The sequence below is a fragment of the Hibiscus syriacus genome, unplaced genomic scaffold (assembly GCF_006381635.1).
Source record: "Hibiscus syriacus cultivar Baekdansim isolate YM2019G1 unplaced genomic scaffold, ASM638163v2 tig00005929_pilon, whole genome shotgun sequence".
Taxonomy (NCBI): Eukaryota; Viridiplantae; Streptophyta; class Magnoliopsida; order Malvales; family Malvaceae; genus Hibiscus; species Hibiscus syriacus.
The window spans coordinates 1,199,512-1,343,690 of record NW_024062071.1 but is presented as its reverse complement, the minus strand read 5'-3'; the positions used below and the strand labels follow the sequence as shown (position 1 = coordinate 1,343,690).

The window sequence follows — 144,179 nt, the reverse complement described above, 5'->3', positions numbered from 1 at the left end:
TCGGGGGTATTCTGCTGTCAGAATTGTTCGAAAGGACTGAAGTAAATGATAAGATTGAATTAAATAATAAGATCGGATGGAAGAAAAAGATTGAAATACCGTAGATCTGTAAAATGACCAAAATACCCCTGTAATGGAAATGAACCAAGAATATCACCAAGCTCAGGAATGATTGGATATCCTCGAACTCTGAAATGAATGGAATAAAACTGAATACCAAAATTTACAAAATAACCTTATGGCCTAAATTAAGTAAATGTCTTGGATTAATTAAGGAATCCAAGTAAGCATAAGTATTGGACTACCTTTAAAGGTAATGGAAAACAATTTAAGTGAATAGATCAACCCTAAAGCTATGTCAATACTTGAATGGCATAGATATTACTGGAACATGTGTTCGTCTTCTCAAGTTTGGCTCAATGATAATTTTGGAAGTATTCAGCTCATCTCTAGATCGTATTCAGTACTAAGTATTGGATGTTTGTTCGACAAATCAACCACGAAGACCAAATTGAATGGAATGGAAGTACAACATGTATCTGAAATTCAGGAACGTTTGAATTACTCTGGAAAATCCTGAAGTAACTGGAATGGACATGACTGCTAAATGAACTAGGTAACCTCAATGACTGAGGATTTAATAAGTGATTTGGATAAGTCTGGAAACTCTGATGAGTTTACGTAGTGTACAATTACAATGGGTTATGAACAAATTAATCAAGTACGTCATCATTTTATGATATTGTGGAAGCGTGGAAATGAAATAAAGACATTGGAAGATTTATTCAGCGATGATTCCGAAAATGGTCTACGGACAAGAATTTGTGGTATTAAAGAGTAAATACCCTAGAAGGAAAATGAATTGATCAGTCGACATAGATTGTTAAGGTTCTGAATCTTCGTTCTCAAGTTGTTCGATTATCTGATCAATTGACATGGATATAAAGGATTCTGAATACCCTTCTGATTTCATACAACTTCTGAAAACTGTCCAAATAAGATATGATCCTGATAATTCACATTCTGAATAACTGATGATTCTGTCAGTTATTGAACTTTTCCAATAAGTATTTCTAATGTCCGGTATTTTATCGGTATACTGAAAATCCGTGTTTCTCTGCCTGCTAAGATTATTTAGCATCTCTGAATAATATCTGTAAACTCTGGTGTGTTCCCTAATCATATAAATATTTTATCTGATTTCCGACTTGAATTCTGTTCTGATAAATGACCTGAATTCTGTTCTGATTTCTGATCTGGATTCTGTTCTGATATCTGTTCTGAATTCTGTTTTGATTTCTGATATCTTCGTTAATGACGGAAAAATGTTTTAATTGGGGGGTATTGTTGAAGGAAGAATTTCCACAGGTACCTCGGCTTTGTGCTCAGGGCCTTATATGTTGTGTTGGGTTGGGTGTATGGTTCTGGGGAACCTACACATTATGTTGTGATGGGATGGGGGTATATATATATATATATATGTTTTAAAAAGATTTGAAAAGTTACATGGTTTTTGGGAACACACTAGAAAACCTATTCTGATATCCTGAACCTAGACATCCGAAATATTTCAATCTGGAATGAATACTATTTGTTACTACCTGAAATATCCGTAGAATCTCTGCTCAGTATAAAGATCTGTAAATGTCTGAATCGATAAGGAAAAATATGTTTATTTGTATCTGCACGTTTTTCAGCATCATCTGGTAGTTCTGTATTACTGAGCTTTCCAAAGCTCACTCTATTACTCACATTTTCAGGTTAAAACAATTGTACCAGTGCATCTATCGACTTCAGTAAGGGAGTTCTTCCGGCGTGGTTGCAGAGTATGGTACTTGTGATTAGGGGGCATGTAATTGTATTTTGATTTATATACGAGTTTGAAAATATGTTTTATTTTTAAATAGTGATAAATGATTTTATAAATTTACATGTTCTGATAAAAAGTTTTAAAATTTCTGCTATTTTTACAGTGGGTTGCTCCGGTGGCCCAAATGTGACACTCCATATCAAATCGGGCTATCCGCATCGGTTTGAGGGGGTTACATTTAGTGGTATCAGAGCTATGGTTTGAGTCAAAATTTTTAAAATAGACCGGCCGGTCGAATTTCAAAAGATGTCTGATCAGTACATGCCCCTAGACTACAATCGTACCTCTCTGAGCTGAAACTCTAAGGTTGAGTCCCTATCTGTAATGAGTAAACCTAAGTTTTCTATCCGTTAGGACTCTACCATTGCATAAAGGAATATCAGTAACGTCTGTCTAAATTTTGTAAAGTATTTCATGAGCCATGTGATAGTTACTCATTTGAGAAATTCCGAACCAACTCCAGAAATGAAATTGGGATATGTTATCGCTCTATGAACTTATTCACGTAACAAAGGCTAAATTGATTCCATAAGGATAATTTTTTTCTGATTCTTTTATTGGAATGAGGGAGAGTTCTGATAAGAATGTATACTCGGCTGATTAAGGGTTAGTAGAGGACTTATCCTTATGTAAAAGATACATGAAGACATTAAATAATTGTTAGAAGCTTCATTTCTGAATTTCTGTGACTTGAGTGAATTTCGTGGACGAAATTCTTTTAAGGGGAGGAGAGTTGTCACACCCCAATTTGTGGGGTTAATTTTTAGTTGAATGTGGGGTTTAATGTATCAATTGAAAATTTGTATTATCCTCAACCACCCCACGCTAGTCTGCACCTCAACCTCCACCAACCATATTTTATATTATATCTTTCAATAATTGTAGAAAAAGTTTCAGACTTCACACCAAAGTTTCAAAAGCCAGACTTCAATGTATTCTGTAATGGAGTTTGCTGCTTCTAAAGAAAGCAATGAAGAGGGTTAAAAAAATGAACGGTTAGATCATTTGTTGAACATGGATCCAACGCTTTCTAACAACTTCTCATTGTCTGCTGATACTTTCCTCAAAGCTGCCACCGCTCTCAAGAACCAGGTAACGTGGGGAGGAGGTGGAAGTGGTGGAGGGTCGGGTATGGGAATAGACCCGACTGTGTACACGGGGCTGCTGGGGACAGATTTTACTTGCTGGAGATCTTACGAGGTGACTGGTAATCAGCAGGACTTGTTATTGGCCGTTGAGATCGTTGACTCGTGCGTCCCTGTCTCTCGTGCCTCTACCAGGTTTCTGTGGAGCTTTTCATGAAATCATTTGTTGGGGAAATAGAGATTTAAAAGTTGTCAACTTCCATGGTTGTAGCACGAAAGAAAACTTAGTTCCAGTTTTTGATTACCCTCAAACTTTTAAGTTCCAGCAAGCACAAATTTCAACTGTAGATAGCAATAGCAATGGATGCTTGCTGCATCAAAGGAGAAAGCTAATATTGGTTGTTAACATCGATAAAAACACCAAGATGAACCTTCAGTTAGTGGTCGAGAGAGGGTCCGAGCTGTTAAGCAATCATCGAGCCGAGCTCGTCGATTTCTCGAGCAGCGCCGAAGTCGTGCGTAAGCCGGAACAGTAACGACGATGTTTTTAATAGTTGACCCAAGATAAGCCTCGTCAATCTCTTTCATCTTCGACAGGACCATGGAGGAGAATTCTTCAGCAGAAAAAAAATGGGTATATCAAGTTAGGGAAATTGTGATAAAATGAGAAGGGCGAAATTACTAGGTTAGTCATCCAAGTTTGGTAAAAACTTAACCTTGTCTTTTAGCTTCCGTATTATTATTATTATTATTATTATTATTATTATTATTATTATTATTATGATATAATGGTTTAAATAAGATCAATTTAGTCCATGATGTTAGTAATTAAATATTACTGGCTCTTCAAGTTTTTAGTTATGCAAATTTGGGTTTCCAAATTATTATTTAAATTCTAATAAGTTATCTTTATGACGAAGGAAATTATTTGGATACGAGATAGTAATTTTGATGGCTTGGATCGTGAGGAAAATATTGGAAGATGATTTCAAGATTGGGGGCATTTGAATGAAATTTTTATGGTCGATCAGTATGGCACGAAAATCGAGGTAATACTTTACTACCTCTGTATGCTTTATGGAACATGTTGATATTGGTAAATGCATGAATAAGATAATGTTGGTCACTTTTGTGGAGTTGAATAATTTATTCACTCGATATGAATGTGGTAGAAATTCTGTAACTGAATACAGATCGAATGTCTAATATAAGAGATTGAAAGATTGTTAGAATTAAATTACAAGTTTGTGAATAGTGATAAAGAAATCAGACATGGATTTGTAAATTATAATTTATTTCATCAAAGGTTAAATGTTAAAGGTATTTGGATGAGAAATTATGAGAATACTCCGGTAGGGTAAAATTACGAAAATACCCTTGTGTTATAAAAAGACAAGATTTGAATATGGAAGTTAGATAAGAGGATTTTACAGACATATTGATCTGATAAAAATATTGATGTGCATAAGAAATGTTGGTTTTATTTGGAAATTATATTATTTTCGTTAAGAGCTAATATAGAAATTATCTTGTTAAGAAATTACGGAAATACCCTTAAGAGGTAGAATAGTCTTAGTTGACTCTGAATGAGAAAATACTTAGAGGATTCGTACTTAACTCGATTAAGTACGGATTTAATTGTTAAGATCCTGACTTAGTGCAGGAAAATTCCTGATATTCCGTTTGTAAAATCTAAGAAGGCACTTGACCCGGAAATATTCGAATAATGAGTAAATACTTGAAGAGTAATTTATCGGGGGTATTCTGCTGTCAGAATTGTTCGAAAGGACTGAAGTAAATGATAAGATTGAATTAAATAATAAGATCGGATGGAAGGAAAAGATTGAAATACCGTAGATCTGTAAAATGACCAAAATACCCCTGTAATGGAAATGAACCAAGAATATCACCAAGCTCAGGAATGATTGGATATCCTCGAGCTCTGAAATGAATGGAATAAAACTGAATACCAAAATTTACAAAATAACCTTATGGCCTAAATTAAGTAAATGTCTTGGATTAATTAAGGAATCCAAGTAAGCATAAGTATTGGACTACCTTTAAAGGTAATGGAAAACAATTTAAGTGAATAGATCAACCCTAAAGCTATGTCAATACTTGAATGGCATAGATATTACTGGAACATGTGTTCGTCTTCTCAAGTTTGGCTCAATGATAATTTTGGAAGTATTCAGCTCATCTCTAGATCGTATTCAGTACTAAGAATTGGATGTTTGTTCGACAAATCAACCACGAAGACCAAATTGAATGGAATGGAAGTACAACATGTATCTGAAATTCAGGAACGTTTGAATTACTCTGGAAAATCCTGAAGTAACTGGAATGGACATGACTGCTAAATGAACTAGGTAACCTCAATGACTGAGGATTTAATAAGTGATTTGGATAAGTCTGGAAACTCTGATGAGTTTACGTAGTGTACAATTACAATGGGTTATGAACAAATTAATCAAGTACGTCATCATTTTATGATATTGTGGAAGCGTGGAAATGAAATAAAGACACTGGAAGATTTATTCAGCGATGATTCCGAAAATGGTCTACGGACAAGAATTTGTGGTATTAAAGAGTAAATACCCTAGAAGGAAAATGAATTGATCAGTCGACATAGATTGTTAAGGTTCTGAATCTTCGTTCTCAAGTTGTTCGATTATCTGATCAATTGACATGGATATAAAGGATTCTGAATACCCTTCTGATTTCATACAACTTCTGAAAATTGTCCAAATAAGATATGATCCTGATAATTCACATTCTGAATAACTGATGATTCTGTCAGTTATTGAACTTTTCCAATAAGTATTTCTAATGTCCGGTATTTTATCGGTATACTGAAAATTCGTGTTTCTCTGCCTGCTAAGATTATTTAGCATCTCTGAATAATATCTGTAAACTCTGGTGTGTTCCCTAATCATATAAATATTTTATCTGATTTCCGACTTGAATTCTGTTCTGATAAATGACCTGAATTCTGTTCTGATTTCTGATCTGGATTCTGTTCTGATATCTGTTCTGAATTCTGTTTTGATTTCTGATATCTTCGTTAATGACGGAAAAATGTTTTAATTGGGGGGGTATTGTTGAAGGAAGAATTTCCGCAGGTACCTCGGCTTTGTGCTCAGGGCCTTATATGTTGTGTTGGGTTGGGTGTATGGTTCTGGGGAACCTACACATTATGTTGTGATGGGATGGGGGTATATATATATATATGTTTTAAAAAGATTTGAAAAGTTACATGGTTTTTGGGAACACACTAGAAAACCTATTCTGATATCCTGAACCTAGACATCCGAAATATTTCCATCTGGAATGAATACTATTTGTTACTACCTGAAATATCCGTAGAATCTCTGCTCAGTATAAAGATCTGTAAATGTCTGAATCGATAAGGAAAAATATGTTTATTTGTATCTGCACGTTCTTCAGCATCATCTGGTAGTTCTGTATTACTGAGCTTTCCAAAGCTCACTCTATTACTCACATTTTCAGGTTAAAACAATTGTACCAGTGCATCTATCGACTTCAGTAAGGGAGTTCTTCCGGCGTGGTTGCAGAGTATGGTACTTGTGATTAGGGGGCATGTAATTGTATTTTGATTTATATACGAGTTTGAAAATATGTTTTATTTTTAAATAGTGATAAATGATTTTATAAATTTACATGTTCTGATAAAAAGTTTTAAAATTTCTGCTATTTTTACAGTGGGTTGCTCCGGTGGCCCAAATGTGACACTCCATATCAGATCGGGCTATCCGCATCGGTTTGAGGGGGTTACAAAAAGAATTCCCTTTGGATTTGCCACGGGGCTCGCCAAACAATGTCATTGCTTTGCATATTTCGAAAGGCATTAATCCACATATCTTTCTTAATTTCTTTCGGCCATTCCTGCTCCAGAAATTCTTTTAATGGTGAGTAATCCGTATTAAAACGTCGGTATGAAACCTTTTCTGTCCTCCAGAAATGACTACGGATCCAAACATATAACAACTGGGTACACCCTGAGAATCGTCCACCTCCTAACCTTCTACAAGCATTTAACGATCTGAAGGTCTCTGCTAGAATTGCAGAAGCAGGATTAATCTTTTTCGGTAGCTGTTCAAACAAATCTACCACTGCAGCTTCAACATATCCCAATACTTTTGGGAAGATGACCATACCATATATACCCAGAGCAAATAAATCGAATCGTACTTTAATATCTGGATGACTCTGAATAAGTTCTTTAATGTTGGTCCAAGCAATGCCTTCGCTTTCGCCTTTTTGTTTTGTACGGGATGCTACCCATTCTTCTCGTACCCCAGCAATCTTTGTTAATTTAACTCGAAAGGGTTGAGTTTTAATTGACTTTGAATAGATTCGATTCTCCAAAGCCCCTTCGATATGTAGCAAAGTTGTGTATTCTTCAATAGTAGGGACCAAGTCCTCTTTATTGAGAGTGAAGCAATTGTACCCTGGATTCCAGAATTGAATTAGGGCTCTGAGTAATTCATCATCAACTTCGACATAGAGAAAATATGGGATGTCTCCGTAAGTATGATAAAACTGCAATTTTTTGTTTGAATCCCAACTTTCCCAAATGCTTCGCAAATCTTGCATATCATTTCTTTTTAGTGAAACTGGAGCATAACTGGCCAAGTCAGATACATAATCATCCTGCAGACTGTCTCCTTCTTGTCTTTGTAAGTCCTCAGCCCACTGTCTTACTTCTGAGTTTAGAATTACTTGATTTGAACACTTTTTATCCATAGATGAAGGCTTTCCAATGAGACAATTAACACAAGGATCAATGTCTTTTATCCTGTATGATGCTATGAAAACAGAAAAATAAAGAACACACAAAAAGAAAATAAATTAGTTTACATAATAAAGAAATTTAATAATAACATTTACATACATATTTTTTATTTAAACATGCTTTTCTAAATTTAAATAATTTAAATATACATGTAATTTAATCAGTAAAGAAAATAAATAAACAAGAAAGTTAGAATTCATTTCTCCTGTGTATACACCTATTTTAGACAAAATTTCGGCATGACTTCGGATCGGAAGAGTTTCTAAGGTTTTATATGCAGGGTTTTAGATCTAAGAATAAAGGTACCCGAATTGTCCTTGTTAGTGCCCCCTTGGGTTGCTAACCCTCAATCCTAGTCCATCACAGACTAAAATGGATCGAGTTCAATTCGAGGGGATACATTTCTCTATGTCTGACACGGAGAATAAATTCTCACGAAGACATAAAGCATATGAACCCCGAAAGTTACTTGCTAGGTCTGACACGGAGAATAAATTCTCACGAAGACGTCGCTTTCACTCCCACTTAAAAGGGACAACTCAATTATAGAGCTTTATGTTATGCAATGCAAGTGTTGTGTGTGAGGAGAAATGTTCAAACCTTTGACAGAAAAATAAATAATGAAATAAAATACTTGCAAATAAAATAAAAAATATTATGAAAACAATAAGTAAATATAAAAATTTTGAAAAGAAAGAATTAAAAATTAAATATATGAATTTTTAATTTTTAATTAATAGAGACAATTTATAATTGATTTTTAAAAGTTTGACCGGTCCCCAGCGGAGTCGCCAAGCTGTCGTAACCGGTTTTCGTCCGGGCACGAAATATTATACTTGGCGGGGAAATTGATGTGAATAAATAGTTTTGAAAATAATTTGGGAGTCGCCATCGGCCTTTTGGATCAGGTAGGTCAAATACCTAAAAATTATTTTCTTTAAAAGAGTTTTAAGAAAACATCAATTTAAAAATGAACTGATCTGCGTTTATAACCAAAAATTCGTTCTTTTTAATAATAAAAAGGGATTCGTGGTCGGTTACGTTTAGGGAAGGATTAGCACCCCTACAACGCCCAAAATTGGTACTTTTTAATTATAAATTGTCTCTATTATTAAAATTTTAAAAATAAAAAAAATATATTTAATTTATAATCCTATTATTTCAAAATTATATAAAAAATATTTATTTATAAAAATATCAGAAAAGAACTTCTAGGTGCCTTAAGACAGCTCTTTTCTTTGATATTGATAAATATTAATTTAAATAATATTGTTTAATTTTAAAATATCAGAATAGGACATCCAGTTGTATTAAGACTGTCCTTTTCTTCGATATTAAAAATAAATATTAAAAAATTTAATTACTATTTATTATATATATATTTATGAATACATAAAAATATTTAAAAATATAAAATTAAAACAATAAAAATACAACTAGAACGATATATTTAATATCAGTAAAATAAATGAAAACATTTAAAATAAATGACTAAATTATAGTAAAAAATAAAATTAAAAACCTAATTCATAATTAATCAAAATATTAGGGATTAAACATGCTATTTCTTTATTTTATTTATTTAGTGACTAAAATAAAATTATCTAAAATTCGGATATTATAATAAAATAAATTAAAAATATAAACTAGGGATTAGAATATTATTTATTAAAATTAAGGGATTAATTCAGTTATTTATCCTAAATATATTATTTTAATAAAAAGGACTAAAATAAATAAAATTAAAATTTCGAGATCAAATTAAAAGTATTATGAATTCGATTTAATGACTAAAATGTAAAGTCTACAAGTTCGGAGGACTGCGGAAAGGATTTAACTATTTTTTAATTACACGCATAGTCCTTCCCGAAACGACGTCGTTCGGGAAGGACTATATAAAGTCCAAAACGGCTGGCCCGAAGGGCCAGCCTTCATTTCTCCTTCTCCTCTCTCTCTCTTCTCTGAGAGAAAAAAATTTTCTCTCGCTTCTCTCTAAAATAGAGAGAAGCCAGACGGCCGGCCTCCGTCTGCCGGTGTTCGTCCGCCGCCGGCCACCGTCTTCGGTGGCCGGAATAATTGTTTTGGTGAAACGTAGATCGGACCGTCCTAATGACGGTTCCGATGATCTTTTCCTTTAAACGGCTCCCGATCGGAGCAAATCTAAAAAAATATACCTTCGGTTTTTCGAAGGTTTTGGTGAGATCCGGTGGTCGGCTTCCTCGATAAGTTTCTCTTCTTCCTTTTTCTTTCTTTTCTGTTTCTTTGCTGCGTTTGTTGTTGAGATCGTTGGTAGTATTTGATTTCTCTGTGTTTTTCTTCTTTCTGTGTATTTTCTGTCTCTCTTTGTCTCTGTCTCTGTTGTGGTTTTTTTTCTTCTCTTGTTCTTCTCTCTGTCTTCTTCTTTGCAGGTTGGGTGATGGCTTTATAGCCATCACCGATGCTCATCTCGGACCGGTTCGAAGGATAGAGTTCGGTGAGTCACCGGACTTCCAGTGGTGACTCACCATTTGGGAAATACGTGTGCGGCTACGGCCGACCTTCTGGTGCCTTCGGTTGGGACGTGGCAGCGGTGGAGGCAGAGGCGGCTGGAGACAGAGGCGGCTAGGGATTAGGGTTAGGAAACCCTAACTGAAACCCTAAATGTTTAGGGTTTCGATTTGGGTTTTGGGTCGGTTAACTGGGCTTGTAATTTAATATTATTTATATATGTATTTAATATATTTAATAATAATAATAATAATAATAATAATAATAATATTTATAATAATAATAATAATAATATTTATAATATGGGTAAAAAATTAGTATCTTCACTGACCATATCCCATTTGCTCCCTTGTTCCTTTTTTCTTTTTTGATCATTAAGTTTATAGAAATGATACAGGCGGTGGTGATCCAGACAGGAGTAAACTTGGCCGAGATCTGAATGATCTGACAGGAGAAGGAAATATTGAGAGCATGCTTTCAATTGAAATGGGCCTAAGGGAATTAGCATCATTAAAAGTTGATTCTTTTTCGACTCAAGGGAATATAAAATATTAAGCTTCTTTTTGTTGCTTGGCTGTTGTGCATTGATTCTTCTATCTAAATTTATACATTGTACTATGCTTAAGATATAGATTTAGTCTTTGAACTCTAATTTGATCATTTTCAGTCTTATGTACTTTTCACAATTGGAAATTCCGTTCTTGATCCAGACATTAGTTGTTAAATTTGCTAAGTCAAATTCTACTATTTTCCTCTGTACTTTCCGTAAGTTGTAGATTTAGTCCTTGTAATTTAATAATATTGTTCCTATATTGTTTGGTTCAGGGTTGAAATTTCAAAACTAAAATTGACCAGCTTAGAGTATAAGGACCAAATTTGTAACTTATGCACAGTATAGGGGAATAACCATATAATTTGACCCTAGAAAATAGGTATAGTAATACTCCCCCCCCCCCCACCACAAACACAATTATGCATTGACATGAAGTCCATTTTATTATTACCTGTTTATTTCTTGCTCACTTTTGTAAAATGCCACTCTATGAAGTTATTTTTTATTCAAATTCATGTTGTTTTCAGGTTGAAGATGCTGTTATGCGAGCATTGGGCAGACAGAGACGGCTGAGTTTGCTTCATCTATCTGTCTCAGGTTTGATATATCTACATTACATGCAAATCCCTCCCCCCTCTTGGTCTTTGGAATTGACATAGTTGGATGACTCGATTTCTCAATATTTTTAACTATGCCTTTATTTTCAATTTTTCAAGGCAGTCCTAGATTTTATTCTCTTTACCTTCAAATTTAGTTGATGATCAGTAAAATGAAGTGAAACTAGTGTCTGTACAACTACAATCCACGTTTTCATCCCGTTCTTTTTCCTTTTTTAGGTGTCATTATATTTTACTAGCAGTTCTTTTACCTTCCAGGTTGCATCTGTTGGAAATTATATTCCGACATGACTGAAATACTATGCTCTAGTACTTATCCTTTTACTTGTTTTTGATTTTCAGATTTGAAATCACCCAGTGAACCAAAGTCGATAGATGCATTTGGTAAAAGATGCACTCTTTTTTTCCCCTGTCGTAATGCACTATCATATCTAATTACAGGCGTTCATGTTGATTTTGTGAGACCACCGGTCTCAATTGGTTTAAAAAGATTTGCTGCCTGCTTTTATCCTTTTCGATTTATTTAAATAAGGTTTCTTTTTTGCCTTCAACTGCAGAACTAAGTGAAGAGGAGGGAGAAGATGTTCTTTTCAAAGAGGTTGGTTACTTTTTTAATTCAAATATTTTACATACTGATCATAATTGAGCCGTCAAAGCAAAATATCTTTTCTCATTCTGATGGCTTTTTTCCAGTTGTCTTGGTCTCTTTGCTTTGTATTTTGTTGCTACATTATTATTAATCTACATTTATACTATATAATAAGCCCCTAATTAAGCTAGTGTTAAGGCACCAACTCAGTAGAGAATTGTCCGTCAAGCTACAGATGTAGTTTGAAGGTTATGAACGGGGTTTTTAACGAGGCCTCCCATATTTTTATCAAAAAAAAAAACTCAGTTGAGAAAAAACCTAAAAAAAAAACCTTTACCAAATGATAATAAAATATTATTATTATGATAACTTTTATTTTTTTCGTACTTTTATATAATCTAGTAAGACAAATAAAACCACATCCAAAAATCGAACCCGTGTTTCATAAAGATTTGTATACAACTGCTTTACCACTCCACCTATAATCATTTGTTAAGTACATTTTTCATAAATATACTTCATACGGATTATATTTTATGCACTAGCAGTGGAATGAAAAACTCCATAAACGGGGTTATAGTGCTACCATGTGTCCTTCAATTATAAACACATGGCAGCATTAAAACGTCGCTTGTTTACTTTTTTTTTTGTTCTGCCGATGCATAGAAAAATCACCCATAAAAACTGCCCATCAATTGCTTTTCCTTTGTCAACTTTGTTGAAACAAATTTTCATTTATCCGAGGGTAGCAGGCTCATTAAACAGCACGGCAAGTTTTAGTGTTTTGACATTGTAGTAGGTTTACCCTACAGCTTCTCTTGATGTAGAAAGCTTGATTTAGGTCACGAATACCTTTTTCTTATAGCACTTATAATTCTTTTAGGCCTGGTTGTTATATTTCTGGAGAAGAGCCAAAGTACATGGTATAGATGAGGATATTGCTGAAGACCGGCTTGGGTTTTGGATTAGCCGTAGCGGGCAGACTCCTACCTCTCACGGTGCCGTGGATGGTAAGCCCACTTATTTTGGTTATGCTTTGCAAAACGTATACATGTTAAAACTACTATTTAAAGGGTCAACTACGCATTTCATCACTTAACTTTAACCCCACTCTTGTTTTGGTCACTAAACTTTAAAAAGTTTGAATTTATTTACTGAACTTTCGAACTGATCTTGTTTTGGCCACTCGGGTGTTAAATCAGATATAGTAGGGCGATGTGGCCTGTCTTTTTCCTGTCAGGGCTGCTTTTCCTGACATGGTGTCATCTGCAGTCCATCTCATTTTTTTTTCTTTTTTATTATTTTATCTTCTTTCCCCGAAGAAGAAACTGTAAATGAAACTTTTACAGTTTCATTCTTATGCCATTTTCCGACCACTCAAGACACTAGTTAACTTGCCTCATTGTCCCTTATTTTCTTTAAAAAAAATTAAGAATTACAAATCTCAACTCTAATCCTAAAACTCGTGAAACTCAAAACTACTCAGATATACAATTTCTATCTTTCAATTAACATGAAATCAAGATATATAGCTCTATGATTGGGAAATCAGAAGGGAATCTGAAACCAATGTTTTTTTAAAAAAAAGTTTAGTGATTAGACTAAAATGTCAGCAATTCAAAAGTTCAGTGATTAGATTGAAAGGTTTTAAAGTTTAGTGACGAAAATAGAAGTGAGATTAAAGTTGAGTAATAAAATTTAATGAGGTTAAAAATCCAACCGAATTGGTTGAGCCGGTTGAGTATTCATTAATACTTGGCTAAGAACCGAAGTTCGAGTCTTACCAACTGCACTCTTCGGATTTGCCAAGAGAAAAATGGGATAAAAGAGCTGTTGATGAAAATGCCTGGATATGCTGTTTTTAAAAAGGAATGGAACGTGCCATTTCTAGCAGAAGTATCTGATTAGATTGCGTTAATTTGGCAGTTGATCGAGGTATGCTTGAGCTGCGGAAGGTGGGGATAGAGCAGCAGCTATGGGAAGCATCTCGTAAAGAGATCGACCACCCATCGATTACTGCTTTGTCAGATCACAATGCTTCGGAGAGCTCTTAGTGAAGTCTTCCCTTCTCATTTTCAAGTTTGTATATTTCTTGTTCAATTTTTATTTCATTTTTCATATCAATGTTGATTATAGTTTTCTTCTCAAACTTCACATGCTTGATATGTTGCGTTTGATGCAATTTGACGACACGATACATGATGTAATTGATGTTGATACTTGTTTGAGTCTTAAATGAAGAAGGTTCAAAGGGTAACAGTTTGGAACTTTATTTTTTTTAAAAATCAAGGGTATTCCCCTAGTTCATTTCCATTGAAATTGGCTGCAATTTGAATGTTTCGACTTGTGGAAAGTGTCTCTGCGCCTTGCATGCATTCCTTGGTGTAAATACTAAATAAACAAAATGCTCATTTTTTTAATATAAAATGTATATTTAATCCAAAGAGGCAGCAAAGCTGCAAAAACAGTTCAACACCCTAAACAAACTATAAGACCATTGACTACATCCTCCTAATAAGCTTTATCTGAACAAAATCATTAATACAATCAATAATCCTCTCCTCATTCCTATGTAAGTTCCTAAAATTCCTTCTGTTTCATTCCTCCCAAAGAAAATATATACAAGCGTTCCAATAGATCTTAAACAAGAAAGTTAAAAGAGGCCTACCACTCCAACGGGATAAAATCCATCGAATTTCCTCGTCCAGACCAACGCTATCATGATGAAATCCATTCCAAGCTAGAACTGCCCTCCAAATCTTAGCCGAAAAGGAGCAATAAAAAACAAGTGGTCCCTAGTTTACCTTTCCTCCCCACAAATTTAATCAATTGCAACCTACTTGCATAACTCAATCTTCAATTTGACCAATGCCCCAAATTCCCCCTAATAGAATCAAACAACCTATGGCAATCCTTCTCAGAAAGATGCCTAGTAACCAAGGGAATACCCAAATAGGGAACAAGCAGCTTCCAACCTTGAAACCCAACGTGCCCTTAATACACTCCAAAACATCCTCAAAAACACCAGAGGCAAAGATTTCACATTTAGCCTCATTAATTTGTAACCCCGACATTTTGTAAAATGTATCCAAAACACAATGAACACCGACAATAGACTCCAAATTACCCTTCGCAAAAACAAATAAGTTATCAGCAAAGGAAAGGTGCGTCAGCTTAATTCGCTTACATTTAGGGTCAAACTGGAAAATGTTGTGATCAGCCACCAAGTTCAACAACCGAGACAACAAATTCATGGCCAAAACAAATAGGTAGGGAGACAACGGGTCATCATGCCTAACCCCTCTCCCCCTTAAAGTAACCAACTAAGCTCCCATTAAAGGCAATAGAAAAGTATGGAGCAGCCACACATTCCTAGGTCCAACCCCGGAACTCAACAGGGAACCCCATTGCCTCAAGCACATCCAAGATGAAACTCCAACTCAAACTATCAAATGTTTTCTGCAAATCAATCCAATCTTCAACACACATCTCGGACTCAAAGTCCTCCTGCCATATCCTTTCACCATCTCTTGCGTAAGAAGTGTATTATCTACAATATCCCGCCCCTTACTCTTTTTGATTTTCTAATTTAACCCATCTACTTTTAATTCAACTAATTTAATCCGTCTACTTATCCAATTTGAAAACTAAAGTTTAAGTCAGGGATGGCTCACCCAATCCAGGGCCAGAGCATACCTAATACTCAATTAGTATTTACATAGAAATTTACAGATTGTCCATCAAGAGTGACAGTGGTAGGATTCGAACTTAGCCTTATAAGCTCAAATTTCTGAATCCCAATCACTTGTATCAACACTCATTAGCTAAAAAAGTTGAAGTTTAATTGATATCGCTTTTGATGAACTTCCATTGAATTTGAATACATAACAATTTAATATTCAAAGTTTTGATTTAAAAAAATAAAATCTAATTAATAACACATTCAAAATTAGATCAAATGTTATTGTTAATCTCTGTATTATGCGTAAATCATGAATCTGAATAATTTCATCATTATCATGAGACGAGATAATTTCTTCTAAAATTCGACCAATCTTAAAATTTAAGTATCATAAACAATAATTTTATTAAACCGAAACTAGTCAGAATATGAATTAAATTAATTTTTGTTAAATATGAAGCTTAATTCCACTGAATTTCATGAAGCAAGTATAGAGTGGTGTGTGAGCACCATAAATTTCATTAAATGCACAAACCTATCATTCTAGCAACTTGCATGCAATTGCAAAGGTTTAACGTCGGAGATGTGGATAAAACTGAAAACCCCAAATCGAAAGGTAAATATACTTTACCATATGCCCCGATGCTCACGGGTTCAGTCCATAAATATTAAAGACACTGACCGCCATGTGCTCACTGCAACTTGTTTAAGATGCTCCGTCTAGAGATAAGTAAAACTCGACTCGACCTGAAAAAAATTTCAATTTCAAATCGAGTTGTAAAATGTAACTCGAATAACTCATAATTTTTAGTAATTAGTGAATTTATTTTGAAGTTTTAGTTGAGTCATTGGACTTTGTATGATATATGCGCATCACATATGAAACAAAATTGTAGAAACATATTTGTATTGTAGAAACTCACTTAAATTGAAACCAAATAATATTATAATATTATAAGTATTCACAATTAAATTTAAACAGAAACTCGAAAAACCGACTCGACTTGACTCGAATAAAAAAAAATTTAAGTCAACTCCGAGTTGTAAAATAGAAATTGTCAACTCGAATAACTCAAAAAAAAAATTACTCAACTCGATCGAACGCTCACCCCTAACTCCATCAACCCCTCATACTACATAGATAATTTATACCAATGCATAAAAAAACATAAGTATATAATCTACTAAGTAGTTTTAGTAGTAAAAGGGAACGTTGTTCTCTTTGAAAGTTATTATTTCGAATAATTGTGTCATGTGTATATGTTTTCAATTGATTAGAAAATTCTAGTAAATACTATTTCAGAATCATTATATATATAGTGTTAAGATCCACTTACGTTATGTAAAGCTCTTTTAGTTTTAAATCTTTTTAAAATCGTTGGATAAGTGAAAATTAAATGTTGAAATTAATTCCTTTTTTTTAGTGAATAGCTTCTTATTTTTTACTATTAATCTCAACCTTTGTTACTCTTCAATTTGGTCCATCGTCTGATTTGCCTAGATTTTCCTACAGATTTAGTAGGCCCTTCACAATAAAAGCAAGGGTAAATTACTTATTTGGCACCCCATTAAGTAACTATTCACTGAAAGAAATAATGATTTGGTATTGTACTATAATAGTTTTAATCCTTAAAATTTATACATTCTATCAAATTAATATTAATTTAAAATAATTTAATAAATCTCATCGTTGTTATTCCTGGAGCTTATGTGTTCAAGCACCAACGATTGTAGCGAGATGATTGGGCGTTTATTGTCAAATGATTGAGATTATATTTAAAACAAATACTACTTGTAATCACCTTAGCTTAATACAAATAATAATTTAATAAATCTTTAATATTTAAAAAAACATAACAATTTTGTTTTCGTTTAATAATAATTTAATTATTAAATTTATTAAATTATTTTAAAATAGGACCAGTTTAATAAAATATGTACGTTTTGAGAACTAAAATTATACATTGCCAATTAAGTACTATTACCCTAGAGAAAAATTACCTGAAAATGACTGGAAACTGAGAAGGGACAGATACGAAGGTGTGAAAATGACCCAAGAAATGAAGGGTATCACGAGACACTTGGGAGCCCCTTCCATGTAAATTATTTTCTGACATCGACAAAAATAAATTTACAATTAAACATATCTTAAAATTTCTAAAATAATACATTATATTTTTTTCATATGAACCCCAATCCTTTGACATTATATTAAAAATATAATAGTCTATTAAATGTTTAAATAATATTTGATTTATCAATTGAATAACGTAAAGGTCTATTATAAAGATAACTCTCGTGAAGATTCGAACTAGGTTTTAATAAAAAAATTTAATATTTTATCTCACTAAATCGGGTATTGTTTAATTTGATTGTTAATTCTAATATATGAACAAATTTAAATACTCGGAAATTGTTTACAGCCGGATGAAGCTTAACTCAATTTACAATGGAATTGTGAAATCATATGGTAACTGAAGCTTGGAAAAGGGGGTAACGCATAAAGTTGCGAAACGGTCTTCATCATCAACAATGTCAAATAAGGAAGGTTGTTTTTTCTGTCAATAAAGCTTTCGATTTTATTCGTTTTAGGGTAAATTATATTGTTTCTCATTAAACTTTATTCTCTCTCATTCTTTGCTCATCGTATTTTCAATTTTTTTATTTTGCTCACTTAGCTTTACAGTTTGAATCATTTTGATCACTCTGCCATTAACTCTCTGACGGTATGATGACGTATCATTTTTTATTATTATTTAATATAAAATAATTGAAAATATAAAGGCTAAATTACATCGTTCATCACTTAAATTTACTCTTTATCCTATTTTGTTCATCCAACTATAAAATAAAAATAGAAGGTGGTTGGATGCCACCGCCAACCACCGTCGATTGCCTTAGATGATGGCCTTTCAGTCCCAAATTTCATTAGCAATTTCGCCTCGATACCTTGAGCCCGAATTCGACTTCCATTTTGTTCATCCAACTATAAAATAAAAATAGAAGGCAATTGGATGCCACTGTCAGCCACCGTCGATTGCCTTAGATGGTGGCATTTCGGTCCCAAATTTCATTAGCCATTTCGCTTTGATACCTTGAGCCCGAATTCGACTTCCATTTTGTCGAAACTTTCTCCGAAGTCCACGAATCAGAAATTAAAAGTGATGAATCTGAAAAGTTTTAGTCGAGATTCACGGATTTTGAGACATTTTTCGGTGAAACAACCACCAGATTCAGACTCAGGGGGTCGAGATGAACTAACCCATGAATTTTGGGACCGAATGAAAACCATCAACGATAGTTAACAGTGACCAGAATGAAAAATGATATGGTGGCCGGAGACGACAATAGGAGGAAAGAAGAGGATTCAAAACGATGTCGTTTTGATGTATATTTGAATTTTTCAAACGATGTCGTTTTGATGCTTGTAACATGTCATAACATAGTTAAAAATTTAACGGCAAAATGAGTAAAATGATTCAATATGTAAAGTTTAGTGATCAAAATAAAAAAATTGAAAGTACGGTGAGCAAAACAGGAGAGTGAGTGAAGTTTAGTGAGAAACTGTGTAATTTACCCTTGATTTTATTTTATTTTATTTTAAAAAAAGACCTCCTCTTTCCCTCCTTGAAAGCTGCTTTTTATTTAAGCTCATAACCGCTCAAGCTCGACAAAACAAAAACTCAGGCTTTGCTTCTCTCACTGTCCAAACAAAAACAATAAAAAAAAACCCCAAGTTTTTTTTTACGAAGACCATGCTTTCGAAGGTGAACAGCGGTGTCATTTGGCCGGAAGACAAAGGAGACGAACAAAACGACAGTGTTGTAATGGAAAACAAAGAAATGATGGGTTCTTTGTCTTCGTTCAAATCCATGTTAGATGACGAATGGTACGTTCCGAACAACAGTATTTCAAGCCATCATCATGATATCGGGGACCTTTCGTTTCCAAATAATCTCTTGCTGCACCACCATCATCTGCAACAGCAGCAGCAGCATCCAGTGGATTCTACCTCTTCTTGTTCACCATCTTCCACTGTTTTCAACAATCTCGACCCATCTCAGTTACACTTCTTTTTGCAGCCAAAACCAGGTTCATATTCGTTCCTCAATGTCGTTTCCAACAACCCATTAGACCACGGGTTTGGTTTGGGCGAAATCGGTTTCCTTGACAACCAAGCAAGAAACGCTAGTTCTTTGTTGAGCAGGGAAAATTCTGGGGTTTTGGGTGGTTTCACTGATTTAATCGCTGGGAATCAGATAGACACTGCTAATTCGGGTTCCGGATTCACGGGTTTTCAAGGGTTTGTTGAGAATCCTGGGAATTCTCTGTTTTTAAATAGGTCTAAATTGCTAAGACCACTGGATAGCTTTCCTTCTGTCGGAGCACAGCCGACTCTGTTCCAGAAAAGGGCGGCTTTGAGGAAGAATTTGGCCGATAATGGAGGGAATTTCGGGGTTTTGGTCGGAGGAAAGGTTAATGCTTCGAATGGAACCGAGGGGGATAAAGAGAATGAAAAGAAGAAAATTTGCAAAAGAGATGATTTGGAAGATGTTAGCATTGATGGTTCAGCTTTGAATTATGATTCTGATGAGTTCACCGAGACTTACAAGGCTGAGGAAACTCCCAAAAATGGTGGGAACACCTCGAATGCAAACAGTACTGTCACCGGAGGAGATCAAAAGGGTAAAAGGAAAGGGCTTCCTGCTAAAAACTTGATGGCCGAGAGGCGCCGTCGGAAGAAACTCAACGATCGGCTTTACATGTTGCGATCGGTTGTTCCGAAGATCAGTAAAGTAAGATTGTCCTCTCACTTTCGTTTTTGTTTGTTTTCATGGTGTGGTACTTGAGCATTATGTGAATGAATGGTATCTTTTGCTTTTACATGCTGCATTCGGTTCTCTTTTCTAGTCTTTTGATGGTTACCTGCATTATATGTTCTCTTGCATTCGAATCATTCAGCGTGACTAGTAGCTTTAAACTCATGATACCAGTGCCGAAAATATACGCTCATTAGCAGCTATGATCGATAAGGTCAAGTTTATGCAGTTCATTGACTGTTTGAAAGTATGATTTACGTGTTGTAGTTACTTGCAAAGGAAGAGTTTTGGAGTTTCTTGTTCTTTCAGTTTTTTCTTCTTAGGAATGGCATGGTTTAACATTATCCTTTCCACTAATAGATGGATAGAGCTTCTATCCTAGGGGATGCCATTGAGTACCTAAAGGAACTTCTGCAAAGGATCAATGATCTGCATAACGAATTAGAGTCGAACCCCGGAAGCTCTTCGGTCACACCTACAACCAGTTTCCGTCCTTTGACTCCCACTCCGGCTACCTTGTCCTGTCATATCAAGGATGAACTTTGCCCTAGTTCATTACTGAGTCCCAACGGGCAACCGGCAAGGGTAAAATGTTGCGTCAACCTTTCCCGTACCGTATGTTATTAGTTTATTATCGGCTCCATAATACATAAAGCTCCATTTGATGTATATATGTATGTATGTAGGTTGAAGTGAGGCTGAGAGAAGGAAAAGCTGTGAACATCCACATGTTTTGTGGGCGCAGACCTGGTCTTTTGCTCTCCACGATGAGGGCTTTGGACAGCCTTGGGCTCGACATCCAGCAAGCGGTCATTAGCTGTTTCAATGGCTTCGCCATGGATATCTTTCGAGCTGAGGTAACAATCTCTGACCATCTATTGCTTCAACCGATGTTGCTCTGTCCCCTTTTCCCTCCCAATACCATATCCGGCAACCAAACCATTGCATATTTAGATATAGGTATGGGGATATGACTAATATTTTGAAAAATCGAACACATCCTTGTCCGGTACTTGCACCCAACATGCTCATAATCTTATTTCAATCTTCCATTTTCATTGATGTGTTCATATTTTGATCCAGCAATTCAAGGAAGGGCCGGACGTCCACCCTGAGCAGATCGAAGCCGTGCTTTTGGATTCAGCTGGCTTCAACAACATCATTTAGTGTTCTCTCTATCTGAACAATAACCACAACAAGCAAATTGCATTTTGTTATTCAAGTGTTTACAAGTTGAGAACAACATGACAGCTTCTACATTAATTTGAACTGCTGGGAAACACCCCATTGACTGAATTTTTAAAAGAATCAACATTTTTCTGCTTTTCTAAGTTCTTTGAATGGATTTATGGGTTTATTGGATTAAAATTCATAATTATGAGCAATATTTATAATGTATATTCTTATCATAAAATATGACATGAATTAAGTGACCAATTATGTTATAAAGTCCTAAGGTATTAGAAGTGTCATGAAAATAAAAGTGTAGATACTATTAAAGTTGTATTTATAACTCGATGAGGGACAAAGATATAAGTACATACAATATTTGATTCTTAAATCAGCTATATAAAGGGGTTATGATCCCTAAGAAATAAATAATCCTTTATTTACTCTTATCCTATCGGAGAATTTATATTTAAAGGAGCTCTATTTTTTTGGAAGATCATGACCAAAGAAAGATTCAATGATTTCAACTTATCAATTAATTCAGTTACGCTTTCACATATAATATTTTGTTCTTAATGATTTGACATGATTACATCTATATTAATTTTCATATTATTATGGTTTGGTTCTAAGATAGTTATGATAAGCTTCTCATGCCTGATGGCACTTGAATATAGTTTGAACAAACTCAGTCCCCCACCCCATAGGCCATAGTCACCGAGCTGATCAGTTTTACACTATAAGCACTCAAGTTTGCAATCTGTTCTTGTTTAGCGGACCATGTTTTAGAAAACAGTTGAAAAAATCATTTACCGATGTTTAAATGATATTACGTAAATTATTTTGTCGTTTAATAAAATTTTCAGACTCATTCATTATGAAGAAAATAATATTATTGTTATTAAAATATTATAATAATTTGATTAGCATTATAAAAAAAAGCATTACTTGAAACGCACCAAATGTTTTTCACGATTTAAAAAAAGTATGCTTTACTTGAGAAGACACCGGTAGAAATGGCCGTGTTAACCTAATTACATTCACAACTTCAAAAAAATAAAATGTGGGGTTCAAACATCTCTGTACAGAGGGCGGGGTTACACATTACAAGGATGGTGGTGCAGCCGTGCATGAAATTCAGATTCGGGTATACATATGAAAGATATATTAAAAGAACACCATATTGCTGCTAGCATATCCAAAATCGGATCATAGCATTCGTGCCAAATATATCGGATTACGATTTATGCGGCAAACTTGATGCTAATATAGACTTGCAGCTTTAGTAAGTTCTTGTTCTAACTAGCAGGAACGTCACTATTGCATTCCTGATTCCTCCACCAAAAACCTGAAACGAGAAGAAACAAGCGACTTTACTATGTAGATTGATTTTAGACATCATATTCAAAACAAGGTTATGATACTTCGACTATACCATTAAGTGAATTTCATCAATTCTTAGCACTAGATGCCGACAGACAATTCACTTCTTTACCATCTACAACTCTGGGGGGAAAGGACTGTCATCGACCTTCAAGGACCCTGGCTTCATCTTCTGGACCTCCTCCCTTGTGTGGATACCGATCTTGCGAACCATGGCACAAAATTCCCTGATTCACAAGTAAGAACTCGATGAAGTGTAAACCATCAAACACGAAACAGTGAAAAATGGAACAGAGAGACGTTAGAAAAATCTTACTGCCAGGGATCATCGCCTACAAGCATCATATCACCCTCATTGTCGGTATAAACAACTAGCCAATTCTTTTGAGGTGCCATTAGTTCGCCTCCAAATTCAAATATATGATCCAATTCAGTGATCAGTTCATCATAGTTCTTGAACTTATTAAGGTCCACAGATCTACCAAGAGAATTCCCTTGCACGAGAACCTGAAAATAGAATCATTTTGAGCAAGTCCATCATATATTTTATAACTGCAAGTTTGAAAAACCAAGAACGAGAAAAAGAACCTTAGTACAACTCCTAGTTGAAGCAGGAGATGAAATATTCTCCCTTGTATGGGGCTGACCCAGATGAAATGCTCTCTCCTGCTCATTAAAAGCAGAATTATCTTCCGACAACTGCGAGACCTTGGACTTTTTATTTTAGACTTTTGATCAGATTCAGATGCATGAACTTGGTGCAACGCTGCTTGCACATGACCCAAAGGATTAGTGAACGCAGTAACATGAGACTGCTGTATCAGAGGCACTAGAATTACTTATGAGAGGAATACCAAAGAGCTTGCAGTTTCCCTCTCTAGACTTTCCGTCCTTGTGCTCTTGAACCAACGATGTTTAGGGCATCAAGTCTCTTGCATGGACCGAGTTCTCATAATGAGATGAGGTTGGGGGAGGCATCATTACCATGTGAGTGCTCAATCCTACGACCAAGAACAGGGTAGTCACGAAAACCACCAAATCTACCATTTCCACGTGACTGATAAGGCACATCAGAACCTTGCAAAGGAGGGCTTGAACTAGCGTCGGCTAACTTGAGTGAGAGACTAGAGTGCGAGCGGGACCAAGAGCCAAGCTTGCCTTCTTGATCTAGTAAACGATTTCTCATAGAATTACCAGCCATTAAAGATTGATCAATCAAGGATGGTCGACATCCACGAGATGAATCAGCATTTGACCCAAAACAAGAGCAGAGTTGTGTATGTTATTTCATGACTCCCGGAGGACATCCAATTCTCTGACCCAAATTTTCTTTCACCAGGGGCATCATTCTTCTCATCATCTGCTGAAAGTGGCCACATCACTGACTTTTCAGCAGTGTCAGACTCGTTACTCTCAGCAAATGTTGCTCTCAAGGTCGACAATTCTTGACCTTGCAAGACCCTTGAAAACGCACTTGCTGGTAAAGGGTCTACAGTAACCTTGGAGGAACCTAAAAATAAACTCGGTCAACAGATCTTTCCCAGATGACTAACTGTTACATGGAAAACATGAAAATATATTACAAATCCATCGCATGAGACAGCACCAATCACCTACCTTCCCTAGTAAGCACACACGAATAGGGGGACTGAGATACAGCAACAGATCGAGGCCTCTTTGGCCTCTGCATTGAAAGGGGGTTCAGGGCACGGGGAGCCAAAGAATGCTCAATTTTCCAAGGAGAAATTCTCTCAGGATGAGGTATGGTAGATGTTTCGTCCCATCGCACCTACAATAGATTAAAACATTGTGAAATAATTCCCATGACTTGAGAATTCTACAATTTCTTATATTATTCTTGAAAAAATCAAAGAACAGTCGAATTAAATAAGTCTACCTTGAGGCATCTCCATTTAGAATCCTTCCACCTTTGTGGATCAGAATCTTCAATTCCAACCACTGTCCCAGTAAACCTGCAGTACAAAAATTTGAAAATCATAATCTCTGCTCGTTTTAACATCATGTTGGGACTCATACCCTTAAACAGTAAAATACTAGAAACTTAATGAAAAACTTGTTTTGACACAGCGAGATAAGGAAAAAAGGTCCCATACCTCTGCTCGGGAGATTCTTCTCCTTCAAATCTCATTTTGAACCTCATCCCTATCGAGTAATTGTTCTTTACAGACTCCATGAACTGATCAAATGGAACAATAAATTCGGCTGGACTTGTCCTACAAGAGACAAGAAAATGTAATTAATTCTTTAAACAGAAAATGTCACGTGAACTTTTATCACACAAGGTAATCTATTTTGAGAAATTAAACATGTCATGCAAGAAAAAATAACAAAGCTTTTCAAAATAATAGATTGATCTACAAACCTGGGTTTGTAATACACAGTGAATATGGTTCTTGTTGAGTAGGCATGCCATGCTGTAGCTAGCACACCAAGATGCATGCTATGACTTGATATTACGGATGAAGGAACATTCCCATGATGTCTCAATGCTCGTCGTACACCAACCCGTAGCTCTCCATTCTCACCTCTAGAAAATACATATCATTTCCACATTTAAGCCTTTAAGCTCAAGTAAGGAATTCCATGGTAAAACACCATATTTTCAAAGAACATTTGAGGAAAAGAGACAAACCTTAAAAATATAAACGCATCCCCAGCAACAAGCTTCTTGGAGCTAACAAAAACACTCCAACCACTTTGAAGCAAATGTCTTCGTGGCTGACCTGATATTATCACAGTGGAACCAAATTGTAAATAAAGGGGCTTTTACATGCAAGTTGCAGCTTATTTTATAAAAATAAAAAGGCCATAACTTGTGAGCATATTATATGACCAAACTCCCTGAAATCCAGCGTGCATTATCTACGAGCAGCAAAAGAAATTAGGCTTAAAGCATTACCCCTGAAGATATGACGGAATCGCCAATCATTTCCATGCAAATCCTTTGTAACCAACTCCTGAGTTGGAGGTTGCAGAGACATGTCCTGTTAAAGAACAATGCCCAAAAGAATCACAACTAAATTTTCATAATAACGGAAATAAAACAGGAACTAGACATATGCAACAGATAGACCCAAACCAATGGTGGAAGACATTAATCGGCGTGCCGCCTGAGCACCGAAAACCCACCATGGGTGCTCGTATCTGAGGCAGTCAGGGTCTTGCAAAAGGAATGCACTTGGAACCGTGGGGGTTCAGGAATGGGAGGCTCCTTTTCCACCACGTTCTCATCTTGCTAAAAATATCAGATGAAGCAAAGAACGAAACATTAGAACTCAACTCTTCCTCAACACATAATCTAAAGCACCAATAAGAAAAAAAGAGTCCAAACTTACATCAGGTTCAGGAAGTAAAGTCGCTTGTGCAAAAACCTCATTGGTATCCGGTTCAGCCTAACAACAAAAAATTATTCATCTCATTAGTAAACCAAATCCCAGAAAAAAAATAATACAAATAGCCATAAAAGTGGTGAAAGGTACTACCTTTAACTGAACGTTAATCACACGACAAAGGATCTTTGATGGTTGGTCTGATGCCTGATTAGTAGATGCCTCAACCTGATTCACCAGAAACACTAACAACTTTAGGAAGCAAATTACAAAACAAACCCCGAAATGGAAGATAATTTCTCAACGTAATCTTGAGGAAGTAGAGTGGGTAGAAGAGAAACCTGTTCTATGTGACCTTGTGGGAAATAGAACACACTCCCCCCTTCGCGAGGGACCGTCACCAGAGGTCCAGCACATGCATGCCATAGCTCCGTATACAACGCCATTTCAGGGTCTATGTTCCCACATACGAAACCAAATATATATTAAAACGGCAGGCCAGCAAAATAAACCCAGCAAAAAAGCAGAGGGAAAGAATTCGAGATCAACAATAATGGAGAGAAAGGAAGAAAAGGGTTATACCTCTGGCGGCCGCTGAACGAGCGCAATGAACATTCTGCCCTTCCATGGCGTTCCTAGCATCATTTTGCTCGGTATAACCAGAATAAAAATTCTCTCTTCCGTTTACACAATTTCCTTTTATTGATTCCTCCAACGTAGACATGTTTTTTCTAGAACCTTTTACCTCAGATCTCTCATTTGATACACTCTAAAGCTCCTCAAATAGATAACTAAAACCCCTAATCCAAATTTCCACACAATCTACCAGCAACAACGTTGTTAAAATACTATAGCTTTACCCTTTCACCACACGAAATCAACACTTTTTCTCTGAAACTTTTATCAGAACCTGACAAAATTCAATCACCACAAGCATATATTTTTCTCAGTTCATCAAGCAATCTTCTCGATTTAAGCACCAATCAATCAAAATCCACTTTTTTATCTACAGTCGCTCTAACTCTTCCATTTCTGCAAAACAAAACACCTCAGCCTCTCTATCTTCTTCTCTTCCACCTTCAACAGCAGCAGCAGATGAAAAATCAAAGCTTGTAAACACCCAAAACCCAAAATATAAGGCCATCTCCAATGCTGCGCCACATTTCAGCAATATCTCGATAAAATCAGCTCCAGCCCTGCGCCATCTTCAACGGTACAGTAACGATGTGGATTTTTTTATAATTTTTTTGGATTTTTTTTATAATTTTTTTATAATTTTATATTTGTAAAATTAATATTATAATAGTTAAATATTATGAATAAAGTAGAGTTAGTGGTAATGTAGAGATAGTTCTGAAGATGAATTACTGTTTCATCTCTAGAATAGAGATAAAGATGCGTTAAAGTATAGATTAAGACTAGAGATGCCCTAAAGGAAAAAAATCTTTTTTTTTCCTTCCTATCTCTGTATTTCTCTCGTCTTTCTGTGTCGAATGAGGGGTCGAGAAACTTAACCAAGGGTGAGTCAAAACTGTGGAAGAGAAAGGACAACAATTTAAACCAGGGTCAAATTGTAACCCAACTTAAAAATCGACAATCAACATTAACTGGTCTTGCTCCGTCTTATGGTACCAGATACTTCTAGTGGGCTTATAGAGGTAGGGATAGGGGACCAGCTAGCGGAGAGGGCAGGCAGATTGAGATTAATATAATAATTAATTTAAATTAAATTAAAAAAAAAATCTTTGGATTAAGGGTTAATACAAAATAAATATCTAAATTATACTTCAAAATATTATTTTGTATTTAAAGAATTTTTCTTTAAAAAAATATCTAATGTTTTTTCAATTAATTTTTAAGGTGCCTTACCATTATAGTGTTCAACTTTTTTTAATAATAAAAATATTATTTTTCTTAAAAAATTAAATTTATATATATATAAATACCCTAATTTTTTAAAAAAAATTACAAAATAACCCTAAAACTCCTAAAATTACAAAAAAATATTATGGAAAGAAAATTCCCTCCCCTCTCACGTCTTGTTCACCCCCTCCATCCTCATTTTGCAATCTTGCAAAATCAATTGATCCCATTCAACAACAACAACAACAAAACTTTATTCTCATATGCAATGGGGTAAAGGGAGGTATGATAGTAGGCTGTCATCAACGCCAGGTTGAGAGCAGTTTCCGTGGAAGACCTCCGACAGTCAGAAAATTAAAAATAAAGATAAAATGCAATGCATGTATAAATAAATACATAGTTGAACAGTCTTCACATGCAGTCTTCATATGCGCGTCTGTAATGGGAAGAAATCCCTACAAATAAATCTCTGTATATAGACAGAAACACAAGACCCGACTAAATTTAAAAAGATGAAACATGAAGAGAATAATACACAGTAGTCAACGATAGCAAGCTATGAGAAGGAATAAAGTCAAATGAGTTAAAACCTAAACTAAGGCAACACTACTCCGCTACCCTAGTTCTAAGCCTTCATAAATTACAATGACAGAAACGTATAAAAAGTAGAAGTCATGGAAATTATTACAAAGGAATTAAAAGAAAACAGAGATGATACACTCTATGGATGTGAACCGCACTACTCGGTTACTATGGTCTTAAGTCTTCATACTTTCCTATCAGAGGTCATGTCCTCGGTAAGGGCTAAATCCTTCAAATCAGATCTCAAGCAGTCTTCCCACTTCTACATTGGTCTTCCTCTCCTTCTGGCACCGTCGACTGTAATCGACTCTACCCTCTTGACCGCATCCGACGGTTGTCGCCGAAAGACATGCCCAAACCATCGTAGTCTTCCCTCCCTCAATTTTTCGGATACAAGCACCACCCCAATGGACATCCTAATAGCAGAGTTTGGTGTCATGTCCCACATGGTCCTACCACATGCCCATCGAAGCATTCTCATTTCTGCGGCCTTCATCCTCCTTACGTGATCCTTCTTGATTGCCCAACATTCTGATCCATACAACAGCGCATGTCTTATTGTCATTCTATGAAATTTTCCCTTAAGTTTTAGAGGCACCTTCTTGTCACACAAAACTCCAGTAGCAGCCTTCCACTTTAGCCATCCCGCCTTTATACAGTGTGTAACGTCATCATCTACACCCCATCTTTATGTATCATAGACCCTAGGTACTTGAAACAATCCTTTGAGGGGAGAACGTGTCCTTCTATGCTTACTTCTACATCTTCATCGTTTTGGTTCCCACTGAAGTTTGAACATAAATACTCTGTCTTTTCAATATTGATCCTTAGACATTTTTCTTCCAAAGCAGTCTTCCAGGTAGTCAGTCTACTATTCAACTCAGTTTTTTGTTTGAGCAATTAGGACAATGTCGTCAGCTAAAAGCATACACCATGGAACACCGTCTGGTGTCGCACAATAGATGTCGTCCATAATCAAGGCGAAGATGTAAGGACTAAGAGCCGACCCCTGGTGGAGTCCGATTTTCACCGGGAATGTCTCGGTGTTGCCAACTGTAGTCCTGACGTATGTAGTATATCTACAATACATATCACAAATCACCTGTATATAAGCAGATGAGATCCGTCTCGTTTCCAAGGTCTTCTAGATCGTATCGCGGGGAACACTATCATACACCTTCTCAAGGTCAATGAACGTCATGTGAAGATCTCTATTTTTTCCCTATATTTCTCTATAAGCCGTCGAAGTAGATGAATCGCCTCCGTAGTAGACCTGTCTGACATAAAACCAAATTGGATAATACTAAATTGTTTTTGAATCATCGCAGTAGTTTCTGCATCAAGAGTCCACACCTAATTTTGAATCCATTTTTGAGGTTGCTCCAGTGACGGTTTCTTGAGACTTGTGATTATAAGTTTTCAAGTAGGACTCAATCCTATGTGGATAACTTGAAATCAACAAACCTATTGGCCGGTGGAATTATTTTGGCTTGGATTTCGTCGGATGAGGAGTTCCTAGAAGATGGAATGGTGTCCGGTGTTTTTATTCCTTTTGGCCTTTAGCGATGACACCAACAGGGGTGGGCAAAATTCGAATCGACTATATTCAGAAAATTTTGACTCGAAATGACTTTAAGTTGTAATTTCATAAATTCAACTCGAAAAAATTTTAAGTTCAAATCGAGTTGTAAAATACAACTCGAATAACTCGAAATTTTTAGTAATTAGTGGATGAATTTTTAAGTTTGAGTCGAGTCGCTCAATTCTATATGATATATGTATATCACATATGAAATAAATATATATGTATTGTATTTTTTTTTATCAAAAATCACACAGAAATAAATTGTTATATATATATATATGTGTGTATTGTATATAATCATAAAAAACAATTTAAATTGAAATCAAATAATATAATAATATTATAAATATTGATAATTAAATTTAAACACAAACTCAAAAATTTAACTCGACTCGACTCGAATTTTATAAACTCGACTTGAAAAAATTTCAAGTCAACTCCGAGTTGTAAAATAGGACTCATCAACTCGAATGACTCAAAATTTTTTACTCGACTTGTAACACCTCTATTCCATATACAGTTCCTTATACGAGGTAGAAGTGTCACATTAAACGTATAAAACATATATTGTTTAAAAATCATTAAATTATATTTCATTTAAAACCGACATTTAAAATAAGTATGCATTTAAAAATTATAATATAAAATATTTAAAATATTATTCATTCATCGCATTATCAAAAAGAGTTCAGACATATTCGAATTAGAGCCCCAAAATATAAATATGTACATGCTAACTAAGGAATATCAAAAACATCGGAAAGATGTTATATTGATTCTGATTTTCTGAACTAATCCTTCAAAATTTATAGGCAGGCCCGGCCATGAGCCCAGGCGTGAAGTGCGACCGCCTAGGGTCTATGGTCTAGGTTTGGAGGGGCCCAGAACTCGGTGGACTTACTGAGCATTGGTGAAGAGATTACTGGGAAAGCATGTGAGTCGTGCTTTGAATTTGTGTGCTTGCTTCTCGCATTTCGATTGCCTACACCCTCTTTTCAGATTCTCGCATTTCGCATTTCGTTTTTCTTGTTTCATTTTTCTTGTTTGAGGAATGGAAGAAGATTCATGAAGAAATTTTCAAGCTGTCCCTAGGTCTCATCTTACTTTTCTCTGTTTTTAGGTGGCGGAAAATTTGTTCTAATTATGCAACCAAACTAAGTTTTGTTCTGTATTTTTCACCTATGATTTTGGTAGTTTTTGGGTTCATTCTCATATCTTTGTTCGATGAGTATAATCCTAAGCTAAAGATGATATATTCCCCATCTTTTACCTTTGTTTGAAATTGAGACATGCCAATATTTTAACGTCATTTTCAATTTCTTTTGTTTTTTTTATTATCATTGTTAGATTGTCTCTCGTTGTATGAAGTCTATTTTGCTTTTCCAATATTGTTATGCTGAGCTAACCTTTTCTTGCACGAGACATCAGATTCAACCAAAGATACTCAGCACATCTCTCTGCACTACCCTTTTCCTTTCCTCGCTTCTCTTTGTAGATTTTGGTCGCAAATTTTCTTTTATATTCAGAGAAACTAACTACAGGCGCTGATAAAATTTCAGGTATATTGAGTTTTACGATGTGATGTCTGTGGCAATTGCAATAGCATTGTCTGCTCAACTACTTCTCGGTCAACCTGTGATGGTTAAACCTTTAGAGGCTGAAAAGAACCTTGTTCAGCCCACTACTTCTGGTGCAAGCGCAGGCAGTGTCGTGGGACCTTATGGAGCTGTTGATAGAAAATTATATGTAGGGAATTTTCACTTTAACATGACATAAATGCAACTTAGACAGGTAATACGACTAGATTTTCTGTAAACCCTCTTTCAAATTGTTTACTGGATTTTAACTCCCTGTTAAAAGAAAAAAATGGAAGGAGTAACATAGATGTTTTTGAAATGTTAGTATGTTATCTCTTTTCACATTTTCCATGTTGATATTGCCTAGTTCTAGTGTTTAATCATTTTAGGGTGCATGATTTTCATCTCAGACCCTTTTCGTATCTTATGTTGATGGCTCAGATGTTTGAATTTTGAACCTTTTGGACCTGTGGAGCTTGTGCAACTACCACTTGACCTTGAGATTGGGCAGTGCAAAGGTTTTGGGTTTGTTCAGGTTAGATATAGATGAAGACTTGGCTTATGTTCCTTTTCCTGTATAGTCATAATTATGCATGTAGTTGTTTCCCTTTTGTTTTTGCATTTTGCTCAACTTGAACATGCAAAAGTAGCTCAAAGTGCCTTGAATGGGAAACTTGAGATTGCTGGTTGAACCTATGCAGTGAGTTTTACTTTCTTAAATACTACAAGTTGCAATATATACATCAAATTCTTTATCTTGAAGCATATACAAGAATCATTTTATGTTATGCTTCTATTTATGGTTTTGGATGCAATAAATGCAATATTTGATTCTTAACTTGAAATATGTAAGTGCTGTCCTCTTTCATATTCATGGTTTTAACCTACATGCATATGAGCGAGAAGATATATGAGTTTTGTTATGCCTGGTGTTTTCTTGGTAAAATTATGAGGAAATGCATGTAATTAAGAGTCATCTTATTTCTAGCATGTTGTCAATGGAACCAGATAATGAGCATCTTAAAATAACCCAGAATTCACTGAGGAGAGTATCATATAACTATTATTTTAAGTTATTTTTTAAGGGTCTTTATCTCTTATTTTGCCTAGGACCCTTAAAATATCAGGACCGTCCCTGTATGTAGGATGTCCTGCTTGGCTCCTCACTCGACTGACTTCTCTTTATCTACGTGTAAATCAATCACACGCTATATTTTCCACTTAGTGAGGCAACATAATAACATAAATAAAATATTTAATATATAAATGAAACCATTTCATATATAAACATCATCAAATTAAATACATATATATAGTTTGTCTCTAATTAAAATTTGTAATAAGACAATATTATAAATTTTTTATAAATTATTGTACTGAGTTATTCTAGATTTATACTTTTCTATTTTAGATCATATAATCACCCACTGTATTTTTATGAGAATATATGGTACGCAAGTCAGATAACGAGTGAGAGCATTATAAGCAGTTGAAATTACCAAAACAAATTGCATTGAGTCACTCCACCTCGTACATCACTAAGCTACGCCGAGTTGGAGCACAAGTGACCCATCTTGGTGCCATATAAATATATAATACACCTATAGAGCCAGATGGATCGCACCAGACCACTCCACCTCGTGCACCACTAAGGTACGTCGAGATAGAGCACGAGTGATCTATCTTGGTGCCAGATCTGAAATAGATACATATTTACTCCACCTCATGGCATGACATTGTACTAACCTTCGTTCTCATACAATGGGCTTTATTTAAAATCATATACTAATTTACATAAAAATAAATTCAGATAATCGAATATGAAATCATTCTCATAAAAAACAGTTTTTGGGTCGTTCATACCCAAAAATATTTAAATGCTATGAAATAAAAGACTAGTAGATTATACTTATTTTAAATATAATTTAAAAACATTTTCTTTCAGATCTATCGAGGTTAACTCGTCGCAAGTCGCCATCGTATTATTTTTGATAAAAAGTTAATTGCACTCTCTTGTTGACTCACTACGCTTTAATTGTTATTCTCACTGTACTCTCCAACTTAATCATTTTCCTTTGGTTCGCTTTGTATTTGCTTTCTATCACAATCTTCACGACATTGATTTCTCGACATAAACAATTTCAAATATGAATTAGTACTTTAATTAATGTAGAGCAAGTGATATATACATTTGAAACTAATTTCTCTCACTTAAGTTAAATTAACTTTATTTATTTTAATATTACCTTCAGACACACTCTATCTCCCTCATAAGGCCAGATAAAGCGCCTCGAAACTCTCTGTTTTCACGGCCAATTTTCGGACCAAAAGCAAGCATTTTATCCACAATTTACACAAAGACCAAACTATGAATCCACCAAAACTATAATTCAACCAATTTCCGTTTAGCTTTTCGTTTTTTCCCCAACAAGATTGATAAACATCATAGGATTTTCCTTTAATTTTCTCCCTTGGCCGTAACTTTCCAACATTTCCCATAATGGTCTTCATTTTAGATTCAATCACAATTTAGTCATCATTGCACCATTTCCAATCCATTTCCATATCGTAACAATCATAATAACTCAAATTCCATATTTCTTCAAAACCCCTATAGTATCCGAAATTGTTAAACAAGTCCTCCCAATTGTTTCCAATCACTTTTTATGTGTATATTTTACTCCCTAACACTCCTAGCATCAAAATCAAACTTAATTTAATCAAATTCTCAACTCCTCTTCATCCACCAAAATCACAACTTTCACCATTCAAGCATGAAACCAAGAAATATTACACCAAATTGTAGAGAAATTAATGGGGATTATTTTTATATTTCGCACTTTAGTCCAAAATCTAATTAAAATGACCAAAATTGAAGAAAAAGTAAACTTACTCTTTGGCTATGGAGGTTCGACATATTGCTGGAGGAAAGAGAGGTTTTCACGAAAATTATATAAAAAATCTTCTACTTTGACCTTTTTAAAGCTAGTTAAAATATATTTTTTAATTCAACTTAATCCAAAAGTCTAATTTACCTTTAATAAATTCTAGAATTTACTCACATTCCACTTCATTATCTCTATTTTAATATTATTAAATAATCAAAAAAACTTATCTCTCAATTTTTATTTTTGACCCTTCAATTTTTCAAAATTTCAATTTAGTCACTAAATTGCACTATTTCACTTTATAATGCAATTCTTGCCAAATTCCACCAATCCAACTTAAACTCCACTTATTAAAAATATCCATATATTATTCTAACCAAAAACTACCCTCCTTCAAATTTTTTTAAACTTTTGATTTGATTCGATTATCCAAGTATTATATCAATCTTCATCATTTAATAGATTTTTATACAAACTCCATATTAAAAATATAAAACATCTAAAATGATTATCCTGAGCTGATCTACTTATTTACAAACTCAAAATATAACTTTTAAAATTTTACATTTTTAGTCCTTCAACTTTTAAATTTTTACATTCCAGTCACTAGTCCAAAATTTGAGATATTGCACGACTCGATCGAACGCTCGCCCCTAACACCAACATCGGTAACGGTGATGATGGAAATGACGATGACTATGGGTGAGCGATCTTTCGACGACGATGGGTGAGCGATCTTTCGACGACGATGATGGCAGCCGACGATGGATGATAACGTGGGTTGGAATGAAAAATTTTAAGGTTTTGGGGCCTCTTTTATAATTTCTGAAAATATTTGGGTGTTTCTTTCAAACTAATAATACTCTTAATTTTTTAAAAAAAATTTCAAAAAATACGAGAGTGACATGTGTTACTTAATACTTAAATTTAACAATTGTTATATTTAAATACCTAAAAATATAATTTTAAAAAATATAAACATATAATTTTAACGAAAAATCCTTTAAAAATCGAATCATATTTCGAGATATGTATAACTACTTATTTTTGTATTAATCATTGGGTTAATGAAATAAAGGCGGCCTTCCCTTTGTTTTTCCCGTGGCTTTCCGTCACGTCGAAGATAGAGAATGGGGGTTTAACGGCGTTTTTTCCAACGTTAAAGTTGTTCTGCTTTCAGGTGGGTTTGTCGTGCTATTAATGTGTAAAAATATCCTACCCAGTTACATGATTCGCCGACGTGAACTTATAAAATTTGGATAATTTTTTAAAATAATTACTCATCCGGGTCGGGTACCCGAACTAATATTTCTCGGGTCAGACTCGAGTCACAAAATTAAATTTTTTCGAGTACTCGGTTACTCAAGTACCCGATTTATTTTTATTTTTATTATATATATATATATATATATATAATAGATTATTTATATTATGAATTTTAGATTTTTTATTTCAAATTTTTAAATTTTATGTTCAGATGTTGGAGTATATAATTTAAAGTTTCAGAAATTTAAATTTGTATACATATTTTTTTAATTAATAATTTAAAAATAAAAAAATAAAAATTGAGTACCTGTACCCACAAAATTCAAGTACTCGATTACTAAGTACCTGTAACATTCGATTCGAGACACAAACTGAAAAATCACCGACTTAAATATTATGGGACCCGATAATCAAAAACTAAATATTCCGAGTACCCTGATTTACGCACCCCTAAAATTCAACGGACAGCTTTGGTTGGGTGTGAAACTGAAAACCGTTGAAGAGATGAGGTTTTCATGCCTTTTCCTCTACCCTGCGCACCTGAAAACGGGATAAACATCTCGCAATGTCATAGATCGGTTTGGTTCTATCAAAATTTTTAAATCATTTATAATAATTCAGATTCATTTTCAATTTCTTCATACTCAGGTTTCTAAACTTTATTTCAATTTTTTAGATTATTTTATTTTAATTTTTAATTTAAATTTTATAGTACGGACATTTATTACTATTAATAATAATAAAACTATCATTTAATAGAAGTTTGGAAAATTATGATAGTGGTTGTTATTATTTTCTAAATGAAAATGCTGCACGAGAAATTGGGCGTTTTTCTCGAAAAATCACCGGTGATCGGTATATTTATCGATCTAACATCGGTCAGATTATATTTTTTGATCTAACACACGTAACAGTAAAGCGCCCCCTGCCTCGCGCTATATGCTGATTTGGCGCCACGTGGGGTATAGCGCGCCCGTGCCCCGCGCTATACGCTGACATGAGTTACACGTGGGTATAGCGCGGCCCCTGATCCGCGCTATACGCCACGTAAGGGTATAGCGCGGATTAGGGGCCGTGTTATACTTGATTATCTGACACGTGGGGTATAGCGTGGTACAGGGGATACGTTATACATTTAATTACACACCCGTTCACACCCCAATCCTCCCTATAAATACTCCCATCCTCAATCACTTTCATCACACCAAATTCTCTCAAATACTCTCTCTGTTTAAGGTATATTTTATAATATTTTTAATATTATGTATTTAATTTATTTAAGTACTTTACTTTATTTAATATTTTACTAATATAATTCTTTTGCATATATATAATGGAAGGCAGTCTACTTCGCTTGGATGGAAATCATATATCTCGACACTTTGCTGATACGGTAATATTTTAACGTTTTAATTTAATTTAAATTATTATTAATAATTAGTTGATTTATTTAATGCATGATTATTAAATTAAAAATTAATTTTTATAATTATTTATTTTTAGGAGAATGACCGTGTATTAGATCCTTTTATTAGGAATCTTAAGTTAGTGATACATAGCCGTGTCTTGCCGTATTTAGTAGAGGCTGGATTTGGTTACATAGGTAGATATCAAGGTCACTGTAAGATAGAAACATACCTTATTTCTGCCTTAGTAGAGCGGTGGAGGCCGGAGACCCACACATTCCATATTCCATACGGAGAGTGCACGATCACGCTTGAGGATGTTGCTATGCACCTGGGGCTTCCGGTGGATGGAGATGTGATATCAGGGATAGCTTTCGGTTCTTGGACTACTTTGTGTCGGGATAATCTAGGACGTGTCCCAGAAAGTTTTATCGGAGGTAAGATACCATTAAATTGGTTAGATGCCAATTTTTGGGAGTTGAGCACAGACGCCTCTGAGGATGAGGTTAAGATGTATGCACGGGCATGCATATTGCAGTTGATAGGAGGGTTGCTGATGCTGAACAAATCGTGCAACCTAGTTCACTGCATGTGGTTGCGATATCTTAGCGACTTTCGTCTCGTCGGATCATTCAGTTGGGGCTTGGTAGTTTTGGCTTTGTTGTACAGGGAGATGTGTGGAGCCACTAACTACAGGCGTAATGCTATCGACGGATGTCTCCTACTGCTGCAGTCTTGGGCATGGTATCGATTGCCCTTTTTATGTCCCGTTGTGAAGAACCCATTCGTATTTCCACTACTTCTGAGGTAATTATAAAACTGATTTTGTATATTAATAATTTTATACACCGTATAATAATTTTTTTTCCTTGAATAGGTGATCTACTGATAGGAAAAATCATCAGGAGCTACCTGATGATTTAGAAAAAATTAAGGTGTTAATCGATCAGAAGGCTGGCACACAAGTATGAATTTTAATGTTTAAAAATCGATTTTAGATTATAGTTATATAGTTAGATTATTATTTTGATAAAAATTATATATTATTTGTTTTAGTTTGAATGGGTGCCATATTTTACTGATGATGTGAGGGAGGTGATCCCACCTGAGTTGAGGGGTCCATCAGATGTTTGGATGGCGGTGGTCCATCTGATCTGTTATGCGACCGTCGAGTGGCACTCCACTGATCGCGTGCTCTGGCAGTTTGGTTGTTTTCAACCAATTCCGGAAGCACATCGCAATATGGACGAGTTGCATAGCTTAGATAGATGCGACAAGACAGATACAGATTGACTGGTGAGGCATCATGAGTGGGTCGTGTTGCGGGAGGATCGACATCGGCACCTTCCACTTAGAGAGCCCATTTTTACTAACTTCTTGATGTATGCCGAGGACTATTATGAATGGTTCAACAGTAACGGGAAACCGTTTCTACTTCCCGAGGATACACGAGGGCATACCTTTCCACGACGTCGACAGAGACGTTCACCGACATAGCACCATCGTCCCTCGACTCGTGGACGGAGAGCAGGTGCTTTCGGTTCATCCTCAGCTACACCAGCAGGACCTTCACAGCAGCCACCGTATCCATTTATGATATCGCAACCATTTATGATGTCGCAACCATATATGATGCCGTCGCCGCCTTCACCTGGTTTTATGACCCCGTCGCCGCCACCGTCACAGATGACCCCTCTTGGAGGCTATTATGGATCTATGTTTGTAGATCCGACTTGGGGTTCATATATTAGATATTTGGCGGGTTCAGCCTCATCACCCATGGCCGCAGCACAGACACCTCCTGTACAGTTTTCATACTCAGCGATGTCTGGGTTTTCCCAGTTTTCGCAGGCCGGTGGGATAGTCAGTCATATTCCTCCAGGGTCCTTATTCTATGGAGGTGCTTCATCGTCATCAGCTCCTCATCAACCTAATATACATGCTCAAGACGACGACGATGACGACAAGACAACGACGACGACGAGACAACGACGATGATGACAGCGAGGAGTCAGAACCAGTGATACGAAGAAATCCTCCTCGAGACCGACAGCCACCGCCCTGCGGAACACATTCGCGACGCATGCATCGATAGATTTTTTTTATTATATTTGTATTTATTTCATTTTGTTTAATTGTAATTTTTTTATTATTTCTCATTTAATACTTACTTTATTTTGTTAAATTTGTTGGACTTTTTTTTAATATATTTCAGTTAATTTTGTTTATTACCATTTAATATCAGTTATTTTAATTTGGTTATCATTTACCATTTAATTCTTATTATAAGTTTGTTGTATTTAAATATCAAATTGTTATTAGTTTGATAAAATTTAAGGATTGTGTTCGTTTTTTTAATCTTCATCAACGATTATCGAATGGCATTAACTTGAAGTAAATGTAAATTAAAATACAAAAATTATTTTTTGATAAACAAATACATCATTTCCTCATCAATTGTTACTTGATGACAACAGAAGTGGATATGTTTTTCTAGTGTGTCCTGGGTTTCTACAATGGCCACATCTTCTGTCTTGTCTAGATCTTTCTCGAATATCCATATCGCAATGAATTCGATTGGATTTTGGACGACCACGCTCCCTCAATAAACTCGGATTTGGTACAATCGAAAGCCAATCTTGAACCTCATCAGGGTCTTTGTCATTACTTATGGGGGGAAACTCAAATTCGTATACCTTAAAAACTTCAGATAGTAGGTATACGGGATCCACAAAATGGTTATAGTCTTGACGTGTATGCAAGCAAGCTGTTATCACATGAGAGCATGTATACTTCAGAGCTTGAAAAAACCCTCAGTCGCACGTTCTGTCCCTTAGATTTACTCTTAACGACACAGCTTCAATCCCTTGAAGAGGTCGCGACAACTCTGTGACACGAAACATTTCATGCCTTTTAGAGAAGCTTGTTACAGACATTCCATTTGATGCAACAATTTTTTTCTGTAGATCTGCAACTAATCTAAGGTGATAGATATGACCGCCTTGCATCCAGGTTTGAGTTTGTCCCCCGAGCTTCGCAAAAAGCGCCCCCAAACAAAAAATATGTAGTTTTTACCAAAGCCGCTACAGGTAAGTGAAGTGCACCCTTAAGGTTGAATTGATTGCCTCAGCCAAGTTGGTCGTCATGTGTCCATATCGATATCCACCATCATATGCGTTCGTCCACATTTCTTTATCGATGAGGCTGATGTAATCGTATCCTTCCTCGTTCTTCGCCCGCAAATCTTGAAGCATTGATTCAAACGTTCGAGGAAGTAGTTCGTAACCTGATCAAAAAATGTATAACTTACTAACTTGCTTTCTTTGCAAAATTAAAATGATAAAAAATGTATAACTTACTAACTTGCTTTCACTTACCCATGCGCACAATTAATTGACGCTCATCATTCTTCTTGTACCTTCCATGATAGTTCGCAGCAATGTGTCGGAGATAATACCTATGTTGGACAAAAGGTGGTTGCCATATTGGACCCAAAGACTACATTGCAGTATTTTCTATACAAAAAAGTCTCGTCGATCTGGACCACAGGCTTGCAGTATTTGGCAGCATTAATGCACTGTGGGTAACTCCAAAAAACCCGGTAGGATTGGCTTCGATCGCGAAGAACTCGATCATTATGGTATGCATAAGAGGTTTCGAAGTCAACAATTTTCCCAGGATTCAACGTCCGCACCAGCCTAAACCAACCTGGAAGTTCGTTGTAAGATGCATCTTATTCGCCATGAAGTTTGACAATGGCATTTTGTTTTGCCAACCAAGCTTTTTATAGGAGACAGTGTACCTATACTGCGATTGTATAGCTGAAATCAACACTATAACAACTATATGAGAGCTTGCTTTTACCATGGGCATGATGGCTTGGCATATCATTTCAGAGTCCAGGTTGGGATGATCTTGGTTGACCCCTCCAGCACAACATGTATGAGAACCGTTGTATACTGTTAGTTCCATATGTTGTTTTTCCTCTTCATTTTCGATACGCGAACCATCCAATTGCATCCGTTTTCGCGTCGGGCACAGTAGCATACATATTTTTCGGTCGTCGATCGGTTGACTCTGGACTGAACAGAATTACGAATATTGTAATTTTTGATAGCCATCATCACTTCTTCTTTGTTTGAAAACTCCATGCCTAAAGATAACTCACCATTATTTATTGATGAGTAATATCCATAGTTACCGAGATGAGGCATATCCGTAAATTATGGCCCGTATATTGCACCATAATCAGCTTCATACATGTGTGCAGGAGGGTCAGTTTGTGTCACTTTTCCTGGAACTTCATCTACATCATCATCATCGGAGTTGAATTGCGATGATTCTGGGTGAATGAATAGTCCGGTCTCAGCACCATCTGCACCAGGCTCACGAAGCGGTTCTTCTGGTGGAGATGATGGTTCCTCCATGCGCTCCACATTTAGGTCGAAAAACCTACTACTTGTATGTCTTCCCATTGAACTAGAAGGCATATCGACATTGAGATCGAAAAAGCTCGCAGTTGAATGCCTCCCCCTGGAGCTTGAAGCCATCGTGTCAAATGGAAACTGCATAGATTGTTGCGTTGATGACATCTCCATATTAAGGTCAAAGAAATTTGCAGATGAATGTCTTCCCCTTGAACTGGACGCGGTGTTTCCATACGGATTGTTCATGGACCCACCTCGGTACATATCGTAAGGAGTTGCGGATGAATGTCTCCCCATTATGGCATTAAAATCATTACACATTACTGTATTCGGGCTGTCAACTTGATCAACTTGTTCAGCCAGCCCATAGTGGGAGCTTAATGATTGACCTCGAACAGTACGCACTTGAACAAAATGTGCATACATCTCAATAGCGGCGTCTAAATAATTACTTTGAGCTTCAACCATCATTTGAACATCATCATTGTTTGAAAGTTCGAACACTGTATAAGTTAATGGCAACAATGATGTTGGAAATTTGTACTGCAACGACAACATTCTTCTACTACTTCCAACATGAATCTTCCTCGAAATATTCGTTATCAGCTCCTCAAGAGTTATGTTTCTCTTGAATGATATTTTAACACGCTCATTTGATACGAAAACAACGCCGGTTTCATCTTCTCGAATTTCACCATCATAATAAACAATAGTTGAAAGTCGCGCCATTCTTTGAGTTTAAAAGTGCGGCCATATTATATCTGCAAAAAAAAATAACTGAAACAAACCTGATTAAATAAATTATATATGAACGAAAATATAACACAATAAATTTTTTACACATCAACGAAAATAATTTAAATAATATAATTTTATATTATTACCTGCACTGCAAAACTATTTCGACGTATGCTCCCGCTTTTCAATTTTACAAACATAAACATTAATTGAAAATAATTAGTATAATATTTTTTCAAATAATGATAATAAACAATAAGTATAATTAAAAAATTATAACAAAATTACTTTATAACGAAAAAATCGCACGAACTTCTAAATCAAATATGAGAAGATTGCCAGAATTATTACTCGTTGACGGAATTGTTGTATTAATTTATAAGTTGAGAGGAGATATGCGAGGAGATGTGAGAAATTTAACCGGTAAAGGAGTGTATTTATAACCATATAAGGCGCAGTACCTGCACCGCGCTATATTTAATTATTCAGTTAAAAGATATAGCGCGGACCAGGGACCGCATTAAATATAATTCACCCCTATGTCGCGTATAGCGCCCCCCTAATACGTGCTATACCCCTACGTGTAACGTGACGTATAGCGCGGATCAGGGGGCGCGCTATACACACGTGTAACCCATGTCAGCGTATAGCGCGGTACATGGGGCGCGCTATACCTCAAGTGGCGCCAAATCAACATTTAGCGTGGTTCAAGGGGCGCGCTTTACTGCTACGGGTGTTAGACCAGAAAATATAATCTGACCGATGTTAGATCAGTAAATATACCGATCACCGGTGATTTTTCAGAAAATACACCGAGAAACTGAACGTGTAAACGCAATGTGTCATCGGGTACAGTAGGATAGGACCCACTATATTAACTAAAGCAACCCAAAATAAGTATCTACACAAAAAAAAGTTAAAAATAGCTAATAAAATAAAATAAAATAAAAATTAAACATTATTTATTATTTTAAAAAATTAAAAGTTTAAGTATTAAAATATAACAAAAGTGATATTTTAAGTACTAAAAATGTAGTTTACCAAAAAAAATAACTAAAATCAACTTACCTCAGTAATTAAAAGAATCATTATTAGTGTTAGATGTCACAGATTTCAACACCAATGACTACAGTAAGGTGATTAAGCTTTAATTATCAAATAATTAAGAATATTTAAAATAAATATTATTAATCATTTTAACTTAATAAAAAACGAAAAGGAAAAGTGGGAAACGTAATTGAACTATAAAGAGGAGACTTTGACGAAGAAGTGGGCATCGGTTGGGCTGAATGTGCAAATAATACAAACCAGCACATCTTTTGTCCTGGTATTTCAAGTCAATTCATAGTCAATCCCATTTGGAGAAAATAAAATTGAATAAGCATTCTTAATTCAGACTAGAAATTTTAGAAATAATATTTTCTAAAAATGAAATAACGCTTTTCAATATTTATTTTTTTGGCGTTTATAAATATAAAATAAATAATTTAAAAAAAGCATTTTAAAAAATAAATGTACAATTTCAAAATTCATTCCCAACATTAAATTGAACATTTGTTTTGACTCATTCCTTTTGTAGAGCTTTTTAATCTTCAAGATTTCAATTTCTGATCAGATTGATCAGATTGATTATTATTAGATGAAAATTATTAGTTAATTAATGACGAGCAATATATGTTGACATGATTTTTTATATGCATTAAATTATTAATTTATCATATACCACATCACCTAAAATGATAACTTAACTTAAATAATATCATTCAAAATTAATGATAACTTAACTTAAATAATATCATTCAAAATAATAATGTGACATGAATTATGTCACTTAAAATGACGACCTAATACATAAAAGCCAACCCGTTTGAGAGAAAATAAAATTGAATAAACATTCTTAATGCAAACTAGAAATTTTAAAATTAATATTTTATTCTATATGTTTTTTTCAATACTTATTTTTTTGTTATTTATAAATATAAAATAAATATAATTTTGTCTTCTTAAAAAGGTAAAAGCATGTTTTGAAAATAAAGCTATAATGTCAAAATTATAGTCTATAATAATTGTTCGAATGATTATTATGGTTCTTATTTTTCAAAGTATTTTAATCACAATGTTTTAATTTTTGATCAAAATGATTCATACTAGATGAAAATCGTTAGTTGACTAACAATCAACACATGTTGTTAATGTAACATATTCATATGTGTTAAATTACTAACATGTCATGCCATATCACCTAAGATGATGATGTGACACATGCCACGTGATCCAATGTAATGTCATAACGTGTGACACGTCGATAATTAAACACGTACGAAAATATCATATCAGCAACATGCGTTGATCGTTAGCTAACTAATAATTTTCATATAGTAAGGATCATTTTGATAAAAAAATTAAAACGTTAGAGGCTACTCTAAAAAAGAATTAAGACTAAAATGATGATTTGAAAAAAATATTGAGGCTAATTTTAACATTACGTTGAGTATTAAAATTACATTAACATTTACTAATAGTTTCAATAAAAACAATTGTTTGATCATGGGAAAACTATAATAAAAACATTTAATTAATATTACGTCTCTCTCAATATTATTATGTAATATAATACATGTTATTGATTTTTACACAATTTACTTCATTTTTTAAATATTATATATATATAATAAGACAATAAATTAAATAAAAAATAATAGTATATATATTTGTTTTATATAGAGAGAGGATAGGGTTTTCAGCATTTTCAGCTATCTTCATCCTTCTTTCACACTTGGTCGTAAGCAGACGTTTCTCCACTCTTCGTATCTCTCTTGTGTTGGCTGTAGCAATTCTTGTTTTACCTGTAACTATTTCTTCTCCTTTTTCCCTTCGTTTTCTCTTCTAGTAATTATTTATTCCCATGTCGATTACTTTGCTTCATGTTGAGGGGGGGGGGGAACTACATCCAATATATAATATTTGCTTTCTTTGTTTTCGGTTTTGCATGAGAGAAAATTACAGATAAACTAAGAGGAATCTCGGAAGACTCAAAAGGTGGATCGACGACAAGGGAAGAGGCCGCTTCCGTCCGATCATGAATCGGAAGCGAAAGAGGAAGCCGCCGACCATCAGTTCTACGCGGCTAGGTGTCAACAAGAGACCAGTGCCATGGTTCAAGCCCTAACTCAAGTTATTGCCAACGATAACAATCCACTGCTTCTTGAACTTGATCGATATGATCAAGATCAATCTCAGCATCAACAAGCTCAACCTCAAGGTATAACTGTTTCTGGGTTAATTTGATTGCAATTGAATAGTGGTGGAAAACCCTAATTGGACCGTCTCTCTCTCGTAATGATTTCAGAAATGGACTTGGATGATATATTAATTTAGCTTTAAAAATTGCTATTATTATTGTATTTGAAGGGAAGGTGAGGGGAATGCAGTATAGAGGTGTTAGGAAAAGGCCATGGGGCAAATGGGCGGCTGAAATAAGAGATCCGAACAAGGCTTCTCGCGTCTGGCTCGGAACCTTCGCAACCGCCGAAGCGGCCGCCTTAGCCTACGACGAAGCTGCTCTTAGGTTTAAAGGAAGCAAAGCCAAGCTTAACTTCCCCGAAAGAGTTCGTCGGAAACCCGAATCCGGTTGTCTCACAACTAGCCACGAAGTCGAACCAGAGCCGCTGCCGCTATCTTTACTTCCTCCACCACCACCATTTTCTGATCAGTACGCACAGCCACAGCTTCTTGGCTCCGGAAGCAATGGTTTTAACTATGGTTTATCAGGTGGTGAATATGGTGGAGCTGTCAGCACAACATTTACTTCATTATCCACAACCCTATCTTCATCTTCTACAATGTCAACATCTCGACAGCAACTACAACAAGACGAATTGGAGTTCGGTGGCTCATCTCCGAGTTCGGATTCTGCTAAAGACAAGGGCGAGAATTATGATTATTACTACTCAATAAAATAGTATAATTGATTGCAGGTTTGCTTCTTAATTTTGGAGACATTGAACTGATCAAAATGATCTTCTGGATGTCTTCTTCTTCTTCTTTTTGCTTGCATTTAGTTTCCTTATCAACTCTTTTTATTTTAGAAGTGAAAAATATTCTTTAAGATACTACGAACGAAGTGTGCATTAACTTTAGCTTCTTTGCATGCAAGAAACCCGTGGGGGATAAATTCTAGGGGATGAGAATCCGGAATTTTTTTATCACAAATTCTAAATTTAATTTTAATTCTACTTAGATGGAGGGAAGAGAGATCATAGGAGAATGAAGGAGAGTGCTCCTAGTAGGTCTAAAATCTTCAACCTAAGAAAATATGAAGGAATATAGATGAATAACTTGATCAACCAGTCAAATATAATATAAAGTTTGAATCTTAATAATATAATATAAAGTTTTAATTACATTTACACTAAGTTTTTTATGAATAAAATAAAATTAGTAAATTGGATGATATATTTTAATTTATTTTATAAATCTAGGATACATAAGGTAATTTTTATTCAAAAACTTTTACTATTTCACAATGAAATCTTTTACCCGTGAGATCGTTTGTTTAATGTGAAGGAAAGGAGACTCATTTTTTTCTTTTTTTTTTTAAAAAAAATTGGTACTTTGTATTAGAAAGGGTACAAAATACACCACAACAAGGATCTCATTAAAAAATCTCCCTATAACCTAGATTGGAGGGAAAAGAGTATACCTTGAAGTGGTGGTGTTCGAAGAACACGATGAAGATTCAATATAATTTCAATACAAAACCAACTATCACAACGCAATACCAAAGCTGCTAAAACGACACCCACGACCACTGTAAAATACAAAGCAGCTGGCACCCCAAAGGATACTGGAGAAAAGGAAGACAACATCATAAAAACCAGAAGAACCTAACCACATATGCGATAACCTGCCAGAACCAGCCACGCACAAAAGCTTCAGGACTACGAACAAAATCTTGGATACTAGGGAGCAGCATAGGCCAATTCGACTTTGCCCATACACCAATCTGAAATAAAGCTAAACGGAACATCTGATCAACCAAAAAAATTCTACCCTCAAACCTAATTTTGTTTCTGACCAACCATATTTGCCATATCAATCCAAAGAACCCGATCTTCCATAAATCACGAAATTTCTTTCTAACTCTCTGAGAACCCCATACCTGCAGTAATTCTTTCACATTCAATGGAAATACGATACTAACATTCCACTCAGAGCACCATTTTTGCCAAACTTTCTAGGCAAAATCACAATGACATAGAACATGATTAATAGTTTCAGGCACACAATTGCAGAAAGAACAATTAAAATTATCAGCACAGCTAACACCTCGTTTCTCCAACTCTGAAGCAACCGGCAGTCTTTGATGCAGTGCTTTCCAAACGAAACCCGAAACCCGAAACTTTTGGAGGGACAAAATTGCACCAAACAGGTTTCCAAATAGATTCTTCCACTTTACCTACAGCAGCCACCTTCAAACAAAACGACTTAAGAGAGTACCTACCATCGGAAGAACAACCTCAAATTAATATGGGTAAGTATAAAATAGTATTTATTCAAAAATAACTCTTAATCACTTGACATTAAACGCTTACACTTCTAACATTTCTAATACCAGAACCCAGGACATCAAAGAATAATTAAAGTTATTTCTAAATATCCATTAATTTTCATAACATAGATAAGTAATAATTGTAATATGATAATTAATTAAAACGATTAGATTAGTGATTCGAATATTATCATCATTATTATTATCATTGGTAATGATAAAATGAAACATCGGAATGGGCGTATCGATGTGATAAATTAGCGTCCAAGACTGGGCAGAGCTCTCTCTCTCAGGCGAGTCCTCCAACATAGCTGTCGTATCGGGTATTGCAGTCAAACTTTGCGGCAGCCGCCACGTACTCATTCAATCTCTTTCTGTTTTGTTATTACGCGTCGACTTCCATCTCCATTTGCAAAAATTTCACTCTGACTCCGTCACCTTCGCAAAGTCCAAACCCTATTCTGTGCACTTCCACACCAAACACACATTCCATGTACTTCCTCGCCAATCATTCCATCCTTTCCTTTTCTTCTTTCTTGTTTTTTTTTCTTGAGTAGAACTCTATCAAAGTTCTGAAATTATGTCGAGTTGAAATTAAACAAGATTTTCAATCACACAAAACGTTTTCAACTTCAGTAATAGTTTTGTATAATCTTCATAACAAATTATGTAATTCTATAATATTTTCTTTTTCATTTTTCTAAATTATTTACTCTAGAACTGCCCATAAAAAACTAGATTATTTTAAATAATCTCATAAGGGTGGAGTCAATTGTTTCTAGAATCACTTGAAAGCCACGTCAGCAAAATTATTCCCAAGGAAAAATAACTGGAAAGCCATGCACTTGTCAAGTGACGCCGACGCGTTTATGAAGTTCGTCAACATATTATTTTGGGGAATGTTTCATAATATCTTATACGGATATATTAATGTCCTTTTCTATAAAGGATAATACAATCATTTTTTTCTCGGCAAGATTAATACAATCGCATTGATTGGTAAATATAAACGTAACACATATAATGCTGTGGAAGACAACTATTGGATAGAGTAAAATCGTAACTGATAATTTGAGAAAATAAAAATGAAGATAAAAGAGATACAAAATTTACGTGGAAAACCCCTAAATAATATAAGGTAAAAACCATGGGCAACGGTAGAAGAATTTCACTATGAGAAAATAGGAATTACAACTTCTCTCGATCTACCAAGGAGAAAACAATGATAATTCTCTCTTGATAAAAAGGAGAAAACAACTCTCAAGAAACTCTCTAAATTCTCTAGTATTGGGAGAAAGCTAGAATGATTTGGGATGATTATGAAGCTAAATGAGCTAGGGTATTTATAGTTGAAGCTTAAGGACTAATCTTATAAATACTCTAAAGTATAATGACTAAATTGTGATTATTCCATTAACTTTTTCAACAAATGATGCCACTAATTTCAACAATTTCTGCAACTTGACCACTTGTAAATTCGTTGCACCTTAAATTCAACATTCGGTGCACCACAATTTCAACAATCTCCCACTTGAAGATATTGAAGATTTGATTGGAACAATCATATCTTCACACCATTCTTTCTACCTTGTACCTTCATGTTGCTTACGTCTCTGACAAGCTACAGGAGGATCGACACCAGGTAAATTTATCAGCGTTGATCGCCTTCGTCATGAAATCTACTATGTTGTCTTTGGTATGGATCTTCTGCATATTTACCGACCATTCTTCCACATTTTCACGAATGAAATGGTATTGAACTCGTATGTTCTTTGTCCTTGAATGAAATGCTGGATTCCTTGCTAGATGCAAGGCGCTTTGACTGTCACAAAATAGAGAGACATACTCTTGATTGTGCCCAAGCTCCTCCAATAGCATCTTCAACAAAATCGTTTCTTTACTGGCTTGTGTAGCTGCTACATATTCTGCATCTGTTGTGAATGTAGCCACAATTGACTGCAATTTTAAAACCCAGTTTACAGCTCCACCAACAATTTTAAACGCATATCCTGTTGTAGATTTGCTTTTATCCAAATCCCCTGCATAGTCAGAATCAACATACCCATTGATTAGTAAATTTGATCTTCCGTAACATAATGCAACATTTTAGGTCCCTTTGATGTATCTTATGATCCTATTTACTGTATTCCAATGCTCTTTGCCTGGATTCGCCATGTACCGACTAACCACTCCCACAGTTTGTGCAATGTCTGGTCTTGTGCATATCATAGCGAACATTAAACTTCCCACTGCCGATGCATACGACACTCGAGACATCTCCATCATCTCTTCTTCACTGCTAGGACTCATATTGGAGGATAATTTGAAGTTAATAGGAATATGGGTAGAAATTGGCTTACAATCTTGCATACTGAATCATGACAAGATTTTCTTAAAGTAATTCTTTTGTGAAAGCCAAATCTTCCTATTACTTCTGTCTCGGAGAATTTGCATCCCTAGAATCTTGTTTGTTGATCCCAAGTCCTTCATTTCAAATTCCGTAGGTAGTTGTGCCTTCAATTCGTCAATATGATCTTTGTTGGGTCCTCCAACCAACATGTCATCCACATACAACAGCAATATAACAAAATCGTTATCACCATACCTCTTGAAATAAAGGCAAGGGTATGCATTAAGTCTGTTGTATCCAAGACACATAATGAAGGAATCAAATCTCTTATACCAACACCTCGGCGCCTGCTTTAGACCGTACAAAGATTTGTTCAACATGCAAACCAAGTTCTTCTTTTCTTTTTCTTCAAAACCTTCAGGCTGGAGCATGTAAATATATTCTTCAAGATTTCCATGAAAAAAAGTTGTTTTAACATCTAGCTGCTCTAGATATAAGTTTAATGCATCATACATTGCCAAAACAACTCGAACTGTTGTTAGTCGAACCACAAGAGAAAATATTTTATTGAAATCAATACCTTCTTTTTGAGCATATCCTTTGACCACCAGTCTTGCACGATACATCTTAACTTGATCGTCACCATTTCGCTTGATTTTGAAGACCATTTGTTACCAATTGGCTTCATTCCTTGTGGTAGTGACACAAGGTCCCATGTATTATTTTTATGAAGGACTTCGATTTCTTCTTGCATCACCATCATCCATAGTGAAACATCTGAGCTGTTTATTGCCTCCTGGTATGTTAAAAGGAAGTATACAATATTACCTTCTATAACATAATCTGAGTGCCAATTGGGACATCTTCTCACACGATCTGATTGACGAGTTCTTGGAGCTTCAAAACTCTCTGGTTATTGTTCATCATGTGCTGGTTATGCTTCAGAAGAATATCCTTGTTCAAACTCCTTTTCCACATGTATATGTGTAGTCTTTGACTTTTCAGCACTACCATTTTCTTTTTTTCTTTGTAGCTTATCTTCTACAAAGATAACATCCCTGCTAATGAGCACTTTGCGGGCAGTGGGATCCCACAAGCGATACCCCTTTACACCATCAGCATACCCCAAGAATTGTATTTCCTGGATTTTAGATCTAGCTTTAAAATTTCTTGGGAGTTGTACATCACGTACACAATACTTCCAAATACATGGAGGTTTGAATAATCAGCTGGTTTACAAGTCCACATCTCCATTGGTGTCTTCAGTTCTATTGCAGTTGATGGAGCTCGATTTACCAAATAAAAGGCCGTATTGACTACTTTTGTCCATAATGATTTTTCTAGGCCTGCATCCTTCAACATTGCTATTTTTTTCTAACAAGATTCTTTTCATCCGCTCTGCCACTCCATTTTGTTGAGGAGTGTTCGCCACTGTGAACTGTCTTTTGATGCATTCTTTCTTGCAAAAGTCATCAAATTTTTCGCTTGTGTATTCTCCTCCATTATCTGTTCTGAAACACTTGATCTTATTTCCATAATCAAATTTCACCCGCGCTTTAAAGTTTTTGAAAGTTGAAAACACGTCTAACTTCTTCTTAATAGGGTACACCCAATATCTCCTAGAGTAGTCATCAATAAATGAGACAAAGTATTTTGCTCTGCGTAGGGATGTAACTGTTGCTTTCCATACGTCACAGTGAACCAATTCTAAAACACTTTTGACTCTAGAATTTAACATATTGAATTTCAACCGGTGCTACTTACTTGTTATGTAATGCTCACACAAAGTAAGTGATACATTCGTTAAGCCTAGAAGTAGCTTTTGCTCCACAAGGACTTTCATTCCTTGTTCTGACATGTGTCCAAGTTTCTGATGCATAGCATTGCAGAATCTGAACTACATGAGGCAACAGAGGCTTTTGCTTCTAGCAAAGTCTCTCCCTTCAGCATGTACAAGTTTGCAACTATCTTTTCGCCTTTCAGCACCGCAAGCGCTCCACGGAACACCTTCATGATTCCTTTTCGTGTTTCAATCTTGCTTGCATTATTATCCAACAATCCGTAGGATAATAAATTTTTCTTCAAGCCTTTCACGTGTCGCACATCTCAAACAACTTTAATTGTTCCATCATACATCTTCAATTTAATGGTTCCCACGCCAACGATCTCTAAGGCATGATCATTGTAACTATACACAGATCCTCCTGAGACAGGTTCATAATGATGGAACCATTCTCTTCTTGAGGTCATGTGATATGTTGCTCCAGAATCAATGAGTCATATATTTGCATATTTCTTTCTACCTTCCACGATGGTTGACGCTTCACAACATAAAGCATCTCCATCATCTGAACTGTTTGCAGTATTGTCTTGTGGATTGGAGTTTTTATTTAGACTCCAACAATCCTTCTTCAAATGACCATTTTTTCCAAAGTTGTAGCACTTTAAAATCTTCTTGCTTCTTGACTTTGATCTACCATGTTTGTGACTACTGCTTTGTCCACGTTCCGTTGATCTCCCTCTCATCGTTGTCAACGCTTCTGCTTGTTGCAGATTTACTTGTCTGTCTTCCTTGTTCTTGCGCCAATTTTCTTCTTGTAGAACAGCAGCTGCAACGTCATCGAAGACTAGACTGGTGACATTACTGTTTTTCAAATTGATGATGAATTGATCATATGAATCAGGTAGACTTTGGAGTAGAAATTCAACATGTTCTTGTTCTCCTATTGTACATCTTAGGGATGTAAGCTGAGAAAATAAAGTGTTCAACATGTTTAAGTGCTCCGTCACTGAAATAGATTCTGGCATCCGGAGAGTGTACAATTTCCTCTTAAGGAAAATTTTATTGTGCAACGAAATGGCCTCGTACAATTTGGTGAGATGATCCTACATCTCCTTAGTTGTCTTCTTCTCCTCGATGCTTGACAATACTTCATCTGCTAATGCTAGATGAAAGTTTGCCATATCATTCCCGTCCATTTCGATCCATTTATTGTCATCTGTGAAATCTACCGGCCTTTTACTGATAGCTGCTAGACAACCGTCTTTCCTCAGGATGACTTTCATCTTCAATTTCCACAATGAGAAATTTCTCCCATTGAACTTTTAATATCAAATTTCGTTGACACAACTTCTATTACGGATAGCTCCCACTATTTCACTATCGTGAATAGTTCTCTAAAACCTTCAAAGAATGAGTAATATCTTCTTACTTTCTTATGTTGGAGGATCCACATTTTGGCAGCAACCACAAAGATAATAAGCATATATTACACACTCAAATCTGGCTATGATACCAATTGTTGCGGAAGACAGCTATCGGATAGAGCAAAATCACAACTGATAATTTGATAAAATAAAAATGAAGATAAAAGAGACACAAAATTTACGTGGAAACCCCTAAATAATATAGGGTAAAAACCACAGGCAATGGTAGAAGAATTTCACTATGAGAAAATAGGAATAACAACTTCTCTCGATCTACCAAGGAGAAAACAATGATAATTCTCTCTTGATAAAAAGGAGAAAACAACTCTAAAGAAACTCTCTAAATTCTCTAGTATTGGGAGAAATCTAGAATGATTTGGGATGATTATGAAGCTAAATGAACTAGGGTATTTATAGTTGAAGCTTAATGACTAATCTTATAAATACCCTAAAGTACAATGACTAAATTGTGATTATTTCATTTAACTTTTTCAACAAATGATGCCACTAATTTCAACAATATCTGCAGCTTGACCACTTGCAAATTCGGTGCACCACAAATTCAACATATAAATGATCATAATAAATAAAATTAATCAATATATATTCAAATTAAAATAGCTTTAAATAGAACTTAGTAAATGATCTTAGTAATAAATGAGAGTATCGTCCTTTTAAAAGATTTTAAGTTCGAATAACTGCGTTTGTAAAATATAATTTCATTTTTAATATTTGAGATATATTCTAAATAGATACTAATTGCTCTAAATTATTAAAAAAATTAAAAATAAAACTAATTTGTATAACGAAATTTAATCTAAATAATTGGATTGTACATAGAGATTTTTTTTGACTCAGCAGGGAGGTTTTTTTTGGATAAATAAAATTTTCTATTTATCCAAAAAAGGAAATTTAATCTAAAATAAATTTATAAAAAAATATATAATTTACGTACGATCAAGTTGGAACTGCATTTGTTAAAGGATCCTCTTTTGTAATAGGAAAAATAGAATTAGGGTTTTGAACTCCGACCCAAATTGGGCTCCGTTTTCTTGGACCCAGACCCTATTAAATGGGCATACGATAAAATTGATATGTGGTTCACTGATTGCAGCAAACAGTCTGGGTTTTTTTATTTTAGATTTGCTTTCTGATAATAAGATTTAGGGTAAATTACACGTAAAGATGGCAACGGATGGTTAGGGTCGAGTTTTCAGGCAACCTGATTTGACCCGAAAATATGTACCATCTACTTCAATCCGACCCGAATAATATATAACTTCTACACGACTCCGACCTAACTTAAATTTTTAGAATATAAATTCGATCCGATATAGGACTTAATTAAAAAATAAAAAAAAATTAAGAAAATTACATTATTATCTTTGGGTCGGGTTGGAGTTTTTTACCCTCCACCCGAACCATACCCGATCGAACCCGAGTTTTATTTTAAAATTTCCCCGATTAGGTGACCAATATAAAACCAAAATATAATATTAAATATGATTTTGAAAAAAATAATAATTAGGTGACAATAATCGAACAAAAGTAGTAATCAGAATACTAAATTTGTAGTTTAGCTAATTTAAGAGTCAACGATTAAAATGATGGATATTACAATTTTTACCTATGCGAAGTTGTGTTGGTTCAGATTTATCAACCAATGTCAAGATGGCCGAGTTGGTCTAAGGCGCCAGTTTCAGGTACTGGTCCGAAAGGGCATGGGTTCGAATGTCATTATTGACAGTGGTTTATATATATAAATTTCGAAGTATAATTAACTAACTATTCGTTAGTAGCCCGGGTGAGCTTCTGGTTCAGTTACATACCCCTTTTTAGCTATGTCATTCGTGTGTCGTCTTACTTGGATTCGGGTATGAAAAATGACGAGTCCGAGTAACATAGTGTATGTGTAAGAAGTCTTGATTCGAATGTTTCGAAATATGCAGGTTTATGCGGTCTGAGACAGCTCAAGGCATATTTGTTAACTTCAAGGACCTGTATTACTATAATGGGAGAATAAGCCCTCTTTTGCCGCTGCACAAATTGGCCAGGCGTTTAGAAATGAGGTATAGAACTCGTAATACATGGTACATATTGTATGTATTCCCTTTTGATCATTTCAAGTGGAAGGAATAAGGGTTATGCAGGAAGTAAAATGGCTATCATTTCAAACTTTAGATATCTCCCCGGTAAGGTCTACTGAGAGTCCGCGAATTTACGCTGGCCGAGATCGAGCATTTTGTGGATCCTGACAACAAGTCACCCGAAATTTCCCCAAGTTTCAAATTTGGAGTTCCTAATGTTCCCAAGGGAAAAACAAGTGTCTGGACAACCGGCAGAAAGTACATGCCTAGGTGAAGCAGCTTCAAAGGTTCGTTGATTTAAGTCCAGTTTAATTTCAGCCTAATTTTGCATCATGTAGTGACAATTTACTGTTTTTTCATAACTGCTCAGGGCATTGTCAACAATGAGACACTGGGGTATTTTATCGGGAGGGTGCATCTTTTTTTGACATATCTGGGGATCGACAAAGATCAATTACGTTTTAGGCAGCATCTGGCGAACGAGATGGCTCACTATCCTGCAGACTGCTGGGATGCTGAAATAGAATGCTCTTATGGCTGGATTGAGTGCGTTGGCTTCGCGGATAGATCTGCCTACGATTTGCGAGCTCATACGGTAAGCAAACAATATAACTTAAGATATTGATTAACCTAATTATACGGAATTGACTGATGTATTTCATGCATGTTTGTTATGCTCTATGATAGGATAAGAGTGGTGTTCCTCTTGCGGCGCATGAAAAATTTGCAGAGCCAAGGGAAGTGGAGGTAAGTCTCTGCTCTTATCAGTTATAATTTTTTGTATACTGTATGTTGTTGCCTAGCTGTTAAATGACTTATTTTTGATCCCGTGCTGTGATTTCAGAACCTCGTCATCGCGCCGGTTAAAAAGGAGCTGGCCTTGCATTCAAGGGTGACCAAAGAATGGTTTATGTGAAGCACTCGAAGTAAATAAAAACGAATTAGTTATAGATCGGTGCACGATGCAAACAGAGGGTTACGTTAGGATTTGGATTCTAAGGGGTTTTTTTTTTAATTTAAGATAAATTAGTGTTTTCTTTATAAATATAATTATATTTTAATATTTTAAAAAAATAAATTTAAAATCACCATATTGCGACAAATGTCACTTAGCGGAAAAAAATTAACGTCATTGATGACCCGAACACCTACAATGATAATGTTTGTTAAGTTAAACACCAAGATGAGTAAAAAAAAATACTCAAGACACTTATTCGTGAATCTAGTATAGTTTAGGCAGTTATTTTATATTTAAGCCTCATGAAATCTATATAAACAGGACCTTATTAGTTATATATTGTAAAGAAAAGAGAGTTTTAATCACTTCTTTGTTTAGTGGATGGATGTTTTATAAATTAATTTTATTTTGATTCCAATTGAGAGGAAAATTTTATATATTTATAATGTATCAGATGAAATAGTTTTTAAGATATGATTTTACACGGCATGATAATTTCTTTATTTATTTAACCTATAACCACAAATAAATCTAATTTCCCAACACTACCTAGCAATATGGATAAACAAACGTGGGATGCTTAACATCGTGAGAATCCATTCCTTAGCTATCTATACCTATATAGTGTATCAATTACGCCTATATATATATATATTCCTCCCACCATGCGTTGCCACCTTAGAGCCAATAATGTGGATTCCCGGAGGATTAGAAGATACGCCGGCTGTCTTGGGTAAACAAGTTCATATTTTTTTTTTGTCAAAATCAAATCTATAGTTAGATGATCGTATTCGTTCAATATATAATATCGAGGGAGACCGACATAATCTTGATCTTTACCTTCATTTTATTCTGTAATTTCATCCTTCATTAAATATTTTTTTAACTAGATAATATTAATTGTCCTAAATTCCAACCACGGTTCTTCATCTAAAATTCGAAGATTGAATCGTGTAAAACCATCATAATTCGGATATTATCATCAACCAGACAAATGAAGAATTCAAATTAATCTATCATTTGATATATGATAAAATTTTATGCACTATTTTAGCTGAATTCTGCTCACTGATGGCATCGAGTGAAATAGCAAAGGATTCCATGTACACAATGAGAGGTATATATGCAGCGCAAGTGGTACATGTAAAGCTCGAGATATTCGCTTGACCCTTGTAATATGGAATAAGTCAATTAACAGAGATAACGGGATCATTTTGTTCTCTCGAAAGGCTACAAGTTGACACAGAATACATGAAAAAGTCAAGGGAGTCGCACGTGGGAAATTGAGCAATGATCCCTATATAAACCCCATACATACCCCCGGAGAGGGAATACAAGCAAGTAAGCATAAATCGGAGAAGGTTCCAGTTTCCCTCAAAGGCTTCCAATATTCCTTCATTGGAGCCTGCGAAGGCTACTGAAACGCTTACTCCTCCATGAATTCCGCCTCATTGTTTGGTTTTTTCAGCTGCATGTGGTTTGTTAGCAGCCTCATCAAGCTGTTCGGAAATGGAGTTTTAAGGTAAAGTAATGATCCTACTTACTATAATATAGTATTAACTTTAGCCTGTGCTGAATGTCAGGTCAAGAATTATACGGTCGTCCACGCGAGGCGGAAAGTATTATCGGAGGATAATCGACGTCATGTAAACCTTAAGCTCGGGACGGAATCGAGATCCTATGTTAAGGGACGAACTTGAACTTATAAAATTTAAAAGGAACAAAAATAACACACGGCCAAAAGAAATTAACCAATCTTCGTGAACTTATGCACTCAAGGATAGTTCCAAATTAGCTTTCCATGTTAGGTTTAAATCTGGGTATTTATCCAATTCTCATCATTTTCTCCATACTCAAGGTTGCTGCTGCTTATGGTTCTTTTTATTAATCTATCATTGTTAAAAGTTTGTAATTTAAGTTTTATTTATGGTCTGTCTAAGAGAAGTTTATAAAGCAATTCACTTACTAAATACGTACAATTGAAAAACATATATAAATGATACGTGATCCCTTGTCGAAGGTGGAAAGCAGAACCAGTGCGGTATGATATAGTTTTATCCGATTAGTATTATTGTATACGTACAACTCTATATATAGCTAGAATTCTAGGACTCATTTACTCTAATGAAATAATCTTGTAATTTTACCACCGATTATAATGAATTATTTTCTTTGTCCGTGATTTTGTTCAATAAAAAACACAAAGAAGATAGGTAAATTATATAGGAATTTAAAAGAAGTTGTATTGTCCTCCAACACAGTTCCAATTCATCCCCAGTGTTCGTGTTTATCATCTTATTTGTTTACTCACTATTATTATCCCGATTATGTTAACAATGATAAAGGGCCTTACCAGCTAGCAACATAACTTTTCTGCACCAAGAATTGCAGACACCCAAAATATTCGAAATACAATCACTGACGAATCACAAAAGAGGAATCCTCGTCGAAAATCGTATGGATTTGTCATTATATATGGTTGTTGACCTTTTACAAATTATATTAACTTACTATACGAAACAAACCATGAGCGATATAACCTGGAAAGTTTCAGAACATAAACCCAACTTCGACATACTCGCCAACCGGACTCAACAATTTATGGATCGTGACGTTGAGAAGCGGAACATCGGGGGTTTTTTATTGGAGTCACATTTTCAAACGCAGCCAATGAGATGGTTCAAGGGTCATTTTCACCGCTGCACGCGCGGCGTACGTGTTGCTGCTCGATCGATCGATCGATCGGTATTTCCTTGTAGATTTCGCGTCGAAAAGATCGTTAATTAGGGCTATACAAGGGGAAAGATCCCTGAAACTTACTTTGCATTGAGATTGTGCTTTCTTGTCCGTTGGTTTTTAGCACTTTTTTATGGAACCCAAATCACTTCAACGGTTGTTCCAAGTTCATCGGATGTTACCAAAGACCCTTCCATTAAACAAAACCTTAAAAAACTTTGTGGTCTTTGTTAGTTGCTTTCACTGGTAAGAACGTGTCGTCAATTTTGTACGTATGTTGAGCCCTCTCTATAAATAAACCCCACGGCCAATTACTTCTCACCACCTCACCTGCCTCTGTAATATTCGTTTTGCCAAGGGACCCAACAATCTCTAACTCTCTCCCTCAACGGAGCTTCTGGTATTCCAGGCCTGGCCTTGTGTTGTTTTTACCGGGAGAACCGTTGAGGCGAGGGCGTTATAGAATGTTCTCTTCCCTGTCTGTTCGGCGTTATCGGCACCGGATCGATCTTATCACGATTCAGGAATCAGGAGACGTACAGTGATCTCAGGCTGATCATGATAACTAGTTTCACCAATGGTGAAATTCATCATTACAGAGTAGAATTCTTGGCTTAATACGTAGGTGATATAGCTTTTAAAGATATATGATGTTTCACGAGAGAAAAGCTAAATGCAACGACGACAACGTCTTTCAAAAGATAAAAGACTTAATTCATGAACTGGTAATTAAAATATGTAATTTCCTTTTCAATTTTGATATTTAACATTTTTTTTCATGATATGCAAACTTCGTATATGCTTTCTTTTAGGTTAATAATTTTTTTTTATTAATTTAGGGTGTTTACAAGTAGTATTATATGTTCTAAAGACTCTAATCATTTGATAATGAACGCTCAAATACCTTGTAGTTTCTTGTACTCAAACTTGAGATCTCTAGAAATAATAATTATTACTTCTACTAAAGTAGTTTGGTTCGTACGGTTAATAAAAAAATTTAATTAATAAAAAATTATCGTGGACATATAAGCAATTTGATTAATAGCACTATATGTTATTAAATTATTGAATCATATCATCAACGGGTTGATTCAATTGGTAAGCAACTTGATACCGCTTAAGTAATGTCTTAAGTTCGAGTCATTGTATATGCAGAAAATCTCCGCTGAGAGACTCACCCACTAAAACCAGGTGTGCGACTCGAGTCAGTCCATATTAGTTAAAATGAAACCTTAAAACTAGAGGGCAACAAAAAATAGTATTGAATCATATCATCATCTACTTTCAATAGCAAGAACCAAATGTTTGAAAGTACTGGTAGGGATATTTAAAAAAATTAAGAAATTTACCCAAGCCAAACGAAAACATAGTGGTTAAGAGATTTGTTAATGCTACCTTAATAAAAATATTTTTATTGACTTTTTAAAAGTCAAATTTTTTGAATTTTGGTTATGATTATTTTAAATATTTTAAAAAATTAAAAATTTTAAATATATATTTCAAAATTACTTGATTGAATGTTTATAAAATATTTTTTTCTTCATATTTTAGCACTTTTGAGATATTTGGTTTGAGCACTGTAAATGTCAAGAGTATGCACGTTCATTGTCAAATGGTTGAGAATCTTTGAACTAATATACTAGCTTATATTATTTAAAACTAGTAAATAACTTTTGATAAATAAAAAATTAAGTACCGACTTAAAACAAAGGCTATAGTTAATGTACCAATTGGTAAATTACGTCAAAGTAAAAAGTTAAAAATAAAAATAAACCTCAAACATGGTAGGTTTTTTAGGTAGAAATGATTAAGTGGTAAAATTAGGGATATAATATTTGATTTTACTTGGGGATATTCTACAGACTCGATATTCAAGGGATATTCAACATAAATATATATAAAAAATATTATTTTCAAGTAAAATAGAGATTTGAAGAATATATAGATAGAGAGATATTATAATCATTATTCTTAAATATATAAAGATCAAATCTCTGTGTGACGACATTGCTTGGAAACCCGCTCAAATGAACGATAGCCTTAGCACATGAGTGAATGAAAATAGTCACGGGATGACTCTGCCTGACTAGCTCGAGGATGGAAGGTATGCTCCCATTCATCTAGAGTGTGGGATGGTAGTTGTGATAGACTGACTCCCCTTATGTAGTAGTGTAAAAAATTAAAAAATTTAAAAGTTTAAGTGTTGAATAAATATGAGTAAAATTTGTGATTAATGAATAATTTGGTGTCTTGGCAAAATAAAAGAACTTACTTAGGGACTTTCTAATTTTTTTCAAGCATAACCTAGATACAATCACGCACACACACTTACAAAGAATCTTGGCCTAGGAAAATATACTTAACTTCTCAATTAGTCTAGCATGTTGAAGCCAAATTTTTTGCTGAGGGATGAAATTTAGACCACTTGATTGTCCTGATTTATACTTCACCATAGCATTTTATTTTTCTGTTGCTCATTATCCATTGCTTGAGGAAAAGCAATATCTTAAGTTTGGGGTGTGATACCTCCGTAAAAAGACTATATTTTGAGCCTTTTTACATAAGTTTTTGATTGTCTAAAAGTTATTGTCATAAGCATTTTAGTTGCATATAGTTGCATTTAGGGCATTTCATTGCATGTGGTGGAAAGTTTTACCGCGATTAGTTTTTCTTGATAAAACTGATGATGTTGATGAGAAGGGTTGCGTGTTGGTTGTGATTGTGCAAGTGATGGGAAATGACTGAGAAGAGAATTTTTTGCAATGACAATTTTAAAGCGAGGGCCAAAGGAACTGATGATGATGACCGTGAGGAATTTTTCAGCGTGACAAGTTTTTCTTACAAGTCTGGATGCAATACAAGACAAAGTAGCTGACGTTGTGCGGCTATCTATCCAATGCATCTTACATGAACCCCCTTTCCCTATTAATAATTTGGGACCACTACTAGCTGCCATGATATCACATTTTGGGCATGAATTAAAAGTATTTGAGGGAATTTAAAGGGCACAAAACCTTAGAAATTCCCCACTATAAATAGAAAATGATGCCTACGATTTCGAGGAGAGACTCTCACCTACCCTAAAAGCTTTAAAAAAGCAGTTGCAACACCTTCTTCTCCACCGTTCTCCTCTCACCTACCCTAAAAGCTTTAAAAAAAGTAGTTGCAACACCTTCTTCTCCACCGTTCTCCTCTCTTATTTTCTTGGTATCTTCTATAGTCGGGCTTCACCAGAGTAGCGACTAGGCGCTTCGAGCGAGGCTAGCATGCTGGAGCAGTCATGGTGGTGGTCTGACGTCACGACAACAACTCTGTTTTGGGAGTTTTTTTTTCTCCTCGTTCTTCATTTCTTATATTTTTAAAGGTCTTGTACTTAATGAATATTTTGGGATGATTTTAGCCACACCATAAACTATTCTACTTGGTGTTGGATTTGTTGGGATGATGTTTTTATTTTGTGCTTAATGAATGATTAAGTATGTTTATGTTTTATGTTGTTTTGTCCAATGTTTTAACTTTATAACATAGCATTGTAAGAGCTTTTAAGAGATTGTCTGATGCCATGACATAAAATTCTTTGTCTCTTAAGAGATATTGAGAGATAGCCATTTTTTTTAAGAGTATATACCTAACATCGAGAGAGTTAGGTTAGATCTACGTGAACAAGGAAACTAATATGGGATTGTGAGGTTTTAATCCGCCTCAGAGATAAGGAGAGAGTTTCAAACGACTAAAAGAGATAGTACTTAATTGATAGGTTAGGGTCGCAGTTTACGCTGAGAGGTATTGCCGTGGCTATAGTTTTTTCAGGTTCCTTACTAAAGTTATCCTAGGAACACTTCTAGTAACTCCTGTCGGGTAGCATAAATATAGCGTACTAAGATCATCCTAGACATAGAATAATTTCTCACCGTAGCAAATCCAACCCAAGTGCTCTGTAAGAAGTATGTTTGTTTGAGGTTTTCAGTCTATATTCAGAACTTAAATATTTCTTGCCTTTGCAATTTTTTATTATATACTCTTGCATAAATTTCTTGCCACGACACAAAAATTTCTGCTCACTTCACTTCACAAAAATTTCTTGCCATAGCATATTTTTCCATTTGTTCATACCATCTGCCACATCATATTTTCCCCTTGTTTATATCATTAGACTTAGACACTTAGGATTAGTTAGTGACACCTAATTCCTAGTTATAGCTTGCTTTAAATAATTACTCACAATCCCTGTAGAGACAATACTCATTCACTACTATATTACTTGCATCGATTGTGTATACTTGCACAGATTTGTGTGTTATAACACACACATTTACACGCGATCAATGATCTAGGATATGAACTGCCCAAGTATAATTTTTATGATGATGAATTTTAAATGTTTATGACCTTTAATATGTTGAATAATAAATTATTATATTATTATTTATAAGCCCATTGTATGTTGCATTGAGAGTCGTAGGTACATTTGACATGTCATTAAATTGAGTACTTTCAAGTTAAGTTATGATACATTCGTGTACATTATGTATTGCACCGTTGGTTCTCATGTTATGATTTGCACTTGGAGTGCATTTTATTATCAGTTATGATTGGCACCGTGATGTGCCTAGTGCGCATCTTATGTTCTACTCACGTACCTTATATTCTCTTAAATATACTTCGGGCTATGAAAATGAAATATGAAAGTCATGAACATGTTAAGTTGGCAAGAAATATGTTACATTTATGTTATCTGGTATTATTTATCATGTTCCTTTTACGGGAATATGAAACAAGTTGATTTTCAGGTTACAATGAGTACTGAACTTGAATAAGTTGGTTTGAATGTTTAATGTTTTTATCTAATTCATTTTTTTATGTTTCAAGTATTTATGATATTTTTATATTTTACGTCACCTTAGATTAACACTGTCTCACTAAGTTATACTTAGTGCATGATGATTTTCATGCGTACGTTCTGATGAGATAAGGACGTGCAGTGAAGAGCTTCCTAAGCATCTTTTTGGAAGTCATATCTATCATTAGTATCAGTAAGATATATATGATGTTACTTTTTGACTTTTAATAGCATGTATAATTATGTCATTAGTTTTATTTATCGAATTTACTTTTAAATGGTTTGTAATGGTAAACTAGAATTGTTTTAATTTGACTAGTTTATTTTATCAGTATTATGCATGAGTAGAATATATATATATATATATATATATATATATATATATATATATATATATATATATATATATATATATATTATGTTTTAAATTGTTTGGAAATTTAGCAGAATTTAAGCAGTTCTAAATAATTTACGAAAATACACTAAATTGTCTAATCTCTGCTTGAAAAATGGATTTGTTTTCTACAATCAAATATTAATTTATAATTTTTATGCTATTAAGAAAATTGATTTAAAGTTAAAATATGAATGTTTTAAAACGAAATAAATTTTTTAAACATTTATGCTCAGTAAATTTTGTCAAATTAATGTGACATTTATAGCTTATATTTAGAGACGGATACAGACTATGTGTTTTACACGTTGGGTTTGTCAATGGGCCTTGGCCCTAACTAAAGTCAATTAAGAAGATCATATACTAATATCCTGCATAAGCTCAGTTGCTGATTGGCTAACGTAGGAATAAACGATTCATTTGTTACACGTGGCATTACGTCCACTGCAACGGATATATCTTCAAAATTCAGCAGCATACAGTTACAGCTTTGATTTTAGTCTTAGATTTAGATTCAGATTAAAACAATCTATATATATATATATATATAAGGAAAAGATTTTTAATCATAATCACAGTTTAAGTTTTGGATTGATGATAATGGGGCGTTTTGCGCTGCTTCTCTTCCTAGCATTCTCGTCAGTGCAGCTCCTCTGCTTCGCCGCTGACGGTGATGATGATGTGGTAATTTTTTTTATATAATTATATTCACATCGATTTGCTATTTGAATCTGTAAATCTTTTTTTTTTAAAAGTGTGATTTTTGTTTGTTTGGATTGGCTATAGGTGTTCTATGATTCATTTGAAGAGCCATTCGAAGGGCGATGGACCCTCTCCAGTAAAGATGATTACGAAGGTTATTTCCTTTTTCATTTGTGGATCTGGTCAGCGGAATAAACTGATAATCATCTTATTGTATTTTTGTCATTAATCGTGTCATTATTGTTTTATAATGTTTAAAATTGTTGATTTATTTGGTTATCATATTTTATTGTTTGGCATTTTTTCATTATCTATTAGTACTGTGCAGCTGATTTTAGAACAAGTGAAGATAGTATCCGAATGGTGACATACATATTGATTTTGCAGTTGAATTAGAATCAGTGAATATCCTATGATACTTTAATGATGTATACACCATGCCTTTGGTCCTGCTTTTTGAACATGGTGATGCTGTTGTCGATTTTTTTTTTTTTTTGCCATTTCTTGTTGGAGTTTGAGGTTGTCTGAACCCGTGAAAGATCGTTTGTGTTATCGGCATGTTTTCGGTACGGACATTGTTATATGATATCCGTAGGCCTATTAGATGTTCCGGGGATCGACATATGTATATCGATGTGGTTTTCTGGGTTGCAGGTGTATGGAAGCATTCAAAGAGCGAAGGGCACGACGACTATGGGCTTCTCGTGAGTGAGAAGGCACGGAAGTATGCAATTGTGAAAGAGCTCGATGAGCCTGTTGGTCTCAAGGATGGGACCACCGTGCTTCAATTCGAGACTCGCTTCCAGAATGGACTCGAGTGTGGTGGTGCGTATCTTAAATACCTTAGACCACAGGGGTCCGGATGGAAGCCTGAGGACTTCGACAACGAATCTCCTTACGCTATCATGTTTGGACCGGACAAATGTGGTCTAACAAACAAGGTGCACTTCATCCTGAAGCATAAGAATCCTAAAAGTGGGGAATACGTCGAACATCATCTTGGTAACCCACCGGTCGTCCCATCGGACAAGTTTACTCATGTGTACACTGCCATCTTGAGGCCTAACAACGAGGTTAGAGTTTTGGTTGATGGAAAGGAGAAGGCGAAGGCGAACTTCCTCTCAGCTGAAGATTTTGATCCTCCACTTATCCCTTCTAAGACAATTCCGGACCCAGATGATAAGAAACCCAAGGACTGGGATGACGATGCCAAAATTCCGGATCCAAGTGCTGTGAAGCCAGATGACTGGGATGAGGATGCACCTATGGAAATCGAAGATAAGGGGGCTGTAAAACCGGAAGGATGGTTAGACAATGAGCCTGAGGAGATAGATGATCCCGAGGCATCCAAGCCGGATGATTGGGACGATGAAGAGGACGGTGAATGGGAGGCCCCCAAAATCGATAACCCAAAATGTGCAGCAGCCCCTGGTTGTGGTGAATGGAAGAGACCGATGAAGTCGAATCCAGATTATAAGGGAAGATGGAATCCTCCTCTAATTGACAACCCCAATTACAACGGTATTTGGAAGGCTCGGGATATCCCAAACCCAAAATACTTTGAGGTCGACAAGCCCGACTTTGAGCCTATTGCTGCAATTGGTATTGAGATTTGGACCATGCAGGACGGTATATTGTTCGACAATATTTTGATAGCCAAAAACGAGAAGGTTGCTAAGTCATATCGAGATACGCAATGGCAGCTGAAATTCGAGATCGAGAGGAGAAAACTGAAGGCTGAAGAAGCCGACGGTTCGGACGAGCTTGAAGGTTTCCAGGTAATGCATTTGCATGCTTTCTTCTTATTCAAGATTTTATAACTTAAAGTCACTTATAACCTTTCTTGCAGAAGAAGGTATTCGATGTCATATACAAGGTTGCTGATATTCCTTTCCTAAGCGCATACAAACTTCAAATCCTCGTAAGTTTTTCTGTAACATGCTCTTTCATATGCAAATTAATGTTTCAATCAGCGGATATCATCGAATAAAACGTCGTGTTTTTTTCTTTTAGGATTTCGTTGAGAGGGCGGAGAAACAACCCAACATCACCATAGGTCTCCTGGTCTCCATTGTGGTGCTCATCGTCACGGTTTTCTTCATGCTCATTTCTGGTGGGAAGAAACAAGTGAGTCTTTCGAACACGCCGTGCCTGGTAACTGTGTTTTCGTTTCGGTTCGAATTACTCATTCGATAAACGATGTGTGCAGCCAAGTGTCGAGAAGGAAACAGAGGTCGCCGAGACGTCAAAGGATCAAGGAAGCAGTGGAGAGAAGGAAGGTGGAGAGGAAGAGAACAAAGAAACCGCCGGTGCTCCCCGCCGGAGGAGACGTGAAACTTGAAAAATGTCGGAAAAAAGAAGAAGAGAGTGTTGCCGGTGATCATCAGTTTTTTGCTATTTAGGTTGGTATTTGTTGATTTTTTTTCTGTTTGGCTTCACTTCCTAATGTGCAGAGGTGTGAATGAAAGACGAGTGTAAATGAGACATCTTGTTCTTACGGCCTATGCACGGTTTGAACATTTGAAGTTTATTTATGAAATGACTGCCAAAGCATGGCTTTTTTTGTCAATTGACTTCAAGCAACCCGATGGATGGTTGTTGAAATTTCCCCCAGTAAATTTCGACAATAAATTTAAATCTGACAAATAAAATGGCTTGTGCCTTGTTATGGGTTAGTTATGGGTGTATAGTTTAGGTTTATTTTTTTATTAAACTAAGATGATTATAAAGTAGTATATGTTCTAAATGCTCTCTATCATTTGAAAATGAACGCTCGATCACTCTACTGCAGCTACTGATGCTCGGACCCGTAATCTTTAGGCATAACAACGATTCTTTTAACTACTAAGATAAATTAGTTCATGTAATATATAGTTTAGATTTTTCTTTATGCTATTAACGATAAAAAAAAATAGAAGTTTATTTTATTCAAAATCTTCAATGTATCAGAAAATGAAGAGGACTAATCAAGATAAGCGAAATTTGAAACCCTAATTTAATTTTTATTTATTTTATTAATAATAAAAAAACCGAGGGAGGCAGTGATCCTCATAAAAAGGGGAACTTCGTCCCGGCCAAACGGCTATCTATATTATAAAGGATCTACTTTGTCACGGTTGGCTATCTATATTATAAAGGATCTACTTGATCACGGTTGAACCAAACATGATGTGATTGACAGACATTTTATTGCAGAAAAATTACGTACAATAACTGAACAACCTTCAGTATTGCAAAGATACTGTAAATTAATTATGAGCTGTTGTTGACCTAGAACTAAATCAACATCTTTCACGTAAAATTCACCCAAATGTTTCCTCCTAAAAATAAGATGATCTTTACTAGTCTACCAAAACCCCCCAACCTTTCCTTTTTCTTGTCAAATATATTATTTATCTCATGTTAATTTGACGACTTTGATGCCTTTCTCTTCATGTTATCAAATTTACTAGTTTGATATTAGAATAAATTTAAAAAATGACTAAACCCATTAAACGATCTCGGTGACATTTGTCGCAACCGTCTTTCCGGTTGGGCCCCGGAATTGGGCTTTGACTTAGGAAAGTGGATTGGAGTCGCCACCGACCATTTTAAAACGAATTTAGGTGGGTCGGACACCATCTTACATGATCTGCGAGTTACCAGAAATGTGTCGAGTTCGGGAGTCGGTTACGGTCAAGGAAAGATTAGCACCCTTGGACCGCCCTTTCGGTACCAATTAATTTTTTTTGGTTGTCTTTAATTGCGAAAATTAAAAATTTAAATTGAAATTTAAAAACCCGATTCAAATTGCTTATCTTCGATCGATGGAGATTATTACTGAAAAAGTCAAAAATTTGATTCAAACATACCCAATTTCAACAACATGCATCAAAAATTATTATTCAAATTCTTAATTAAGGCCAAAGAGATATATATTGAATCATCAAATTATTTCCTAAGGCCCCAATTATAAATAAGGATAATGAATGAGAGTATCTAGGTGTTAAAATTAAGACCAATTAAAATCAATTAATAAATAATGTGAGTTTAGTGACACTAATTATCTAACTTAAATCCAATTATCCATTAATAAATAAATTTTAAAAAACACTGGTCGATCATTCTAGATGACTGCACAAGCAAGCCAACACATCTTGATTTCCAAATGCACATGAAGAGAAATAAAATATTAACAGACACACTGGAAGTCTAGTGCTCAAACCTAAGGAAAATTCTGTTAAATGTAAAATAAGACTGATAAAATAACACAGGATAAAGTTAAACATAACTTACTGCTACAATAGATTCTTGGAAAAACAAAGATAAGAGTTAAACATGTGAGTACAAAAGAGAAGATGGAAGTTTGCGGAGATTGAATACAAACAGAAGAACACATTTAAGTGGATTGGAAAGTAAAGATCTAGAAATACCCCAGAGATGAGATGTGATCTAACAAAAAAAATGCCAATGTCAAGAGAGGGAAAGAAACAAGGACGCAAATAGAAACTACAAAAGAACTAAACTGTTAGTAGTCTTACTGAGTCTGAGACCATAGTTTAGTCTGAAAATTCGCCGTTGAACGTTCGTTCACCCAAGATTTGAAGGTTTGCTTGCGTCTTTATGTTTTGGCGTTTTACTTCTCTTGTTCAAGAAGCTCTTTCTCTTCTCTTTTCGCAGGTTCCTTTTCTCAAAGATTCGTGCTTTCTACTGTTTCTTTCCCACCATTTCCTCCTTATTTTTGCCTCAATTTATAACCATGAAACTGGCTATTTTTAGATAGATTTGTAGAGTCCTATTCAAACTGAAACGCTCCTTTATTCAGTTTTAGAGTCCCACTTGGACTCAAATGCCTTGATTTAGTATTTTGACTTGGTTGTTATTCTTGTTACCGAGAAATACGAGGATAGTATTGTTGGGCAAAAAATTAGTGTCTACAACATTAAAAGAAGTATTATTTTCCTAAAAATTCCGAATTCAAACAGAATTCACACGGCTACATCTATATGACATGTGCATTATCAATTATCAATAAAGATTTAACAAATATTACCTCAAATTTGAACAGAAGTTTCAAGTTTCTCCTGCCTATAATAACCATGTCAATTGCTTCCGAATCCACCGGCGACCATATATGACTACTAAGTCAATTACTACACTCACCACACACACGTGCCTATAAAGTTAAAAATACACAAAAATATCCATAAAGTAACTCTTCTTAACGGGGGGAAATTGTCTCTAATGTCTCCCTCGCATGGAAACAGAACAGGAACGCGACAGTCCACCTTATTTAAACATGTTCAAAACAAATGTCAGCCTGGCTACCCAAAAAACAATCGACATTTAGGCAAGTTTGCTTTGAGAATCTCTTCTAGATATTCTTACTACTACCTATAACTAAAAGAACTCAATTGGGGTTCCCCAACTCCAATGTGAATTCTGTTCGGGTTTTACCTGAACTGATCAAATATAAATATTTTATCGCTTAGCAGCCCCGGTCTTCTTAGCAACGGCCGCCGAAAGTGGAGGGAGATCCTCATCATCATCCGACCCCACATCTCCATACTGCCAAATGCCGCGCCTACCGGTTTTTGCCTCCTTCTGGAAGTTCTCTAAATTGTCGATCACTGATTTCCTGTCCTTGGATTCCCATCTCTTCCTTTTCTCCAGCCTAGCCAGTCCCTCCTGAAACAGTGATCAAGCAGTGAATAGATTAGATGCCAGCATGGTACAAAAATATGCCCTAAATGTCCTACTCAAATCGAACCTGCAGCATTGCGGTATTAATGTTGAGCTCCGACTTCTCAGCAACGAGAGTTACAATGAGAACAGTGCCAGTTCCTTGTCCCTTGACTTTTCCACCGGAAACATCCCTTTCTTCTATCATAGAAGTAAACCGCAGCGAGCTTCCCAATGTCTGCTCGCTCAAAAACTGAGCAGCCTCAGTACCAAACTCATCATCGAGGCTTGGAACTTTAAGAAACGCAAGACTGCATAACTGAGCAAGCCCGGGAGATGCTGCTACTGAAGGATCAAGAGGTCGTAATTGACTGTATGGGACCTCCTCTTGATTGCCATAATCAATATAAAACACTTCAAACTTGTCATTTGGAGATAGAACTCCTCCTCGAGGTGCATTGACAATCTTCACAAGAGAAAGGAGGAACACAAAAACATGTCAAATGGCATACAGAGATGCATAACAAGAAAGCATGCAGGCAAGCATAAAATGAAAAAGCCACCCCCACAAAAGTTTAAAATATAAACCATGTTTCCTAATATCTCGTCACACAGAGAGCCTAATGCATTTTGACATTATTTGTCATCAATATTTTTTTGATAGGAAAGGTAGGCCTCTTTAAAAACCCCCTTCATGATTAACGGATCACACGGTGCTCCTTAATCAGCGGAAGGAGGAAAAGAGTGCCTCATTAATTCATTGATAACCACAAGTTACAGATACTTAAAACAACCATACAATCAATCATTCAAATAAGCAACCCAAACCTAATAGAAACCCAACTAAAAACCAAAGATCTACCCAATACCAGCCTTAGCTAAGCTATCAGCCTCAACATTGGCTGACCTTGCAATCCATCTAATACTACTATTCAGTCCACTAACCTTGCCACCAATAGCTGTCACAATGTCTAAGTAAACATAGGGACAACGGTTGATGTTCTTGACCCAATCCACTGCTAATTTACTGTCTGATTCAACAATTAACCTTTCCTTAAACCGCTGCTGAAGCGAGTCAAAGAAAGATAACCCTTTCACAATTGCCTTTAGTTCTAACAAAACTGGAGGACCTGGACCAGCAGCCTCTTGAAAAGAGCCCACCACCGAACCATCATGATCTCTAAGAATGCCCCCAACACCACTCTTCCTCCAATCTGCAGTCACAGCCGCATCCACATTCAGCTTAATAAATCCTTCTGGAGGTTTAGACCAGGACACCGTTTTGATAATAGGAGAGCTTAATAAGGAGCAGCAATCCCCAAGTGAAGGGTCACAAATAAGAGAGTCCTTAGGGATAGATACAGCCTTGTAGTAAGCTAAGAACCAAGCAGCCAATCTACATCTTGCCAAAAAGAATAAATCAATCTGATCTACCTTCCCCCCCTCGAACACAATTGCATTCCTACCCTTCCACATTGTCCATAAAACCACCCCCGGAATGAAGGACCAAATTTTCGACTTAGGTACCAATTCATCCCAAGCGACCATAAAGCTGTGAGCATTGTCTTGAAAAACTGAAGAAACTCCCCAGAAAATCAAAAATTTATTCCATAAGGACCACACCACCGAGCAAGAGAAGAATAAATGTGCTGAGGTTTCATCCGCCTCTCCGCAAAAAGGGCAAGCAACATCCACAATAGTTGAAACTCCTCTCCTCTGTAGCTCAACTTTAACTGGCAATCTTTGGTGCACGACCTGCCACAAGAGACACTCTAGGAGGCACCGTTCCCTCCAAACAAACTTATTCCAAAAGGGGTCTGTTATACCAACAGGCCTGCATGACTTAACACTCGAACTAACAGTATAGACACCTTCCCATTGCCAAACCAGACCAACCCATCCGATAACTCCTGAGAAAAGAGGGATATTGTGGATTAGGGTCATTAAATCAGAGTACTGAACCAATTCCCATTCACTCAAATTCCTTCTCAAATTAACATGCCAAGACCAAACAGAAGATCGAAATTCCCCAAACTCATAAAGCTTCCCATACTTATTTATAGACAGCACATACAACCTCGGAAAAATCACTTTAAGTGGGGAGTCATGTGCCAACTATCCCACCAAAATCTAATGCTCCCTCCATCACCCACTCTGACTTTAAAGTTGCTACGAAACTTTGCTCCAAACTGATCATTTTTGAAATGGTTGAGGACCACCGATTTCCAAATCCAAGAAACATGTGTAGGAAGTTTCTCGTTAAACAGCAGTAAACTGGGATCCAAATTATTTTACAACAAATAACCTTCTTCCACACTGAGTCTTTATCGTTAGCAAACCTCCAAGACCATCTCCCTAAGAGAGCTCTATTCATAAGACTTATATTCATAGCACCAAGACCTCCAACACTTTTATCGGAGCAAACTTTTGTCCAATTGACCCAATGGATTTTCCTAGCCTCCACTCCTCCTCCCCATAAGAATCTTGCCATGATGGAATTCAGCTTAACACTCACCGAAGAAGGCATCTTGAAAAGGGACATGAAATAGATAGGAAGGGAACCCAAAACTGCCTTCAGTAAAACCAACCTCCCTGCCATTGATAGAGTCTTCGCCTTCCATCCGGCTAGCTTTGAATGAAACTTTTGAACTACCGGATCCCACAACATCATAGAGTTTCTCTTCGCACCAAGAGGCAGCCCCAAATATTCTGCAGGAAAATGTCCTACAGGACATCCAATAGCATTAGCCCACTGAAGAAGCTCTTCCTCATTAATATTAATCCCAAATAATCTGCTCTTAGACAGATTCAGTTCCAGACCAGTCATAAATTCGAACACCCGAAGGATCCTCTTAACATTAACAATCTGGGTCTTCGAAGCACTACAGAAAATGATTAGGTCATCAGCAAATTGCAGATGAGATAAGTTGACTGAGGCCTCGTCTTTACCAACCACCAGACCACTGAAAAGGCCCGAAGATACTGCTTTACGAAGCAACAGGTTAAGCATTCTCCGACAAGGTTAAACAGCAGAGGGGACAGGGAACAACCCTGCCGGAGGCCTCTAGCCATAGGAAATTCATCAGTAGGAACCCCATTAACTAAAACTGACACCGAAGCAGTTGACACACACATCCGGATCCAACTACACCATTTAGAACCGAACCCCATCTTCGCCATAACTTTAAATAAGATGTCCCAATCTACCGAATCATAAGCCTTTTTAAAGTCTACCTTAAATCACAACCCTTCAACCCTCTCTTCCTCCATAAATCAATTCCTTCATTAGCAATAAAAGAGCAATCCAAAATTTGTCTCCCATGAATGAAAGCAAATTGAGAATCACTGATTATATCATTGATGCAACATCTCAATCTTCTCGCAAGGCACTTAGATAGGATCTTATACATCCCACCTACAAGTGAGATAGGTCTGAAATCATCTAAGCTCCCAACGTTAGAACCTTTCGGGATGAGAGTTAAGAAGGAATGGTTAATACCATGCTCCCATTCCTTACCCAAATAGAAGTTGTGGAAGAATTTCAATATATCGCCTTTCAAGCTAAGCCAGAAGGTCTTAAAAAAACCCATGTTCAACCCATCTGGCCCAGGGGCTTTACTATCAAGAATTAATGGTCCCCAAATCTCATCTTCCGTAAACTCCTTCTCTAATAGGTTCTGTTGCAGAGAAATTTTTGCGAAATCTAAGTTAATACCCTCCACTTCCATTGTTGAGCAACAATTAAAAGCTTTAAAGAAATGCTCCCTGACCCTAGACTTGATAAGGCCTGGATCTTTGGTGATGACACCATCAACATTTAAAGCATACAAAGAGTTCAGCCTCCTCCTAATGGAAGCGCACGTGTGAAAAAACTTTGAATTACGGTCACCACCTTTGACCCACTTCTCTCTAGACTTTTGAACCCAAATTTGCTCTTCGATTCTAAGAAGTCTCCAAAGTTCATTTCTCAACAGTCTCAATTCTGTCGAAATGACAACATCATTGGAAGGAGGATGATGTTGCATCCCCTTTTCAATCTGATGAATTTTGTCCTCTAACATAGAGATGTCCATTCGAGGAAATTGATTTCTATCTCCAGACCAGCACTTAATGGCAGACTTTGTATTCCTAAGCATACTCAAAATTCCAACTCCTGAATTTTCTTCTTTGAACCGCTTAACAGACTCAACAACCATCTCCTCAAAACCATCCTCAGACAATAGATAATTGAACAGCCTAAAGGGTCTCTTACCCCAATTATCTGCCCCACTCTCCAGGAAAATTGCATTATGATCGGAGATAGATTTAGGCAAAAGAAACTGGTTGATACCGGCAAATTCTGCTGAGAAATTACAGTTCACCAGAAACCTATCTAGTCTTACAACCGTCGGCAAATCCCGATAACTGCTCCACGTGAAATTCCCCCCAACCAGAGGCAGATCAATAAGTCCCGTTTGCTGAATAAAATGATTAAAAGTTTCCAGTGAATTCCTGTTATGACCTCTGCCTAACTTCTCCTCTTCATTCAAATAGGCATTGAAATCCCCTCCCACACACAAAGGAATACTAAACCCGTTTAAAAACAATCCCAGTTCATCAAAAAAAGCAGCCTTCTCTTCTTCCACAGACGGGCCATAAACGTTTGAAGCCACACCTAAGGTGATTAGACTTGATCCTTCCAAAAACAATAAACCTCCTATGAATAAACTGATCGTCAATCTCAAAAAAATTGTCATCCCAACAGCTTAACAAACCTCCAGATGAACCTATTGCTGGAGACTCAACGGACCCCTGCAACCCATTCAAACCACTCCTCCTTAAAAACGACATTGGTAATTTTTCGAGTTTTGTTTCTTGAAGAAAAAGAAACGACGGTTTTTTCTCAGAAACAAGATTTTGCACCACTCTATGTTTCTCTTTTTTACCCAAACCCCTAACGTTCCAAGACAATATACTTAGCTTAGTCATGATACTCAAACAACAGAACCCAGAACTCCCACATACAAATCTCCAGGTCAAATAGCCCCACACAACCCTTTCTCCAATTCAACAATCTTTTGTATAAAAGCTTCCTTCCCCTCCTTGAAAGATATCCCCAGCATCTTACTAATTTCCCATGTAGCAATTGCTTCCTCAACCAACAAAGGAAAAGTATCCCCAGCATCTTACTAATTTCCCATGTAGCAATTGCTTCCTCAAACCAACAAAGGAAAAGCTGATGAGGAAACAGTATCAACACTAGCATGATCAACAGCTTCCCTAAATAGAGACCTTTTAATTCTCCTGTATGGTCTGCTCACCAAGAACTGTCCCATTCCTTTATCGAAAACCAGCAGCCTCGGGAACATCAGAAAGACAACCTCTAGAAATTAAAGCTCTTCCTGTCTCACCATTGAACACCCCTCGTGACTTTTCCTTACAATCCTGCATCTTATTACAATTTCTCAACCTGATTCCAAATCTTTCTAGACTTCGACCTACTATAAGTTTTATTATGACTTCTGATGATTTCCTTCCAACCGGAGCAGTCTTCATGGATAACGAACTTGCAGAGCAGGTTTGTGAACCATCCCTTAAACTTATCAACTTTAAACCAACCGGAGCCCCTCCTCCAACTTCAACCCCTACTGAGTCCTTAATTGTATCTGATGAAAAAGGACTACGGCCCATAGAGTTTAGGCAGTTTTCTTGCTCCAGACCAGTCAACTGAATCCCTCCAAGGCCTGAATTAGGCCAATTGTATCTGATGAAAAAGGACTACGGCCCATAGAGTTTAGGCAGTTTTCTTGCTCCAGACCAGTCAACTGAATCCCTCCAAGGCCTGAATTAGGCCCACTTTCCTGGTCAACATTATCAAGCTTAAAAAGATCCCCCCCATACTTTTCCCGCTTTTCTTACTTTCAAAAAGATCTTCCGACTTTTCATGTGGAGAGAAGTCAACTCTCTCGGAATCTGTGACATTACAACGTTGTGAGTCTGCAACCCACTCTAGCACCCTATTATGGCTTTCTGACATTTCCTGACATCCCACGTGACCTCCATGCTGTGCCTGCCCATCCTCTGTGTTCCAACCGGAGGAGTTCTCCACCGAAGGATTCTCTGGAACAACCTCTTCAGCCAGATCTGAAAAATCAGGAAAGAAATCATCCCCCCCATCCACCTTAATTTTTATTAGAAATTTCCTTCCATTCGTAGTAACTGAAGTATGATCAGGGATGTCAAAAGGGCTGACTACCCTAAGAAGCATCTGTGCAACTCTGCAGTCCGCTCTCTGAGCAGTTTCATCTTTAATCTTCACTAACTTTCCCCACCTGGATACCACCCTAGTGAAGAACGGAACCGACCAGCAATTTAAAGGAACTCCTATCATGGAGATGTACAAAAAGCTCGGGGAATGCTTTCCTCATCCAATACCGGCTCCAACCTTTCAAACCAGAAGGACAAAGCTTCCCATTTTCCTTCCATGCTAACTTCTTCTCTTCCACCGATTGGAACACAACCAGGCACGCATTCTTAGCAAAGCCCCACCTAACAACCTTTACGTTGATGCCCTCGTTCCTTAACGCTTTCTGCACAACATGAAGTTCAAAAATATCGAAGATACCAAAGAGACGATCTAAGCCAGACCCTATCCTCCACTGGGATGGAAACATCCTTAGTATTATCATCTCCTCGGATTAACATGAATACCCTCTGCTCACCCTCTGGCTTTATACACCCCCACCACCGCCTCCTTGTAGGACCTCCCATCATGAAACTTATCCAGCATCTCCATCCTCCTCACCCTGTCATCTTGAGGAGGCAATCTTCTACCCATTCCCCCACTGATACCAGCACGATTAACTCCATCAGCCCTCCCATCTCTCTGTCTCTTCGACCCAGATATTTTCTCATATTTGGCTACAGCCACTAAAATCCTCCTCCCATCAATCAGGGCGTTGTTCATCTTATCCACTGCATTACACAGATCCTCCTTACTTGCAAAATGGACGAAAGCAAACGTGCTTACCTTATACTTCGGTCTATTATTGATAAACGGAATGAACACCTATAACCTTACCAAAATGACTAAAACGAGCCCAAAATCACTGCGACTCACTCTCCTGCTAAGATTATCAACGAACGCTGACCAAATAATTCCACCATGAACCTCTCTACGGTTACCAAGACCCAAACTTTTGACGGACTCTCTCTCTCTCTCACTAAGTTTCATTCTCACTAAACTTTAGAAGAGATGTTAAGGGTACAACCAACTTGTGAAGTTGTTGAGATATCTGTCATCAATATTGAATATGTTTAACAGAGATCGACGGCATTTAAATCTTATTAGGGGGTTACAACCGCAGATTTTAAGTATTGAGTTGCATTTCAGCAGCAAAACCATGTAAGCAAAGTCACGAGGGAGATTAGGTGCTTTGAAAAAATTAAAAATAAAATAAAACCCTAAAGGATTGAAAATCAAGTAAATGGAACTAACCATTGCACGATTCCAGGAATTATCCATGCTAAACTGGGCAAGGACAATGTCACCCTTCTTAGGATTAAAAGCACCAATCACAGGAGCTTCCTCGATATTTAAAGATGCAAGCTGTTTTTGAATAGCTGATACTCTCTGATCTCCCACTGTCTGGACATAAAATTTTCCACCACCCAATACTTCCGTAACAACCACCTGAAAATAACAAGAAAAAGTAATTCAACAATTCATGATAGTTAGAAAGCACTGTTTAGTTGAGTTCCTAGAGCACCTGTAGCAGTTCTTTTTGTTTGCTTTCGACAGCGGCTTGTCCGTTGGAGACTTCCTCTCCTTCAACATAGTTCTCCCAAATCTATAAATAGAAGCACAAAGATAAATAAATCCAAACAGTTTAATTAGCACTACCAAAAGAACAATGGGGAAAAAATAAATGAAGTGCTTCTTACTTTAAGCTTCTGCCTCTTGGCAGATTGCTCAGCCTGTTCAAGAAGATGAGCATCAGGAATCCTATCATTTCCAAATGAAGTTTGTAGCTTAGCCAAGCCAGCCTCAAGGAGCGTCACAGCCATATTGGTTTTTGACTCCCACAGAGATCCCAAAAATGTTCCGGTTCTATCAACAGTTTCAATTTCAACCTATGTAGAAAAGCATACATTAAACAAAACAAAAACGAAAATGGCAGACAAGTAGTTCATAGAGAAAGAACGGTACCACAACATCTCTCTGCATGATCTTCCGTCTCATCAATGCTATGGCTTCATCCGAGTAGGGCTCCTCACGACCAGGACACCTGACACCAGAAAATGAAAAGGCAACACTACAAGTTTCCTTCGGGATTAGCAACTTAAAACGATGACCACTTAGGACAAATTCCACAACAGCTGGAATCCTGCCCCGATTCAAGAATGGCAGGAAATCTCTGGCTTTCTTGGATGATGCCTGGCATTAGACAAGGAGCATATATGGAAGTTGGAATTCAGACAATATATAGAAATAATCAATCAAGAGGATAATTAACATAAAAGGAGAAATTTCTAACCATTGTAAGGTCTTGTATATGCATGACTGGAGGATCCTTCGCAGAATGAATGCCTTTCTTTCCAGAAATAGCACGTGATTCAGCAGCCAGAAGGGCATCATAATAATTTGATCTTTCCTCAAAATCTCTGTCTTATCACAGTGCCAAAGCCACGTCCAACCCCCAATTCCGCCACATTCAAGCCAAGCTGCTGGTTGCCTGCTGTGAATGGAATTGCTACAGAAACCTCATCACCATCACCCTTGATAGAAGACATAAGGAAGACTGAGCCAAAATCCATTACCCTTGAATCTCCAGGTGCAGCAACAGCAGCAGCTCCATCTGCCACGGAGACCTTCCTGGAATATTCCATTTGTACGGTCACCTGACAAAAGCAAGTTGACAAATTATAAATATATGTTCAACACTACCACAATAAGAATTGAAAAAGTATTCAAACCTGTTTTCCAATAAGCCGTGTTCTTAAAAACTCTTTTGCTTCACGGGCATAAGCAGCAGGCTTTTCATCTCTACGAGGATTGCCCATTTTTGGACATCTAATGCTTGAAAGATTTACTCGGCGCTCTGCAAGAGGACTTCCGTAAGGGATAGAATCATCAGCCACAACAATGCAGTCCCCACTAACAACCTCCACAACCTGAGAAAAATTATACACCATAAATAATTACAGAAGCAAGAACTTGCTAATAAAAAATAACTTAAGAAATTAATTCTACTACCTTTCCTGTGAAATTTTGATCATGAATTGCCTTGGAGTTTGTAGCTGGTGGTATATAGTTTGTCCACATCCTCAGCCGAGCCTTCTTGGCTTGAAGTTCTGCAGACTTCAACTGTCTCTTGTTATCATCCTCCATCATATTGGCACTCCATTCAACATATTTTGCTAGACCCTTTATTTGAGAAGAAATGGTTAGGATGATAGATGAGGGGATGTGGAGAGGGAGAGAGAACTCAAAATATATCAACACAAATTCAAGAAAAAGATGCATGCATAGTTTGTTTCATAAAAATATATGGATGAAAAAGAACTCTGCTAAACCAAGAAACAGTTTTAGTCATAAACCCATGGAATTACATAATGTAGCATCTTCAAAAATGTGACAAATACAAAAAAATGGGAAAAAATCAAGGTATAGGCATGAATGGAACAGTTATATAGTGTGCATAGTTGTTAGGAGAGAGAATGTAAGCTAGAGAGCTGAACCATAACATTCAAAGGAAAAAAACAAGTTGTTTTAGAGAACAGAAATCAAAGATTAAAGATATTTCAAGTTAATATTGTTTTATAAAATCTTTTAAAGAAGCATCATTTAAAAAAAAGAGTTAATCTTTAAAAGATATTTCAAGTGTACAAAATTATCTAGGAAGGAAACATGATCATAGTATTATTATTATTATCAAGAAACTGATGTTTTGAGGGTATAAAAAAATTCAGGAATAGTTCAATGTTGACATCATTCATTAGAATATATTTTAAGGTTGAAGCAAAACAAAACCCAAGAACATACATTTTCCAAAAGCTCCATAGCGAGGTCTTTGGCTGTATCACCTTCAGGATAATAAACTGACCCGATCAAGTTGCTGAATTTGTCAACACCTTCAAGGACAATACGTACCTACAAAAACAACCTTTAACTTAGTCTACTATTCAAAATGAATGAACACAAGTCATCTTAAAGTATTCGTTCTCTCACTTCTCTATTCAGACAGCGAACTTCTGTAAAATATTTTGCTTCAGGTCCAAAGGGATCAGGGGAAACTTCAGCAGAAGCTGTCGACGAGGCAGCAAGCCTCTGTGCAGATGTTAAGACAGCCGGTGCAGCTGAAACATCTCCATTTTGCTCATCTGAAGTAAAATCTGTTTCAACAACAGTTTCGGCAGCAGCCCTTCTACCCATTGATGGGGACTAAATAAACAGGGTAAAGATTTAAAAAGACAAAACTCATATGACAACCAAAAAAAAGAAAAAGGTCATGAATTAGATCTTGTACCTGGATGCCAGCAACAAAGACTTGCACAAACTGAAAATCTGGAAGTAAATAGACTCGAACAGTACTGCCATCACGAACCTGCTCAACAATACCTTGCATTGGCCTGCCCTTATTTGCAGCTAGAAGACCCATTGCATCCAAGTTACTTGGGTCACCAATGGCAGATGGAGGTAAATTACGTATAGAAGCCTCGGCAGCACCAGGCACCTACATTCACAATTAAAGGGCCATGATCATTTAAAAACTACCCTTTGCTAGATCAGTGAGTCAAATATATAATGCCTTTCAAAAAGGAGAAAAAGATTGCCTTGTTCCATCGGCCCAAACCTTCTTGTTTGGCTTGTTCTTCAAGACGTAGCAATTCAGCTAGAAAAGGACTCGCTTCCCCTTTCTGCTGTCCTTGTTCCCTAACCTGTACAAGCAAGGTCCAGTCAGACTGTGTACAAAAGAAATGGGTGGTTTTGAGTGTTTGGGGGGGATAACCTTTTCCAAGTATTTTTACAAAACGAAAAGCAAATTACCTTTGCCCAGCCTCCAGAGACAACAAGCATTGCAATATTTTTGTCACCACCGAGGTAAACAGTCCCAAATTCTCGGCCTATGCTCGGTACTGTGTATTCAACTCTAAAAGTGACTTCCTGAGAACAGAATAAATTAATTAGATCCACAAAACCTTATAAACAATCAAAGTACATCTATAACAAGTAAAACAATGGCCAAATTAATTAAAAAGAAACAGACTTTTCCAATGCAGAGTTTCCTTAAATACTCTCTGCTGTCCCAGGCAAATGGCTCGTCAACACCTCCTCTACGGGCCTATTAATGAGACAAAAAGGAAAAGCAAATAGAAATTCAGCTCCAAGTTTTCCTCAAAAGACATGCACCGGAAATTTTTAACTTAGATCTTGGCAATCATACAATCAAAACACATAACCCAGTAAAAACTCTCATCCAACAAAATCATTATCCAAACAAAAAATAAATTAATAGGTAAGAAAAAGTCAAACATGCAAATCATAAAATTTAATAGAAACCTAGCCAGAAGCATTGAAGCAACCTTGCACTCGATTGAGCTTTACCAGTCTAGGAGCAATGAGAGATGCCAAGGTAATGGTTTTCTCAGGCGGAGGTCCAGGCCTGTTAGTGGTCAAAGCCGTTACCACCAAGCTATCACCCGATGGAATCGCTTTCACTCAACCTTTGTACCATCCAGTTCCACCAGCTGCTGGTGCCGCCATCGTCAAAAGCTAAGATCTACACAAAAATCAGCAAAACTCCATTCACTACATCGGTAATTCTATAAAGTATAAACAAACAAAGATACTTACAAATTCAAAATAACACAATTAAAGAAAATAATCCAGATCTGTAACATCGGATTAAGAACATCATCAAAACGATCGAAAATTCATCGTTTAATCTTACAACACGATACATGCAACACGAAAACGTCAAAATTATAGAAACGTTATCGATTCAAAAACTTGATCTGTTAATTTCTCAAACAAGAGCAACTAAAAAACAAAAATAAAATCAGTGCATGCAGAATCAGATTACTTCAATGCAAACGGAAGAGATCTAGCAAAAAAATATATGGAAAATCATCGGCACTGATAATTTTACCTGGATCACCTGAGGAAAACTGAAGCCTTATTGATCTATCACAATAATGGATAGAAAGATCTTAATTAAGCTCCGTTTCTTATTTTCTCAGTGTTATTCAGAGAAAATAAATAAATGAATCTTAAAAAATAAAAGCACAAGAGAAGATACAAGATAGAGACGGCTATCGGGGAGAGATATAGGAGATCGTGTTAATAGGAGGGGCCAATATGTAAACAATGCGGTAGGCGACGTGGGCGATGAGTATATATATACCCTCCTTTTCAGGAAAAATTACATGACTGACACCAAATTACCTAAATTGACCAAAGTGACAGGTGAATTTCCTTTTTGTTTAGCTTTCCTGTAAATCATAAATTTTATAATTTTTAGAAGTTTTATGTTTTCATCACACCCAAATTTTACTTTTAACTTCATTAAAATTTTATTTTTTCAAACCAAACTCCAATTTACAGTTAAATCAGATTTAAATTTATTTTTTTCTCAAAATTTTTTAAACTTTTAAATGAATCGTATTTAAATAATTCTTAATTGAAATTAATATATCTATATCTATTTATTTTATGATTAAATTTAGTATAATCTATTAATTTTTTTATCAATTCAATTAAAAAGTATAATAAATTATTATATTTTTTTGTTATTTTGTATTAATATACATTTTTAATAATTAATTTAATAACGTTCATTAATTGTGTTTTGAACTCATGACTAAAAACTCTCTTATATATTATATGTCTTATATCGCATCATTTATAATACTCTAAAACATTTTTTTAAAATAAAATTATTTACATAAATATATTTTAAAGTATTTATATTATTATTTAATACTTTGATTAAGTTTAATACTATCAATTAATATTGTAAATACAAATATTAAAATCTATTATTTATAATTCAAATTTACCACTAAAACCTTTTATGCCCAAATCTTTTACCACAAAATCTGTAACATTTGATATTTTTAAATTAAATAGAATTATATATAATGACATTTCTTTTTAATAATATATCTATATTAAAATTTAATTCAAACCAAACTCAAATGCTATATTAAAAATAGCAAATACCAAATTCTAGTCGTATTGATTCTTTAAAAAATATTTGATAATTTATTTTTTTACTAACTATTTACAATTCAGCAAAATAAAAAGTTGAAATAATAAAATATAATATAAACCCATGAGAAATCCACTGACATACGATAAATATTATAGCTTAGCTTAACTGACTACACTAGGCAAGTAAAAGACAAAGTATCCCAGAAACTATCTTTGCCACGTGTCTTTAAAGAAAGGCAAAGGGCCACGACACTTGACTGATGGGTTTGATTGCTTGGTGGTAATCCCACACGGGAACAAAGCTTGTTTGTCAAGGGATGTGGATAAAGCCTACACGGGCTACATCACCCCTGCCCAAATTTGGCGTTTCCCATTGCTTTTGGTGATTTTTGACGGACTTGAAGCTGTTGTCGTTGCCGTTGCCGTTGCCGGTGTCTATATTAAAGGGTGTGAACACGAGGGGGAAAAAGATAGAAACAAGCAAGTAGTAAAAGAAAAAATTATTCATGTCTTGAATTCAAATAATCACAAATTCAAATAACCGCGATTGCAAGATATAAATACATTGTATTAAAAAATATATATAAATAAATATTTTCTTATAATTATTCAGAATATTGAAAAGTAATTATTAAACGATTAATTACATTCTACAACATAACCGGGGGGGAATGGTGATGGTGTACATTTACAACGTTACGGGGGGGGGGGGGAAATGAAAATACACATTGTATCTCAGGGATATTTGACCTGTAATATTCTGGTTGTCGGAAATCAGGCTTCGGCATTCTTGAACAAGACACAGCCGCTGACTCAACGAGATCCCGTAGCTCCTTTGCATGTTTAGTCATCCCACTGATAGAGTAAGACTTAATCATGGTTCTATATGTGATCTATCAGGTTTACATCCTTTCTGCTTCATCATTTCAAGCACTCCCTTCATCTCTGCAGTGCAAAGCATCCCATCCTGCCATAAGCATCCACCAAACAGTTGAAAAAAAAAATGTCCAACGTTACATCAGAATTCTCAACGAACCGTAAAACGCCGGCCATTTTTTCAGGTTTTCCAGCTTGACCATAAGCTCTTATCAGGGAGCAAAGGGTAACACAACTAGGTTTGATTCTTTCCGACCGTATTAGCCTAAACAAATACTCCATTTGTTTCAAATCACCAGCCCTTCCAAAGGCATCTATCACCACATTGTACGTAACAATCGTCCACGAGCAATGGTATTTTTGCATATATTCCATCACAGCACTCATCTTTTAATAGTTTCCGGATTTTCCATAGGAATCTAATAGAATGTTGAAGGTCTTAATATTAGGATGGATACCAGCACTCTGAAACCTCTCATAACACTTCTCCATGGTTTCGATTTGCCCACTACTGCCAAAGGCTCTGATTGTGGAGTTCATGGTCCAAACATCTGGTTCACAATCCTTTCCCCTAAGCATCTCCACCAGTGTCATTTCCATCTCTTGGAACCTTTCAGCAAACGAAAAGAACTAGTTACTTTCATGCAAGTGAACTTCAATCGCTCCATCTAGGAACAAATTTTGTTTCACACTATATTGTATATATAATATTGCATCCAGATGGAGCATTCCTGAAACTTAGAAGAGAGATCAGCAAGATACATTTTTGCCTTGCCGTAGGCGTTAATAAGGGTGTTGACAAGCATACTGGAATAAAAATACCGATATCGGCACAAGAAGTATCCATACTTACAGAAAACATGTATAAACTTATAATCAAAGTATCAATATTTACATTATTGGTATCGATACGTCCAGTTAAATTTATTGCATTTGATACTTACTAATTATACAAACCTAAATATGTCCTAATAAATAAATGTTGTACCCACCCTTCAACTACTACCACCTAATATAATTGAAAACACCACAGAAGCATGTTGTTTTATGAACATCTACTTCAACTTCTAAAATCAAAATTCAACATCAACTCTTGTTGGGACCACTGAACCATTTTTTATGGACCATACTGCATCAGATGATGTTAAGTCGAGCGGAGAATGCCATGAAGTACTTATTGTTGATGAATATGAAAGATTGGTTGATCACCTCTTTTCTACACGTGAGAAAGATTGGGATTTTTACACAAAATATGCGTGAAAACATGGTTTTAGTGCACGTCGGGGAACAACATGCCTGAATAGGGAAAGAAATGTGAAGACACGAGAGTTTTGTTGTTTAAAATAAGGGTTTTGGTCATCCAAAGTCAATAATGTTGATCGTCAACGTGCTCATACGCCAGTCACAAGAACCGGATGCAAGGCAAAAATCTTGGTGACAGCAATAAATACAAACGATCAATGGGTTCTAAGTAAGTTTTTTCAGGAACATAATCATGCATTGTGCACAACTATTATGACACCATTTATGCGTTCATAACTGTGAGTGAGACTGATGTGGATGAGGCAACAACATTGAAAGATGTTGGTGTTGGGACATCACAAGTAATGAGTTATTTCACACATCAGGCAGAGGTTTTCATAATGTTGGATTTACACATAAAAACTTCTACAATGCACTTCAATGAGGTAAAACAAAGGAAATCATCAATTGGTTTGTGTTGTTTTGTTTATTTTTGAAGATGTTCGCTTTCGTTTATTTAGTGTTCACGAATATGTTTATAAACATATCTATTTAGCATTCACGAATGTATTCATTTAACATTCGTGAGCATATTCATTTTAAGCTAAAAATGATAAAATTACGCCACTTGTGCTTAAACTCCTCAAGCTTCATGGTTTGAACTTCAAGTTTCACCATGTATTCAATTTAAGCCCTACATTCACCAATATTTTAAATGTAAAAAATAAAATAAAAAGTAAACAAACTTCTAAATGAGCTTATAAATAAGTCATCAAACAACTTTGTTCACACGAACAAGTTGATAAACGAGATTGTTCGTGAACATAAACGATTCAAACACACATCTTTTTCGTTTGTTTATTAAATTAATATAAAAATTTTGTTCATACTCGTTTATTTAGCTTAACAAAATAATGTTCTACAATCGATTCACGAACTGATCATTTACACCTTTAGTCGTTATTCCTTAAGATATCGGGTTCGAGCATCGCGTATGCAGGAATATGAATGTTCATTTTCAAAACGATTGAAAATCTTTGAATTGCCTTATATTCACCCTATACTTATAAAAAATATTTTTGCTTCAACAATCCTCTTTTAAATCCTAATTCTTTTTTCTTGCAAATTTTGAACTTCTAAATATTTTCTTTTTTTTCCTATTGTTTTTCTTCTCCTTTAGCCATGATTGTTTCCTTATCATTTTAACAACAAAATTGATTATATAATATAATATAATAAAAAAATTATCATGCAGAATGTTTGGAAAATTATTTTCTTATTTAATGCGAATGTTACCATGCACATTATAAGATGTTTAAACGATAAGATGAGGTTAAGGAAATACACAAATTATTCAATAATTTTGACAAAATTATATCGTTATAAGCTTTTGAGCATATATACAATCTAAAAGAAATCATCATATTGTTTATATATATTTTTAAAATTATCATATCGTCTTAACATCTTTCGATATATAGTGTAGCATTTACACTTATAATTTCCCCCCAAATATCTTATATCTGAAAGAAAAAAAACTTCAAAACAAAATTTGGATATTTTTGCCCATTTTAAACCAAAACAATCAACTAGTTTGACTAGATAATATCTTCCTATATATATCTTGTCTATATAACAATCAAGCAGCTTGACAGTTTCCCTATCCTTTTGCCCGATCTCCATCTCTCACAACTAGGAAACCAGTACTTTCTGGTATTAAAGTCTCGATTTTTTTCTGAAATCCCTTGTCCGAAGCTTGATGACTCCTTACGACCGTAGATATGGCGACCCCCAATCTTACCGACAGCGTAGGAGGTACTTCCCTCCCCTCCTTTTCAGATCTATCTTCCCTTGTTGATTTATTTATTATATGAATTGAAAGATTTTGCCTTTTCTTTTGTAGTGATTTTATGGGTCCACCGCCTCCGGTTGGCTCATCGGCTATGGGTCCAGGAATGGTCCCGCCGTCAGCTCCTACTTCTCACCCCCGCGGTGGACAGATTCCTTACGGTGGCCCTCCGACGGCGCACCCTCCGTCTTTTCAGGGAAGAGGGCTCGTGCGAAGTCAAGGGAATTTCGATTCATACTCGAGCTTCCGCCCTCCCCCTGGAAGATTCGAGATGGACCGAAGTGACAACATAAGAAGTCGTGAAGCCGGCCGTGGTGGTGGGGGTAGAGGTGGCCGTGGAGGCAGCGGAAGGGGTTATGGAGGGAGGCACGGAGGGTCCAGTAAAGGGGATTTGGACAATGTTTCACTTCCTAGGCAAAATTTTGGAAATCTGGTTCCTTTTGAGAAGAACTTTTATAGGGAGAGTCATGCAGTTCGGGAAATGACAGAGCAAGAAGTAATGCTTTATCGTAGAACAAGGGAGATTACAGTTCAAGGACACGATATTCCCAAACCGATAAAGATGTTCCGTGATGCCAATTTTCCTGGTATTTATATTTTGACAAGTATTCAATTTCTTTTTACGGTCTAAATTGATTTTATCTAACTATTATTTTTAAATTGTGTATCAGATTACTGTCTTGAGGTGATTGCTAAATTGGGTTTTGTTGAGCCAACTCCAATTCAAGCTCAGGGATGGCCTATGGCTTTGAAGGGTAAAGATCTAATTGGGATTGCTGAGACTGGTTCTGGAAAAACTCTGGCATATTTACTGCCGGCATTGATTCATGTTAATGCACAGCCACGATTGGGTTAGTGTCATTAATCAGATTGTTTCTCTTGGTTGTTGCGGTTTTAATTTCAATACAGTTGCTCATTTCTTGTTCTTCTACTTGTGTAGTTCATGGTGATGGTCCTATTGTATTAATATTAGCTCCTACGCGGGAGTTAGCTGTTCAAATTCAAGAAGAAGCTGCAAAGTTTGCTACTCGTGCTAATATAAGAAGTACTTGTATCTATGGTGGTGCTCCTAAGGGACCACAAATTAGGGATCTTAAACGAGGTATTCCTAATTTTATCTTTGAAAATGTGAGCACCATTATGATCTTCGTAACTGCGATATTGATTTTGTTTTCTATGCTAGGTGTTGAGGTTGTAATTGCTACACCTGGTCGACTGATAGATATGCTAGAAGCTCAGCACACAAACTTGCAAAGAGTGACTTACCTTGTTCTGGATGAAGGCTGATAGAATGTTGGATATGGGGTTTGAGCCCCAGATAAGAAAAATTGCATCTCAGGTAGCTTTATTGTCACCAAGTCATCTTCTTCTGGTTTAGTGTCCATTTCCCACTTGAAGAAATTAATTTGAAACTAATCAGTTCTTCAAGGTTAAGGCTTTGTTTGGTGTGAAGGATAGAAAATTTTTTAGTCAAATGGTTAACATTTATAGCCACTTTAGTACTTGGAGACTTAGCCACCATACCAAGCAGAGCCTAAAGCTACAACTTTGTTCTGAATCTAGCAATGTAGAAAATAACAAAGTTCTAATATATATATATATCATACAAAAGATACTAGGCATTCAATTTTGAAAATATGGTAAAATCTGTGTAGTTGAATGATTTTGAAGTGGAAAAGGTTGATTAAACTGGTGAAGCAGAGATATTGCTCACATGCGTTGATGTTTGCTTTGTTCAGTTTAGAAAAAAACTGCATATTTTAATTAATTCTGATTCCTGTTGCTTAGAGTTTTGGCTGAAATGCATCTTTTGCCTCTAAGGTTGTTGCTAATTCTAGGCATCACATCCTTTCAAATGAAAACGGTTTGAATCTTTACATGATGATTTTGGTTTTATCCATGATCAGATTCGGCCTGATAGACAAACATTGTACTGGAGTGCAACATGGCCAAAGGAAGTTGAATCATTAGCAAGGCAGTTTTTATGCAACCCTTACAAGGTTTTGTAATGAAGTTTATGTGGCATCTATTTTTGCGTATACTTTTATATATGTGTCATATATATATATCTACGAGGGGCCTAGAGGCATATTCTTGATTGTCCAAATTCTTATGATGTTAAGGTTATTATCGGATCACCTGATCTAAAAGCAAACCAATCTATTAACCAAGTTGTTGAAGTCGTAACAGAGATGGAAAAGTACAACAGGTTTGTTTTTGCAACTTGTTTCATGGAAAGTTTTTTTTTGATATTGAGATATTAAATTCTGATTTCTCTTTGTGCAGGCTAATCAAACTGCTGAAGGAAGTGATGGATGGAAACCGGATACTCATATTTATGGAGACAAAGAAGGGATGTGATCAAGTTACTAGGCAGCTCAGAATGGATGGATGGCCTGCTCTGTCCATCCATGGTGATAAAAATCAGGCTGAAAGAGATTGGGTCTTGGCTGAATTTAAAAGTGGCAGAAGTCCTATAATGACTGCCACTGATGTGGCCGCACGGGGTCTTGGTAGGATCACTGTGTTTTAAGAATCTTAGCATTCTCATGTAGGTCTTGAAATGGTGAAGGTAATCGAGTCTGCCGGCTGCTTTCCAGTATCCTGAGACAATAATTTGTGGCTTGGGTGCGCGGTGCTATGATGTGTAAACATTTATATTTTTTTGACTGATAAGCATGATCCTCCACTTTAAGGGAGTTATGAGTTGGACTGAGAGGCATACTGGTTTCTCATATACACGGTATCCCCTAAGATAATTGGCTACTGCCTTATGCTTACAGCTCATGTTTCATGGGCACAAGGAGCTTTTGCATAGACACTGAGGTGGTGACCTATAGTTTGGTGGGGTGTACAATACAAAGCTCGGGCTACTCTGTTGCTCTTTTTGAGAAGTTGTATGTCCCGATTTTAGGTTGGGGGAAAAGAAAAATTAGAAATCTCTCTTATGTGATAGTTGTCTGTACTTCAAGTGTAAGTTATGTGGTTGAAGTGGAAGTTAGTGTCGCCCATCCACAGTTATGGAGCTGGTTTATTGCGGCAGCCTGGTTGACTCACATTTGCTTATATTATTTGATTGGGAACGAAAATGGTGGTGGTATACCTTATCCCTGCAAAGTTAAGGTGGGCACATTTATCTAATGAATGTGTTATCTTAATATTGATCATTTGGATCGTAGGTTGCAGGGATAAGGGAGTTTTTTAAAATTCCTAGGGTTCTTAATGTTTGAGCCTGCTTAGTATAAAGAATATTGCATGCAATATATGTTTTTAATTACCTTCAATATTCATTTATTCTAGAGTAGAAAACAATGTCAATTTGAGTAGCTAGGCCTGTCTATCTTGTACATTGTTTCAAGCAAATCTCCTTATGTTGCTCAAAGAAGCTACTTAGGTTTTATTAGAGCCCTCAATTTATCACAACCTTATCTTTTTCTTACTCTACAACTTTTGTTCTGATTTTCCTTCCTTTTTCTGTAGATGTAAAGGACATAAAGTGTGTTATCAACTATGATTTTCCTACTAGTCTGGAGGATTATGTACACAGGATTGGTAGAACTGGACGAGCAGGGGCCAAAGGAACTGCTTTTACCTTCTTAACACAGGCAAATGCAAAGTATGCTAGGGACCTAATCAAGCTCCTACAAGATGCTGGGCATGTTGTCTCCCCCGCATTGTCCACATTGGCTCGCTCTGCACCTTCGAAGTTTGGAGGTAATACTTTGTTTTGGTACCTGTTGGCAAAGTAACGAGCATATTAAGACTTCCCGGTATATTATTAGCTTGAGATAATCAACAATGCTTGTTTTGGTTTTTAGGTTCTGGAGGAAACTTCCGCTCCAGAGGACGAGGCGGCTTCGGCAACAGGTCTTTGATATCAGGATCTAATGCTGTATCTCTTGGTGGAAAGAAGAGGCCCTGGTAGTTCGCCTAGAGTCTGTGCCGCTATGAGCCCCCTGACCCTTTTAAGGGTTTATTGTAGGAAATTATCTGTGTTGTGTTGTAGGATATTGAGGTTTCCCAGATTGTCTTTGGATTTCATGTCATCATATCTTATTGTTAATCTTTAACAATCAACAGATAAAAAATGTTAGTTTGCTAGTCAAGTTAATTGTTGAAAGATTGCTTTCCCACCAAGTTTGTGCAGTCTGTCTGATACCAGAAAGATCCATCACCAATTTGAGAATAGAAATCTGACATTTTTAAGTCTTTCTCTATATATAATTGCTCATGATCTTTATTAATGTCATAAAGTAAAAATATAAATAAAATGCTTGAAAATATAAAATCGGTATGAAGTTTATTTTCAGGGCAGCGTCCAAGAATTTATCAGTACTTTACAATTTGAAGCTTCAAAGGCATTTTATTCATTAACAAAGGTTTACAAGTTTTAGAATGCTTAGGTGTCTGTCATCAACTTATACTTCCACCATGTTACCACGATAAAAAGCTGTAATACAACTTCCTTATGAAATAATAGAACAGCAATAAAGAGCCAATTGTGAAGCACATTTTGTGGAAACGGCTAATCTTCTCCAGATAACTTTGATCTCTGCATGTGACAGAATAATTCTGGTTAAGACTAAAGCAAGGGATAAAATAACGATGGAAACTTCTAAATGCACATTGGTATTACTTTGCTGCTGCAGGTTGAAGTTCGGTTTTATCCTGTGATGCCGCAGGTTTCAGTTGTCCCCGTTTAGATTCTACAACAGGTGCTGACTGAGGAGTTTCAGTAGGCAACAATGGTGTCGGTTTAGTTTTCGGAGATTTTAGTGCTACTTGGGGTTGTTCAGTTGGAACAGGCACAGTCCTCGCCTGTTACATTAATTTGTGATAAAAGTTATATTTGCATGCCATTTATATAAAGAGGTCTTATAATATACGATTTTAACCAATTTTTTTTGGATTTACCAAAATGACCAACTAAATCGCAATGCGATCTTCGGTATCGCAAATCAGTTTCCAGATTCGCAACGCGATTCTGACTATCGCATTGCGATTTTCCAAATTCGTGGTCGTGGTCGTGGTAATACGTGTCTTCGACACGTCTGCGCGAATACTATCTTTTTAGAGAAAATTCTTAAGAAACAAATGCAATACCACCAGTCGTTGCGATTTTAGACTATCGCAACGAATTTGGAATAAATCGCAACGCGAACTTCGACTATCGCAACGAACTTGGAATAAATCGCAACGCGAACTTGGACTATCGTAGCGAATTTGAAAATAAATCGCAACGCGAACTTCGACTATCGCAACGAACTTGGACTATCGCAACGAATTTGGAATAAATCGCAACGCGAACTTCAACTATCGCAACGAACTTGGACTATCGCAACGAATTTGGAAAATCGCAACGCGAACTTCGACTATCACTACGCGAACTTGGACTATCGCAATGCGAATATGTAAATCGCAATGCGATAGTCGAAGTTCGCGTTGCGAATCTGGAAACTGATTTGCGATACCGGAGATCGCGTTGCGAATTATCGATCGCATTACGATTTAGTTGATCATTTTGGCAAATACAAAAAAAGTTGGTTAAAATCGTATATTATAAGGCATTTTTGGTCACTGAGGTTATTTTCTCTTTTATAAATGATAGTATCCAAATTCACTCACCAATTTCCTGAATTGCAGATTGAAGAGCAGTTGAATATATCTTTGCTTGGCTAGAATTTGTTCTTTGTTCAATTGCCTCCAAAATCCATAGGTGGATCCCATGTCCAGCAGTTTGTTTGCATAAATCTCCCATGTGTAGCTGCGTTTTCATGTGCAAGAGACAATAACTGAAGCCATTCAATGAAAAATTTCTAGGCTAAACATGTTTCATCGATGCCGTTTTAGTGTATCGTATCGGTACCATTCGTGTATGCGACGAAGCCCTTGAGTTGACACCCTGTTCCAATGTTGAGCATCCATCTTGCACTTCTCGAAGAAATCAGCTATGATGTTGTTGGACTGGTCCCCATTGTTTGGATCAATATGGAAACCCGAGACCCCATCCACAATAATCTCGGCCAGGCCACCTTTGTTGGTTGCAAAGGTGGGTAATCCTCAGTTCATTGCTTCTATAACAGTGAGTCCAAAGGCCTCGTAAAGGGCGGGCTGCACGAAAGCTCCCTTTGTATCGGCAATGCATCAATACAACTCTCCGTTGCAAAGTCTATTGGTCTGGGCTGCAATCCATCTGAATTGACCCTTCATTTGATATTGCTCTATCAGATGATGCATCTTTCTTATTTCTGCTTGCTCCTCTCTGTCATGGGACTTGGAAGGATCAAAGAATCCGGCAACCAAACGAGGTTTACTAAGTCTCTAAGCCTTTTGTTCTTTCCATTCCACTCAGTTAGACCTGTAATGTTCTTCACAGTATCATCTTGCCATGGAGAAGATAATCGGTTTCCTCCAGTCTTCCAGATATCCACTGTTTGGTATGATTAAGATTACCATTATATGTGATGAACTATACATGTCACGGAAATAAGTTACGTCTGGCTTACATGTGCTCGTTATCGTTCTGGCTGTAGAGTAATTCTTCAATGGCCGGATGGAAAGACGATGGACGCCTGTTTTCCTCTGTGTAGGGAAAGTAGACGGACTGGTCAGCCCCCGGAGCAACTATGTTGAACTTGGGGTCAAATATATTGATGCCCGAGTCAACACGGCAAAGTCCGGGCATGGTAAAGGCTGCATGACTTTCATACTGTCCAGGTTTTTCGGAGCTCTGATAGAAAATTCACCACTTTTCAGTTAAACGCTAGGGATTAAATCAGTCTCATGTTTTATAACATGGACGTAAGTAAACAACCTTCCAGCAATTTCCTGATAGGTGCTAGTTATGATGAAATCGGCGGCATTCATTGCTAGTATGTCAGCCGTATATTGACATGAAAAGTGATACTTTTGCTTCTAGCTCTTTCCACTTGACATCTGAATCTTCATACTTGGTTTTCTCTAAAGCATGAGCTATATTTCCCAGAGGGATTCCAAGTTTGCTAGCCATTAGGGATGCCACCAAATTTCCGTCACTGTAGTTTCCGATTATGAGGTCCGGTTTACATCCCATGTGTTCAAGGATTTTCGCTTGAGCATCCTGGTTGTGGCAGACGTAGATTCCGATTAAGTTATTTAGAAAATAACAGAAATGCAAGGATAAGTGATGGACACGAAGGATATATATATATATATATATATATATATATATACCTGTGCAAATGTGTCTAGATAGGGATAGATGTCGAACCGTGAGACCCATTGTTGAAGTACTCCTTTATCTGTCTTGAATGGGACTCTGAGTATGTGGGAATGCTTGGTGTTGATGATCGGCTCGAGCTCATGGTTACATGTGGTTCCTCGAGCATCCGGTATAAGGCGAGTTACCTACAATATTGCAAAATGACATGACAATGACAGGATCGTAAATTATTATTGAAGATATACGTATATATATGTTGCTTACCACAACAATCTGAGGCGTCAAGGCAAGGCCTTGTGATTTTTTTCTTAGTAGCACAGCTTCCTCCAGAGCTTTTACTTGATCAAGAATCTAAGCCACCTATTACATTTGCAAAACAATTCTGTGATTACTTAATTACCTCGGTTGAATCCATCTTTACCGTTTTATTATATCGTTACCTGGCCTCCGGTATCTGGCAAGCCGAGCACATCTGCCTGCCCGAAGTAACCGTGAGATGATACGATTACGATCTTAAGCACGGTCGGGAGCCAGCAAAAGAGCGAGTCAAGTTTTGCAGGCTCCGGAGTTTGTAACACCTCGGAAAGGGTCATCATTGTCTCCATAACTCTTCCTGCATTATCCCCCCATCCTTTCTCGAAACCGAACTCTTTTAACCTGATATTAATTGCCACCATTGAAACAGTAAGGAAATGCTTTTCCGTTTTTAGATATTTTCTATGTATTAAGTAATAGTTTCAATCTAGACATAACCTTGACTCAAAATTCTCGTATGGTGTTTCCTTTGGTAATGGGGAGACGGTACTGCTCGCTGCCAACAGAGCTGTTTTAAGCTTGTCGACTGTATTTATATTTCCGTTTATCAGGAGATCCTGCAACTCCAAGTACATTCACACACGATTCTCACAAACATAAGAAGAAATGGAGTCAAACATATGTATGTGTGACATATTTACCTCCCCTTGGTGATTAAGGGCCAATAGGTAGTCCAACAGCGGGCTATCGCATTCGCAGCTCTCAGATAGCTTTGAGAACATGAATTTCGAGAAGTAGGTGGCTCCATTGCCGACGCTAGAAGGAAGGGTTAAATGAGGGGTAGTGTAGTTAATGGATCCGAAGTCGATTTCCAAAGCATTCTCATCGGTCGCCCTGCACCATAGCATAAGAATGATTGCTGAAAACATTGCAGGAATCCAATATAAACTGCAGGGAGAAGTAATCTCCTATCATTAATTATACCAATTTTGGTCGAATATAGTTTCCTTGAACTTCAAGTAATCCGAAGGGTTAATGCCGTCGACATGGAGGTTCTCCGAGTTCACCTTGACGAACTCCCAGAATCCCGGATTCGGTCTCACAGCAAATGCAACATATGGTGGAACCACAGCTGCCTCCTGCAGGGAAATATTTTTAGAGCTAATACATATAAAAAAAAATAGACTTTGGGATCTGATTAAAATGTAAGACCTGTGTCGATATCAGAATGAAACCAATTAGTCCCTCCAGGATCTTGCTTTTCTCAGCCTTGTCTTCTATTGAGTTCTCCACTTCATCCATCAATTGCTGTCTTTTTAGCAACCTTTTTCGGTTTTGCAGCATATTAGAGAATCGAACTATATCTATCTATATATATAAAGATGTAAATGAACAGAGAATTTGATGAACAAACTCATTTACCCGGTTCTCCTTTTCTTTTTCTTACATTTTAAATGTGGGTGAATGTAAGGATTAAATTGGACGTAAGATAAATTTTTGGAGCTCAAACTATAAAGCCTAAGAATTTAAGGTCTAATATTGTAATTTTACCATCTTTGTTTGGTTTGCAAATAAAAAGGGAAAAGGAGAGCGGTATTTGTCGAACATTAAATAAATATGTTTACCAATTTTAAAAGGATCGAATATGAACATCTTTAAAAATTAACAAACTAACACAAATCGAATATAAACACCTTAAAAAATAAACAAATAAATACGAACACAACCATAGTCTCAAATCAACCTACGTAAGCTTAATGTTTCCTTTGACCCACCAAGAAGAAATAACATCCACAATTAAATTTTCATCCTTTTAGATATATTAGACAAATTGTATCTTGCTAGGCGTTAATGATTAATACATAATTTTTATGGGCTAAAAAATAACAAAACAAGTCGATTGGGTACTAATTTATTTAAATTATAATAATATATACATATATTTTATCTCATCTATTGTATACGAATGAACATGCTGATATATAAATGGGTAAAGGGCACAAACGGTCCCTTAACTATAGGATACTGCTTTATTAAGTCCCTCAACTATAAAAAGTTATAAAATAGTCACCAACTATTCATTGTGTTCCAAACTTATCCTTTTTCTTTGAAAATTTGACAGTATTCTGAGTTGAACGTTAATCTATTGACTATTATATGATAAAATTTGATTACAGGATCTCAAACGATTATCATATCTCAATCAACATGTTAACGTTCAACTTAGACAACCGCCAATTTTTTAACGAAAAATGACTAGTTTGGAACATAATAAATAGTCAAGTGATCATTTTGTAACTTTTAATAGTCGAAGGACTTTACAAAGCAACATTCTGTAATTAGAGGATTATTTTGTAACTTTTCATAGTTTAGAGACTAAATAAAAATAATACTCTATTGTCAGGGACCATTTTTATACTTTACCCTATATAAATATATGAAACTTATCATATAACTATATGTTTAGAATACCAATCACGTTCTCTATTATTTCGTTGGTTTTAACAAACAAGAAAAAAAACTTATTTGTTGCTTTTAAGTTTTTTCTCACTGGTAGATCGTTTTATTAATAGGCATTAATTTTAATATTAATTGTCGACCATTGGTGTTTTTTATTGTTAATTTTTTTTTATTTTTTTTTTCAATAAGTTTGTTTGTATGACAGTATTTATCTGTCTTTATGACATGTTTTCTTCTGTCTTTTAACACGTTTTTCGATTGTTTGACTATTGTTTTCACTTATATTTTTTAAAGGATTGATTTGACATCGTCGCGACTGATCAAGATGACGTGTATATGTTACATTGTTGATTTTCCATGCTTTAGACCCTCGAATTGTGTTTGGATACCCGTTATGCGTTTGTGGATAGTTTTTCGCGTCGCTCGAGTCTGATTTACGGTTTGTCAATAGTTTTTCAATACCTTGATTCTCTTTTGTGGTTGGTTTGTCGATGCGACTAGATCTGCTTACATCTATCTTTGTTCGAATTTCTTGATTATGTTTTAATCTTTCCTTGTTAAACCCTTATATGATCTTAAATTGTTACTTTTACTTCAATTATTATAGGAAATTATCCTACTTAATTTACGATTATAATTATAAATCTTCAATATAATTTTGAATATTTTTTATTTTAAATAAAATTAGTAGATTCTAGGAAAATTAAAGTAAAGGCTTTTTCACACGCCCGCCCGTAAAAGGACTTGGATTTTGTGGTTGGATGGACGATCCATATGAAATGACAAATGGGCCAATGGTCCACCGCTGCGTCAGACTCACTGGATCGTGCCCGAATGGGGCCTATTTACTGTTATTTATATACACTTTCTCTCAATTATTGTTGTCTTTTAACTTGCGTTTAGAGCTCCATTAGTGACCGAATTAACATAAAGATTTGTATTGTCTGGATGACATTAGGCTAAACCAAGCTTTGCAGGTTGAGATAAGTAGCCTCCTAAGATGCTTTTCTGTATAAACATCTTGTCCAAATATTGTTGATAGATTTGATGGTTATAATAAATTATAATATATTGATTTTAGATAAATTCTTTATATGTATAAAGTAATATCTGTTCAAAGATAAATTTTTAATCATTCAATATTGATCGTTCACACCCCTAATATCTATGGTGCTCGAACTCAGATCTTCAGATATAACAATAAATTTTTTACCACGGAGGTCATTTGGTCCACTCTTTTACTAAAATATAAATCACCTAAGTAGTTTTTGATGTCATAAAACGTACTATATCTAACATAAGATGAAAATAAAAACATAAAATTATATAAAGTTAAAAAAAAATCTCATGTATAAACCTTTAAACTCCTTATGCCTTCAAAAAACTAATATTTTTTATAATATATATTTTTTATATAAATCTTATGTATAAACTTTTAAACTATTTATATTCAAATTGTGTTACTATAGTAATATAAGAATTACATATTTTTGAAAGGAAGAATTACATTTTTTAAATAAATAATGAAATTTTAAATGCAAACATTTGAATTGAAAGACATATTTTTATAATAAATTTAAATTAATCAACAATAAATTAAATATCAATAAAAAACAGTGTTCTTGCAAGAAATTTAGTCCACATATTTATAGATAACCGTCAATTCCAAGATGAGTCGTTGGATAAACTTGGTCGACGTGGCAGTATTAGAGCCTATATAGAACAGTGCTGTCCAACAACTGTGTAATGTACTTAACAATAGTTTTAAATATTATTTTTACAAATATCCTTAACACATTTTATTTTTATTATTAAAAATTGGAGGAGATAAATAAAGGTATAGCTTAAAAAATCAAGAGTAAATTACAAATTTAGTACCTAAACTATTTGTTTTAGTCTATTTTAATACTTAAACTTTTATTATTTTTAAAATTATATTTAACGTTTAGTTTTTGTTTCGTTTTAGCAACTTACCGTTAAAAATTTAAGAGGTGATTTACGCGTGGCACCTTTTTATGAATAAATTGAACCAGTTGTCACTCAACTATATTCTCACTCCTATTTTAGTTACTAAAATTTAAGTTTTTTAATTTAATTACTTAACTTTTAAATTACTCCTAATTTAATCACTCTAACTTTCAAATTTATTTTTTTAATTATATATTAATAAAATAATAATTAAAAATGTAATGTCATAAAATATTAATAAAATAAATTAAAGTGATTAAAATAAGAGGAATTTGAAAGTTTAATAGTTAAATTGAAAACTTTTAAACTTTAGTACCAAAATAGAAGTGAGAAGATAGTTGAGTGATTAATAGTGTAATTTATCCATAAAAATGCAGCATACGTTAAGTTTTTAATGGGTACTAAAATGAAATAAAAACTAAACGTTAGCTATATTTTTAAAATAATTACAAGTTTAGATATTAAAACGGATCAAAATCGATAGTTTATATACTAAACGCGTAATTTACCCAAAAAGTGTGAGGTCTCTGGTCATGCTTTCACCGCATGCTTTAAGCCAACCAATCACAGGTCACCAAATCATGGCACAATAAAGGTCCAACACCTTCAATTAAAATGAACCAAAATCCACTGCTTTAATCGACTTCATTTGATTAATTAATACTATATTTAAGTTGGCTGATACCAGAGTTGGTGGTGGTGTGGTTCTCTATAAAGATACTACATACTTTCACCTCTGTGCCAAAATACCTTCCCTTTTCTTCCTCTGAAACTGCTGGAAAAAAAGAATGGGAAACTGCCAAGCTACTGATGCAGCCACTCTGGTTCTTCAGCACCCGTGCGGGAAAATCGAGAGATTCTGTTGGCCTTTGAGTGCTCGTGAGGTTATGAAGATGAACCCCGGTCACTATGTTGCTCTGCTTATATCCACCACCTTCTATCATTCCAATCCTCGTAACAATAATGATAAAACTTCACGGTCACAACAGACGGATGTCAGCCCTGTTCGCTTGACCAGGATTAAGCTTCTTCGACCGACGGATACTCTTCTTCTCGGTCATGTTTACAGGCTCATTACCACTCAAGGTATAATAATGCTATGGTTGTTTCTTGTTTTTGTAGTTTGATTTTGACTTGGTTTTTCTGTTCTTTTGGGTTTTTTAGAGGTTATGAAGGGATTGAATGCGAAGAAACATGCAAAGACGAAGAAGAACCAAGACTATGCGGCCGAGAAACCATATGAGAAGGCTGCTGGTCAGAGATCTGAACCGGAAAGACAACGATCGAGGTCGAACTCTGTGGCCAGATCAAAGACATGGCAGCCTTCATTACAGAGCATCACCGAGCCTACAAGCTGAAGATATTTTTCATGTTTTTTTTTTTGCCACATTAAATTGCTGCACAAGAGACATAAAAGAACCCCCAAGCTTCTTTTTTTAACATGTAAAAAAACCAATACATGCAGTTTCTCTCACTGTAGGATCCATATGTAGTCTAGCAAAACCCAGAAAAACCTCACCTTTCTTCAACCTGCAGATCTGAGCTACATGCATAATTGATTGTACATCCAAAAGAAAAAGGAAAAAACCCGACTGAGTTGTAATTTCCAGTAATGTTTTGCAATGGAGTCCTAGTATTTTCCACACAGTACAGTGATCTATATGCTGATACCATCAATGTTATCTTAGAATGTAAGAAAATCAGACAGCCAAAAGATTCAAAGTCAGAGTTTTGATTACTGTATTTACGAAATTACAATCAAAATCGAACATCACATTCAGTACAAGTGTACAAACAAACTTGATCATGATGAACAAAACATTATCTATTTAAATAGACTAAAAATCCGACCCGACTCATAATTATCTCTGACGGTGTAAACGAGGTACTTCCAGGAATAATATGAATTCAAAGTACGCAGGGGAAGGTGGGTATGCATCAACAATTATGTTTATGCAAGTAGGCCATGTATCATATCGATCCTCGCGTATACTATAAATAAAAATCACTATTTTTCAAACGAACAGGCTCTACTAAAATACAAAGGAATCGAGGTCGTAATAATTGCCTCCATGGACCATAGCTTTTTCCTCTCTTATATGGTCCCTAAAGTTCCATGACCATGAATAGATAATTAAAAGTACATGCACCAGCCGATCATGTCCCTCCTAGGTTAATTTTGCAGTTTGAAATCTACCCACTTAAATATATTTTTATATTATAATTATTATCACAATTTCATTTAATTTATTGAATTATAAAATACGAGTCGAATTTATATTTCTAAATTTAAATGAGTGCACGATTGATTTGATGGTATTCATTCTGCATAAGGTGTAGATGATGGGATCATGTTAATGATAAGGCATGAACAATTTATTAAATTGGAAATAGCTATTATTATTAATTATTTAAATATTATAATATCTTTTGATTTATGATTTTGATGAAATGACTTGAATAGTTTATTTTATATCAAGCAATTTTATTATTTTTGTTGATGAATGAGTTGAATCTTCTATTTACGTGATTGGTCAGACTTCTCAATCAAATATTATATTTTTAAAAATACATATATGATTTCGGCTTAATACGCTTTTAGGTGCTTAAATTATATTTTAAATTGATTTTTAGTGTCTAAAGAATTTTTTTATTAAAAATAAGTGTCTAATGAGTTTTTAGTTACACTTTTAGATGTCTACCGTAAAAAAATCGTTAAGTGACATGTGTTATGTTTATATTTTTTATTTTTTAAAATAAAATATTATTTTAAAAAAATGGACGTGACATGTGTCACTTAACGATTTTTTAACGGTAGACATCTAAAAATGTAACCGAAAAAATATTAGACACTTATTTTTAACGAAAAAATCTCTAGACACCAAAATTCAAAATATAATTTAAACATCTGAAAGAATATTAAATCATCTTATCATTAAAAAAATTTAATTGATTATACATCAAAAGATTCCTCAGCAATTATTTTGAACTTATTTCTTCTAAAAAGAATTCATCACGAAAGATACTAATAAAGTAACCTTCTTTAATATTTGGATTTTAATATTTTTAAATCATGTTATTCTTCTGGTGTGGTTTTTAAAATTAAATTATTCACAAAATATGAATAGTTGTAAGGCTTGAGATACACACAGGAAGAGGAACCCTATTTCTGTGGGTCACTATTGGCATGTAACCTATTAATGCCTGATAAAATTTGTCTCTATTAGTATTTAATTCAATGGGATTAAAAGCTGTGGAGCAATAATGCCAGTTTTTTCCTCCTCCAATTTGGTTGTCTAGCATCGGACGATAAAGAGTTGGACATTTTCAAATAATATTTAAACCCTAAATTAAAAAAAAAACTCTTAAACTAGATTTAACTTTAAATTTAATCTAAATTTTTATTATTATTCAATGACAGATTCAAAAATTTAAGGATGAGTCTTAAAATTTAATATTTTTTCTTAAAAGTAATGAGCATACAAATTTTTTTTTTTTTTTTCATCTTCCTTAACATATTAAAATAAATTTCATATTATTTTTTTAAATAATAGGGATGCATTTAACCCTAGGGGCTGTTTGGTTCGGGGAATGTGAGATTCTCATGGGAATGAAATTTATATTCCCTCGTTTGGTTGGCCGGGAATCTCATTCCCGATAATGTTTTATTATCAATAGTGGATTTTTTTGGAGTATATTACCGGGAATACCATTACCCCCATTCCCTTAGGTATCGTTGGATTACCGACGTTTTTGACTAAAATGTCAGTAATTTTTTTTTCAAAAATATCATTCTTCTGTCATTGAATAATAAAATTTTTTCGAAAGTTAAATTATAAATTTATCCTTAAACTATTTTAGATTTACAAAAAAAGTCTATGATTAAAATTTTATATGAAATTCAGGGGTTAAAATAAAATTTTACTCTTTCATTAAACCTTTTTATATTTTTAATTTTGTAAAAAAATTATATAAATTTTATGAATTTTTTTTAAAGAAAATATATAAATATTTTCCAACTTGTTAAAAAAATAAATATATAATAAGAACAATTTGATCAAATATACATTTCAATAATCTTTTATTCCTTTAACTAAACATGATAATCTTATATTCCTGCTAAACCAACCAAACACAAAATACAACATTCTCAGTAATCCTATTTCCTGATAATCTTTTATTCCCACCGGTAATCTTATATTCCGTGAACCAAACTCACCTAAGGGTTTAGTGCATATGCCCCTTATGGCATTAATTCTCGTTGGACCTACTACATAATTTGCGCTTATAATAACGCAATATAACATTCATGTGTGAATAAAAAACAATGTGGAAATGAATGGATTAACACCAATCATCGTGGCATGCATTTAAAGCACATCCACTGGTTCTCACTCTTATTCATTACCATAGACTTGGGGGACTTGGAGACGACCTTCAAGCGTTGAACGAGAACACACACACATGCATGTATACATACATTTTGCAAACCTCAGCCATTTGACATAGGTCGAAGGGGTAACATACGTACGAACATACATTCATGCATATTAGATGTATTTCCTTGATGGACTTCATTGCTTCGGAGGCTCGTACAAACCCCATTGTTCATCGGAGACATACTCTGTCACCTGTTTCACACTCGAGTAGTTTTCGAGTCCCCTGCAAGAAAATAGATTGCCACAAATGATATATTCATCCATCTGTCAGTACAATAACTTCGATTATGTTCATAATAGACACATGAAGAAGAGATATCAAATCCCCGAGTTCTTAGATTTGAGAAACAGGATATAGCAGGTATGTGTAGATACCATTCCCCTAGTTCACGCCCAAAGCCGCTCCATTTGACGCCTCCGAACGGAGCTTGGCAGAAGCGTGGCTGTGAACAATTGAGCCGTACTGTTCTCATGTTTTCCGGCACCTGTATTTATATCAAACAAAACATGGACATACAAAAATATAAGTTGCAGTCATAATAATCAGTTTAAGCAATAAACAATAATCTCCACCAAAGTAATTAATTTTGGATAAAATTATCAAATTTCAACTCAAAGACACTGCATCAATACTACCTCCGATCTATTTGCATCGTCGGTAAGGGTGACATTGGAGCCAACTTTGGAAGCTATCAATCCAGGTAAGCAAGTTCCTGCACCGAGCTGCAAAAGAAGCAAATATCAAAATTTGAGAGACAGTCGCCAAAGCTAAAATTTGAATTTATTATTAGAAATACCTCGACTACATCATTCCCGGAAAAGCCATATCTCTGTTGCCAAACAAACTCGGCCAATACGATGCTACAAGGCCAAACGAATAAGCCATAGTCTTCTTTCAAGTTCTGAGCATCATGGAAATGAAAATTACACCTAAATCCTTAAAGCTTCTACCCTTTTCCCCCTTTCAGAGTGTTTTGTGAAGTAAAAATAGTAATACCTCAACGATCGATACGGAGAAGGCGGTTTTATCAGAGTCGCCGAAAAAATAACGACTTATCGTCGTCATTTGTTGATAAGCCATCGAAAAGATAATACTTATTTGTTGGGTCGATCAAGTTGTTGATTTAAGGGGAAAGAAAGGAAAATAAAACTCCAATTTTGATTTAATTAGGGTTTTATAGGGCTGCAAATACTAACACAACTAATTCTGTATCTTTACAATATCCGATCCTAATTAATCGAGTAATACATCGAATACGGTGATTATACCGATAAAAGTTATGATGTTAAAATCCCCACAATTTTGATTTAATTAGGGTTTGATTCAATTGTTATATTTAAAAGATAATAAATCACCACAACTTTTTAACAAGTAAATTAGAATAGCAAGTGAGAATTAGACATGTACAAAGTTATATTCATCAGTGTCCTATATAATAAATATAATTTTTATCACTATTTTAATTCTATCACCGTAAAATTTGCATTCATTTCTACTTAAATGAGTGCAAGATGAGGCATTTTTCATAAAACTCATCTCATTAACATCATTAATAATAATATTAGTTAATTAATTAATTTCATCTAAAATGGAATATGTGAGATGAGACTATTGAAGAACTCATGTCATATTTATACAGAGAAAAATATTATTTTTATTATAAAATATTAATATTATATATATATATATATTAAAAAATTGACTTTACACTAATAAATGAAACGAACATTATTTATATACTCATTACGAATTTAACAATATAATTGAACACGTAAATCTTATGAATTAGACGTCACTAAATCCTACGAGTTAATTTTTAATATAAAATAAAAATGATAATATTCATAATTTGAATGTAATTTGATTCATTATAATATTCGTGTAGGCCTATCTTTCCAGTAAACTATCTAATATCTAAACTCTTAATTAAACAATAGTAATAAATAATTTGGAAACATGATTAAAAAAGGCCAATAAATTAAGGAATATGCTTACATGGCATGTTTTGATTGGAGCATGCCCTACTTACCTGAAAAATAAATACCAGTAGTTTTTAGGTTTTCAATGGCAGTATTGTAAAAAACCAAATTGCTAACAAAAACTCAATATTTAATCAAAGCAGCTTTCAGAAAACAAAATTTAAATGAAAAGAAAAACAGAAAGAGAGGAGCAGAGTTTTCTATTGCTCTTCTTCATTTATTTTTGTAATCTTGGTGTTTCTTTGCCGATCGAATCATCAAATCTCTATTTTTTGTTGAAAAATCAGAAAATTTACATTTATATCATTTTTTTGGGTCAATTTTACTCTTTGGTTTTAATTGATTTTTTTGTTCAAATCTTGGCGACTTAGTGAAGAGTGAAAAAAATCTAATTTAAATTAAGTAGGTTTTGATATAGCTGCAAATATTAACAGGGAAATGTAAATATTGGGTGCAATGACGATGAAGGCAATGACTCCTGTGAATCACTCTACCAGTAGTTATAACCAAATATATCCTACTGGCGAACAGGGTTGTTCGCTATAATTCAACCACATCTAACACCGGAGTTCAAAGGGGAGGCCGAAGGAGACGTGGACAACGTAAATATTGGGTGTAATGACGATGACTGTAATAAACTGGCATGGAACAAATCTTCTAAGGTTGCTGCTGAGTCTGGGTCGGATATGGAGTCTAGCATTTGGCAGCCTTTGTCTGGGTCATCTAGGGCTATTTCTAAATCATCTTCAGATTCGTCCAGAGCTTCAATGCATGGATCATCTCCTACTTTTTTTCCACATTTCTCAGGTTTGCTTACAAATGTTTAAACTATTTTTTTTAAATTCGTTTTATTTCTTACCATTTCAACTATTCTGGCACCGACTGATAAATAGAGGTTGATTAACTTATTAAACTGAACTAAGTTAAAATAAATTTAGTTTTACAGTTTGTATCATCTGTTTGATAAGGAAGATATATACCTTAAATGCAATGAATCTAAATTGGCCAAAGCATGGAATTTTAGGATTTCTAATTCTTAATCCAACAACAGGTATTGCTTGAATTATTATTCATTTGAAGCAATCTGAATATTAAACATTATGTATGAATACTGGAAAGTATATTGCATCTATCAATACATATATAGTTTTGGATTTTGAGATTTGAGGTTTTGCAATGTTGCCTGAATTTAAGGGGAATAGTACTGCATCATCACCATCTTCTTCGCAGAAGCAAGTTAGGAACAATCCGAACTTGAATCCAAATTCGATCCCAAGCAATACAATGCCTGCATGCCAGAGATCAATGAAGCATAACAGCAATGTCTCTGCATCTAGTGGTGGTAATGATCAACGGTACCCACGAAATTCATTTTGACAACGTAATAGTGGTATGCATCCATGAGGAAATGGTTCACACCATCTGAACTATGGAGGAAGGTGCAATCAAGATCATGGGAACCAAGATTGGAATGGTTGGAATTTTACTAATAGGGATGATCATATGCAGCCAAGAGGTGTTCCAAGGTTTATGAGGCATCCACCGCCACTACCTCCTCCACTACCGCAAACTGGACCGCTTTTTACTCCACAGTCTGTTCGCCCTTTTGGAACCCCATGGGCTTCCCCGATAAGTTGTACTATTTTTTTCTTTTCTTTTTATTATTTATGAGTAGTAATCTGAGTTTGCCCTAATATCTATGCTTATTATTAGAGTTTACTTCTCAATTTTATTTGGTCCCAGCCCCTCACTTGGATCATACAGAGGTCTTCCATTTATTCAACCAGTGCCCCCAATGTTTCTCCCTCCAGATCTTCAAGATCACCAGTTTTATGTTAAAATAATGAATCAGATATATTATTATTTCAAGTAATACTTTGTTTATGTGCTAAATTAGATCAACTTAATTAATTGAATGTCGGTATACCATGTTACCAAGAAACTAATTTTCTGTTCATTGCAGTAATGAAAACTTAATTAAGGATACATTCTTCCGGCAGAACACAGATGACCAGGGTTGGGTTCCTATTAAATTGATTGCTGGCTTTAGAAAGGTTAGTTTTCGGAGATTTTAAAATTATTTCGTTTGTTTGTTTGATTGCGGTAGTTCTTGTTGTTAGAGTGTTTTTCGTGGTGACACATTATTAGAAAATATCTATATGAGCAAACTTAGAACTTTTATTTTTTTGAATTGTCTAGAACTTTTATGTTAGCAAAGGATGAAATCGGATTATAAAATTTTAGAATCTTAAAATACAAATTTATCATTTTTAACAAAATATAACTAACAAGTTGAAGTGTTTGAGGGAACCAGGGGAACCCTGGTTTTAAAAGATATAGACTTACATCTTTTTTGTTTAAGTTTCAAAGGATTCACAACTAATATATACACCAATGCTGAAGGATTCACGACTAATATATATGCACTGATGCTGAAGGATTCACAACTAATATATGCACCAATGTTGAAGGATTCACAACTAATATATGCACCAATGCTGAAAGAGTCACAACTAATATATGCATTGATTCTGAAGGATTCACAATTAATATATGCATCAATGCTGAAGGATTCACTACTTCTCATGCTATCGTTTTATTTGTTTATTTATGCACTGATTATCGTTAAGTTTGCGCATGTTTGTACTGTCAATGGATTATTACCTGTGTGCTTTGTATGGAGATATATCCTCCACCTGCACACTTGCACATCACCACCCTTTAGGTGCTGATTTATGTAGCATGTTGTTTAAAGATAAATAATGTTGTTTAGTTATATTCCACTGATGGTATTTCTAAAATAACTTATTCTTAACATTATCATGAACTTCATTTCTGACTGGAACATGTTGCAGGAGATATTCGATAACTTCTTTCGCTCTTCTCTGTTGAAAATTTACCTTTCGTTACACGAAGGTTTTCCCTTAATGATAATGTTCTAAGGTAGTAAATATACATTAAGCGACTGGTCAGGTAGTGTGCAGTGCACCATTAAGCATCTGGAACTCTAGATTTCTTTATTACCTCCTTGTTGAATCCTAAAAGTTATATCTTTCCTCTTCGAAATACATGCTGATGCAATTTTTCTATTTACTCATAATGGAGTAAATTTTCAATTTTATATATATGTAAAGTTGACTTTCTTCTTATATCTTCTTTTCAGGTTTTAGTTTTGACGGATAATATTCAGCTTATATTAGATGCACTTCAAAGTTCAATAGTTGTGGAAGTGCAGTTATACTCCCCCTCTTAATATATATATGTTGCTCTAATCCATTTCTTTTTTTCTTTTTAATTAATCTGGGGTAAGTATAAGGTAGTATTTGTTCAAAGATGACTCTCAACCATTTGACATTAAATGCTCACACCCTAGACATTTCTGGTGCTCGAACCTGGGACCTCAAGTAATAACAACAATTCATTTACTATCGAGGTCATTTGATTCCAAGGACGGAGCCATGATCAAATATTGGGAGGGACAAGATACTTAATTTTAAAATAATAATGACTTATTATGTATTTAATCTAAAAATTTGGAATGACAAAAGTTTAATTTTACTTAAATTTAAATTGATAAGAACTTAAAATGATATTAAACTAAAAATTTTGGAAGGGATAAGAACCTAAAATGCTATTAAACCAAAAACTTTTGATGGGACAAGAGCCCTTCCTACTCCCTATATAGCTCCGTCCCTACTTGGTTCATGCCTCTAATCCATTTCTAATACTTATAAAAACACACATACATATCAGACTCTTACTTGCTTACTTTAGAATGATATGTTTTTTTATGTTAATCACTTTTGCATGTACAATCAAGGGTGATAAAGGAAGGAAGAGTAAAGATTGGATGAGATGGATAATGCCGTCTTTTATTCAGTTCCCTGCCAAGTCTGGTCAAGATATGCTACTAGCCGGTGTTCAAAATGTTCGATTGGATCAAGCAGCTGCTAATAATCAGAGCGGTATAATGAGCCAAGGAGATGCCAGTGTCCATGGGCAATCAATCGAGTTATCATACGTGGAGTTCAATAATAAGTATGAGTTGAATTAAGTTATGTGTGCATGAGATGACAACACATATAATGGTAAATAGCACAAATTTTTTTATACCCGGGATACATCTTGCAAATATTCTTAAATGGGAAAACAAATTTTATATTTTTTTCTTAATTTTATTAGGAAAGACGAGTTTGAACTTTCTTTTTATATTTGATTATCTTTTTCACTCCATTTATTAGGATATGTTATTATAATTAATTTTAGTTTATAAAAATAAGTATTTTATATTTAGAACAACAATTAGGGATAGGTATGGGTCGGGTTGGATTTTTGGTTCACTCGAACCGACCCGAAAATTATAAATCTTCCACTTGACCCGAACCCGACTTATTTTTTTGAGATAAAATCAAACTTGACCCGACGCGACCCGAAATAATACATTTATTAAAAAAATAGTATTTTTATTCAATAAAAATATGTATTTAATGGAAAGAAACGAAGATTTTCCGAACAGACTAAATTAATTGCTCACAATATCCAGGCTTCATCACCAATAATCAACCTGTTCTCATTATGATGTGAACCCCACTACCAATAATCAACCTGTTCTCATTATGATGTGAACCCCACTGTCGCTTATCTCACCAACCTTGAGATTATAGGTTCAATCCTCGAACGGCTTTTGCATCTGGCCTCGACCAAAAGGACCTGCACCAAAAAGTTGTATAAGATTTGTGTTTGTATCATGGCTTTGTAATGCTGCTACAAACTAATGAAAGGTCACAGATAATTAACAATAAGAACTGAGTGGCACATTCCTTGCAGGATGCTGATACATACTAATGAAAGGTTGCGGATAATAACAATAAGAACTGAGCGACACGTTCCTTGAAGGATATAGTCAGAAAATTACACTAGTATATTAATATTTCAATAGAGTGGCAGTATTCAATGTCAATAATGACATAAAACATATAGCATGAACACGTTTGTACAATTTGCTAGAATTGAATAATAGGCTAACTTTCATTGTGGAAGAACTGGTGTGCCTGGGAACCTTGGGATCGATTCATGTAGTCAAAACCCCATCAAGAATAAGAATAAAGAAGACTTATTGAGAAAAATTACGGTATCCATCTCATACATGTATAAGAGTCTATTTTTATCATAGTTTCTTTTCCAGAATCTCAGGATACAGTAAAGAAACAGGAAAGGGCTTAAACCTTGTAAGACATTAGCCGAAATATTACTACCATGAGGAAGGATATGATCAGGGATTTAAATAGCGTTCGATGTCATATTTTCGGTCGCATTGCATTTATCGTGAATTTTTAAAATTTTACACCCTCACTGCTGCACTCTCGTTAGTCTTTTAAAATCACCTCTTTTACTTTAGAAAGCCAACTTAAAGGGCTTACCTCTGAATATCTTACCCTCTCTCCCCCCTTCGGATCTCCTTATCTTTCTTTTTCCCTTTTGAAAAAAACAAAACAACTCTTCGGCAATGAATCCGGCCTACCATTGGCTGTAAACTGTAAAGATGGGGCACCATTCTTGTTGCAACAAGGAGAAGGTGAAGAGAGGGTTATGGTCACCCGAGGAAGATAAGAAACTTATTAACTACGTTACAACTTATGGCCATGGTTGCTGGAGCTCTGTCCGTAGACTTGTTGGTATGGTTCTTTTGCCCATGTCAATTCTCAAACGTTGGACTGGTTCTTACGGAGCTGGAGCTGCTATCTGATCGGTGAAGCTTCTCCAGGAGACCATGTTTTTTCTTCTCCTCTCCCTCTTTCTCTGGCTTTGATTCTTCAATCTTAACCTTGTCAAACTTAGTTACAAGTGCCTCCTCTTGGGGCTCCTCCTCTTCTTTCTTCCCCATGAAATCGATCAACCATCGATCCTTTTTCGACTCCACTGCTTCTTCACCGGCGTCGTTGCTCTTGACCTCATAAATATTTTTTTTCGTTATCGACGATATTTACCGTTAAACGTTAAATTGCGACCGTGACAAACTACTATTGTCATGGTTCCACTACCCACAACAATTTTTTTTCGAATATTAGTTTTTGACAATGGTGTTACCGTGAAATAACGGCCGCTATTGTGTTTCGCTATTTAAATCCCTTGATATGACAGCATATAAAAGACAAAAAAAGGTCAGATGTAAAGGGCTGTCATTAACATATTGGATATCTCTTAAGCCAATGAGTAACTCAGCAATAACCTACTGAATAAGCCTACTCGACTATTACAGCCCCGATTGCAAGGGATCCCAAAATTCTAATGTCTTAACGCTTGAAACCCCAAAAAAGGTCAGATGTAAAGGGCTGTCATTAACATATTGGATATCTCTTAAGCCAATGAGTAACTCAGCAATAACCTACTGAATAAGCCTACTCGACTATTACAGCCCCGATTGCAAGGGATCCCAAAATTCTAATGTCTTAACGCTTGAAACCCTAATTTCAACAACAAAGTATTCGAAACGCTAGCATTAACCAAAGTGTCCCGTTATCTATATGACTCACTTTTCAACACCTGTATTCACTCTAAGCATCTTTTTTGCCCTCCAATAATTCATCTTCTCATAAGTTTCTAAGCAACGAACTAACAGAGATCACTGCCGCGTTTAGCGGAGCTGCAATCGGAGTAGCGAGAGGCGACCTCGTCGAACTTCGCCTTTCCGGAAACGATATCGTCACGGAGGAGCTTAAGCTGCGAGACGGCGGAGTCTCTGGTGGTGGCGGAGATGACTCTACCTTCTGGATCCTTCCAAGAAGCCTTGCGGCGAGAGCCTTGGTGTTTGATGAGTATGTGAGATGCCCTCACTTGATTGGCCGCCGTAGACGATGACATCTTGCTGTTTCTTCTTCCACTAACGATTTCTTTTCTCAATCCGAATATATACTGTTTTCGTAGTTTCTAAGTAGAGCTGGGTATACGCTCGTTTAGCCGTAGATTTTGATAGTGCAAGTTTAAACGGAATGGTTTAAAAAATTTATATTTATAAACGGTTTTAAATTTTAAGGTTCGTTGTCTGTTCATTTAACCCGTGAGCTAAACAGACTTACTCGCGGCCCGTTAAATAACAACAATTTTAAATGCTTTAAATGAAATAAAAAATAATATTTTAATTTGCTACACATTTAAAAATGATCTAACAATTTGAAAAAGAATGTAACACCTTCAAAATAATAAATAATATTTAAATTTTATTTTAAATAATCAAAAATGATTACAAAATAATATTTTTTAAATTTTTTAATCATTAATATATATATATATATATATATATAACAATATAATTACTTAAATTCAAATTAAAAAAAAAATATTCACTTATATCATCAAATTGAAAAACAAATAAAACAACCATATTATACTTTTATAAAACACGATTATTCAAGGCTACAATATAAAGACATAAAAGTGTCTGCAAGTAGAAATTCAAACATAAAAATTCAACAAAATCATACATTATACAAATCTAACAAGAAAGTTGTCAAGTGATCCTAATAATTGTATTTTATGGATACTTTAGAGAAAGACTAAAACATAATATAAAAATATAAAATAAAATACTTACAGTATAATAGTAAATTTGAAAGATATGATTATATTAAAATTGATAAAATATAAGTCATTAATTTGTTAAAATATATTTATTTTGTAAAAACCTTTAAAAGTCTTTAAAAGTTGAAAAGTATGTTTTTAATTTTTTCTTTTACTTTTTTTTATTTTTAATCCAAATATTACGTGTCATGTGATATATTATTAGAATATCACGTGATTTTTTATAATTAAAGAATAAAATGGATAACATTAGCTTATAATTATATCAATTAAAAAATTACTTTTAAAATATGAATTTATGACACAACACAAATAAGCTATTAAATTAACATGAGACAACGCAAATACAATTAGGTATGTACATTGTCTATCTTATTTAGGGATGATAAAAAAATCTGAATCCGACGGGAAAAATCGAAAATTGAATTAAACGGGATGGGGAAAAATCGTTTATACTAAACGAGGACGGGGACGGGTTTGATAATCTCCGTCCCGATTACCCGGCCTGATACCCGACTCGATAAATATTAAAAATAATTATTATATATATATAATATTAATAAATTTAATTTAAATTAATATATATATATATAATATTTATATATTTAATTTAAATTAATATATATATTTAATTTAAATATATATACCCGGCCCGATACTCGGCCCGATACCCATTTAAATAATCGTTTATGTTAAACGGGGATATCCGTTTCCCCGCAGTTTTCCCTGATTAGCCGATGATGATCCCCGTTTAAATCCCCACAATTCTTTAAACGAGAACAAATACAGTTTTTTTAAACAGAGACGAGGACGGGAGACCAATACCCGGCCCGTTGCCATATCTAATCTTATTGATGTCATTGAGTAACTAACCCTAAATTGTCACATGGGTTAGGTACATTGTCGACAAAAATATAAACCATTCAAAGGTCCATCAACTTCTGGTTATGAAATAAAAGAGAGACATACAGCCATTGTCTATGGGGACAATTAATCTCTTGCAAGATCAGTTATTAGAAAAAAATAATAATAATGCAGGTTTCGAAGCGACAGCAAAGAGGGTTAGCGACAGTTGGACCAACCATAAAAAATTAATGCACTGTTACCTATAAAATAAAATAAAAAGTTGATATGTTATCACTGTTAAATATTTGATATTTGACCATTTATAATTATTCTATTTACTCCCCATGATCAAATTATGCCACACATTCGAACGTCGCACCTTATAATTCAGAATTTTTGGTAAAAATGTATAAATATTAAATAAAATGAAATATTATAACTAAATTTTTATAAATTTAATAATATTTAATAAATATTTTATGATAATTTGATACGTTTATTAATAAGTTTAAATAATTATAATTAAAATAATTATTCTAATATAATTCAATGATATTCTATAAGTTTACACATGAAATAAAACCTACGTGTTCATACGTCAAATATTCTTTTACCCAAATCGGGTCCCCACAAACAAACCAACTAATTATCAGCCTTTGGCAACCTTATTTTATTAGTAATTGTTTCAAGGAATTGCTCTAAAGGAAGAACTTTTGAATCTTGGCCGTTGGTTCTATCGATCCTTTACATCTTGCAACGCTAACTGGCCCACCCAAGTGCGGTAACACGATGCTTTCCATGGACCTAACTACCATCGAACTCCTCTTTTAGAGGAGCGGAGATCTAGCCCATAATGCACTGCCACGTGTCTATTGAACACAAATTCGCCAAAAAAGGTCAATACGCCGTCGTCTTTTGTGCCCATTTCAGGGAGTTTTTTTTTTTAAAAAAAGTTTAGCCTACCCCGCTCCCCTCTCCGTCTCGGCTCTGGTGGTTTCTTTCTCTCTTCAATCTGTGAAAAGAACGAAAATAAAATATAAAAAAAATTCTCTCGGGATTGATTCTTTAACTATTCAAATCAAATTCCGGTTCAGTGATCGCCGGTAATCTGCATTTCTCTCCGGTAAGTTTAATTCAGTGAAAAAAATGTTTTCATCGTTTCTTTCTTTTTAAATTTCAGTTTGATCTTTGTTCTTTCCTTTTAAGGATAAAGGATATAGATTTTTGAAATGGACCGACGAGGATGGCCATGGAAGAAGAAATCCTCCGAGAAAGCTGGAACTGAAAAGCAGGCAGTTGTATCAGATGGAACCAGTGTTTGTTTGTCTTCCTTAGCATCTCTCGGAGATCAGGTCTTTCGTTGTTTTTAAAATTTATTTACTAAAAGAGCCCTTAAATGGAATCGTTTATGAAACTTGTTCCTGATTGTTTGGATATTTTTTTCTCTTTTCTGCTGTTTATTGATAGGAAAAGTGTAAGAAGGAAAATTATGTTCAAATATCCATGGAGTCATACGTACATTTGACGGGGTTAGAGGATGAAGTTAACAAGTTAAAGGATGAAGTCAAATCATGCGAGGATGAAGTAAAGGATTTGAAAGGGAAACTATCGGAAGCTCGTTCAGAGATTAAATCTAAGGATGCTTTGATCAGCCAACATGCTAAAGTTGCTGAGGAAGCTGTTTCAGGTATGTGTTGGAAAAATTAATGCTCAATTGTAACCATACCATTGAGAGTGATGATTTTGAGAGCTTTTATGTACCTTTTTTTTAGGATGGGAAAAGGCGGATGCCGAAGCTATTGAGTTGAAACAATGTCTCGAAAATCTTACTCTCTTGAAGCTTTCGGTAGAGGATCGAGCAGCACATTTAGATGGTGCTCTTAAGGAGTGTATGAGACAGGTAAGAAGTGTGAAAGAGGAGAGTGAGCAGAAATTGCAGGATGCGGTTCTAGCCAAAACTATACATTTTGACAGAATAAAGATTGGCTTCGAAGCGAAAATAGCTGAATTAGATGAAGGGCTTTTGAGAGCAGCCGCTGAAAACCAAGCGCTTTTGAGGTCATTGCATGAGCGGTCGAATTTGATAGTTCAGCTTGAGGTTGAAAAATCTAAAGCGGAAGCTGATATAGAACTTATGAAGGAAAACCTTGTGTCACGCGAGAAGGAAATAAACTCACTCAAGTACGAGCTGCATATGGTTTCTAAGGAGCTTGAAATTCGCAATGAAGAAAAGAATATGAGTATGAGATCTGCAGAAGCAGCAAACAAGCATCATTTAGCAAGTGTCGGCAAAACTGCTAAACTGGAGGCAGAGTGTCAAAGATTACGTGGCCTAGTCCGTAAGAGGTTGCCAGGGCCAGCTGCGTTGGCCCAAATGAAGCAAGAAATTGATAATTTTGGCAGAGATTTTGGTGGACCTCATTCTAAAAGAAATGTAGTTAAGAATCCTAACCCAAATTTGTCCCCGCAGATGGAATCATCTGCTGGCAGCTTGCTGCAATCTCAAAAGGAGATTGTTTATCTTACTATGCATTTGTTGGAGATGGAAGAGGAAACAAAGATGCTTAAAGAAGCTTTGGCCAGTAGCAATATTGAACTGCAGGCTGCCAGAGAGACGTGTGCTAAGACAAATCTAAGGGTCAAGAGCTTAGAAGCACAAGTACAGGTCCTTAATCATCAAACGAGCTCCCCAGAGTCGAGCATTGGGCACCCTGCAGGCGATCTTTCTAGTCAATATGCTAGCAATGCACCTAGTATCGCTTCCATGTCTGAAGATGGGATTGATGTTGAAGGACGCTCAGCTGAATCTTTTCTACCAGCAACCTCCAGTATCTCTCTCATCTGGGAATAGAGCAGAGTAGTCGAAAAGTTCATAAGCAAGAGAACTCCAATTGTTTGGAATTGATGGACGACTTTCTAGAGATGGAGAAGCTGGCATGTCTTTCAAATAATGTTGGTGGGGCTAATGCTGTTTCTAGCGATCCAGCTAATTCTGATCAAGAGTTTGGTTTTAGTCCATCATCAAATCTGGAATCTTCAATTGCAAGATCCTCAACAAAGGAGCTTCAGCAGGATGTGGAAAATCCTCCCTTCCAAAAACTTAAGTCAATGGTTTTTACAATTTTTGAATCTCAAACTAAGGAGAAGAATTTGGGAAAGGTCTTGGAGGATATCAAATGTGCTATTCTGGAAGTAGAAGGTTCTCTGTCACAGCAGCCAGTCACTCATATATGTGAAGGAGCTCAACTGGGTCATGGTCCTTCCGATCAAAAGGATGTATCTGAAGAGAGATTGATTTTCTTAGATGGAGATAATGTTACAAAGCAAAATTTGGCATCTGCAATATCTCAGATTCATCAGGTTGTACTGTCAGTTGGTAGAAAAGCAATGAGAGTTCAGGACCCTCATACCGATGGCCATGGGCTACGTAAAAGATTAGATGACTTCTCTGTCTTTGTGGATAAGTTCATATTTGACATTAAGGGTTTAGTCGACTTCATCTTAAAACTTTCTCATGTTTTATTTGAAGTAGATCGACAGAACCTTGGTTTCCTGGGATATAGGGATTATGATAGAAATGCCAACGAAAATGATTGCATAGACAAGGTTGCTTTGCTAGAGAATAAGGATGTACAAGATAACCCATCAAAACATGCATGTGTTGGAGGGTGCCATCTTTGTCTTTCCTGTCCTGACTCGGATGTACTTCATGATGAAATCTTGGATCCAAGTTTTCAACCCAATGCTACATCATGCTCGTGCTTATTGAAAGAGTTGGAACAGCTGAAATTGGATAAAGAAAATATGGCAGTGGATCTTACAAGAAGCACTGAAGATCTTGAAAATGCAAAGTTGCTGCTGCAGGAGACAGAGAATAGGGTAACTAAACTGAAGTTACAGTTGGCTTCCTCTCAGAATCTCCACAGCCTCGCAGAAACTCAGCTGAAATGTATGACCGAGTCTTACAAGTCTCTAGAAGTGCGTGCACAGGAGTTAGAAACTGAGATAAACCTTTTACAAGAAAAGTCAGCGAAGTTAGATGATAAACTACAAGAAGAAAAGCGTGGCCATCAAGATGCCCTGGCTAGATGCAAGGATCTGGAAGTAAAAGTTCAAAGGTAAGCAACTAACTGTAATAATGCTTGATGATACTGCGAGCAGAAATGATCACTAATAGGAAATCACTTGACCTAATAAGGAAAAGGGAATTTATCGAATCAATGAACTAAAGAACATTCCAAAATGATAGACCAATATTTGGTTGTTATCAGCTAATTTGATTTTGCGCTGGAAGAAGTTCCACCAGTTGGTTCATTGTAGGTTATATTACATGAATCACCATATTTTGTAGCAATATATCTTTTAACTTTTTGTAAATTCTCTTATGTTGCTAAAGGAACTCAGCATCCTTTCTATGTCTGTCATCAGCGATAGAAGATTCTGATATGAAGATCAAACAGGTATGCGGCATAATAACTCTAAAATTTTAACCGAGAAAATGTGGAAGCCTATAATCGACTGATGACCTTTCAGATATGCTGTTATAAGAGCCTCTAGGGTGATAGAATGTTTGTTCCATGCTATCTCTGGCAGTTCCTCTACATGCACTTATGTTGTATAGAATGTTTGCTATCCTTCTCTGGGGTGATTGCACTTTTTTGCTTGACCTATTTTTTGTTCGTTGTCGCATAAAAAGCCGGAGGTTTGTGAATTGATCAGAGTAATCCTTCCTTATTTGGTGCTTTTGGAATGAGTTAGCTCGAAAGCTTTAGCTGAAAATGTCTGTCCCGTCACTCTCTTGGTAGGAAAGAGATATAAAAGATGCAGCACAAAAGCTCGCAACATGCCAGGAGACAATTTACCTTCTCGGGAGGCAGTTGCAGTCTTTGCACATTCGAAGTGATGAGCTGTTGGGTGAAAGTTCAGTAGAAGGCAGACTTAATCATGGTGGTTCAAAGGCACAGGATATTCGCTGCACCGATGACCTTGTACACATCGAGACGGACAGCGTAGCTTCTGCAGATGTGCAATCCATGAGTGGTGATTCCTTGCATTACAGTCATTCCACATCAAGTCCCCTGGATAATGACACCTGTCTTTCACCGCAGTCTTTAGGGAACTCGTCTCAGCTCAATCACACGAGTATTAACTCTAGATTCTCTGCTTCTACTCTTGAGCAAGAGAAACACTCGCTTAGTTTTGGTCGTCTCTTTTCCTTGAAAGGGAAGAGCGAGCAGTAGAATCATGCCGTCTAGCCCCATCTGTCCTATGATAATATTTCCATCTCTTTTTTGCTGGATTGTAGTTGAGTTCTAATCGGAACTCGCGCTGATCATAGTTATGTGGAAATGAAATGGCAGATCATATGCCCCTAACCAACTGCAGTTCACTCCGAAATGTCAATGAGAACCATCGTCATAAAGGTGAACCGACATGTCTGAACTACGACGTGCTTTCATATTTTCATTATCTTTCTTCAATCCCTTGACCAATCACATCAAGGAAAATTTTTACAATAGAAAAGAAATTTGCATGTCTTATTCATTTCGTAGGTTGTTAACAACTTAACATGCTACATTGCAACTAGGTTACAATCAGTTCTCTTAAAGGAAATAATTCACTACTCAATCTAGAAATAAGGCTGTTACAGCTAATATACACATCTAACGTCTTCTTCACAGTTCACTTTGCCATCCCTAATATAAATTTCGACGAGTGAACTCTGATACTAACCTACCGGAATCATATACATTCGTAACTGGAGGCCGGTTTCAGTGGTTGAGGCATCCCATCCTTCACACTCAACTCTCTTCTCAGCTTAACAATATGGGCTTGAACCTATCAATATCATTTAAGTATAAACAGTCGAGAGATATCAGCCATTTGCCCCAAAAGTCCATGAAAAATGAAATAGTAAATCGAACAACAAAATTAGACATGCATAATTACACGTAAAAAGCCTGTAAGTGAACAATTCATATCAACATGGTGTTAAACGATGCTTTAACCTGTACATTTGGCTAGACTTCTGCATAAGCATATCGTATGCCTATTCATAATTATCACCAAACAGCAAGTATACATATCGGAACACTTCACAATGACTCGACCAAGTTATTGCAAACACGAAAAGTAATTGAGCTATTCTAACCTGCTGACGAGCTGAGGCAAGTTTCAACAATTCATCTGCCTCTCAGAAATTCCACATTGACATTAGCGGCATATGAGCATGAGGGTCCTTTGAATCTCAGAATCTTCTTTGCCATGTCTTATGGTGTTAGCTTTGCTTGCTTGGCAGCTACTGTTGTCCATGTAATCCTTTTTCATGGGAGGTATGCATCACGAGTCTTAGATTCAAATTGCTTGGCCTATAGAGGCTTTGCTCTTTGAATGCATATGAACATAAACTGATATCTGTCATTTTAGTATGTTCAGTAAGTTAAAAGCAACTTATCTCAATGGTACAGAGAAATTTGGCACCTAAGCAAATCTTCCTTCCAAGAGAAGAAGATGGATGTTCATACGAAGCTGATGAGAAGATACAAGCAAGTACCCGAATAGTGGTTTACGTACATCCTTGTAGTGAACATTGTAGCAACCATATTTATACGCCAGTATTACGTACAGTGATCAACTCCAGTTGCCATGATGGGGTGTTTTGTTAGCTTGTGGTCTAGCCATTTTCTTCACTCTCCCTGTCGGAGTTATCACGGTGACAACAAATCAGGTATAGCCTTGCTATTTCAAAAACTAGTGTTTTGTGTAAAAATATGATTATTTGGAGTTCCCGTGCTTTTTCTTAATCATCTAATTGAACAAATAGCTAGTTGATTTTAACATGGGTAAATTTGCTTTTGAAGACACCAGGTTTGAAAGTGATTACATAATATATCATTGGCTACATATACCCAGGGTATGTTGGTTTTTGGCAAAAGTCCCACATTGGTTGTGTATAAGGAGGAGGGGAAATTCTTTTGTTATAAATAAAGCCCTCCTCCTCCTTAGTTAATCATCCAACATATATGAAAGTGGGTTTTAAGAGGGACCATTGTGACCCCTCCTCTTTCCTGGGAATCTACCTGGGGTGATTTTAGTACAATTGTTTTCACACTAGTCACCTAGATAATAGTTTTCAAGGTAAATTGTTATTGTGGAAATTAACCCAATTTCACAACAATTGTATCAAGCTCTTGTTTATTTTAGTATGCTCTTTGGGTTGCAGCTTAGGCTGATCTTCCACATTAAAAAAATTTCCTTGGGATAATTGACATTCCGCATTGGCAGCTATTACATAGAATTTGTAGCAGAAATGGCAGACGCTTCTTCATCTTCAATTTTAGCAAGAAATGCTGTGACAAATGTTAGATTTGCAGTGGAGATTTTTGATGGCACCGGTCATTTCGGCATGTGGCAAAGCGAGGTTCTAGATGCCCTATTTCAGCATGGTCTAGACATTGCTATTGAAGAGAGAAACCAGATGATGTTGAGGAGAAAGAATGGAAGAGGATCAATAGAATGGCAGGGACTATTCGATCGTGTCTTTCTAGAGTAAAGTATGCATTTTCTAAGGAAACTTCTGCAAGTAAATTATGTAAGGCAACTGGAGGAGAAATTTTTGAAGAAAAGCGGTCAGAACAAACTCTACATGAAAAGAGATTGTTCCGCTTCAACTATGTACCAGGTACCACTATGAATGATCACATTACTAGCTTTAATCAGCTGGTGACTGATCTGATGAATATGAACGTGACTTTGAAGAAGATCTGGCTCTGATGTTGATAGGATCACTTCCTGATGAGTTTGAGTATCTTGAAACTACTCTACTTCATGGGAAGGTTGATGTGTCTCTCAGTGAAGTAACTGCTGCCTTGTATAGTTATGAATTGAGAAAGAAGACAAACAAGAAAACACAAGTGTCGAAGCAGAAGCTCTTGTTGTTAGAGGCCGTTCCAAGAGTCAGAATAAAGGAAGCAGAGGGAGATCGAAGTCAAAGTCCAGATTGGCAAAGATGAATGTTGTCTTTTGTCGAGAAAAAGGGCATTGAAGAAAGAATGTCTCAGGCTAAAGAATAAAGGCAAACCTGAAAGGGGAAGGCTGTCTCAGAATCAATGTGGTCGAGTATGATGATGAGATTCAGATTTCGCATTCGCTGCTACCCATCAACCAGCTGTTCCAGTTCATGGCTGTTAGATTCAGCTTGTAGCCACCATATGACCCCCAATAGAGAATGGTTCTTTGATTTTAAAGAACTAAAATGTGGAATTGTCTACACAACAATAATTCCCCTCTTGACACTTGGGATTGGTTCAATTCGCTTGAGGAATCAGGATGGATCAATCAGAACCTTAAAAGGTGTCTATTATGTACCAGATTTAATGAGAAATCTCATCTCTGTGGGAACCTTAGAGTCAAAGGTTTAGTGAGGGAAAAAGATGGGTTATGAGGATTATCTCTGGTGCACTGGTGTAATGAAGGGAATCCGAAAAGAAACAATGTATTACTTTTGGGTAATACAATTGTTGAGACAGCAGCATGGCAGCTTCTACTGATGTGCACTGGATAATGAAGGGAATCCGAAAAAGAAACAATGTATTACTTTCTGGTAATCAATTGTTGAGACAGCAGCAGTGGCAGCTTCTACTGATGAACAGAGTCAAACCAGGTTATGGCATGACCTTGGGCATGTTGGTGAAAATCCTTGAAATTACTGATAATCAAAGATTATGAAGGGTGCTCGGGCTTGCAAATTAGCTTTTTGTGAGCATTGCATCAAAGGGAAGAAGACGAGGGTGAAATTTGGAACAACAATCCATGATACTAAAGGTATTTTGGATTATGTTCATTCATATATGGGGGCCTTCCAAGACAACTTCATTAGGAGGAACACACTATTATCACCTTTTGATGATTTTCCCCGGAGAGTTTGGGTGTATCCAATGAAGACAAAGGATGAGGTGCTAGGATTTTTCCTTAATGGAAAAAGATATGAGACTCAAACAGGCAGAAAAATCAAACGTCTCCGTACAATAATGGTGGAGAGTACAAAAATGATCCATTTCTGAAAGTCTGTGAAGAGGAAGGTATGTTAGGCACTTCACTGTCAGAGGTACACCACAACAGAATGGGGTGGCAGAGCATATGAACCGGACATTAGTGGAGAAGGTTTGGTTTATGTTGTCTAATGCTGGGTTAGGCAAAGAATTTTGGGCTGAGGCTTTGGTCTATGCTTGTCACCTTGTCAACCGCTTACCATCGACTGCTATTGGTGGTAAAACACCATTAGAAAATGGTTTGGATAACTGCTACAGATTATGATTCCTTACATGTTTGGTTCCACTGCATACTACCATGTTAAGGAGTCAAGCTGGATCCAAGAGCAAGAAGGCGATCTTTATGGGGATCACCTCTGGTGTGAAAGGCTATCGTCTTTGGTGTCCAGAAACAAAGAAAATAATCTTCAGCAGGGATGTTACCTTTGATGAATCTATCATGTTGAGAAAGGTGACTTCAGAAAAATTGGAGCAGACAGATGAAACTCCCAAACAAGTGGAGTTTGAAGGAAGCAAATTTGTCCCAACCAGTAAAGAAACTGATGTTGACTCTTCTATGGTAGAAGAAGAGTCAGATGAAGAAGAGGTTCAGACCCAAGAACCTCCACAGCAACATGAATCAATTGTACTCAGAAAGGGAAAGATGACCATTAGACAACCTGCTCGTTATGCTGATATGGTCTCTTTTGTATCACCAATTGCAATTGATGACGTTCCTACCATTTTTAATGAAGCAGTTCAAAGTTCATAACATAAAAAGTGGAGGATCGCCATGAATGAAGAAATGCAATCCCTTCAAAAGAATCAGACTGGAAACTAGCTAGTCTTCCGAAGGGAAAGAGGGCATTTGGGTGCAAGTGGGTATATGCAAAGATGGATTTCCTGACAAAATAACATCCGCTACAAAGCAAGATTGGTGGCTAAAGGCTACGCTCAACGGAGGGAGTTGATTATAATGAAGTATTTTCTCCAATGTAAATATTCCTCCATCAGAATTTTGTTGGCTTGGTAGCGCAGTTGGATTTGGAACTAGTTCAGATGGATGTAAAACTGCATTTTTACATGGAGACTTGGATGAAAATCAACATGACTCAGTCGATGGATTCAAAGTTGCTGAAAAAGAAGAGATGGTGTGCAAATTAGAAAAATCGTTGTACGGATTGAAGCAATCTCCAAGGCAGTGGTACAAATGATTTGACAAGTTTATGATAGGGCAGAAGTACACAAGAAGCAAATATGATCATTGTGTGTATTTACGCGAGCTAGAAGACGGATCCTATATATATCTTCTTCTTTATGTTGATGATATGCTGATAGCTTCCAGGAGTCAGACAGAAATTGCGAAACTAAAGAATCAATTGAACAGGGAGTTTGAGATGAAGGATCTTGGTGAAGCGAAGAAGATTCTAGGCATGGAGGTATCAAGGGATAAGAAATTGGGGAGGCTTGTTTGTCTCAGAAAGAATATCTGAGGAAGTACTAAAACGTTTTTGGCATAAATGAGATGTCAAAACCAGTTAGTACACCTCTTGCTCCTCATTTCAAGCTCGGTGCATCCATATCACCTAAGGATGATGTAGAACGGGAATACATGTCAAAGGTTCCGTATGCAAGTGTTGTTGGTAGCTTGATGTATGCAATGGTGTGTACGAGACCCGATATTTCACAGGCAATTGGGGTTGTGAGCAGGTATATGCATGATCCTGGAAAGGAGCATTGGCAAGCTGTGAAATGGATTATGCGGTATATTCTGAACACCGTAGATGTTGGTTTGGTCTTCAGCAGGACAAACAAGATGGTCAGTGTATTTGGGTATTGTGATTCAGACTATACAGGTGATTTGGACAAGCGTCAATCAACTACTGGTTATGTGTTTACATTTGCAAAGGCACCAGTCAGTTGGAAGTCCACCTTACAGTCAACAGTGGCTTTGTCTACTACAGAGGCAGAGTATATGTCAGTTACAGAGGCTGTGAAGGAGACAATTTGGCTTCAAGGGTTGCTTGGTGAATTAGGAATGGAACAAAAGCACATCAAAGTGCACTGTGACAGTCAGAGTGCTATTCATTTAGCAAAGAACCAGGTTTACCATGCAAGGACGAAGCACATCGATGTTCGATCACTTTGTACGAGAGATTCTAGAAGGTGGACATAATCCAGAAGATTCGGACCACTGAGAATCATGCTGATATGTTGACAAAAGTGGTAACTGCGGTCAAGTTTAAACATTGTTTAGACTTGGTCAATATTGTTACAAATTAAAATATTGTTTTTTTAGAGATGTGTGTGGAATTTGCCAAGGTGGAGATTTGTTGGTTTTTGGCAAAAGTCCCACATTGGTTGTGTATAAGGAGGAGGAGAAATTCTTTTGTTATAAATAAAGCCCTCCTCCTCCTTAGTTAATCATCCCACATATATAAGCCTTCTTCTATTTTAAAGGCTATTTGTATTCTTTCTCTCTTTGTAATATTTACTCTATTAGTGAAATATTTTGGTGTTCTCTTTTATGTCTATTTAATAGCTATTGTCGGGTATAGTTGTTGTTAATTATTATCCTATTAAAATTACTTGTCTTGGTAGTTCTGTCTAAGAAAAGTGGGGTTTAAGAGGGACCATTGTGACCCCTCCTCTTTCCTGGGAATCTACCTTGGGGTGATTTTTAGTACAATTGTTTTCACACTAGTCACCTAGATAATAGTTTTCAAGGTGAATTATTATTGGTGGAAATTAACCCAAATTTAACAACATTGCAAGACTTCGAACTTGGCCACTACATGAAGATTCCTCCGAGATCCATGTTCATAGCTCAGGTTCACCTCTTCTTGATACTTTTCGTTATTAAGAACAAGGGGCGAAAAGCTGCTCTTTTTAAGATGTTTTCTCTTGTAGATAGCTTTGTCCATTCATCCTCTCATGGTATGATATTCTTATCAAGTGGGTGGTACAATAATAGCTGCATTAGCACATCTCAGAACAGCGTGGTGGTTTATGGATACGGTTTCAGACATATGCAACAGATTTGCTTCCATCGGGCAGCCCGTGGACTTGTCCCAGTGATCATGTGTTTTACGATGCCTCGATTATCTGGGGCCTGATAGGACCTCGAAGAATCTTTGGCAATCTTGGCTACTACTCGAACATAAACTGGTTCTTCTTAGTTGGGGCCACAGCTCCTGTCCTTGTTTGGCTTGTATCCAAGGCCTTCCCAAACAAGCCATGGATAAAACTTTGAGAAAATAACTTCGGATCGAAAATGCCTTATAATATACGATTTTAATCAATTTTTTTTGGATTTGTGAAAATATCCAACAAATTCGCAACGCGAACTCCAATTTCCAAATTCGTAACGCGATTCTCCAAATTCGCAACGCTAATTACCAATATAGGTAAACACAACTATTCGCAACGCAGTTTTCAAATTCGCAACCAATTTTTCAACTAAATTACCGATATAGGTAAACTAGGTGGAAAAAATCCGGTAAAAAATCCGAATTTGACAATTTGAAAACTGAGTTGCGAATTTGACAAATTCATGTTGCGAAATGTAAAATCTCACCTCTTCAAGAAAAAATCGTGAGTAAATAATAATTTGATCTTTGTCAATTTTAAAAGTGAGTAACTAATCACAATTAGTTCAATATGATTAGAAGATTTTTTTAGTTTAATATGGTGGTCACACGTAGAATTTTGATTAGTAAAAAATCTCGTTGCGAAAACGAAATTCGCGTTGTGAATTTGAAAACTGAGTTGCGAATAGTTGTGTTTACCTATATCGGTAATTAGCGTTGCGAATTTGAGAATCGCGTTGCGAGAGTTGCGAATAGTTGTGTTTACCTATATCGGTAATTAGCGTTGTGAATTTGAAGAATCGCATTGCGAATTTAGAAACTGTGTTGCGAAATTAGAGTTCGCGTTATGAATTTGTTGGTTATTTTCGCAAATCCAAAAAAAATAGTTAAAATCGTATATTATAAGGTATTTTCGGTTACTGAAGTTATTTTCTCTAAAACTTATTACTTTTCCTGTACTCTTTGGTGCAACACTCGACATGTCGCCAGCCACTGCTGTCAACCACACCAGTTGGGTTATTATTGCATTTGCCTCTGGTTTTATTGCTTTTAGATATTATCGTAGCTGGTGGAGTAGCCGGATTGGCCTTCATGGGTGTATTGCTTTACTTATGCTTAGGGATGGAGCATGTTACCCTTAGTTGGTGGGGTGGTGGTTCAGATCATCGTCCTTTGGCTTCTTGCCCAACCGCCCAAGGAACCATAGTTAAAGGCTGCCCTGTTTTCTGAGTGAAGCAACTGTAATCTCAAAGCTCCTTCACTCAAATTGTATCATTTGAATGATTATGCATCCACGGCAGATTTGTAATAAGCATTCATTCGAGAATGGACCGTTCTGGTACGCTCGCCGTAAGTAATGGGAAGTAGATACATGTTTATATTTGATACACTATCGATGTACCTGATAAATTGTCTGTGGACAAGATAACAGATTGCATGAATATAAGCCAATAAGAGTAAAGCAAGGTTTGCATAAATAGCTCCTTTGGCTTGTCCTTCAAAATATAACAAATCTTTCTGTCTTACGAAGTTTTTTATCTACCCATGAACAGTCTAGTGTCGGTCCGATCCGGACTCGACCGGGTCGGACCGACTACCCGACTTATGGATAGATCTAACTAATATTCCAAAATTAAGAAATGACTTTTGAAATGGAAAATAATTAAGGGGTTTTTACTTCTTTCGAAGAGAAAGCATTAGGGTGAGGACACAACTAAGAAAGTTAACTGCAGATTAAGGTAGTCTTTTGCAGCAGCGGTAGTACACTAATTACTTAATGATGCTTGCAATAATTGATTGCATTTGCTCGGAATTAATTATATAGGGTTTCTTTTCTTAGCGCAAAGCATGATGCTCGTGTGTCTGATTTAGAGTTAACATGTGGATGGTTATGGTCATATTAAGTCTGCCAGCAAGTTTTGGTTCTTTTGATAAGATACTCATCAAATTTGATCCAAGTCAGTCCATCCTCCACCAACATCTTGAATAAATTAATGTTGACTAATGTCGTTATCTATGTATTATATAGAAAGATAAATGATCGAGTATACTTAAATGTTTAAAGATACTCATCAAATTTGATCCAAGTCAGTCCATCCTCCACCAACATCTTGAATAAATTAATGTTGACTAATGTCGTTATCTATGTATTATATAGAAAGATAAATGATCGAGTATACTTAAATGTTTAATCATTGAACAAGTTTTTTCAAACAAAAGTCAATACACCAAGATCAGTACAATTACAGATGATAACAAATCAAGTCTAATCAAATTTTTGATGGACCAGAATTCAATCTAAAAACTAAAACCTTCAATCCGTACGGACTACGACAACACCCTCGAAATTTCGAAATCCCAGCTTGGCCTCCTTTCCTGAGGAAAGTGCATTTGCAGATTCAAGCGGTATTTTGCAGTAATATTTTAATTACAGGCAAAACAGGGGAAAGTGCATTCCAGGAGGCTAGCTTCGTCATTAAAACCGAAATATAGTAACCTAACGTTTTTATGTTCAGAGTAGTGAAGTGTTTAACTTGAGGAAAGAAACAAACCCAGAAGGGGAAAAAAAGAAGCTTTTTTTCTGTGAAAAATGGTTCCTTTGAAGATGAATGAGCCTCCATTGGTGAAAGTTGCAGTGGTGAAAGTAACAGATATTTTGACTAATAAGTAAATAATTTACTAGTCATTTCTTTTCTTTTTTCTTCTACTGTTTTGTTAAGTTGCTTCAAAATTTCCGGAGGAAAAAAAGAGTTGATCTGAGGAAGAAAAATGGGGTGTTGGTACTCGAGGATCGACAGAGAAGAGATTGTTTCGCGTTCCAAGGCGAGAAAGCGGTACATGAAGCAGTTGGTTAAAGCTCGACAAGCTCTTGCTTCTTCACATTCTATGTATCTGCGCTCTTTACGAGGTACAGGCTCTGCTCTCCTTCAATTTTCCAACAATGAAACTACTACTCCCCGCCTCTACAACCACCACAACCATACACCTCCGCCGCCGATGAGTCCTGGTTCAGACACTTGGACATCTTCTACCATCGCCTCCGTTGTTCTTCGGCCGCCGCCGCCTCCTCCACCCCAGTCCAGTAACTGGGACTTCTGGGATCCGTTTGTTCCAGCTACGGAGTCACGGTTAGCCACGGAGGATGAATGGGAGGCCGCCACGTCAGTGTCTGAGGCGGTGGTCACAGCTACAACTCCAACAATCAGGGCTGTGAGCATGGCGGCTCCCCCTTCTGCGGTGACTGGGTTCACGAAAGATACTGAAAGTGAGCTTGCTATGGTGGTGTCGAGAAACAGTAAAGAATTGGTGGAGATCGTGAAAGAGGTTGATGAGTATTTTCTCAAAGCTGCTGATGCTGGTAGCCAGCTCTCGTTGCTATTAGAAGTTTCAAGTCCCAATTTCCCTGCTCAAAGTAAATGACTTAAATGTCTCTCTCTCCTTTTCTGTTTGTTTTTTTCATTTCATCCTGGTTATTCGATCGTTCCTTGTTGTAGGCAAAGGGCATAACTATGGCACTGTCCTTAGCAGAAGCCATTCTTCTACCATAGAGAGATTGTATGCTTGGGAGAAGAAATTATACCAAGAGGTCAAGGTATATATTTTGTCCATATGTGAAGAATGATCTAACATTTTTGTAGGCAAAAGAGTGATTTTTTGTTTTTGGTGATTTTGTTTAGAATGCTGAGACTATAAAGATGGAGCATGAGAAGAGGGTGGTCCGGTTGAGGAAGCTGGAGTTGAAGAGAGCCGAGTATGTGAAGACTGAGAAGACTAAGAAAGAGATTGAAAAATTAGAATCCCAAATGATGGTTGCTTCACAGGCCATTAAGACTATATCAACAGAAATCATCCAATTAAGAGAGTCTGAGCTTTATCCGCAACTCTTGGACCTTGTAAAAGGGTTAGTCCTGCTTATTTATCATTCTGCTTCGTGTACTCGTTCCGGTTTGAGTCCTGCCGAGTTTGCATCTGAATGTCTTGCATCAGATCGAGTAAAAAAAGGAAATTTCTCGGGACCCTTGATTCTTGTAATCTGCATAGAAATAGGTACTCATGATGTTATTTCTTTTGCTTGTTGTGCAGATTGATGTGCATGTGGAGAAGCATGTATGAGATCCACCAAGTTCACACGCACATAGTTCAGCAGCTTAAATACCTTAAGTTTATACCTTCTAACGAGCCAACAGCCGAGGTTCACAGGCAATCGACTCTACAGCTCGAGTTCGAAGTCCAGCAGTGGCATTCTTCTTTCTGCAACTTAGTCAAGGCTCAACGGGACTACATTCAGTCCCTGGCGGGCTGGCTCCGGCTTAGTCTGTTCCAGTTCAGCAAAGACCCCCTTTTAAGAAACAGCGAAGAATCGAAAATTTACTCGTTTTGTGAAGGTGGCATCTTGCAGTCGACAGAATTCCAGATAAGGTAGCATCCGAAGGAATCAAGAGCTTCTTGACCGTAATCCACACCATTGTGATACAACAAGCACAAAAGCATAAACAAAAGAAGAAGGCTGATTCGACGAGTAAAGAATTCGAGAAGAAGGTAGCCAAGCTTAGATCACTTGAAAGCAAGCATGGCTCCTTTTCCATGCCTGAAATGAGCAAATACCCGGTTACAGAAAAACGAACAAAGGTGGAAATGCTGAGAGCCAAGGCAGCGGAGGAGAAGAATAAACACGAGAAGTTGGTGAGCGTGACGAGGGCGATGACTTTAAATAACCTCCAGATGGGGTTTCCCCACGTCTTCCAGGCAATGGTAGGGTTTTCGAGTGTATGTATGCAAGCATTTGAATCTGTCTACAACCAGGCCAAGGCCATTGGTGAGGACCATGATGTGAAGAGAATACTCCCTTGAGAGGCTTACTGGAAAACAAAATGGTTATACCTCGGAATGGATACCTGGTTTGGTACATTAATGCCACCTTGTTCGGAACTCGGATCGGAGTCTGGACTCCATAGAAGCGGTGCACTGGTGATTTTCGATACCAGACTCCGGAGAAGTGATGCACATGTGATTTTCGATATGGTATAGGAAGTAGGAGATTTCCGGTCAAGTAGGAATTGTATACCTTGTTTTGTTCTCTGCCTTTTGAATCAAGAAATCAGTTTTTACCATCACTTAATTGCTTTAAAAATATATATTTCCTCGATGGATCGACCTGAAAAATTAATGACGGGTGATTATAAAAAAAATAAAATGCAACGTTAAATATAATTTTATTTGAAAAATAAGACAGTTAAGTGACCAAAACAAAAACATGAGAATATATAGGTGACCAAATAAGTAGATTACCCCAAAAAAAACTTTTGTATGAAACCCGTTTCCTTCACGCTGTGATTTAGAATCCTAATGTCGCAAAACACCCGGCCCGGATCTGATCTGCTGTACAGTAACTTAAAAAAGGATGCAAAAATAGAAATGGGGAAAGATATTATTAGTTGGCTAAGACCGGTTCGCTCAGCGAACGCTTTCAAACGGTATAATTTCCCGTTCCAAGCATTCAAAGAACGAAAACAAACTCAAAAAATTCCAGGAAAACTTTCCCTTTTTTCTAGGGTTAGCTGATTCTCCATTTTCCTCTTTTGGTTTCAATCCATTTTCTTTAATTTCAACATTGATTCCCTTCGACCCTTTCTTTGTATTTCTTTAAGTGTTATTACCTAACTGGTGGACGCAGGTGACTGGTTGAAGAAGAAAAGTAGTAATCTTGTTGAGTTTTCATTAGCGGGTTCAAGCTTTGTCCTCAGGTGTTAAGATCCGAGGCTGTTCTTTTCGCTTGAGTGAAAAAAAGGAAAGAAAAGAAAATGAGTGCTGCCAGGTTTATAAAGTGCGTGACTGTTGGTGATGGTGCCGTTGGTAAAACTTGTTTGCTGATTTCTTACACAAGCAACACTTTTCCTACTGTAATTGTCTCTTCTTCTTCTCTTTTAAAGTGCTTTTTTAGCATGAGGAAATTTTATGAACTGGTGAAGTGAAAGTAGGGTTTTTTTGGGGTTTAATTTTCGAAGTTGCTGATTTGCTGCCCAATATGATTTTTACGAGGATTTTCCGGTTAAAGACTAGTTTTAGTGTTTTTTGAGCTGATTTTATCAGTGAATTCAGTTTAGGAAAAGCTTATTAAAATTATAGGCCTTTATGGAATACCATTTACTGAAATTTTACAGAGCAACTTGAAGGAAAGGGGAAATTATGACAATGCGTAATTTAATAAACAAACATGAAAAAACACTTAAATGTTTCAATTGCAAAGTTTCAGGCCATTTTTTGATCCTGTCTTTGTATATTTGGTCTTGATAAACATAAGAATGCTTTTACACTTTGTCTTGCATTTTAATTGTGGTGGTAAACAGGACTATGTGCCCACTGTTTTTGACAATTTCAGTGCTAATGTTGTTGTCAATGGGAGTACTGTGAATCTGGGGTTGTGGGATACTGCAGGTACTTTGGACATGGACCTTTTGCGTTCTTTTTACCTCAATCTCATTGTTAGAACCATTGTGGAGACTAGAAATAAGGGTTTAAGTTTGCAATTTTGGGCTACAGGACAGGAAGATTATAACAGATTAAGACCTCTGAGTTACCGTGGGGCGGATGTGTTCATATTGACATTTTCTCTCATTAGCAAGGCCAGTTATGAAAATGTCTCCAAAAAGGTTAGATGTAGTTTTTTTTTAATTTCCAAATTCAAACACAGAGAAGTGGTTTGTACCTTGACTTTAAATTTATTTCTTGATGATAATCATGTGCTTGGCGTGTTTCCAGTGGATTCCAGAGTTAAAACATTATGCCCCTGGTGTTCCAATAATTCTTGTTGGAACTAAGCTTGGTAAGTTAAAACATCAAGTGCTTTAGCTTCTATAATTTTCGTTCAAATAGCTACTTCCAAACAATGCTCTCAATTGTGAAGTTTTAGACTTTAGACATTGATGCCATGGTTAGATTAGGCTTTTAGTATTAGAATAATTTTTGCTTCTGGCTTTATGCTAGATCATTATGAACAATCCAATGATCCACACATGGATAATGTTCATTTTCTTTTTCGTGTTTTTCCAAATGAACCAGATCTTCGGGATGATAAGCAGTTCTTTATCGATCATCCTGGAGCTGTACCCATTTCTACGGCCCAGGTAAAGGATTTTGCTTTAGTTCAGATTTTTCCCATTGTATGGACTTGGACTTCTATGATTTGCAACTATCTAATCCTTACCTTTCCTTCCCTTTTTTCCTTCTGAATCTGTAAGGGAGAAGAACTGAGGAAGCAGATTGGTTCACCTGCTTATATCGAATGCAGTTCAAAAACACAGGAGGTATGCATTGTTTCGTAAATATGGTCATTCATACAAGGGAATATGCTTTGTTTTTAAGGGATTCATTGACTTCTCCGCAGAATGTGAAGGCAGTTTTTGATGCAGCCATCAGAGTTGTTCTTCAACCACCCAAGCAAAAGAAAAAGAAGAGCAAAGCACAGAAGGCCTGCTCCATATTGTAACTGGAAAAAGAAAATGTGAAAAGATTACTAGAATCCCCCGGAGTATAGTCTCTCTCGTGACTGACAATCCCGGATCTCTGTGAAGTATCTGTTGGTGTAGCGTATTACTGTATTGCAACTGTTGTGTTATCGTATTGTTGAAACAAAGTACATGGATGTCATCGTTCTTTCGAATCGTTTTCGATATGCTTCTGTATTAATGCCACTGGAACATCCCGGTTAGGAAGTTGCAGAGACAATTGCAATATTATTGATGTATTGCTTTTAAAAAGGCTTGTTTACTTGTGCTTAGTTTCTTGCAACATTGTTGTTTCTAGTTTTATGTAGATATAAGTTACTGAACTATTAATTTCTAAGTTAAATCAGAGTAATTTTTGTTTTTATAAAGTATGATGATCATTTTTTTACAAATTAAAGTAAAAAGACTAATTTTATAATTTTCATAAAATAAAGGGATGACATTTGTAATTAGACCTGAAAAAAATACGAATTGTGAGCATAACCAAAAAAGGGACGGTGTAAATCCGATCGTATTAGACATCTAGAAAAATGAAAGGCCGTGATCAGAGTACAACATAGAAATGCGTAGCACAGGATCACTTCGAGCGAAGGTGAGACTTGAATGGCGTTTGGCTCACGAAACAGGTCAAAATGACCTCGACAACAATTAAGAAGCGTCTCCTAGTAAGAGAAAACGAGCAAATTAGGATTCAGAAAAGATCAGAGCAATAGGGACCGTAAAGATGATCGCGGACGGAGTCGAAGACGAAGAGAAATGGCTCGCCGCCGGCATCGCCGGCCTCCAACAGAACGCTTTCTACATGCATCGCGCTTTGGTAACTCTCTTCTCATTTATTTTTGTTGTACGCCTTACTTGGTTGAAGGGAAAGTGAGATTATCAGGGACAATCCTTGCTTGCTTTGAGATTGTTACTTATTTTAACCGTAGAATCCCTAGCTTTTTGCAAGTTAGTGAAAATTTGGCACAATTTGTGATTTTGTTAGGATTCGAACAATCTCAGAGATGCTTTGAAGTACTCTGCTCAGATGTTATCAGAACTTCGAACCTCAAGTCTTTCCCCTCACAAATACTACTTATTATGTTAGCTCTTCTCTCCAAATCTGATCTCGATTTTGTATTAGATTCATGAACTGATTGGTGGTAGATTTCGTTTTCAACTGAGATTTTGAGTTTTTGGTTGATGGTTCAGATATGCGAGCATTTGATGAATTGAGGAAGGTGGAGATGTTTTTTAAGGAAGAGACAAGGCGGGGTTGCTCTATTGTCGATCTGTATGAGCTAGTACAACATGCTGGCAATATATTGCCTAGATTGTAAGTACAACTAACTTTCAAACTGTTTAAACTATTGAAACTCTCTCTAACATTCCGGCTCCTGAGTTGGCACTACAGTTGTATCTGCAGTGTGCTGAGGTATTTGGACCTCGTATATATTTACAAATCACAAATTAGATAATAACAAAATTGTAATAATATTTACAATGGATTTTTATTGATCAGGCTGCTAATGACTGTGATTTGGAACCCGTGGCAATTGAATTTTTCACACAAGCATACATTTTATACGAAGAAGAGATTTCAGTAAGTTGGTTGCAACCAGAGTATTAATATGCCTTGTTATGGAGCATATTCAACTTACATGCGTATTTCTGATAAAACATGGGAATTACTGGTTGATTTTTGCTAATAATTGCTTTTATAGGACTCAAGAGCACAGATTACTGCACTACATTTGATAATTGGAACGCTGCAAAGGATGCATGTCTTTGGTGTTGAAAATAGGGATACTTTAACTCACAAGGCTACAGGGGTAATCTTTCTATAATGTCAGTTGTCTAGAAAGCAGTTTAGCATCTTTTAATCTATGACTCGAACCTTTGTATTTGAGCAGTACTCTGCAAAACTTTTGAAGAAGCCTGATCAGTGCAGAGCTGTTTATGCATGCTCGCATCTCTTCTGGGTTGATGTCAGGATAGCGTGAGAGATGGAGAGAGGTAAGGTTGACCTTTATGTTCGTAATTTCATGTCTACATCGTGTTATGTGCATGTGCATCCCATCAGGTGCTTCTATCGCATCTGGATGTGGTTTTGTTGATTTTCCACTTTTCTTTGCTTTTGAATAGGGTCTTGCTTTGCCTTAAGCGGGCACTGAGAATTGCAAATGCTGCTCAACAAATGTCGAATGCAGCACGAGGTAGCACTGGATCAGTCATTCTCTTTGTTGAGATACTGAACAAGTACATCCCTGCAAACCCTGATTGCAAAGAACTTATATTTGGTTTGTTAAAATACTGTCCTAATCATTTACGACGGAAATTCGAACCTCGTTGTGTTGGTAGGTATCTTTATTTCTTTGAGAAGGGGAACCCCCAGATCAATGTCGCTGTGATCCAGAGTCTGATTGAATTGATAACAACTGAGATGCATAGTGACTCTAGCACACTGGATCCAGCAGCAGATGATTTCTTTGCCAGCACACTCAGTTATATAGAGTTTCAAAAACAGAAAGGTGGAGCGGTATGCGAAAAATACGAGCCCATCAAGGTGTGACGACGAGAGCTAATGTGACCTATTTTTTCTTTTTTAAAAAAAAAAATATTTACTCTTGATTTTTTTTTGTGCCAAAAAGAAACTGGATTTATAATACATGCCTCATTGGCCCTGGTGGCTAACTTACCAATTTCTTGCATAATATCATGGTTTGGTGCAAAGAAATGTGCTAGATTTTTTCACTCGGACTGTCGTGATTAACAGTTTGATATTAAACAATTACTTGTCAATGGAAAATATGTTGTGCCACATGCATGTAAGTTTACAGATTACGGTGTCGGAACAAGTTACACATAAAAACACGATATACTTGGTTTGTGTTTGCCTCAGGGATGGATCGAGGGGACGGCTGACTGTTGATGTCCCTAAAATTTTTAAATTATTAAATTAGTATATATTTTAATTATTTTTTTGTATTTTTATTGATAATATGTTTTATCTTCTAAAATGCCTCGTAACATATAATATTTGTGTACGTCCCTGATTTGTCTTGTTGTGAATCGATCGTCTCATGTAATGTATACCCGCCACTTTATGAAGTCGATATCATTGGAATCAGAGGAATTAAGACTCGACTTTGGAAATTCAAAGATTTCTTATCTGCGCATGGGTGTACACATTTATTGCATTCGTTTTCCTCTTCCTATAATAACCCCAAAATCTAACTTGAATAATGATTTGTAATTTGGTAATTTACTCCCCAAATGTGACTTTTTTTTCATTACCATAATGTCCCATTAATAATTTGGAGATTTCATGGAAAGGGTGAGGGTTTAATACTCTAATTTTAAATTTTAAATGGATGTAATAAGTATCTAAACAAAAAATGGATTAGGCTTAATTTGATTGACTATGAGATTGATAGGGACTTGAAAACTAATTAAACAAGAATGTTTGGAGTCAAGGTTTACTTTTGTTAGCTTGAATTTAATTTAATTATCTTCAAATCTGGTAGGAACCAACAAAATAATTAAACCAGATAAGTTTTGAGGGTTTAGGACCCCTCCCACATCCACCTAGTTCTGTCCCGGACTAAGGTGGATCCAGGGTTGGTTGGTTTAATCAAGTTGATTTGGTTATATACTTGAACTGATTTTGTTATATTGGATCCAAAGTTTGGTGCTTTATTGGATCCATAATTCTCTGACCCATAATGTGAGGCGTTTAGGGTAATTTCAGACTTCAACAATCCTTGCCCTACAAGTGTTCATCTTGCACCTTAGCTCGACTATATATATACCGAGGTTGTATTTAGGGTTTCCTATTTAGCTCATATATATATATATATATATACCGAGGTTGTATTTAGGGTTTCGTATTTGTTTCAAAACTCATAGCTCCCAGGTATGTTTCCCCCTCCATCTGTGGTATGCAGCTTATTTGTTTCTTCCATCTCTTGTACTTTAATTCGAATATTTAAATTAGATATAAGATTTCTGTACATGTAATTAACTTTGTTTTTCACCTTTAAGACTCGTTAGATTTTATTCAAGTTCGTCATAAAAGCAGCGGGTAGAACAAACAATGGCTGTGTGGTCTGATCTTCCGGCAGATTTGATGAGGAGCATTGATGACAAAATTCTATCTTATAAAGATCAAGTTAGATGCAGATGCGTGTGCTCTTCATGGAGGTCTGCCTTACCGGAGATGACTGGTTCAATGCCGGGGCTATTAGTGCCACTTAAAAGCGAAACCCAGACAGGCAGTAGAACGCCCTTCGGCTTCATTGACCCCTTCGAGAAGAAAGTCCATCGTCTTCGATTCTCCTATCCTCGAGGAACAGGAATGTTGTTTCGAGGATCTTGTCATGGTTGGGTAGTCAGCATAGAGGGCAGTTCTATTTATGTCATCAATCCACTCACGGGGGTTCATGAGATGCTTCCACCAATAATCGAACTTCCCGATCTAAGGAAATTCCGCCCTGATACTTGTACCCTGCGTGATTACATCCTAGACAAGGTATCGTTTTCATCAAGTCCTCAATCGAACAATTTCGTGGCCGTGGCTATATACGGTGATCGTGGAAGTTTGGCGTATTGTAAACGTAGGGACAGACAATGGACATTGATCCACCATGGAGGCTACTCTGATTTCATCTTTCATGGAGACCAGATATACACCGTGAACGGCAGCGGGAGTCTCGTTGTTTGCGACATCCAAAACCAGTCCCCGAAGGTTTGGGAATTAGTTCCGTCTAGTCTTAAACGCAAACGCAGGTTCTTATCATCCAATCCATCCAGGCTCTATCTAGTTGAATCTTCTGGTGGGCTATTAATGGTACAACGCATTGTCTCAATCAACGGAATTCACTACGAGACTCTGGGGTTCAGGGTCTTCAAGCTCGACACGAGTAGTCGAGAATGGCATCGAATAGTATCTACCGGCGAAGATGCATTGTTTTTGGGATGGAACGTATGCTTGTGCAGTAAATTGCGTGGATATGGTGGTGACTGCATATATTTTACGCACAAGAACATGGTGTGGCGACGGAGGAAGATGGCGTATGGTCCTGAAATAAGTGTGTTCAATTTGAGCAATGGGAGCTTCCAAGATTTGCCTAAGCAAAGCAGTGATTTAGAATCAGTGATTTGGTCCCCACCGGTTTGGTTCATTCCCACATATTAACGATGATTATCGAGTTTACGAGTGTCGTTTTATCATTCAATGTTTTATCTTTAAGTCGAATTATATATTTTAATTAAATCAAATATATTTATTTAAATTTTTATTCAAATCTACATGTAATTATTTATAATACTATAATATATCATAAGGAACAATTGGTGTGATTATATATTTCATAAAGAACAAGTGTATGGACGTGGCCTTTGATGGAAGTGTAACGGTTGAAGGAATTCGTGTCAAAGTTACTACGAAGATAAGATAAGATGACACGAAAATAAGATAAGATCTAATCAAATTTGATAACATTAAAATGAAATAAGATGATTTGGATTGATATAAAGATCATATATTAAATATATGTATTTGTTGGTATTTCATGACTATTTTGATAACACTTAAAAATCTTATTAAATGAGTATAATAAACCTATAAATATAAGTTGTGGTGTGTTGTTGAAAGAAAAAAATATGGAATAAGATGCTGGTATCTAAGTCGAGACTCGAGAGGGTTAGTTACTGAAATTTAATAAATTTATTAAAATTTTATGGATTATGTTTGTAAAAATTAAATTTATTTTTTAAAATATAAAGATTAAAATAATGGAAAATAAGAAAATATTAAAAAAATTAAAAAATTAACGACACAAACTTTTTTGGGGCGTTATTATATTAGAAACCCCATTAATTTTTTACAAGATGTGATGTCCTATTCACTTTTCATATTACGTAATTTAATATGATTATTTAATACCTCGCGTTTTCTAGAATGTGAGGTCCCTGAGATATTAAAACGTCCTGACAAATTTATCGCAAAAAGTATTCAATATACATCGCGTTTTCCAAAGAGCGAGAAATTTAATTTTCCAGCAAACCACAAGTGCTTATAGGCATGTTCGTTCGGGTATTTAATCTCGAAATTTTTGAATTAAAAAGATTCTTCGTGTAGTATTGGAATTTATCATCTAGTTGAGGCCAATATAAAGATATAAAAAATATTGCAGGCGGATTAAAAATCACATTGAAAATGATACCAAAGCTTGTTTTGTGCAAGAATAAGAAAATATAAAATCACGTTCAAAATAGATACAATGCTTGATTTTGTGCATACAAAACAAGCTAAAATGACTTGATAGACATGGCTAATATCGGCACATACGAGACATTTTAAGTGGTGTAATAATCGTTTTGAAAATTGTTTGAAATAAAAGTAGTACAATGAAAAAAAAACACAATAAGTTTGAGGGAACCAATGGAGGCATGTCATCTGTAGGTTTGATGCCTTAAGTAGAGGATGCCACTGGAAGAGGATGCCTTATTAGAAACATCGTGAGTTTGATGGAGAGTGGATCGGGGATAAAAATGGAATTTGGAAGCCATGCCCACCATTGTTAGATCCACGTCATGAGCGATAAGTTGAGGATGCCACCAACAGAGAATGCCTTCTTAGAAATAATTAGTTTCCTGAGAATGTCGAGATTTGATGGAATCAGATGTTTCCAGAGAAACCATCCGTAGTGAATGCAAGGCAAAAAGCTCATAAGATAAGTGAAGTTGTGTCATTTGTCAAATCACCTTCAAGAGCGAGCAAAGTCGTAGAGGATGGCACCCGAAGAGAATGTCTTTTATAAACATTGTTGGTTTAATGAAAAAGACGGAATTTATGAAACAAAAATTTTGTCGAGAAAGCCATATCTTTTATAAAAGACACTCTCTTCGAGTAGCATAACTTATAGAACCAATATTGATATAAGTTTAGTGCCAAGTTATGCCACTAGAAGAAAAGAAGTCTCTTATAAGTATAGACCGTGTTAAAATTTACAATATCAACAGAAGGGGAGATATTTATAATCAATAATCTTGCGTTGTGCAAAACGCGAGTTTTACAAAGATTCTTGACGTGGCAAGAAACTTGCACTTTGTAAAACGCAAGTTCCTTGGATATTCCTGACATGAAAGAGATTCTAAATGTGGCAGCAACATTTGATTTGACATGGCAAGTCTCGCATTCTAAAAGGAGCAAGATTTGGAGAAAATATGTCTATAAAAAATAAGACGGTGTCCATTTTGGATGAAAAACCTTTGTAAAACATATACTAATGGCGAGATTTTCTGCAAATGTGTTCTATTCTAGAACTCATTTCTACACTTCCTTTAATGCCAAGATTAAGAATGATGAGTTGTACGATTTGATTTCAATGGAGCTTAAAAAATCTACAACACAACAGATGCCTTCGTTGTAAGCTAAAGTTCTCGTGAGAAATACCAGTACTGAAGTACATTACATGTTGACCTTATCAAATACAAGCGATCTTCGGAAGATTTTTAAGCCTTACACACGAGTTTGTGATAAGAATATAGAGTTAACTGTAACGTTCGAGGAAGAACCATATTCAACAAGCAATGAAAGAGTAACCCGGCTATCACAAGACTATAAGGACGAAGAGCTAGTTCTGCTAGGTATTGTCCGTGAACATCGAAAGAGAGAGCTCTAAACAACTCGTGTAACTTTTTTTATTATGTTCTTAAATTAATATTAAAATAAATTTTAGTAAGTATAATGATTCTCAAGTTATTTATCCATCAAACCGAACAACTAATTATCATATTGTTCAAGGATAACTTAAACAAATTAATAATATAAAGTTAATTAATAATTTAAACAAATTTAAAAAACTAGAACATTATATTCGAATATTATATTTTTAAACAAAAAATAAAATGAAATTCGATTAACTAAAAATGTAGTTTGAATAACTAAAAAAATTACAAATTTAAACAACTAATGATGCATATGTCCGACAAGGATTTCTACAAATCAATCTATATTTGGGGCATCATCGTCACCACTACCACCACCACCATCATCTCCCTTATCTACATGGCCAGTACCACTACTGTCAATGAGACCAAGACCGATGTAGAATATGTTGTACGGTGGTGTCTGCTTAACATTACCAGAAGTCTCTTGCAAATGGTCGAACAAGTGCACATGGAGGTGACAGATAATATGGTTCAGCTGGTGCAGGAGGTCAATGAGAATGGACAATGACATCCATATAGGAACGAAATGTGTCGACAAAAAACCTTCTGTCAGAGGCGCCATATGTTGAAATGATGATGGAGTCGCCATATGTTGAAATGTTGACTAAGTCGAGTGGGTGAATATATGTGTCGTAAGTAGTGTTTGCTGCTCTATAGGTGCATGTGTCGTTCCCGATAGTGAGGATTGAGCGTGTTTTCATCTACTCTTACTTGATTCTCCTTTAACACCATGTTGCGTCGGGGGACGTTGCATGGGCGGATGGTTTGGGGGAGGCATATAAATTTCTTGTGTTCACTCCTCCTTAGTTAGTATATGTTGCATCTCATTTTGTTCGTACCACATCATGTAATCATTTGAAACACCGTAGGCCAAGTTGGGTTCAGAAACGAGCTGCTTAACGAACATCTTCATCCACTGCATCACTCAATCCATATGATACACCTCCCAATCAACATTCGTCTTCCCCTGTCGCGTTAGGCGATGCAAGGCTATGTCCAAGTTTGTTGGTGCTTCCGGAATCGTTTGGACATGACTAAATTACCGCAACACGCGATCATCAAGATGCCACTCGACGATATCATAGACTATCAACGAGACCACCGACATCCAAACATGCGAATTGTGACATATCTCATACGAAGTACACACTTTAATAGCATCGTCATTGTATGGCGTCCATACGAACTACAGAAATATTTTTAAACTATGTTAGAAAAACTCGAATAAAAAATTGATATTTGATTTATAAATTAAAATTATAAAATCGATTACCTCATCTATCATTTTATTGATCGACAATCTAAAGTATACTTTTTGGTAGGTGGGTGTGAGTAAGTGTGACGATCCACCTATCATTCATATAAAAAAATATAATTATTTGTAAAACTAAAAAACATATAGTAATAAATATATAAACATATGTTATTATTTGTAACTATCTCCGAAGTAGTGAAAATTTTAATGGGATCGGTTATGTAGGAATCAATGCTAAAAATGACATTTGAAACCAAGCCCACGATTCAAACATCCTCCAATTGCTTATTTGTTCGGATGAGCAACTTTGCATAGCTCCCGGAACAAAAAGGCTAACATTGTCGATCCATAAATCTTATTTTTAGCGGCCAACAAATCGTGTAGATGATACAACCACATCAGATTGACTTTGCTTCAGGATTTATTAGGCATCAAGATCCCCAATAACTTGTAAAA

At 35.9% G+C, this 144,179-nt stretch overlaps 9 protein-coding genes, 1 long non-coding RNA gene and 10 pseudogenes across 11 annotated transcripts; 13 read left to right on the top strand and 7 right to left on the bottom strand.

Annotated features, from left to right (window-relative positions):
• The first annotated feature begins 10,630 nt into the window (after positions 1-10,630).
• Positions 10,631-14,317, top strand: LOC120200253 (coiled-coil domain-containing protein SCD2-like). The gene is made up of 6 exons (XM_039201147.1): positions 10,631-10,774; positions 11,339-11,408; positions 11,771-11,812; positions 11,986-12,026; positions 12,901-13,027; positions 13,944-14,317. Exons 1-6 carry the CDS (start codon positions 10,730-10,732, stop codon positions 14,069-14,071), a joined length of 453 nt encoding a protein of 150 aa, XP_039057078.1. The 5' UTR covers positions 10,631-10,729; the 3' UTR covers positions 14,072-14,317.
• Positions 14,318-19,315: 4,998 nt separating this feature from the next.
• Positions 19,316-21,701, top strand: LOC120200252 (transcription factor ICE1-like). The gene is made up of 4 exons (XM_039201146.1): positions 19,316-20,495; positions 20,880-21,104; positions 21,206-21,376; positions 21,603-21,701. Exons 1-4 carry the CDS (start codon positions 19,455-19,457, stop codon positions 21,684-21,686), a joined length of 1,521 nt encoding a protein of 506 aa, XP_039057077.1. The 5' UTR covers positions 19,316-19,454; the 3' UTR covers positions 21,687-21,701.
• Positions 21,702-23,172: 1,471 nt separating this feature from the next.
• Positions 23,173-27,161, bottom strand: LOC120200254 (annotated as a pseudogene).
• Positions 27,162-32,033: 4,872 nt separating this feature from the next.
• LOC120200093 (ethylene-responsive transcription factor ERF115-like) lies at positions 32,034-46,787 on the top strand. Its single transcript, XM_039201012.1, has 5 exons — positions 32,034-32,154; positions 32,240-32,243; positions 32,471-32,564; positions 45,794-46,016; positions 46,166-46,787. The coding sequence occupies exons 1-5, from the start codon at positions 32,034-32,036 to the stop codon at positions 46,714-46,716; spliced, it is 993 nt and encodes a 330-aa protein (XP_039056943.1). The 3' UTR covers positions 46,717-46,787.
• Positions 46,788-55,753: 8,966 nt separating this feature from the next.
• On the top strand, positions 55,754-56,868 carry LOC120200048 (annotated as a pseudogene).
• An 8,478-nt stretch (positions 56,869-65,346) lies between these two features.
• LOC120200251 (calnexin homolog) lies at positions 65,347-67,930 on the top strand. Of its 2 annotated transcripts, none has more exons than XM_039201144.1 (6): positions 65,347-65,561; positions 65,664-65,733; positions 66,234-67,357; positions 67,429-67,500; positions 67,593-67,706; positions 67,789-67,930. In XM_039201144.1, the coding sequence occupies exons 1-6, from the start codon at positions 65,472-65,474 to the stop codon at positions 67,918-67,920; spliced, it is 1,602 nt and encodes a 533-aa protein (XP_039057075.1). In that variant the 5' UTR covers positions 65,347-65,471; the 3' UTR covers positions 67,921-67,930. The 2 variants fall into 2 exon arrangements, with proteins under 2 accessions (XP_039057075.1, XP_039057076.1); XM_039201145.1 differs by having other exon boundaries at positions 65,348-65,558.
• A 2,805-nt stretch (positions 67,931-70,735) lies between these two features.
• LOC120200250 lies at positions 70,736-82,986 on the bottom strand (annotated as a pseudogene).
• Positions 82,987-84,774: 1,788 nt separating this feature from the next.
• LOC120200092 lies at positions 84,775-86,117 on the bottom strand (annotated as a pseudogene).
• Positions 86,118-88,228: 2,111 nt separating this feature from the next.
• Positions 88,229-92,539, top strand: LOC120200246 (annotated as a pseudogene).
• Positions 92,540-93,034: 495 nt separating this feature from the next.
• LOC120200091 lies at positions 93,035-97,202 on the bottom strand (annotated as a pseudogene).
• A 3,773-nt stretch (positions 97,203-100,975) lies between these two features.
• On the top strand, positions 100,976-101,909 carry LOC120200247. Its single transcript, XM_039201142.1, has 2 exons — positions 100,976-101,372; positions 101,451-101,909. The coding sequence occupies exons 1-2, from the start codon at positions 101,075-101,077 to the stop codon at positions 101,642-101,644; spliced, it is 492 nt and encodes a 163-aa protein (XP_039057073.1). The 5' UTR covers positions 100,976-101,074; the 3' UTR covers positions 101,645-101,909.
• Positions 101,910-104,841: 2,932 nt separating this feature from the next.
• LOC120200249 lies at positions 104,842-105,182 on the bottom strand. The gene is made up of 2 exons (XR_005523523.1): positions 105,101-105,182; positions 104,842-104,948 (listed from the first exon to the last, which is right to left on the bottom strand). It is a non-coding gene; the product is annotated as an uncharacterized LOC120200249 (long non-coding RNA).
• Positions 105,183-105,285: 103 nt separating this feature from the next.
• LOC120200248 (methyltransferase-like protein 23) lies at positions 105,286-105,860 on the bottom strand. Its single transcript, XM_039201143.1, has 3 exons — positions 105,723-105,860; positions 105,523-105,627; positions 105,286-105,448 (listed from the first exon to the last, which is right to left on the bottom strand). Exons 1-3 carry the CDS (start codon positions 105,804-105,806, stop codon positions 105,338-105,340), a joined length of 300 nt encoding a protein of 99 aa, XP_039057074.1. The 5' UTR covers positions 105,807-105,860; the 3' UTR covers positions 105,286-105,337.
• A 2,021-nt stretch (positions 105,861-107,881) lies between these two features.
• Positions 107,882-110,759, top strand: LOC120200090 (annotated as a pseudogene).
• Positions 110,760-111,371: 612 nt separating this feature from the next.
• LOC120200245 (peptidyl-prolyl cis-trans isomerase Pin1-like) lies at positions 111,372-120,782 on the bottom strand. Its single transcript, XM_039201141.1, has 5 exons — positions 120,778-120,782; positions 117,217-117,221; positions 115,047-115,054; positions 113,323-113,570; positions 111,372-111,415 (listed from the first exon to the last, which is right to left on the bottom strand). The coding sequence occupies exons 4-5, from the start codon at positions 113,564-113,566 to the stop codon at positions 111,372-111,374; spliced, it is 288 nt and encodes a 95-aa protein (XP_039057072.1). The 5' UTR covers positions 113,567-113,570; positions 115,047-115,054; positions 117,217-117,221; positions 120,778-120,782.
• On the top strand, positions 116,085-120,571 carry LOC120200243 (annotated as a pseudogene).
• An 8,995-nt stretch (positions 120,783-129,777) lies between the features above and the next one.
• Positions 129,778-132,100, top strand: LOC120200242 (annotated as a pseudogene).
• Positions 132,101-132,698: 598 nt separating this feature from the next.
• Positions 132,699-135,024, top strand: LOC120200241 (rac-like GTP-binding protein ARAC11). Its single transcript, XM_039201140.1, has 8 exons — positions 132,699-132,800; positions 132,922-133,147; positions 133,595-133,682; positions 133,788-133,897; positions 134,007-134,070; positions 134,307-134,371; positions 134,486-134,551; positions 134,632-135,024. The coding sequence occupies exons 2-8, from the start codon at positions 133,049-133,051 to the stop codon at positions 134,731-134,733; spliced, it is 594 nt and encodes a 197-aa protein (XP_039057071.1). The 5' UTR covers positions 132,699-132,800; positions 132,922-133,048; the 3' UTR covers positions 134,734-135,024.
• Positions 135,025-135,476: 452 nt separating this feature from the next.
• Positions 135,477-137,335, top strand: LOC120200089 (annotated as a pseudogene).
• Positions 137,336-138,779: 1,444 nt separating this feature from the next.
• On the top strand, positions 138,780-139,928 carry LOC120200088 (putative F-box protein At5g55150). The gene has a single exon (XM_039201010.1). It carries the CDS (start codon positions 138,828-138,830, stop codon positions 139,926-139,928), a length of 1,101 nt encoding a protein of 366 aa, XP_039056941.1. The 5' UTR covers positions 138,780-138,827.
• Positions 139,929-144,179: the final 4,251 nt, after the last annotated feature.

Bases quoted from the DNA above. Each gene is read 5' to 3' on its own strand.
- LOC120200253 (XM_039201147.1), top strand. From the start codon at position 10,730: ATGCTTTCAATTGAAATGGGCCTAAGGGAATTAGCATCATTAAAA. The intron at 10,775-11,338 runs GTTGATTCTTTT...TGTTGTTTTCAG, and splicing joins GGGAATTAGCATCATTAAAA to GTTGAAGATGCTGTTATGCG. The intron at 12,027-12,900 runs GTTGGTTACTTT...TAATTCTTTTAG, and splicing joins AAGATGTTCTTTTCAAAGAG to GCCTGGTTGTTATATTTCTG.
- LOC120200248 (XM_039201143.1), bottom strand. From the start codon at position 105,806: ATGGCTTATCAACAAATGACGACGATAAGTCGTTATTTTTTCGGCGAC. The intron at 105,628-105,722 runs GTATTACTATTT...CATGATGCTCAG, and splicing joins TCTCCGTATCGATCGTTGAG to AACTTGAAAGAAGACTATGG. The intron at 105,449-105,522 runs GTATTTCTAATA...CTTCTTTTGCAG, and splicing joins CCGGGAATGATGTAGTCGAG to CTCGGTGCAGGAACTTGCTT.
- LOC120200245 (XM_039201141.1), bottom strand. From the start codon at position 113,566: ATGTCATCGTCTACGGCGGCCAATCAAGTGAGGGCATCTCACATACTC. The intron at 111,416-113,322 runs GTTAGTTCGTTG...TTTTTGGTGCAG, and splicing joins TAAACGCGGCAGTGATCTCT to GTCCTTTTGGTCGAGGCCAG.
- LOC120200088 (XM_039201010.1), top strand. From the start codon at position 138,828: ATGGCTGTGTGGTCTGATCTTCCGGCAGATTTGATGAGGAGCATTGAT.
- LOC120200241 (XM_039201140.1), top strand. From the start codon at position 133,049: ATGAGTGCTGCCAGGTTTATAAAGTGCGTGACTGTTGGTGATGGTGCC. The intron at 134,372-134,485 runs GTAAAGGATTTT...TGAATCTGTAAG, and splicing joins TACCCATTTCTACGGCCCAG to GGAGAAGAACTGAGGAAGCA. The intron at 134,552-134,631 runs GTATGCATTGTT...ACTTCTCCGCAG, and splicing joins GCAGTTCAAAAACACAGGAG to AATGTGAAGGCAGTTTTTGA.
- LOC120200247 (XM_039201142.1), top strand. From the start codon at position 101,075: ATGGGAAACTGCCAAGCTACTGATGCAGCCACTCTGGTTCTTCAGCAC. The intron at 101,373-101,450 runs GTATAATAATGC...TGGGTTTTTTAG, and splicing joins CAGGCTCATTACCACTCAAG to AGGTTATGAAGGGATTGAAT.
- LOC120200251 (XM_039201144.1), top strand. From the start codon at position 65,472: ATGATAATGGGGCGTTTTGCGCTGCTTCTCTTCCTAGCATTCTCGTCA. The intron at 67,358-67,428 runs GTAATGCATTTG...CCTTTCTTGCAG, and splicing joins ACGAGCTTGAAGGTTTCCAG to AAGAAGGTATTCGATGTCAT. The intron at 67,501-67,592 runs GTAAGTTTTTCT...TTTTTCTTTTAG, and splicing joins CATACAAACTTCAAATCCTC to GATTTCGTTGAGAGGGCGGA.
- LOC120200093 (XM_039201012.1), top strand. From the start codon at position 32,034: ATGTCTGTGGCAATTGCAATAGCATTGTCTGCTCAACTACTTCTCGGT. The intron at 32,565-45,793 runs GTTAGATATAGA...AAGACTCAAAAG, and splicing joins AAGGTTTTGGGTTTGTTCAG to GTGGATCGACGACAAGGGAA. The intron at 46,017-46,165 runs GTATAACTGTTT...TTGTATTTGAAG, and splicing joins TCAACAAGCTCAACCTCAAG to GGAAGGTGAGGGGAATGCAG.
- LOC120200252 (XM_039201146.1), top strand. From the start codon at position 19,455: ATGCTTTCGAAGGTGAACAGCGGTGTCATTTGGCCGGAAGACAAAGGA. The intron at 21,105-21,205 runs GTAAAATGTTGC...GTATGTATGTAG, and splicing joins CCAACGGGCAACCGGCAAGG to GTTGAAGTGAGGCTGAGAGA. The intron at 21,377-21,602 runs GTAACAATCTCT...ATTTTGATCCAG, and splicing joins TGGATATCTTTCGAGCTGAG to CAATTCAAGGAAGGGCCGGA.